The sequence below is a fragment of the Hyperolius riggenbachi genome, chromosome 11, assembly GCF_040937935.1.
Source record: "Hyperolius riggenbachi isolate aHypRig1 chromosome 11, aHypRig1.pri, whole genome shotgun sequence".
Lineage (NCBI taxonomy): Eukaryota > Metazoa > Chordata > Amphibia > Anura > Hyperoliidae > Hyperolius > Hyperolius riggenbachi.
In genome coordinates, this window is record NC_090656.1 from 209791762 (window position 1) to 209935940 (window position 144179).

Genomic DNA, 144179 nt, shown 5'->3' on the forward strand with positions numbered 1-144179 from the left:
GCCAATCGGAGAATGCAAAAAATGACCGTAAAAAATCACTACTCGGAAATTAGAAATCCGAACTCGGAAACCGATCGGAAATCCGTGAAATCGGTAATCGGCATTGGCGGAAATCAGAATTTCTGCAGAACCGGAAATCGACATTTCCGACTATCCCTATTTGTCATAGCACGGTTTAGTGAATCAACCCTTCTGAGTATTAGGGTTAATCAATTTAACTGATTAAAGTTTAGAGTCACATATAGATAATTTTAGTAGAGAAATTCATCAATTTATGCAGATCTTGCATAAGAGCTGACAATGGGCAAATGAGGAAGAAAGACAAGAAAAAAAATTGTCAGAAAGGGACAGACAGTTGACACCATGAAACCACACACCATAAAACTCTTCTGTAGGCAGGCGTGTGTGAATAGCTAACATGAAAGTGAAAGTAGTAGAGCATATCAGTAGTATGCTGGTTGGGCAGACTTTGCACATGAAGGTTGTGAATTGTAAAACTCATACTAGTATTCAGTAGGGCGGCATCTACTATGAATTCCCAATGACGATCAGCAAGAAGATGAAGGTGGAATTTGGGATTGTGATCACCCTGCTCCTTGCATTGCATTTAAAAGCAGGTATGTCCATTATAGAATAACCTATGTTCCACGGTGAGTGTGGAGAAATAAGAAGAGACAGTATAAGGAAAAGTCACTTTACATCAAGTTGGAGTTTGTGGCATTGCTAAAATGGCAGATCTTCAACTCTCTAAGCTACATACACATGAGGCACGGATGTCTGCAGTTGCATGGAGACAAGCAACAGTTGAAAGTCTCTCCAGCAACAACAGTTGTATACAAGCGACGATTGTATACACGCGGCAACAACCTGTCTGCAACATAGGGGAAACTGTTGCTCAGCAACTTCTGTCGCAGGGTCAATGAACTGTCGGACTCACAAGAGTTGCTAGAGACAAGCATACACACGACCGCACCGACTTGAGACTAGCGACGGTTCCCGCAACAGCTGTTGCCGGCGATTGGCCAAGTCAATCACCTGGCGACAGCTCTGATTAGCAACAGTTGTTTGCGCACGCCTCATACACACAGAGGACCTGTCGCTGCAAAATGCGCGCGCCATGTGTTTCCAGCAACAGTTGTAGTCCGTATGTATGGCCCTTAATAGCTATAGGGGCGTAACTGCAGGGGAGCATACCTTGCAACCGCAGGGGGGCGAGCAGAGCTGTAATAGGGACCCAACTACTTCTTCACTCTCTCTGATAAAGATCCATCCTTTACATGAGGTGTATTTGTGGCTACACTCTTTATGGGTGTGAAGGTTATGATGTTCACAATTGTTTTATGAGCTCTCTGTTGGTGGGCTCTGATCACTCCCACAATGTTTATTTATTTATTTTTTGTTTGTGTTTTTTTTTCCTTCCTCCCTACCACACACCCCCCGCCAGCTAATGATAGTGATTGGCTATCATAAGCATAAGCCTATGACAGCCGATCCCTCCTGAGCAGTGGCGGCTCAAGGATTTTTTTTGGGGTGGGGGGTGCTATGCAGGTGCTGGACCAATTTCTGGGGTAGCTGATGACCCGTGGCACGGCAAAAAAAGGCGTGACTTTAACGTGAAAAAATGGGCATGGCCATGACCGGATGAGGGCGGACCTAACTTTAATTTAAAGTGAACCCGGGTGAGAGTGATATGGGGGCTGCCATGTTTTTTTTCCTTTTAAACAATATCATCACAATCATGTAGCAGATTTGACCAGAAAATACATGGAATCATGTCGGCAGATTTGCCCAGGAAATACGTGGAATCATGTCGGCAGATTTGCCCAGAAAATACGTGGAATCATGTCGGCAGATTTGCCCAGAAAATACGTGGAATCATGTCGGCAGATTTGCCCAGAAAATACATGCAATCATGTCGGCAGATTTGCTCAGAAAATACGTGCAATCATGTGGCAGATTTGCCCAGAAAATACTTGCAATTGTAGCAGATTTGACCAAAAAATACGTGCAATCATGTAGCAGATTTGACCAGAAAATACGTGCAGTAATGTGAAAGATTTGACCAGAAAATATGTGCAATCATGTGGCAGATTTGACTAGAAAATATGTGCAATCATGTAGCAGATTTGACCAGAAAATACGTGCAGTAATGTGGAAGATTTGACCAGAAAATAGGTGCAATCATGTAGCAGATTTGACCAGAAAATACGTGCAGTCATGTGGCAGATTTGACCAGAAAATACGTGCAATCATGTAGCAGATTTGACTAGAAAATACGTGCAATCAAGGTAGATTTGAAGAGAAAATACATGCAATCATGTGGAAGATTTGACCAGAAAATATGTGCAATAATGTGGCAGACCTGGCCAGAACATACACCTGCTGCTAATATAAATAAAAAAAAATAAAAAAACATTTGCTCACCTGCAGCACTGCAGACCTCCTCCCGGCCTCCGTCCGGCGCGCAGCTCCCACAATCCTCTGCAGAGTGCAGCCGGCAACTGTCTGAAACTTCCGCGCTGAGCCTCCCAGGGGGGCAGCCAAGTGACACGGCTGTCCACAGTACAGTGCTGCCATAGATTGCAGCACTGTACGATGTAAATAGACAGTCTCCTAGCGGCGATCATTAAAGCACGGCTTTGCGTCAATTTTTGCTGGGACTTTTGCCATGGATTTCCCTCTGGCATGCCACGGCCCAGGAGTTAAGCCCCTTGAAACAACTTTTCCATCACTTTTGTGACTGGAAACAGTCCTTATAGGTTTTAAAATTCACCTGCGCATTGAAGTCTATGGCGGTTCAGCAGATTCGCCTGTTCGCAAACTTGCAGAAATTCACATGCAAAGTTCACAAACCCAAAAATTTGATGTTCGGTCCATCATTAGACTCCACCGTAAATTGTTGGGTACTGTGCGATCAATCAAAATTGGGGAGGGTGGGGGTGTTAATCTCAGTTTGTCTCAGGCAGCAAATAGTTTAGAATAGGCCCTGTCAGGGGCTCAGGGCCGGATTACCAACCAGGCAACAAAAGCAGTCGCTTGGGGCCCCATTCAGAGTCAAAGGGGCCCCATCAGCATATAAACCAGCCATCCTGTCAGCGGTGGCTGGAAGGTATAATGGTTAAAGGGACTCTGAGCAGTGCAGTAACTATGGAAAGATGCATATCATTTTAAAGCTCTCTTTCTCCTCTTTCCAATGATATATAAACCGCCACCCTATGCCTTTTATGCCTTTTAGTTTTCACTATTTTCGCGATCGAAATCGCGGCGACTGCAATTTCGACGAAAATAGCGAAAACTAAAAGGCGTAGGGTGGCAGTTTATCTATCATTGGAAAGAGGAGAAAGAGAGCTTCAAAATGATATGCATCTTTCCATAGTTATATTGTATTACACAGGACGACTTTTCTCCAAAGTCGGCAGCTCGATTCAGCACAATGCAATGAAATATAAGGAACCCAGGGGGATATAATTACAAACATCATGCTGGTAGGTGTGAGGATGTAATTAATTAGTTGTGGGTATGCTTAAAGGCATACCCACAGGCACTGCTCGGAGTCCCTTTAAGGGCTCTGCCTCTGACACAGGAGACCAGGGTTCGAATCTCGGCTCTGCCTGTTCAGTAAGCCAGCACCTATTCAGTAGGAGACCTTAGGCAAGTCTCTCTAACACTGCTACTGCATATAGGGCGCGTCCTAGTGGCTGCAGCTCTGGCGCTTTGAGTCCGCCAGAAGAAAAGCGCGATATAAATGTTATTTGTCTTGTCAAATGATGCCATGCGCTGCTGATTGTCTTCAGAGCCAGGCTCTCCTCCTAGGTCCCGCTCCTGCTACTGTGCGCTCTGCCGCTGCCCACTCCTCCCTTCCTTCCCACAGAGAACCACAGCTGCAGCAAGAATGATAGCAGCAGATGGCAAACGCTCACTCACCTATCCATGATCCAAGTGATAGAGATCCCGTCATCTGAAACCCATCTGTCTCTTCTACAGTGCAGCCGCTCGCTCTGAACTTCCTGTTTCTCAGATCAACACACACAAGCAATAGAACACAGCAATACATGCATGCAGCTACATATGAGTCGTCAGCAGGTGCTCGTCAGCCAATCAGGATGCACTGTCATACACCCTTTACCTGCCATACCACATCTAGCAGCCATTAGCATTCAGGTGGGAGGCTTCAGTTGGACGCAAATCGCAAGATTGCGTCGCTAGCAGGACCGCCCCGTGCAGGCATCCCTCCCACAGGGGTCCCTCCCTAACCGCTCACCTGTCCGCCATGTCCTAGAGCTGAAAAAAAATGTTTAAAAACACACGATTGGTTCGCATGATGGCCAGGGGCCCCGGACCTCTCTCACTGGCCGGGGCTCCAAGGCCAATGCGCGATACCTGGAGGGGAGTGCGGGTGGGCCTGGACCTTTTTTTTTTGTTTCTCAGATCAGACAGGAAGTAGGAAGTAGTAATAGTAGTAATAACAGAGCGGCAGCACTCTAGAGGAGACAGATGGGCTCCGGATGACGGGACCTCTATAGCTTGGATCGCAATAGGTGAATGTGAGTCATCTGGTGCTGTCATTCTCCCCCGCTGCGGCTGCCTTCTCTGCTGGACTATGGTATTCACTGGGATGGAGGCTGCATGGTGGCTGTCTAGTTTGGGAGGAAATCGGTTGTTCGGTGGTGGGGGTGGTTATGTAATTCTGTCTGGGGAATGGCTTCTGGTTTGGCGGTGTCCAGAGCCTTCTGCTATTGCCAGGCTGGAGATGCAGGGGGAAAGTGCTGCTGCTGTGATATCTGGCGCCCTCTTCACAGGGGTGCCCCAGCCACTGAGTGGAAATGTCCCAGCCGTTCATCTCTCACTCTGCATTTTGCCGCTGCTATTCCCTGCATTGTGCACCCACAGAGGAAAGCGTGCTGTTGCCCGTAGCACCCAGTAGCTCGGCTGCCACGGTGTGTGCAGCATGTTACTGTGCAGCTGCATCTTCTGATTCTATTACGACATGATGGGGGGGCCCAAATCAGTTACTTTGCTTAGGGCCCCATTTAGCTTTAATCTGGCTCTGCAGGGGCTCAGTGGTTAAGTATCTTTAAATAACATGGTCATTTTGTAAAAATAAACTTTTATACTCACAAAGGAGGGGTGGATCCACTCTCTGCTTGTTCAGGTCCGTAGCACTGGAACTAGTCAGTCTCACCTCTTTCTGCTACAACCTCCCAACTTGGGTGTTCTACAACTTATATAAAGGACTGGTGGAGGCGCTATTCAAGCACTAAAAAATAGACACCGTCTTTTGCAAGATCTTCAGGAAAAACTGACAACAGTGCCTTTGCAGTCTAGCTAATGTACGTGACTGCCTGCAAAGACACTGTTGTCAGATTGACCTGAAGAAGCGGGCAAGTTCCTACAAAACGCGTTGTCTAGATTTTAGTGCTTGAATGAAAACCTCTTTCCAGTAAACAGTGGCCTGTTTCTTCAGAAGTGGTAAGACAAACTATGCCTCTCCTTCTTAAATTGTTTTTACACAGCAGCAGAGGAATTTGTGCATCAAACACCAAGTTAAAAACTGATATACAGTATCTGGCTTTGCAAATTTGGCCTAATTGGCTTAATTACGAGGCATTGCTCATGTAAATTTGCATTTGCTTTCACATGCCATAATATGCAGGGTCTAAAACTAATTACCGCAAAACGGTTGCCCTGCGGGGATTAGTTCGTGCAACATTTTGCACTATCCAGGAGCGCCACAGGGAGGCTCCCCCATGCCCCCATCAACCAGGGAGCTGCATAGCTCCAAGCCCTCTCACTGCACGGAAGCCCTGTAGCAGCACCCCGGAGCCCAGAGGGGAGGCTGAGAAGTGTAGGCGATCCCTCCAAGCGTGGCCAGTGCCGGGAAGAGCCGCTTGCACCCACCTCCCAAAAAACAGACACCTACCTTACAACGTCCATTACGTTCTGCCATATGAGCATGACTTGGGAGCAACACATGAGAAGAGAGTGAAGCATGGGCCACCCCAAGTTTCTGGGGCTCAGGGGTGGCTCCCTCGCAACACACTTCAGTGGGGGGGGGGGGAGAGGCGCAGACAGCCCAGGGAAAGATATCTGTCACCTGCCTCCAAAGGACAGAAATGTAGTAACACAGCAGCAGAGGAATGTGTGCATCAAACACCAAATAAAAAACTGATATATCTGGCTTTGCAAATTCGGCCTAAATGGCTTAACCACGAGGCATTGCCCATGCAAATTTGCATTTGCTTTTGCTTGCCATGATATGCGTAAGTAATAAACGTTTTAAGGTACGTGCCTCTTCTTTGGGAGGTGGGCAGGGGTGCCTCTGGCCATTTTGTCACTCCAGGTAAGGACAGCTGTGGCGCCTCCCCCCCCCCATTAAAATAATCGCAATTCTACAGAATTGCACCAGAAAATAATTGTATTACAGTAGTGGTTCAGTGCAATACTACGAACCGCCAATCTACTGCCACTATACCACTGTGTCCAATTGAAAAATGTACTGTTTGATCGTAATTTTGATACATTTTTGCCACGGATTGATTGAAAGTATGATCGATGTGGGTGGTTGATAATCTCCAGACTCGATCATACTGAAAGAATGTGTGGGTAAAAATGGATGCATGTATTGACAGCTATAGGCTAGGGTTACTAATAACAAGATTGGGGTGATTAAATTGTGGGAGGCAAAGTAGAAGTAGAGAGTGACAAAGAACATTTATATTGCATTTTTTCTCCTGGCACAGACTAGTATTGCTTGAGCTGCAGCCACTAAGACTCGCTCAGTAGGCAGTAGCAGTGTAAGGGAGTCTTGCCCAAGGTCTCCTACTGTATAGGTGCTCTGGCTTAAGGGGCCCATACACTGGTCAATTTCAGCCATCGATAGATCAAATCCATCGAAATCGATCATGAATTGATTGGACAGGATGGAAAATCTAGGTCGATCTATTGCTGGCAGTAGATCCATAACCCATAGAGTTGCATTGGATCCAATGGTCCAATAATGCATCTAAGGGGCCCATACACTGGTCGATTTCAGCTATAGAACGATCAATTGATTCTATAGAAACGATCGATTGGTAATTGATTCTTTCAAATTAGCAAATCGATCGATTTGCAGCCAATTTTGATCGATTTTATCTATCTGCCAGGATGGAAAATCTAAATCGATTTTCAGTAGATTTCATTCTGAAATCTATTGGAAATCCGTTCCTAGTGTGTGGCACACATCAGATTCCTGTCAGATTCGACCTGACAGGCATCTGACAGAAATCTATCTGGTGGTCAAATCTGCTGCAAATCTTTAAGTGTATGGCCACCTTAACTGAGCAGGAAGGGCAGACATTTGCTGAGGTTTGAACCAAGGTCACCAGTGCCAGCGGCAGAGCCCTTATCCATACACTATCCAGAGAGAGAGGGGAGAAAAGCACTTTTATTTAGCTTTCCTGTATGACAAGAAGACAGCCAGCAATAGGGTAAGGGGGAAACGAAGGTTAATAAGGGAGAGAAGAGGAGTAGAGAGATACTGAGATGGAGCAGAAAGCTTTGCTAGTATTGCAGTACCATGTCACACAGTTATCCGAGTTAATGCAGATATCTAACTGAAATCCGGAATGCGGTCGGATGCTGAGTTCGGATATCCGAATCCGCCTACTGTAACCATGGAGATGACGTCCATGACGTCATTGAGCCAATCAGAGGGCTCCCAGCCTAAGCCCAAGCAACCAATCACAGAGGGGAACCCTGGCCAGCCCCTCCTGTATATAAGGAGGGGTGCCATGATGAATCTCGTCCTTACTTGTGACTGCTCACTGAGAGACATTCTCCAGTGCTGTTTGGCTAAGCAAGTGCATTATCACACTGTGAAACCCAACCTTTTTGAGTGGAAACACCTTAACGACACTACTGGTATATTGTTTTATAGTTAGCTAGCCTGTGTAATTTGTTAGTGTCAGTTAGTCAGACTCTGTGCTGCAGCAGCTGCTCGTGAGGTCCTGTGTCTGTGTGTGTGGCGTGCTGTGCACAGGCCAGGCCTCCTGCTGCTGGCCTGGTATTAGCCTTAGCTAGCTACAGTATAGGTAGGATTACTGTGCTATTGTGTAGTTACTGCAGTGCTAGTTAGTTGTCAGAGAGTAGTACTGTATTAGCTACTACAGAGTGCTGCTGTGCTGCTGAGCAGTGTCAGTGTGTCTTCTACTCTGCTGTCTGTCACTCCATGCTGATTATATTAAAAGTCCAAGCCCGATTTTAATAAAGTACAAGTACCCCACATCATCTGTGACATTAACAACACATAACTTGTACTATGTCTGCTGAAACTGGCAGCTGGGGGATGGTCAGCAAGGCCAAGAGGAGAGGTAGCAACATTGCGGCCTCCGTCAACAGTTTTGCCACGTCATTCTCCATTCCGCCGCTAGCCACTGGCCGTCCATCTGCTAGGGGGAGTCACGCTGCAGAGGCGCAGCGCAGCCCATTTTCCAGCAGAGTCGGTGGTGCAAATTGGAGTAGAAAAATGCTGAGCCTGTGATGCAGTTGATGGTGAATGAGCAGGCCACCACCAGCTCTACAAGAGAGAACTCCACCCCCACCACCACTCCTGTTCACAGGGCTGTTACCAGCGGGTTTGAAGAGGAGGAGGAAGACATTCTGGGTGCAATGGGCTATGTGGAGGAGTCTCAGATGTTGACACGGTGGTTGTTGGGGGGGGGGGGGGCGGCCATGATGTGTCAGCAGAAGAGGAGTTTGGGGTGGGGTCATCATCCCAGCAGTTGTTCGAGGAGGGGGAGTATGATGTTGATGACAAAGTAAAGGGCCAGGACTACCATCCACAGGAGGGAGATATCAGCTCTGAGGAGGAGGATGCGTCAGTGGGTCTGGCATGGAGGATCCCCATTGCAGACATTGGCAGGAGCAGCAGTGGGCGTGGAATGCAGGACCCACAGCCTGCTGCTTCATCTTCTGCCACTACCACCAGCTGCACCACTTATCCCCAGGCCCCAACCACCACAGGGAGAAAATCAGCAGCAGCATTCCATTCAGGGCATAAGGGAAAATTTGTATCCCCAATCTGGCAGTTTTTTTAATCTGCCCTCAGTGGACAGCCAGTTTGTCACTTGTAATGTGTGCTAAGTGGAACAGTGCAGACAAGAATATATACAAAAGGATTTAAAAAAACGAAGTAAAAATTACAAAGTACAAGAAACAGATACACACAAGACAGTTTGCATAAAAATAAAATGGGAATAACGTTACCAGCGTGAAGGTTTGAACATTGTTTGTGGGAGAACACCATCCAGCCAGTAGTTTGGGCAGTTCTAGCATCTTTGCTATCTCCAGGGAACTACAAGTTGTGAAGGTCCTGTGCTGGCTCTTATAGGCCGATTTGTGGCCTGGTGGTACAAGTCCAAATATACTTTAACTGCCCCAGAAGGTTTGCACAGAACGCTTGTCATATCCTTTCTGGCTGTGATATGCAAACTTCAAAGGTTTTTCCTGTCCCACTTTTGAACTTTGCAGACTTCAAACACTCAAACACTTCCAGCCCAATATTCAGACCACAGAAAAAATTGTATTTTAACACACACATCAAAAGACTTCTGAGTAAGGCTTCCTGGCTTCTGTGCTGGTGTGATTTGCATTAAGGCACACTGCAGCCAGTACAGGTGTGAAGTCTGGACAATGGCTGCTAATAGTCTAATTACCCATTTCCCTACTACAAGTTACAGGTGACAAAAGCAAAATACACATATGAGACAGTATTTCATAGCAGACCAAAGGTAAGGGCATGGCTGGCTATTGGCCTAAATAGCCATTTCCTTGCCAGGGGCTAGCAAACCAATTTAGCAGTTCCTGCTCCTACTATTCACAAAAGTTCACCTTTGGATGCAAAAGTACTTTACATGGTCATGCAGACAATCCAATTAGCAGCTTCCTTCAGCCTGTTAACATACATACACATCTGACATAATACACAGCAGACCGAAAATGTGAAAATATGGCTTCTGTATTATCCCAACATCATAACTAGCTGCTATATCATGACACTACATGCATCATTTACCCTAAAAAAACGTTTTGGAAGCAATTTAAAGGCCACTTCCGGGTTTTCTATCCGGATATCCGAATCCAATCGGATTTCCCAGATAATGGGTTCAGATATCCGCTTCTATTCGGGTACCAGAAAGTTGGGATTCGGATATCCGATTCGGATCCGGATATCTGGGTATGCGGATCCGAATTTAATTTGGATTTTAAAAAGGGGTATCCAAGCACTCCTGCCCCTGGATAGTGCTAAATTCTGCACAAACTAATCCCCGCAAGGCAAACAATTTGCGGTAATTCGTTTTAGACCCTGTATATTCTGGCATGTGAAAGCAAATGCAAATTTGCATGAGCAATGCTTCATGATTAAGCCAATTAAGCCAAATTTGCAAATCCAGATATATCAGGTTTTAACTTGGTGTTTGATGCACACATTCCTCTGCTGCTGTGTTAAATTGTTTTTATGTGTGTAATATATATTGGGTGCCACCAGTCCTTTTTATTAGTTGTAATACACAATATAAAATGTGAAAGTAATGGCTGGCAGCTTCTACTTTTGTATGAGATAGATGAGGATCAGCTGTTTTATTGCTGTCTATGTCCTGCATAAAGGTAATTATCCTCCCTGTGGCAGATCAGATAACAATTGTTGCATTGGATTATTCTCTTATGTTCAGCCATGACAGCCAACCCTGCAGATCTATTAGGTTTTATTTTTTTGTTAGGAAGGGGTTAAAGAGACACTAACTAGAAAAACGGCCCCTGGGGGGTACTCACCTCGGAAGGGGGAAGCCTCCGGATCCTAATGAGGCTTCCCCCGTCCTCCTCTGTCCTACGGGGGTCTTGCTGCAGCCCTTCAAAGCCGGCCGACAAATCCATCAGCTTGTTCAATATTTACCTTTCCAGGCTCCAGCAGGGACGCTGTTTTGGCTTTCGGCTTCGAAGTAGATGGAAATACCTGATCTTCGTCGGGTGTGTGCTACAGCGCAGGTGCCGGAGATTTGCGCCTGTGCAGTAGAACGGCCCCGACTGAGATTGGGTATTTCCGTCTACTTCAGAGCGCAGCGCCGCTACTGTGCCTGCGCTGGAGCCGGGAAGGTAAATATTTACATCGCCGATGTTCGGAGGGGCACAGCGGGACCCCCGTGGGATGCAGGAGGACGGGGGAAGCCTCAATAGGATCCATAGGCTTCCCCCTCCCGAGGTGAGTACCCCTCACCGTTTTTCTCAGTACAGGTACAGGTGCCGTTTTTCTCAGTACAGGTTTTCTTTAACCATTTCAGGATTCGGCGTACGCTTAACTACGCCCCTGAATCCTGAAGTGGATTGCATGGAAACGGCCGCTCATATGAGCGGCCGTTCCATGTCAGTTCACGGAGCGTGTCTCCGTGAACACCCTGCGAGCCGCTGATCGCCGCTCGCAGGGTAAATGTAAACACACGGGGAAGATCTTCCCCGGTGTTTACATATATACGGCGCTGCTGCGCAGCAGCGCCGTAGAGGAGATCGGCGATCCCCGGCCTCTGATTGACCAGGGACCGCCGGCACCTGATAGGCTGAAGCCTATCCTATCCGGCGCAGGACGGAACTCCGTCCTGCGCCACTCACAGAGGGAGAGAGAGGGAGGGAAGGGGAAGGAGGCCAGGAAGCGCTGCGGAGGGGGGCTTTGAAGAGCCCCCCCCGCAAGCGCAAGCAGCCGGCGGCAATCAGACCCCCCCAGCAGGACATCCCCCTAGTGGGGAAAAAAGGGGGGGAAGTTCGATCGCCCTGGCTGCTAGCTGATCGGTGCTGCGGGCTGGAGAGCTCACGCAGCACCGATCAGCAAAACCACCCCCTGGCACAGAAGTGGTTAAGGTAAAAGGGAGATGTTTAAATTCAGCATTAAGCTCCGTGGATGTTGTGTTCACTGTAAAAGCAGAAGCATAACATAAAGGAGCATAAAAGTGTCACCACACGTTGCATGCAGTGAAGCATACTGTACAGCCAACAGTGATCAGTGAAGCATACTTTTCGTTAACACACCCGTTTTGCAGAAGCGCACTGTAGGCAGTGTGTTGGGATGCTGCGCGCTGTTAGGCTTTACCTCACCGGCCACACTGTGAATGTTGCAATGCTTGCTCATTGCAATGTGGCATTCCACAGTACAATACAGCCTTTATGCCACACTCCAATGACCCACTGTGAATAGGGCCAAAGGACAGGCAATCAGGAGTTAATGCTGATTAGTAGGGGTATGGTTAGGGGAAAAATATAATCTAGTTAACCTTAAACAACCCTCCCCCCACCCCGCCAAGTTAAGCATGAAAAGGCAAGGCGGACTTGAACTCAGAACATCCTCTCTACTCTAAAAGATAAGCAACAGCATAATAACCTTTAAAGAAAAACATTTCTTTGTTACAGATCTGCAGTGTGTCTACTTCCTGATTCATGGAAGCATATTGTTAACAGCCTGTGCTTTCAAATGAGCATATCTGCCATCGTTGCCGTGGCAGTCATGTAACACAGGGGAGCGATCAAATGACAACTTGTAACGAGACACAAATGAGGGGTAATTAACCACTTGGGGACCGTGGGCTTTACCCCCCTTAAGGACCAGGCACTTTTTTTCCCCATTCAGACCACTGCAGCTTTCACGGTTTATTGCTCGCTCATACAACCTACCACCTAAATTAATTTTACCTCCTTTTCTTGTGACTAATAAAGCTTTCTTTTGGTGCTATTTGATTGCTGCTGCGATTTTTACTTTTTATTATATTCATCAAAAAAGACATGAATTTTGTCTTTTGTTTAAATTTCTGTGCTGACATTTTTCAAATAAAGTAAAATTTCTGTATACATGCAGCGCGTAAAATGTGGACAAACATGTTTTTGATTAAAAAAAAAACCCCATTCATCCTATATTTATTGGTTTGGGTTTTTTGTCACAAGTTAGCGGAAAATGCCACTTTGTGAAAAAAAAAAACAATTAAAATCAATTTCCGCTAACTTGTGACAAAAAAATAAAATCTTTTATGAACTCACCATACTCCTAACGGAATACCTTGGGGTGTCTTCTTTCTAAAATGGGGTCATTAGTGGGGTTCCTATACTGCCCTGGCATTTTAGGGGCCCTAAACCGTGAGGAGTAGTCTTGAAACAAAAATGACCTGTGAAATCCTAAAGGTACTCATTGGACTTTGGGCCCCTTAGCGCAGTTAGGGTGCAAAAAAGTGCCACACATGTGGTATCACCGTACTCGGGAGAAGTAGTATAATGTGTTTTGAGGTGTATTTTTACACATACCCATGCTGGGTGGGAGAAATCTCTCTGTAAATGGACAATTGTGTGTAAAAAAAATCAAACAATTGTCATTTACAGAGATATTTCTCCCACTCAGCATGGGTATGTGTAAAAATACACCTCAAAACACATTGTACTACTTCTCCCGAGTACGGCGATACCACATGTGTGGCACTTTTTTGCACCCTAACTGCGCTAAGGGGCCCAAAGTCCAATGAGTACCTTTAGGATTTCACAGGTCATTTTTGTTTCAAGACTACTCCTCACGGTTTAGGGCCCCTAAAATGCCAGGGCAGTATTGGAACCCCACTAATGACCCCATTTTAGAAAGAAGATACCCCACGGTATTCCGTTAGGAGTATGGTGAGTTCATAGAAGATTTTATTTTTTTGTCACAAGTTAGTGGAAATTGATTTTAATTGTTTTTTTTCACAAAGTGTCATTTTCCGCTAACTTGTGACAAAAAATAAAATCTTCTATGAACTCACCATACTCCGTACGGAATACCTTTGGGTGTCTTCTTTCTAGAATGGGGTCATTTGTGGGGTTCCTATACTGCCCTGGCATTTTAGGGGCCCTAAACCGTGAGGAGTAGTCTTGAAACCAAATGTCGCAAAATGACCTGTGAAATCCTAAAGGTACTCATTGGACTTTGGGCCCCTTAGCGTACTTAGGGTGTAGAAAAGTACCACACATGTGGTACCGCCGTACTCAGGAGAAGTAGTATAATGTGTTATGGGGTGTATTTTTACACATACCCATGCTGAGTGGGAGAAATATCTCTGTAAATGACAATTGTTGGATTTTTTTTACACACAATTGTCCATTTACAGAGAGATTTCTCCCACCCAGCATGGGTATGTGTAAAAATACACCCCAAAACACATTATACTACTTTTCCTGAGTACGGCGGTACCACGTGTGACACATTTTTGCAGCCTAGGTGCGCTAAGGGGCCCAACGTCCTATTCACAGGTCATTTTGAGGCATTTGTTTTCTAGACTACTCCTCACGGTTTAGGGCCCCTAAAATGCCAGGGCAGTATAGGAACCCCACAAGTAACCCCATTTTAGAAAGAAGACACCCCAAGGTATTCCGTTAGGTGTATGGCGAGTTCATAGAAGATTTTATTTTTTGTCACAAGTTAGTGAAAAATGACACTTTGTGAAAAAAAATATAAATCAATTTCCGCTAACTTTTGACAAAAAATAAAATCTTTTATGAACTCGTCATACACCTAACAGAATACATTGGGGTGTCTTTTTTCAAAAATGGGGTCACATTGTGGGGTTCCTATACCGCCCTGGCATTTTACGGGCCCAAAACCGTGAGTAGTCTGGAAACCAAATGTCTCAAAATGACTGTTCAGGGGTATAAGCATCTGCAAATTTTGATGACAGGTGGTCTATGAGGGGGCGAATTTTGTGGAACCGGTCATAAGCAGGGTGGCCTTTTAGATGACAGGTTGTATTGGGCCTGATCTGATGGATAGGAGTGCTAGGGGGGTGACAGGAGGTGATTGATGGGTGTCTCAGGGGGTAGTTATAGGGGAAAATAGATGCAATCAACGCATTGGGGAGGTGATCGGAAGGGGGTCTGAGGGGGATCTGAGGGTTTGGCCGAGTGATCAGGAGCCCACACGGGGCAAATTAGGGCCTGATCTGATGGGTAGGTGTGCTAGGGGGTGACAGGAGGTGATTGATGGGTGTCTCAAGTAGTGTTGGGCGAACAGTGTTCGCCACTGTTCGGGTTCTGCAGAACATCACCCTGTTCGGGTGATGTTCGAGTTCGGCCGAACACCTGACGGTGCTCGGCCAAACCGTTCGGCCATATGGCCGAACTAAGAGCGCATGGCCGAACGTTCCCCGAACGTTCGGCTAGCGCTGTGATTGGCCGAACGGGTCACGTGGTTCGGACCCGAACGCGCTCTGATTGGCCGAACGGTCACGTGGTTCGGGTAAATAAATACCCGAACCACGTCATATCTCCGCCATTTGTCTGTGGGTTTAGCTTTGGGTAGGCAGGCAGGGTAGTTCGCGCTCCAGCCACGCTAGCCAGGGTCCCCCCTGTCATTGTGTCACTGCTGGGAACAGTAGTACACCGCTTGCTCAGCCACACTATATAGCATTCTGTTTACTGCCACTCTGTGTACCTCGCTCAGCCACACTATATAGCATTCTGTTTACTGCCACTCTGTGTCTGCTGGGAATAGTAGTACACCGCTTGCTCAGCCACACTATATAGCATTCTGTTTACTGCCACTCTGTGTACCTCGCTCAGCCACACTATATAGCATTCTGTTTACTGCCACTCTGTGTCTGCTGGGAATAGTGGTACACCGCTCGCTCAGCCACACTACAGTGTTCTCCCCAGGCTCTTTTAGCCGGGTGCTCCACCCGGCTAGATTTGGTGACCACCCGGCTGTCATCGGCTCACCTCCTCCTATACTGTAAGAGTTGCCCTGCATTTTCATCTCAACCCACCCGGCTACTTTTTCATGCCACCCGGCTGGAAAAAAATTCTGGGGAGAACACTGCACTATATAGCATTCTGTTCACTGTTCTGTGTCTGCTTGGAATAGTGGTACACCGCTCGCTCAGCCACACTATATAGCATTCTGTTTACTGTTCTGTGTCTGCTGGGAATAGTGGTACACCGCTCGCTCAGCCACACTATATAGCATTCTGTTTACTGTTCTGTGTCTGCTGGGAATAGTGGTACACCGCTCGCTCAGCCACACTATATAGCATTCTGTGCACTGTTCTGTGTCTGCTGGGAATAGTGGTACACCGCTCGCTCAGCCACACTATATAGCATTCTGTTCACTGTTCTGTGTCTGCTGGGAATAGTGGTACACCGCTCGCTCAGCCACACTATATAGCATTCTGTTTACTGTTCTGTGTCTGCTGGGAATAGTGGTACACCGCTCGCTCATCCACACTATATAGCATTCTGTTCACTGTTCTGTGTCTGCTGGGAATAGTGGTACACCGCCCGCTCAGCCACACTATATAGCATTCTGTTCACTGTTCTGTGTCTGCTGGGAATAGTGGTACACCGCTCGCTCAGCCACACTATATAGCATTCTGTTCACTGTTCTGTGTCTGCTGGGAACAGTAGTACACCGCTCGCTCAGCCAGAGTATATAGCATTGTGTTTACTGCCACTCTGTGTACACCGCTCAGCCAGACTATATACCATTGTTTACTGACACTCTGTGTACACCGCTCAGCCAGACTATATACCATTGTTTACTGACACTCTGTGTACACCGCTCAGCCAGACTATATACCATTGTTTACTGCCACTCTGATTCTGCTGGGAACAGTAGTACACCGCTCGCTCAGCCAGACTATATAGCATTGTGTTTACTGCCACTCTGTGTACACCGCTCAGCCAGACTATATACCATTGTTTACTGACACTCTGTGTACACCGCTCAGCCAGACTATATACCATTGTTTACTGAAACTCTGTGTACACCGCTCAGCCAGACTATATACCATTGTTTACTGCCACTCTGATTCTGCTGGGAACAGTAGTACACCGCTCGCTCAGCCAGACTATATACCATTGTTTACTGACACTATATAGCAGACTATATAGCATTGTGTGTACACCGCTCAGCCAGACTATATACCATTGTTTACTGACACTCTGTGTACACCGCTCAGCCAGACTATATACCATTGTTTACTGCCACTCTGATTCTGCTGGGAACAGTAGTACACCGCTCGCTCAGCCAGACTATATACCATTGTTTACTGACACTCTGTGTACACCGCTCAGCCAGACTATATACCATTGTTTACTGCCACTCTGATTCTGCTGGGAACAGTAGTACACCGCTCGCTCAGCCAGACTATATACCATTGTTTACTGACACTCTGTGTACACCGCTCAGCCAGACTATATACCATTGTTTACTGCCACTCTGATTCTGCTGGGAACAGTAGTACACCGCTCGCTCAGCCAGACTATATAGCATTGTGTTTACTGCCACTCTGTGTACACCGCTCAGCCACACTATATAGCATTGCGTACTCTGCCAGTCAGTGTGTATATTGCTGGGATCAGTAATACTCCACTCACCGTCAACCACTATATGAGCTCAACATGAGTTCCCCAGAGACCTCCGCTGTGAGCAGCACTCCCAACAACAGCAACAGCCAACGCCCCACGCAAGCTATAACATCCACCCCAGCAGCCAGTGGTCAGCAGCAGCCCTCCCCGGAGGAGAACGTTGTGTCCATCAGTCCGTCGCCAGAGCGATTAATGAGGGCTGCCATTGAGGAGATGATGGGGCCTGATGTGGAGGAGGAGGTCTGGCTCAGGCCAGCATCCCAAGTTAATGTTGAGGACGATGAGGGGTCTGTGTCTGGGGATGTTGGGGTGGCAGAGGTGGTGGGTGGGTCAGACTCAGGAGAAGAGTTGTATGATGAGGATGATGATCGGGACCATCTGTATGTGCCTCAGAGTCCGACCCCGGAAAACATGTTGTATCGTGTGTTTAGGTACTAAAATCTGCGTTCCCTCCCAGTAGTGTTGGGCGAACAGTGTTTGCCACTGTTCGGGTTCTGCAGAACATCACCCTGTTCGGGGTGACTATATAGCAGACTATATAGCATTGTGTTTAATGCCACTCTGTGTACACGGCTCAGCCACACTATATAGCATTGTGTTTACTTCCACTCTGTGTCTGCTGGGAACAGTAGTACACCGCTCACCCGCCACTGTATAGCATTGTGCTCTGTGTCACTGCTGACAATAGTGGTACACCGCTCACCCACCACTGTATAGCATTTCTGTACTGCCACTGTACTGCTGCCAGTCAGCGTGTACTTTAAGGATAAGTGAAATGAGGAAGAAATCCGGTGAAAGAGGGAGGGGCAAGGGAAGAGGTGTTTCCCCTGACGGTTCACGTACAGGCCACAGGGGAGCACCCAAGAAAACCCACTCAATACTGCCCATGTTGTCCAGGACAACAACCCTCACAGATCCAAAAGAACAGGACCAGATAATTACTTGGATGACCTCTCAAGCGTCCAGCAGTGGGTTAAGCAGCACCAGCACATCACGCACGAGGTCCGAGTCCTCAGCCAGTTAAAGTCTGGGCTTTCTTTGAAGACTGCACTGAGGATGTTACCATGGCGATTTGCAAGGTGTGCAAGACCCGCCTGAGCAGGGGGAAAAGTATTAACAACCTCTCCACCACCAGCATGAGCCGCCACATTCTATCCAAACATCCCACTCTGTGGGCAAACGCGGCAGGACAGGGTACCACCAGCAACACTGCCTCCCTTGGGTTCACCAGACTCACCACCAGACCCGCCTCAGCAGCAGCAGTAGCCCAGCCATTGCGTGGTTCACAACATTCACAAACATCAGACGATGCTGACACTGTCACTTTCCGGACTAGTGCTCTTGAGGTCTCCCAGTGTTCATCAAACACAACAACCAACAGCCCTTCGGTGTGCAGCGCTACGGTTGAGTTGTCTGTCTCTGAGATGTTTGAGCACAAGAGGAAATTGCCAGCAAATGACCCCCGGGCCGTGGCAGTAACAGCCAGCCAGCATAGCCAAGCTTCTGGCCTGCGAAATGCTGCCATATCGAGTGGTGGAGACAAACAGCTTCAAGGGCATGATGTCAGTGGCCATCCCACGTTACGTTGTTCCCAGCCGCTACCACTTTGCGCGCTCTGCAGTGCCTGAGTTGCATGAGCACGTGGTCAGCTAAATAACCCGAAGCTTGAAGAATGCCGTTGCCTGCAAGGTTCACCTCACCACTGACACCTGGACGAGTGCGTTCGGCCAGGGTCGATACATCTCCCTTACCGCGCACTGGGTGAACCTTGTGGAGCCTGGCAGCGATTCCTCACCTGCTACGGCGCGGGTGTTGCCCACGCCGCAAACAGCTGGATAACAACAGCAGCACCTACCTCTCTGACTCCTTCTCCTCCAACGCATCTCAAAGCTGTACCTCATCCGGAAATGCTAACCCAGCACCAGCAGCAGTAGGATCGTGGAAGCAGTGCAGCACAGCTGTTGGCATGCGTCAGCAAGCGTTGCTGAAGCTGATCTGCCTTGGGGATAAGCAGCACACAGGGGAGGAAATTTGGAGGGGAATAAAGGAACAGACGGATTTGTGGCTGGCACCGCTGGACCTGAAACCGGGCATGAAGCTAGACACCTGGCACGAACTGGCAATGTACGCAATAGAGGTGCTGGCTTGCCCGGCAGCCAGCGTTATGTCGGAACGCTGTTTCAGTGCTGCCGGAGGCATCATCACAGATCGGCGTATCCGCCTCTCCACAGAAAATGCAGACCGTCTGACTCAAATTAAAATGAATCAATCCTGGATTGGAAACGACTACGCAACACTCCTGGACCCCAACCAAGTAACATGACCGATGAACATCTGGGATGGTTTAGCGTTTCCGGTCCCTGTTTATTGAACCTCTCATCTGTATTACATTTATGACTGCATGGCGGCAAAAAGCATTGCTGCTATATCCGCACGCTTTTTGTCCTCATGCAAGGCCTGGGTTGTTGTGTCTCACAAAGCGTGGCCTTCTCCTCCTGCGCCTCCTCCTGTTCCATCACGTGTGCTGCTGCTGCTGCTGCTGCTGCTGGGTTACCGTTGCCGCGTGGTCCCTGTTTATGGAACCTCTTATCTTTATTACATTTATGACTACATGGCGGTACAAAGCATGCTATCCGCACGCTTTTTGTCCTCATGCAAGGCCTGGGTTGTTGTGTCTCACAAAGCGTGGCCTTCTCCTCCTGCGCCTCCTCCTGTTCCATCACGTGTGCTGCTGCTGCTGCTGCTGCTGGGTTAGCGTTGCCGGTCCCTGTTTATGGAACCTCTTATCTTTATTACATTTATGACTACATGGCGGTACAAAGCATGCTATCCGCACGCTTTTTGTCCTCATGCAAGGCCTGGGTTGTTGTGTCTCACAAAGCGTGGCCTTCTCCTCCTGCGCCTCCTCCTGTTCCATCACGTGTGCTGCTGCTGCTGCTGCTGCTGGGTTAGCGTTGCCGCGTGGTCCCTGTTTATTGAACCTCTTATCTTTATTACATTTATGACTACATGGCGGTACAAAGCATGCTCTCCGCACGCTTTTTGTCCTCATGCAAGGCCTGGGTTGTTGTGTCTCACAAAGCGTGGCCTTCTCCTCCTGCGCCTCCTCCTGTTCCATCACGTGTGCTGCTGCTGGGTTAGCGTTGCCGCGTGGTCCCTGTTTATTGAACCACTTATCTTTATTACATTTATGACTGCATGGTGGTACAAAGCATGCTATCCGCACGCTTCTTGTCCTCATGCAAGGCCTGGGTTGTTGTGTCTCAAAGCGTGGCCTTCTCCTCCTGCGCCACCCTCCTCCTGTTCCATCACGTGTGCTGCTGCTGGGTTAGCATTACCGGTCCCTTTTCCTGGAACCTCTTATATGTATTACATTTATGACTGCATGCCGACAAAAAGCATGTTACCTGTGCAAAGAAAACAGACATTTCCCGCATTTAAAAGACAGTTTTCCCTTTGAAACTTTAAAATCGATTTTCTCAAAAACTATAAGCTCTTTTTGCTAAATTTTTTTTTCCTCTTGTACCCACTCCCAAGGTGCACATACCCTGTAAATTTGGGGTATGTAGCATGTAAGGAGGCTTTACAAAGCACAAAAGTTCGGGTCCCCATTGACTTCCATTATGTTCGGAGTTCGGGTCGAACACCCGAACATCGCGGACATGTTCGGCCTGTTCGGCCCGAACCCGAACATCTAGATGTTCGCCCAACACTAGTCTCAAGATGTGATTAGAGGGGGGAATAGATGCAAGCAATGCACTGGCGAGGTGATCAGGGCTGGGGTCTGAGGACGTTCTGAGGGTGTGGGCGGGTGATTGAGTGCCCTAGGGGCAGATAGGGGTCTAATCTGATAGGTAGCAGTGACAGGGGGTGATTGATGGGTAATTAGTGGGTGTTTAGGGTAGAGAACAGATGTAAACACTGCACTTGGGAGGTGATCTGACGTCGGATCTGCGGGCGATCTATTGGTGTGGGTGGGTGATCAGATTGCCCGCAAGGGGCAGGTTAGGGGCTGATTGATGGGTGGCAGTGACAGGGGGTGATTGATGGGTGATTGAGAGGTGATTGACAGGTGATCAGGGGGATAGATGCATACAGTACACAGGGGGGGGAGGGTCTGGGGAGAATCTGAGGGGTGGGGGGTGATCAGGAAGGGGCGGGGGGGGGGGGTAAAAAAAAATAGCATTGACAGATAGTGACAGGGAGTGATTGATGGGTGATTAGGGGGGTGATTGGGTGCAAACAGGGGTCTGGGGGGTGGGCGGGGGGAGGGGGGTCTGAGGGGTGCTGTGGGCGATCTGGGGCAGGGGGGGGGAATCAGTGTGCTTGGGTGCGACATAGTGTGGCTGCAGCCTGCCCTGGTGGTCCCTCGGACATTGGGACCACCAGGGCAGGAGGCAGCCTGTATAATACACTTTGTAAACATTACAAAGTGTATTATACACTTTGTATGCGGCGATCCGGGTGCTAGTAACCTGCCGGCGCTTCCGAACGGCCGGCGGGTTACAGCGCGAGGTGGGCGGAGCCAGTCCCCGTCGGCCGATCGCGTCACGAATGACGTGATCGCGCCGCCCATGCCCGTAAAAGGACCGCCGCCATTTGTCAATACGGCGGTCCTTGCGGGGTCCACTTCCCGGCCGCCAATTGTCTATACGGCGGTCGGGAAGTGGTTAAACAGGGTAAACTCTCTAAATATATACAGGATGCATTTCTCTATGTTTTCCTTCTGTCCTGTGCAAGAGTTCAGGTCCACTTGATAGGGAAGGCAGGGCTGGGACAAGGTCCACAATCAACAGAGGCTGAGCTGCCCAAGTGCGCCCCCCCCCCCCCCTGCTCCGTAAGCTTACTGCGCATGTGCAGCTCTCTGATGACTGAGTGAGCAGTAAGCTTACAAAGATCAAACACATTGAATCCAACACAGGAGATGTCAGTGCTATAGAAATACATAATAATAATATGGTAGGATATTAGACTATGACTATGGTAGGATTAGATTGTAAGCTCCTCTGAGGACAGTCAGTGACATGACTATATACTCTGTATACAGTACTGCTGCAGAAGATGTCAGTGTTATATAAATACATAATATGGTAGGACACATTACACTATGGTAGGATTAGATTGTGAGCTCCTCTGGGGACAGTCAGTGACATGAATATGTACTCTGTATAGTGCTGCAGAACATGTCAATGTTATATAAATACATAATAATGTGAATATGGTAGGACATTAGACTATGGTTATGGCAGGATTAGATTGTGAGCTCCTCTGAGGCCAGTCAGTGACATGACTATGTACTCTGTAATGTGCTGCAGAAGATGTCGGTGCTATATAAATACATAAATAACATGGTAGGACATTAGACAATGGCTATGGTAGGATTAGAATGTGAGCTTCTCTGAGGACAGTCAGTGACATGACTATGTACTCTGTAAAGTGCTGCAGGAGATGTCAGTGCTATATAAATACATAATAATAATATGGCAGGACATTAGACTATGACTATGGTAGGATTAGAGTGTGAGCTCCTCTGAGGACAGTCAGTGACATGACTATGTACTCTGTAAAGTGCAGCAGAACATGTCAGTGCTATATAAATACATATTAATATGGTAGAGACTTTTTACACTATAACTATGGTAGGATTACAGTTTAAGCTCTGAGAATAATCAGCAATATTGCTATGTACTCTTCAAAGTGCTATGGAGGGCATCATCACTATATAAATACTTAAAGTGGCCATTAATTATACAATTCTCCAGATGATTGATCGTCTGATTTGATAACATTGATCAGAAACGATCTTTCGGACCCACTAATGAAAGAAAAGCTGCTATCCAATTTGCTCAGATTAATGGAATTGATACTTTTTTGGATCGATTCCATCAATTTGATCGAATTAGATATACCAGCAAGCTGTCATTAGTGGTCTAGGATGACTGATTGTCCGGAAAATTGTATCGGTAGTGGCCACTTTAAAGCGGACCTGAACTTCCTCTCTGCTCTAAAAGATAGGCAACAGTATAATAACCTTTAAAGAAAAAAATTTCGATGTTACAGCTGATACAAATCCTGCAATAAATCTGCAGTGTGTCTACTTCCTGCTTTCATGGAAGCAGACATTGCTAATATCCTGAGCTTTTAAATGAGCTTATATGTCTTATCTGCCATGGCAATCAGGAGGCACAGGGGTGAGATCAAACTACAACTTGTGATTAGTCACAGATGAGGGGGAATTAGACAGGCTAAACTCTCTAAATACATACAGGGTGCATTTCTCTGTTTTCCTTTGTCCTTGGGGGGAGGTTAAAGGGGTTCTGTGGTGGTGTCCTGGGGTTAAATACAGACACTTACCTGGGGCTTCTATCAGCCCCCTGTAGCAGTAATGTCCCACGCAGTCCTCCTCCGATCCGCCATTCTCCGCCGCCGGCTCCAGTCCAGCGTGGCACGCTTTCAACTGCGGCTGGGCGCCAATGGCCGCGCGCCTGCTCGCTTCCGCCGGCATCATCAAAAGCTTACTGCGCAGGCGCAGTACGAGAAACCTTTGTACTGCACCTGCGCAGTAAGCTTCCACTGACACGAACGAGAGCCCGCATTATTCGTCTGTCGTCAGACGAATAATTGCCCGGAGCCGGCGGGGGAGAACGGTGGATCGGAGGAGGACGGTGTGGGACATTACTGCTACAGGGGGCTGATAGAAGCCCCAGGTAAGTGTGTTTTTATCCCCAGGACACCCCCACAGAATATAGCCTGATGCCGGAGAAATAGAGTGATAGGGAATGGGAGAGGGGCAGGGGAGTTGGTGACATAGAAGCCAGCATTATCACACACCTGACACAGCACATAGTCACTCCCCCCTGTGCTCTCCTTTGCCCAGCTCTGGGGTGTTAAAAAGCTGCAGTTATTCCTGTAATCTTAAAACCTCGATATACTCATGCAGCAGCTTCAGGGACAGGGAAGGAGAGAGAGAGAGAGAGAGAGAGAGCTCAGCTGAGTGTTTCCTGTAGTGCACAAACAAGGCAGCATTAGGGAAACTGATCTATCATGCAAGCACCAGGAACACAGGCAGTGTGTGGGCTGGAGAAGAGCAGAATCATGTGTGCATATTATGGTCTGAACATACCTCTCCCTGCAGTGTCTCTCCCCCCTTCCCCCGCATAGCTATCTCTTCTCTTCCACAGTCTTCATTGTAGATCGAAATGCCCAGGTTACAGTGCTCAGCCCCGCCCCTCAGTCAGTGTCACATGAAGAAGAGAGGAGGGGAGGGGCGCTCTCTATACACACGCAGCCAGGAAAGACTGGGGACAGCGAGCAGCAGAAAGCTGATTATATACAGCTCATCTGTTCCGCTCGTCTTCCCCAGCAGCCAGCCAGCACTGCAGCCAGCAAAGTGGTGAGTGCAGCATACACAGCGGGGGTAGTGGGCGGCAAGCCAAGCCAGGCAATACACAGACCTGCTCCTTGCGCCCCTCCCACACAGCAGTGAGCTCCGCCCCGAGGCTCCAGCCTCCTGAGCCTATGTGTCGGCCCGGCCCTGAGGGAAGGGGAGGGTTAAGCATTAGGGAAAGAACTGGTGGAGAAGGGAGAAAAGAACACAGGGACAAAGGGAGCCCAATCTGGTGTATTATTGTTGCTATCATACTGGCACCCAAGGCTAACACTACTGTCCCTAAAGACACAGCAAACAACCCGAAGAAGCTGCTTATGCTATGAAACGCATTGTCTCCTAAGTGCTCAACAAAATTAGAATCTTTGTGAGCTACCATACACGAGAGGTTTTTTTATTTAAGGAAGGATCTATTCTTTCACCTACCTGTGTTGTATGTCCAATTTTTTTACGTACATATAGATTCTTTTTTCGGCTTGCTCTTACTTAGGCATTAGGAAAGGAATTTTATTATGGGGGTTGGTTAGAGTTAGCTGAACAACTAGCGATGGTAAGAAATGCCCATTTCCAAGTCCGCAGAAATTCAGATTTGCGCCAAAACCAATTTCCATTTTTACGACTTTTCCAATTTCCGATTTTCAAAGAGTATTTTATTACATTCTCTGATGATTACCGGCAGCTCTGGTGTGTCTGAAACAGTAAGGAGAGGGATTACCTATGAGTGACAGGAGCAGACAGCCAATAGAAACAGCTGCTGCCTCCTGCAAGTCCCGCTGATCGGATGCTGATAGGATGTGATAGCTTCTGAGAGGAACAAGCTTTTCTACCGCCCCCCCCCCCCCCAGGCAGTGCAGGAGAGATCCCGAACAAAAGAGATTTCCCCTGCAGCCCTTTGGTTGTTTAACCCTTTAGGTTATTGTTTGAAGATGCGAAGGAGCTAGTGGGGAAATCACCTAAGCATGGCATGTGTAAGGTCTCTTGGAAGTTCATCTAAGCTGTGGCAGTTAAATAAAATGTTAAGAAAGACTAATGGACAGATTCAGAGCGAGCAGAGGCAGTATAACAAACATGTACATTCTAATCTGATGTCGGGGATGCCTTTTACTATTGTAATGCCACCACTGCACTGAACAGCAGAACAGAGACCACTCTACACTCTTCTGCTGTTGCCGAACAGGTTTTTGATGAATTGAAGGGATGGGTTTCGGTAAATTACCGAACTTCTACCGCGCCTGTGAAAATGTCTGAAAAAAAGTCTAAAATATTGAAAGCCGTATTTTCCTGACTTGTGTTTTTTTTTTTTTTTTTTTTTTTTTATTGAACAGCCTTTGAACTGAAGCCTATCTCTGTGAACAGTGTTGGACAGTGACTTAACAGGAGAGTTTGTCAAGCTGCACCTTCCATGCTGTCATTTTTTTTATTGCTGTATGCATTGCCATTCAGGAGATCAAATCAAGATCAGTTTGTCAAAGGTTAATGGTAAATTACCTGAACGCCTTAGGGCAAGTTTACTAAGATTCTTCTGGGGAACTGGAGAACATACATTATCCTATGAGCCTTGTCTGGATTTATTACTCATCCTCTAATATTAAAAAGTAAAACATTGCATCCTTGGATCATATCATACCATAGCAAGGGTTACCGAAGCTTTAGTAGAGACTGCAAATGTAATGTGTGCACATCTACAATAAGGATTTTTTTCAGTTTATCCTTTGTTTATTATAGAATCCACAGCCTCCTAAATGCAGAACATTTTAAATTAACCCAGGCCAGGTTCATTGGATTACATACAGTGGCTTGCAAAAGTATTCGGCCCCCTTGAAGTTTTCCACATTTTGTCACATTACTGCCACAAACATGAATCAATATTATTGAAATTCCACGTGAAAGACCAATACAAAGTGGTGTACACGTGAGAAGTGGAACAAAAATCATACAGGATTCCAAACATTTTTAAAAAATCAATAATAAGTGGGGTGTGCATAATTATTCAGCCCCCTTTGGTCTGAGTGCAGTCAGTTGCCCATAGACATTGCCTGATGAGTGCTAATGACTAAATAGAGTGCACCTGTGTGTAATCTAATGTCAGTACAAATACAGCTGCTCTGTGATGGCCTCAGAGGTTGTCTAAGAGAATATTGGGAGCAACAACACCATGAAGTCCAAAGAACACACCAGACAGGTCAGAGATAAAGTTAAGAAATTTAAAGCAGGCTTAGGCTACAAAAAGATTTCCAAAGCCTTAAACATCCCACGGAGCACTGTCCAAGCAGTGGTGCTCAAATACCCCTTTTTAAAATTCGAGTTTGGTCGAATTCGAATAGTAAATTATTCGAGGTCAGTCGAATATTCGAGTCGAATAATTTTTACTATTCGATTCGACCTCGGACTTCGAGCTCACTATTCGAGTCGGTATTCGAGCTCATTATTCGAGCTGACTATTCGAATTGGCCTTAAATAGCTTCCAACACTTGTTTTAAGGGTGAATGATGCAAGAAACATCTTTTTTTCCAAGTAACAGCAAGTGATTATGTGGGGATGTTCCTTTAAAAAAAAAAAAAGGTGAAAAGAGAAGTTGTGTCCAGAATTTTGTTCAGTACTGTATATACTTCTTCTTCTTCTTCTTCTTCTTCTTCTTCTTCTTCTTCTTCTTCTTCTTTATCTTCTATCTTCTTCTTCTTCTTCTATATCTTCTTCTTCTATATCTTCTTCTTCTTCTATATTGTCTTCTTCATCTTCATCTTCATCTTCATCTTCATCTTCATCTTCATCTTCATCTTCATCTTCATCTTCTTCTTCTTCTTCATCTTCTTCTTCTTCTTCTTCTTCTTCTTCTTCTTCTTCTTCTTCTTCTTCTTCTTCTTCTTCTTCTTCTTCTTCTTCTTCTTCTTCTTCTTCTTCTTCTTCTTCTTCTTCTTCTTCTTCTTCTTCTTCTTCTTCTTCTCCTTCTTCTCCTTCTCCTTCTTCTTCTTCTTCTCCTTCTTCTTCTTCTTCTTCTTCATCTTCTTCATTTTCTTCTTCTTCATCTTCTTCTTCTTCATCTTCTTCTATATCGTCTTCTTCACTTACTTCTCTTTTCAATTTTTTTTTTACAGAAATGCAGCTATTTTTGAGCGTAACAAATAGCTGGTGGCGCACGCATGTTGGAAGCGCCATTGTATGTGCTCCCTGGCAGTGGAAACACACAGACAGCAGGAGGTAAATTCAGCAGCAGGAGGAGGAGGATGAGTGTGTGGCAGCAGGCAGTCAATGAGGCAGGCAGCGTGACATAATAGCCCTGGTACCTAGCGGTGATACCAGGGCTGTAAATAAACACAACAGGAGGTCCCAGACAGCGGTCGTGCAGCCCACATCGTGTCCAATACACAACTGGGACAACACAGTTTTCAACCCGGGCACCTCAGAAAAATTAAACCTTTTTTTTTTTTTAATGGTTTTTTGGTTTTGTTTGTACAACCAATTGCACAGATATATAGCTATTGTTTGACGTAATAGCTGGTGGCAGAGTGGCAGCAGAATGTAATTCTGTGTACCCTGGCAGTGGGAAACACAGACAGACAGCAGCAGTAGCAGGAGGAATGGAGGAGTAATGTGAGCAGCTATTGTTTGACGTAATAGCTGGTGGCAGTGTGGCAGCAGAAGGTAATTCTGTGTACCCTGGCAGTGGGAAACACAGACAGACAGCAGCAGCAGGAGGAATGGAAGAGTAGTGTGAGTGTGGCAGCAGGCAGGCAGCGTGACATAATAGCCCTGGTACCTAGCGGTGATAACAGGGCTGTAAATAAACACAACAGGAGGTCCCAGACAGCGGTCGTGCAGCCCACATCGTGTCCAATACACAACTGGGACAACACAGTTTTCAACCCGGGCACCTCAGAAAAATTAAACCTTTTTTTTTTTTTAATGGTTTTTTGGTTTTGTTTGTACAACCAATTACACAGATATATAGCTATTGTTTGACGTAATAGCTGGTGGCAGAGTGGCAGCAGAATGTAATTCTGTGTACCCTGGCAGTGGGAAACACAGACAGACAGCAGCAGTAGCAGGAGGAATGGAGGAGTAATGTGAGCAGCTATTGTTTGACGTAATAGCTGGTGGCAGTGTGGCAGCAGAAGGTAATTCTGTGTACCCTGGCAGTGGGAAACACAGACAGACAGCAGCAGCAGGAGGAATGGAGGAGTAGTGTGAGTGTGGCAGCAGGCAGGCAGCGTGACATAATAGCCCTGGTACCTAGCGGTGATAACAGGGCTGTAAATAAACACAACAGGAGGTCCCAGACAGCGGTCGTGCAGCCCACATCGTGTCCAATACACAACTGGGACAACACAGTTTTCAACCCGGGCACCTCAGAAAAATTAAACCTTTTTTTTTTTTAATGGTTTTTTGGTTTTTTTTGTACAACCAATTACACAGATATATAGCTATTGTTTGACGTAATAGCTGGTGGCAGAGTGGCAGCAGAATGTAATTCTGTGTACCCTGGCAGTGGGAAACACAGACAGACAGCAGCAGTAGCAGGAGGAATGGAGGAGTAATGTGAGCAGCTATTGTTTGACGTAATAGCTGGTGGCAGTGTGGCAGCAGAAGGTAATTCTGTGTACCCTGGCAGTGGGAAACACAGACAGACAGCAGCAGCAGGAGGAATGGAGGAGTAGTGTGAGTGTGGCAGCAGGCAGGCAGCGTGACATAATAGCCCTGGTACCTAGCGGTGATAACAGGGCTGTAAATAAACACAACAGGAGGTCCCAGACAGCGGTCGTGCAGCCCACATCGTGTCCAATACACAACTGGGACAACACAGTTTTCAACCCGGGCACCTCAGAAAAATTAAACCTTTTTTTTTTTTTTAATGGTTTTTTGGTTTTTTTTGTACAACCAATTACACAGATATATAGCTATTGTTTGACGTAATAGCTGGTGGCAGAGTGGCAGCAGAATGTAATTCTGTGTACCCTGGCAGTGGGAAACACAGACAGACAGCAGAAGGGCAGTACACAGCAGCCCACTGTAGGTGTAAAATGTGTGGCTGCAGGCGACGTAATAGTCAAACTGAACCAGGCTGGCTTAGTGAGCAGGAGCCAGGAGGTGGTAAAGGGTGGTAAGGCACATTAACGATGGTTCTTAGCCAGTTCATGTCCCCCTCTCGCCGACAACAGGGGCCAGGAACTCGCCTTCCACCCACGCCTGGTTCATCTTGAGAAACGTCAGTCTGTCCACAGACTTGTGAGACAGACGTGAGCGTTTCTCGGTGACCACGCCACCAGCTGCATTGAAGCAGCGCTCGGACAGCACGCTGGAAGGGGGGCAGGACAGCACTTCCAGGGTGTACTGCGCCAGCTCGCTCCAGATCTCCAGGCGCTTGACCCAATACTCCATGGGATCAACAGGGGCATCGCTGTCAAGCCCGCTGTAGGACCCCATGTAGTCAGCCACCATGCGGGTCAGGCGCTGGCTGTGACCGGAGGAGGATGCTGCTGCATCATGCACCTCCTCTCTAGTCACTGCTGCCGGAGCCTCTACAGTCCTGTAGAGCTCGTGGCTGAGAGACAGCAGGTCTGTGGGGCGCTTGCTGCTGGATGCAGGCACCTGCTGCTGCCTCTGTGCTGGCTGCTGGACAGTGGGGGTGGAAGGCTGGGGGAAGGCTTCCTCCAAGCGCTCAACAAGGGCCTGCTGCAAGCTCCTTATTTGTTGCGCTGGGTCTCCTCCTGCAGGCGGCAGGAACTGGCTCATCTTCCCCTTGAGGCGTGGGTCCAACATCATGCTGATCCAGATGTCCTCCCTCTGCTTCATCTGGATCACCCTGGGGTCCTTGCGCAGGCACGCCAGCATGTGCGCTGTCATTGGGAAGAGGCGGGCCACGTGTGCTGGCACATCGACGGCAGTGCTGTCCTCCTCATCCTCCTCCTCTGCCGCCTCATCCTCTCTCCACCCCCGCACCAACTCAGCTGCGCTGTGCTGATCCCCCTCATCAGCAGCAAGGTCAGGGACCTCCACCAAGTCCTCCTCCTCCTCCCCCTCAGAGGTGGACTGTGCAACTGCTTGCCGCTCCTGCTGGTCCAAGGCTGCCGCTCCCTGTTCCAGCAAAGCATCGAGGCCCCTGTTCAGCAGACAAACCAGGGGCACCCACTCGCAGACCATAGCATGGTCCCTGCTCACCATGTTAGTGGCCTGCAGAAAGGGAGCCAGCACTAAGCACACCTGCTGCATGTGCCTCCAGTCATCATCGGGGACGATGGACGGGATGTTGCTGGTCTTGTCTCTTCTCTGAGTGGCGGAAACAGTGGCCAGGGCAAGGTACTGGTTGACAGCGTGCTTCTGTTCAACCAGACGCTCCAACATCGCCAGGGTGGAGTTCCAGCGAGTCGGAACGTCAAGGATCAGCCGATGGCGTGGCAGCTCCAGCTCCTTTTGCACGTCTTCCAGGCTTGCACAGGCTGCAGCCGAGCGCCGGAAGTGACGCACAACGTTCCTTGCCGTTTCCAGCAGTTCGCCCATCCCCTGGTAGGTGCGCAAGAACTTTTGCACCACCAGGTTCAGCACGTGGGCAAGACAGGGGATGTGGGTCTGGTTTCCCCTGTCTATTGCGGCAACCAGATTGGCCCCATTGTCGGCCACCACCTCTCCGACTCTGAGGCCTCTGGGGGTCAGCCAAATCCTCTCCTGCTCCTGGAGTTTGGCCAACACATGGGTTGCCGTCAGCTTGGTCTTCCCAAGGCTGACCAAGTGCAGCAGCGCTTGGCAGTGGCGGGCCTTCACGCTGCTGCTGAGGCGGGGGGTTTGGCCAGGTGTGCCGGAGGATGGCAGAGGATCGGAGGAACCTGCTGCAGTTCCCCTGACCCTGCGGGGGGGCACCACCCACTGTGCTGCTGCTGCTGTGCCCGCTGCTGCTCTCCCATCCTCACCCCCTTCCACCAAGCTGACCCAGTGGACAGTGAAAGACAGGTAGCGGCCTGTCCCGAAGCGGCTGCTCCAGGAGTCCATGGTGACGTGGACCTTTTCACCAACCGCGTGCTCCAGCCCTCGCTCCACATTGGCCATCACAAAGCGGTGCAGTGCAGGAATGGCCTTGCGGGCGAAGAAGTGTCTGCTGGGTAGCTGCCAGTCTGGGGCTGCACAAGCAAGCAGCGCACGCATGTCGCTCCCCTCCTGCACAAGCGTGTACGGCAGGAGTTGGGAGCACATGGCCCGTGCCAGCAAGCCGTTCAGCTGCCGCACGCGACGGCTGCTGGGAGGCAGAGCCCTAACCACCCCCTGGAAGGACTCGCTCAAAAGGCTCTGGCGTGGCCTTTTGCTGGCACGGGAATCAGCAGACACAGCAGAGGAGGCCACTGAGGACTGGCTGCCAGAACAGGCCTCAGTGTCGGCGGCAGGAGTTGCAGAGGGGGGAGGAGCAGTGCGTTTCCGCACTCCTGCTGGTGCTGCTGGAGGAGCAGGAGGGCGGGTGGCTGCTGTTGCTGCTGCTGCTGCTGCTGAAGGCTGTGCAGTGATGGGTGTGGTGCCACTGCCAGCACCAGATGCCTTCAGCCTCTGGAACTCCTCATGCTGGTGGAAATGTTTCGCAGCAAGGTGGTTGATGAGCGAGCTGGTGCTGAACTTTAAGGGGTCTGCACCTCTGCTCAACTTCCGCTGACAGTGGTTGCAAGTGGCGTACTTGCTGTACACTGTGGGCATGGTGAAAAAACGCCAGATTGGTGACAAAAACGACCCCCTACGGCATGGAACCGCTGCTGCCTGTCTCCCTGTGGTGGTTGGGGGGGGGGGGGGGGGGGCTTGGGTGCGGTTGGTGGTGATACTGGCAGATGCTGCTGCTGCTGCTGCTGAGCCTGAGACACCAGCAGGCTGTGGGACCTGCCTACTGCTGCCAATGCTTGCAATGATGCGCCTCCTTGCAAGGCCCACAAGCGCATCCTCCTCCTCCTCCTCAGAGCTGCTGAGGACGACATCCCCTGGAGGTGGTGGCACCCAGTCTCTGTCTGTCACCGTGTCATCATCAGCCTCCCCCTCCTGAAATATGTCCTGCTGGGATGATGACCCCCCAAACTCCTCTCCTGATGCATGGATGGGCTGCTTGACTGTCGCCACAGTCTTGCTGTCCAATCCCTCATCCCCCAAAGTGCCCATCAGCATCTCCTCCTCCAAATCGCCAACAACAGCAGACAATTGACGCATCATGCCTGGGGTCAAAAGAGTGCTGAGTGAAAGGTCGGCGACTGACGGTGAACTGGCCTCCTCCCCAGGCCCAGCTGGGCGGCTGCTGCGAACAGGGGTGGTGGTGGTGGTGGTGAGGGTGGAGGCCTCGGATGCAGAGCTGATGGCGGGCTGCTCATCCTCCGTCATCAGTTGCACCACAGTGTCTGCATCCTTTTCCTCAATGGGACGTTTCCGACCCGGCTGGAGGAAAATCGGAGCAGGTGCTACACGCTGCTGCTGCTGTGTCTCTGCAGCGTGAGTTGCAGATGCTCCTGCTGGGCGGTGCCCAAGGCGTCCACGGCCAGTGGCTATGGGAGGAATGTAAGCCACTGACGCTGCTGCTGCTGCGGAACTGTGCATGGTGGCGCGCCCGCGCCCGCGGCTTGCCACAATGCTGCTCCCTCTCCTCCTGATTCCCTTGCTGCCCTTCCCCTTGCCCAAACCGCGCTGGCTGCCACTTCCAGACATCTTCGATGTTTTGGGCGTAAACACAAACGTTTTTGAAAAGGGCGGGTGAAAAGTGGGGTACTTTAATGGAGTGGGTTGGTGGGTGAGGTGACTGAGTGAGTGTCCCGACTCCCTAGTACAGTAAGTAAGTAGTAACAGTCAGGAAGTACAACTAGCAGTTACAATAATCAGTAGTAATCACAAGGAAATAGAGTGTGTGTACACTACAGACAGTGAGTGCACGCACGCGCAAACACGCGCAGGAGCTGGCCTATGAACAGAGAGTGAGTGAGTGTCCCTAGTACAGTAAGTAAGTAGTAACAGTCAGGAAGTACAACTAGAAGTTACAATAATCAGTAGTAATCACAAGGAAATAGAGTGTGTGTACACTACAGACAGTGAGTGCACGCACGCGCACACACGTGCAGGAGCTAGCCTATGAACAGTGACTGAGTGAGTATCCCTACTACAGTAAGTAAGTAGTAACTGTCAGGAAGTAGAATTTACAATAATCAATCAGTAATCAGAAGGAAATAGAGTGTGTGTACAGTACACAGACAGTGAGTGCACACACACACGCAGGAGCTAGTAGCCTATGAACAGTGACAGTGAGTGTCCTAGTACAGTTACAGTATATAACTATTCAGAAGGAAATAGAGTGTGTGTACACAGACAGTGAGTGCAAGCACACGCAGGAGCTAGCCTATGAACAGTGACAGTCAGTGAGTGTCCTAGTACAGTTACAGTATATAACTACAATACAAAATACAATCACTAAGTAGTAAAGGACAGCAGAAATACTGTCTAATACTATCTAATACTGTCTAAATACTAATGAGAAATAAACTAACAGAGGACAGGAGGACAGCTGCCCACACAGGCAGGCCCTGAGGCCTAAAGCTGTAAGCCTGCAGCAGCTGTCTGAGTCTCTCTCTATGTAACACAAAAGCTACTAACTAAAATACAATGTCTATCTAACTAACAACAATATAGGTGTGTATAGGAGGTGTATGTGAGCAAAAACGCTAGGTAAATGACCACAATAGAGCTCTTGCTAAGCCAAAGCACAAAGGAGCAACTCTCTCTCTATGCAAGTCTCAGGCAAGGACGGAGAAACGGAACATGGCGGCCGCTATTTATAGGGTAGGGGCTGGCCAGGGTCCCCCTCTGTGATTGGCTGCCGTCAGAGGGCCTGGGAGCCCTCTGATTGGCTCTAAGGACATCAATCTGGGCTATGACGCTATTCGAGCTCGGTATTCGAGCTCGAATAGCGCCGTTTGCTCGAATAGCTCGAATAGTGAATGGGCTATTCTCGTTTACTCGAATAGCCCATTCGAATAGCTGCAGCTATTCGGAGCTCGAATACCGAGCTCGAATAGCTGGAAAAGAGCTCGAATATTCGAACTACTCGAATATTCGAGCTCTGCTGAGCACCACTATGTCCAAGCGATCATTCAGAAATGGAAGGAGTATGGCATAACTGTAAACCTACCAAGACAAGGCCGTCCACCTAAACTCACAGGCTAAACAAGAACGCTGATCAGAAATGCAGTCAAGAGGCCCATGGTGACTCTGGATGAGCTGCAGAGATCTACAGCTCAGGTGGGGGTATCTGTCCATAGGACAACTATTAGTCGTGCACTGCACAAAGTTGGCCTTTATGGAAGGGTGGCAAGAAGAAAGCCATTGTTAGCAGAAAAGCATAGGAAATCCCGTTTGCAGTTTGCCACAAGCCATGTGGGGGACACAGCAAACATGTGGAAGAAGTCCAGATCTAAATTCAATCGAGTATCTGTGGCAAGATCTGAAAACTGCTGTTCACAAACGCTGTCCATCTAATCTGACTGAGCTGGAGCTGTTTTGCAAAGAAGAATGGGCAAGGATTTCAGTCTCTAGATGTGGAAATCTGGTAGAGACATACCCTAAAAGACTGGCAGCTGTAATTGCAGCAAACGGTGGTTCTACAAAGTATTGACTCATGGGGGCCGAATAATTATGCACACCCCACTTTGCACTTATTGATTTGTAAAAAATGATTGGAATGATGTATGATTTTCGTTCCACTTCTCACGTGTACACCACTTTGTATTGGTCTTTCACATGGAATTCCAATAAAATTGATTTATGTTTATGCCAGTAATATGACAAAATATGGAAAACTTCAAGGGGGCCGAATACTTTTGCAAGCCACTGTATATACTTGGAAACAGACAAAACTTTTCCCATTACTTCAGGCTGAAGTTCTAGTTCAAACTCTTGTTTTTAACCACTTGAGGACCCACCCTTTACCCCCCCTTAAGGACCAGCGCAGTATTCTGTGATCTGTGCTGGGTGGGCTCTGCAGCCCCCAGCACAGATCAGGCAGCACGCAAAGCGATCAGATCGCCCCCCCTTTTTCCCCCCTATGGGGATGGTGTGCAGGGGGGGTCTGATCGCTCCTCTTGGCTGGCATGTTGCGGGGGGGGGGGGGGGGGGCACCTCAAAGCCCCCCTCCGCGGCAAAATTCCCCCCCTCCCTCTCCTACCTGTCATCCCCGGTGATCGGGGCTGCACAGGACGCTATCCGTCCTGTGCAGCCAGTGACAGGACGTCCCCTGTCACATGGCGGCGATCCCCGGCCGCTGATTGGCTGGGGATCGCCGATCTGCCTTACGGCGCTGCTGCGCAGCAGCGCCGTACAATGTAAACAAAGCGGATTATTTCCGCTTGTGTTTACATTTAGCCTGCGAGCCGCCATCGGCGGCCCGCAGGCTATTCACGGAGCCCCCCGCCGTGAATTGACAGGAAGCAGCCGCTCGCGCGAGCGGCTGCTTCCTGATTAATTAGCCTGCAGCTGGCGACGCAATACTGCATCGCTGGTCCTGCAGCTACCACTTTGCCGACGCGCGTTATGAGTGCGCGGTCGGCAAGTGGTTAAAGGACAACTTACCTGAGAGGGATATGGAGGCTGCCATATTTATTTCCTTTTAAAGGAAACATGAGACTAAAACGATTAAAGCATTTATGTTTACATGGGGCTTCCTTCGGCCCCCTTTAGGTTGTTGGCTCCCTCTCCATTCTCCCGGGCCACTCCAATCGTCAACTGGCCGGCCCAGTCTCTTCTTCCTGTTGCCACTAGCACCCATGTACTGCGCATGTGAGGCCAAGTTGCGCACGCATACCAATGGTGCTCCTGGCAGCCAGGCCGTGCATGAACGTGCAGCATGACTGAGCCAACTGGAAGAAGAGCGGATGATCGAAGTGGCCCAGGAGGATCACAAGGGACCCAACGGCTTAAAGGGGGGGCTGAAGGAAGCCCCAGGTAAGTATAAATGCTTTAAAGGTGTTCTGTGGAGTGCTGAAATAAACAAAAACTGACACTTACCCGGGGCTTCCATCAGCCCCCTATAGCTGTCATGTCCCGCGCCGTACTCGTCCGATCACTCATTCCCCGCCACCGGTCCTGGTCTAATTACGCGCCTAACGCTTCTGCACGGCCGTGGCGCGTACTTGCTCCCGCTTGCAACCCCAGGAGCTTACTGCTCAGGCACAGTACAAGAAAACCTCATGTGCCTGCGCAGTAAGTTCCCGTAGATGGGAGCGCACACTATTTGTCTTGTTAGACGAATAATTGACCAGTGGCGGCAGCAGGGAATGGTTGATCGGATAAGGACGGCGTGACAGCTACAGGGGGCTGATAGAAGCTCCAGGTAAGTGTGAGTTTTTGTTTACTTCTGCACTTCACAGAATCTCTTTAACCTTCCTGGCGGTAAGCCCGAGCCAGGAAGGCCCTGAGCTCGGGCTATGCCGCGCAGGAGGATTTCTCAGGCCCTGCTGGGCCGATTTGCATAATTTATTTTTTTTTGCAACACGCAGCTAGCACTTTGCTAGCTGCATGTGCATTCCGATCACTGCCGCTCCGCGCTGATTCGCCGCTGATCGCCGCGCCGCCAACCCCCAGACCCCGTGCGCTGCCTGGCCAATCAGTGGCAGGCAGCTCTGAGGGGTGGATCGAGACTCCCTTTGATGTCACGACGTCTGACGTCATCCCGTCCGTCGACATGGCGACGGAGGAAGCCCTCCAGGAAATCCCATTCTTTGAACAGGATTTCCTGATCAAAGATCGCCGGAGGCGATCGAAGCGGGTAGGGGGATGCCGCTGCACAGCGGCTATCATGTAGCGAGCCCTAGGCTCGCTACATGATTTAACAAAAAAAGAGAGCAGGAAAGAGATAAAAAGGGTCAATAGTTCATAGATTTTAACTCTGGCATTCTTCAATTAATGTGTCATTGAGCAAAAACAATAAAACAGTAAAAACTTAAAAAGTAGATTTAAATATATAATCAAACTGTAGAATATCTTTAAAAGTCATTTTTAGAAGGAGGAGGATAGATACAATTGTTGCTTTCATTACTAATGAATCATTAGTTTATTTCCTCGGGTGTCCTTTAAACAATACCAGTTGCCTGGCCTCCTGCTCATGTTTCATGCATCTTTAGTTTCTGATTCAAACAGCTAAAACAAGCAAGTAAATACCGTCAAACTTAACTCAAAAATCGGATCTGTATGCTTGTTTAAAGGCCAGTGGCATAACTGCACTTCATGAGGCCCCCCAGTTAAACTTTGATGCCCCCTTAATGTTCACACCCCTTCCCTTGCCACCTCTTGCGGCCCATCTCACAAGTGTCCTATAACAAGTGTGGCCATCATGATCTTCACACCCATAGCCAGTGTAGCCACAAAACCCCTGATCTGAAGTATAATCCTCTGTATCAGAGGAAGGGAAGGTTAGTAGTTTGGCCCCCACACAGCTCTTTGCCCGCTGCAATCACAGGGGCTGCTCCCCTCTAGTTGGGGTCTATGGCTACAAGTATTAGAGGCAGAGGATCAGTAGGAGAACCAGAAAATTTGCATTACTTTAGATGTCCTTTAACCTCTCTGGCGTTCTGGGTAATGCGTACATAAGTACGTATTACCATTTTTGTTAAATAATTTCTTTTGTTCTTGCTGTAGCTAGCAATACGCTAGCTACAGCAGTACGCCATGTCCTCCCGCCCCGCATCCACCCAGCCAATGCCCGCCGGCCATACTTACGCGTCCGAGATCCCGCGAGAAGCGTGATTTCCTGACGTTGCTTCTCCCGTCGCCATGGTGATGATCGGACATGACGTCATGATTGTAAGCTTGCAAGGGCAGGGCTCTATTCCCCTTTTGTGTCTTGGTAACCATTATACATTTTATTCATCATGTTAATTTTATCACTGTCATTACCAATTCTATAATTTGTATTTTGAATCATTCTTTGTATTTTGTCACTAATTATGTTTCTTGAATATTGGTGTACACCATTGTCTGTATTATTATGTACCCCATGTTGGTTTCTTACTTTGTACAGCGCCACGGAATATGTTGATGCTTTATAAATCAATAATAATAATAATAATCGACGTCATGGGGAGTTCCGATCCTTCCCATAGCACAGACTGGCAGTGATTCGCCATGCTGCGCTAGGCGTTTCGGGGGGGGGGGGGGAGCCCCTTTAGCGGCACATCGCGGCAAATCGGCGGGGAGCGGCGGCGATCAGACAGAACATGTAGCTAGCAAAGTGCTAGCTACATGTTCTGCAAAAAAACAGTAAGTGAAAAGGCCCTCCAAGGGCTGCGCAATCCATTTTGGTGTACATGGACGAGCTCAGCTTGTCCATACCGCCAAGGTGGTTAAATTGGCTTGAGTGAGGAAAGTTATAAATCACCAGCGCTATCGCAAAGCACTGAGCGATTTTATGGAGTGATTTTTCAAGCGCTTTTCTTAGTACTTTCACAGCGATTTGCGCTTAGAAAAACGCTTTTCTAAGCACTTTTGTACAGCGATGGTTTTTTCACTTCCTGACGAAGGTCAGGAAGTGAATTCTTTGACCCAGAAATGAATAAATTCGAAGTATTAATTCATTAAAGTGCTCGGGAAATCACAATTCAAATCGCTTTTTCAAGCGCTTTGCGATTTCCTTATACTTTCCATTGAATCGGCCTTTTTCCACTGCCCTGCGATTTGCGATTTGATTCCGATCGCAAAACGCAAGGTACATTAAACTAATGGAATCGGCAGGAACAATTTCCATTAGTGCAATCCGATTGCGATGCGATTTTGGTCCAAGCGCAATTGTCGTCCTGCCGTGTTTGGATGCGATTGAGCTCTACTATACTGAGTATAGTAGCTCAATCGCAATTGCATGGAGGAAATTGAAACGCAATCGCATTTCATAGTGGAAAAGAGCCCTTAAGGCGAAATTTCTCTTAGTGTGAACAAGCCCTATGGGAATTACCAGCACATCCTAAAAATGAGATCTGTCCTGAGCCGGCTCGCCAAATTAATATATATACATTTTGAATGCGCTCTCTCTCTTTTCCATTGTCTACCTCAGATTTTGCCGGTTTGCATGGAACTAGAGCAGCACCAACATTGATTCTGATCGTTTTTAATGGGGAGTTTATGCAAAACAAAAAATGTATAGAAAGGTATATTTATTTTATGTTTTGTTCTTAAGATTTACAGATCACCGAGAACCAATCACCAATCAAAGCCCACCTTGGACACAACCTGACCATCCCCTGTGTTGTAAGTCATGCCAGTCACCAGCAGCTGGATTTGGATTTGTCTAGAGTTGGTGTGCGGTGGACTAAGAGATCGTCAAACGGAAGTGAAAGTGACGTATATAAATTCATCGATCTGCAGCCGCGACCAAGTCGACTTGGAACCTTTATAGAGACACATGCATTGAAGAGAGGTGATGCCAGTCTCACCATACAGCATATACAGAAGACTGATGAAGGAGAGTACACCTGTATTATCATTGTTACCCCTAATAAGGCTTTAGCAAAAACTGACGTGAAGGTGTTAGGTAAGTGACAATGGAAGTTACTGAGTAAACAACTTACCTGGTCACAATAATTTATAGCTCAATTGTATTACTTGTTTTCCTCTTCCTCTGCCCCCTTACCTAACACTGTCCCCACCCACCAAAACCACCCAGATCCATTCAAATCTCCAGAGAAGACATCAAGCTCAGATTTGTGGCATGGGATCCCGATAACGTCTAACAGAGGAGAAAAACTATTTTAGCATTGGTGCAATGGTTTGAGTGGTTTCTGAGATATGCTGTGGGTAAGACTTCCCTCATTCCTGTTCTTCTTTATTAGAAGCAATGGTTACATAGTGAAGTTGGTGGTATGTGGACAGCAGGTGAGAGCAGGCTGAAGGGCGAAGGGGGAACCACGCAAATGAATAACCGTGCAACGATTTCTTCCCAAGTGGCAACCCCCCAAAGAGTACATATAGTTTAAATTATTATTATTTCGTATTTATATAGCGCCAAAATCTTATGCAGCGCTGTACAGAATATATATATTGTCTTGTCACTAACTGTCCCTCAAAGAGATAATTAACTTATCTGTATGTTTTTGGGATGTGGGAGGAAACCGGAGTGCCCAGAGGAAACCCACGAAGACACGGGGAGAACATACAAACTCCTTGCAGATGGTGCCCTGGCTTGGATTCGAACCGGGGACCCAGCGCTGCAAGGCAAGAACGCTAACCACTACGCCACCGTGCTACAAGTTATAGCCTACTTAAAGTGGAACTAAACTCAGAACTTCCTGTCTGCTTTAAAATATTAGCCACAGCATGATAGCTTTTATGGAATTCTTTTCTTTATTACAATTTAAGGGAATCCTGAAAAAAAACCTGAAGTTTTACTTGGTTTCATTTTTGCACAAGGCACTGAAAGGGTTAAGCCTCAGTGTGTATTATATGGAGAGCTGCCTAGGCAGAGCTCTCCTGCAGTTTATTCACAGTTGCTGATAAGAACTAATGAGACAGTTTGATCTGCCTAAACAAACACAGAACACAGAGAAGTGGATTTCTTCAGCAACTATGTGTGGAATAAAGACTTTTCACTGTGTGCTGTGCAGACGATCGGGTCCGCTTTAATCATCAAAATGCAAGAGTCATCCAGAAAGTAACAGCCATTTGTTTTTATCTGTCACGCAAGGTATTCTTTATGTGTAATTTAATTTGCCTCTGTCAGGCTATTCACTTCTTTCCATGCACCGCTACCGTCACGTGATGGCAAAATGCTGGTAACTGTTTGTTCAGCAGCATTTACATGAAGCCCCCCATCTCCAATCCCTCCAACTCATAGGTGAGGATTATGTGATACTACTAAAGCAAAGGGATTTAATACCTTTCAAAAAAACATGGCAAATGCTTAAATAAAGGATTATGTGAAGAAATAATCACAAGATACAGTAGACCCAATCGAATTTACTTTATCTCCAAGTTTTCTCTGAGGTGACATTTTAACGTCTGATCAATTACATGCCTTTTAAGCCACCAGCAAGCCACAAAATAATTTTGACAGTACTTTTCACCTACAGTCTGGCAGGGGTGTTGCTAGGATCCTCAGAGATTCGGGGCACTTTTGGGCACTCCGCCAGAAAATGGGTGTGGCCATGCACCAGAATGTGGGTGTGGTCATGGATGGAGCCAAATACACATCAACTTAACAGCGGTCTAAGTAGGCCTCCCAGCAAAATGTTGGATGCTGCCCCCTCTCTATTAATACAAAAAAAATGCAGCATATCACAAAAATAGGCAATGTCCCTTAAAGAGAATCTGTATTGTTAAAATCGCACAAAAGTAAACATACCAGTGCGTTAGGGGACATCTCCTATTACCCTCTGTCACAATTTCGCCGCTCCTCGCCGCATTAAAAGTGGTTAAAAACAGTTTTTAAAAGTTTGTTTATAAACAAACAAAATGGCCACCAAAACAGGAAGTAGGTTGATGTACAGTATGTCCACCCATAGAAAATACATTCATACACAAGCAGGCTGTATACACCCTTCCTTTTGAATCTCAAGAGATCATTTGTGTGTTTCTTTCCCCCTGCAGCTATCTTCCACTGAAGTGTCAGGCTGTTTCTTCCTGCAGAGTGCAGACAGGTCTTCCTGTATGTAATTCCTCAGTATGTGAAAGCCCAGCCAGCTCAGAGGAGGATTTATCCAGCTTGTAAAAGATAAGAGAGAAGAGAGAAGCTGCTCTAATCTAAATAATACACAGGCAGTGTGCAGAGAGGGGCCTGGAGGGAGGAGATGCATCACAGAACCACAACACTGAAGAACTTGGCAGCCTTCCAGACACAGGCTGACAAGTCTGACAAGAGAGAAATAAGTTGATTTATTACAGAGATGGTGATAGTAGAACGTGCTGCAGTAAGCCAGAACACATTAGAATAGCTTTTGGAACTTGTAGGATGATAAAAAACAGGATGCAATTTTTGTTACGGAGTCTCTTTAAGCTTAACTAGGCAGAGTTACCTGGTTTCTGTGCTGGCTGGTCTGGCTTTCTGCTGGGCGGGCTGGCCTGCTGCCAGGTTATCTGGAAGTCCCCATAGCATTCCCTGACTTTCTAGTGGCCCCTTCCCATGCTCAGATAGGCCTCAAAATGAGGCACCACAACTCCCAGCATAACCTTAATTGATGAACCACAGCACCCAACGTGCCCGCCATTGAGGCACCACAGCTAACTCTGCCTGGGGGACATCCGGGGCACCCCAGAATAGATCCGGGGAACGTGCTACTGATCTTTGGGGCTAGCAATGCCCCTGCTTTCTGATATTTATTTTTATTTGCAGAGAGCTAAAAAGTTATATTAACCTCCTTAGCGGTCTGGACGAGCTCAGCTCGTCCATTACCGCCGGAGGGTGCCGCTCAGGCCTTGCTGGGCCGATTTTATTCAAATAAAAAGGTGCACACGCAGCCGGCACTTTGCCAGCCGCGTGTGCTACCTGATCGCGAAAAGAGGGTCCCCCCAGCCGCTCAAACCCAGTGCAGCCGGAACAAACAGTTCTGGCCAGCGCTAAGGACTGGATCGGAGGCGGCTGACGTCCATGACGAGGAAAGCAAAACAAGGAAGGCTGCTCATTGCGGCCTTCCTTGTTACTTCTGATCGCCGGAGGCGATCAGAAGTACGCATCGGGAGCGCCCTCTAGTGGGCTTTCATGCAGCCAACTTTCAGTTGGCTGCATGTAATAGTTTGTTTTTTTATTACAAAAAAACCCTCCCGCAGCCGCCCTGGCGATCTTAACCACTTGCCGACCGCCTACTTCATATTGGCGGCGGCAAAGTGGCAGCCCCAGGACCACGTAACGCAGAATGGCGTCAGGTCCTGGGGCACTGTTTTGCCGGGGATCGCGCACTGGGATGCGCGCGCATCCGCCGGCAATAGGCTCCGCCCACCCGCGACGTCAACCCGCCGGCCAATCGGAAGCGCCGGCGGGTTGTTAACCCGACGATCGCCGGATAGGAAGTGTATAATACGCTTTGTAATGTTTACAAAGTGTATTATACAGGCTGCCTCCTGCCCTGGTGGTCCCAGTGTCCGAGGGACCACCAGGGCAGGCTGCAGCCACCCTAGTCTGCACCCAAACACACTGATCTGCCCCCTCCTGCCCCCTGATCGCCCACAGCACCCCTCAGACCCCCCCCCCCTGCCCACCCCCCAGACCACTGTTTGCACACAATCACCCCCCTAATCACCCATCAATCACTCCCTGACACTATCTATCAACGCTATTTTTTTTTTGAGTCCCTAAACTGCCCCCTGGGTACTCCTGATCAACCCCCCACCCCTCAGATTCTCCCCAGACCCCCCCAGACCCCCCCCCCCGTGTATTGTATGCATCTATCCTCCCTGATCACCTGTCAATCACCTGTCAATCACCCATCAATCACCCCCTGTCACTGCCACCCATCAATCAGCCCCTAATCTGCCCCTTGCGGGCAATCTGATCACCCACCCACACCAATAGATCACCCGCAGATCCGACATCAGATCACCTCCCAAATGCAGTGTTTACATCTGTTCTCTACTCTAAACACCCACTAATTACCCATCAATCACCCCCTATCACCACCCATCAGATTAGACCCTAATCTGCCCCTTGCGGGCACCCAATCACCCGCCCACACGCTCAGATTGCCCTCAGACCCCCCCTTATCAATTCGCCAGTGCATTATTTACATCCGTTCTTCCCTGTAATAACCCACTGATCACCTGTCAATCACCCCCTGTCACTGCCACCCATCAATCACCCCCTGTCACTGCCACCCATCAATCAGCTCCTAACCTGCCCCTTGCGGGCAATCTGATCACCCACCCACGCCAATAGATCGCCCGCAGATCCGACGTCAGATCACCTCCCAAGTGCAGTGTTTACATCTATTCTCTCCTGTAAACACCCACTAATTACCCATCAATCACCCCCTATCACCACCTGTCCCTGTTACCCATCAGAATAGACCCTAATCTGCCCCTTGCGGGCACCAAATCACCCGCCCCACACGCTCAGATTGCCCTCAGACCCCCCCCTTATCAATTTGCCAGTGCAATATTTACATCTGTTCTTCCCTGTAATAACCCACTGATCACCTGTCAATCACCTATCAATCACCCATCAATCAACCCCTGTCACTGCCACCCATCAATCACCCCCTGTCACTGCCACCCATCAATCAGCCCCTAACCTGCCCCTTGCGGGCAATCTGATCACCCACCCACACCAATAGATCGCCCGCAGATCCGACATCAGATCACCTCCAAAGTGCATTGTTTACATCTGTTCTGCCATCTAATCACCCACTGATCACCCATCAATCAGCCCCTGTCACTGCTACCCATCAGATTAGACCCCTATCTGCCCCTAGGGCACCCAATCACCCGCCCACACCCTCAGAACGCCCTCAGACCCCCAGCCCTGATCACCTCGCCAGTGCATTGCTTGCATCTATTCCCCCCACTAATCACACCTTGAGACACCCATCAATCACCTCCTGTCACCACCTGTCACCCCCTAACACACCTACCCATCAAATCAGGCCCTAATTTGCCCCGTGTGGGCTCCTGATCACTCGGCCAAACCCTCAGATCCCCCTCAGACCCCCTTCCGATCACATCCCCAGTGCATTGATTGCATCTTTTTTCCCCTCTAACCACCTCCTGAGACACCCATCAATCACCTCCTGTCACCCCTCTAGCACTCCTATCCATCAGATCAGGCCCAATACAACCTGTCATGTAAGAGGCCACCCTGCTTATGACCGGTTCCACAAAATTCGCCCCCTCATAGACCACCTGCCATCAAAATTTGCAGATGCTTATACCCCTGAACAGTCATTTTGAGACATTTGGTTTCCAGACTACTCACGGTTTTGGGCCCGTAAAATGCCAGGGCAGTATAGGAACTCCACAAGTGACCCCTTTTTAGAAAAAAAAAGACACCCCAAGGTATTCTGTTAGGTGTATGAAGCGTTCATAGAAGATTTTTATTTTTTGTCAAAAGTTAGCGGAAATTGATTTTTATTGTTTTTTCACAAAGTTTCATTTTTCACTAACTTGTGACAAAAAATAAGATCTTCTATGAACTCACCATACACCTAACGGAATACCTTGGGGTGTCTTCTTTCTAAAATGGGGTCACTTGTGGCGTTTCTATACTGCCCTGGCATTTTAGGGTCCCTAAACCGTGAGGAGTAGTCTAGAAAACAAATGCCTCAAAATGACCTGTGAATAGGACGTTGGGCCCCTTAGAGCACCTAGGCTGCAAAAAGTGTCACACATGTCGTATCGCTGTACTCAGGAGAAGTAGTATAATGTGTTTTGGGGTGTATTTTTACACATACCCATGCTGGGTGGGAGAAATCTCTCTGTAAATGGACAATTGTGTGTAAAAAAAAATCTAATATATGTCATTTACAGAGATATTTCTCCCACCCAGCATGGGTATATGTAAAAATACACCACAAAACACATTATACTACTTCTTCTGAGCACGGCAGTACCACGTGTGGCACTTTTTTGCAGCCTAACTGCGCTAAAGGGCCCAAAGTCCAATGAGTACCTTTAGGATTTCACAGGTCATTTTGCGACATTTGGGTTCAAGACTACTCCTCACGGTTTAGGGCCCCTAAAATGCCAGGGCAGTATAGGAACCCTACAAATGACTCCATTTTAGAAAGAAGACACCCCAAGGTATTCGGTTAGGAGTATGGTGAGTTCATAGAAGATTTTATTTTTTGTCACAAGTTAGCGGAAAATGACACTTTGTGAAAAAAAACAATTAAAATCAATTTCCGCTTACTTGTGACAAAAATAAAATCTTCTATGAACTCACCATACTCCTAACGGAATACCTTGGGGTGTCTTCTTTCTAAAATGGGGTCATTTGTAGGGTTCCTATACTGCCCTGGCATTTTAGGGGCCCTAAACCATGAGGACGGAGTAGTCTTGAAACCAAATGTCGCAAAATGACCTGTGAAATCCTAAAGGTACTCATTGGACTTTGGGCCCCTTAGCGCAGTTAGGGTGCAAAAAAGTGCCACACATGTGGTATCGCCATACTCAGGAGAAGTAGTATAATGTGTTTTGGGGTGTATTTTTACACATACCCATGCTGAGTGGGAGAAATATCTCTGTAAATGGACAATTGTGTGTAAAACAAATAAAAAAATTGTCATTTACAGAGATATTTCTCCCACCCAGCATGGGTATGTGTAAAAATACACCCCAAAACACATTATACTACTTCTCCTGAGTACGGCAATACCACATGTGTGGCACTTTTTTGCAGCCTAACTGCGCTAAGGGGCCCTAAGTCCAATGAGCACCTTTAGGCTTTACAGGGGTGCTTACAATTTAGCACCCCCCAAAATGCCAGGACAGTAAACACACCCCACAAATGACCCCATTTTGGAAAGTAGACACTTCAAGGTATTCAGAGAGGGGCATGGTGAGTCCGTGGCTAATTTTAATTTTTTTTTTGTCGCAAGTTAGAAGAAATGGAAACTTTTTTTTCCTTTTTTTTTGTCACAAAGTGTCATTTTCCGCTAACTTGTGACAAAAAAAAAATCTCCTATGAAGTCACCATGCCTCTCAGTGAATACTTTGGGATGTCTTCTTTCCAAAATGGGGTCATTTGGGGGGTATTTATACTATCCTGGAATTTTAGCACCTCATGAAACATGACAGGGGGTCAGAAAATTCGGAGATGCTTCAAAATGGGAAAATTCACTTTTTGCACCATAGTTTGTAAACGCTATAACTTTTACCCAAACCAATAAATATACACTTAATGGGTTTTTTTTTATAAAAGACATGTAGCAGAATAACTTTCGCACTCAAATGTATAGGAAATTTTACTTTATTTGAAAAATGTCAGCACAGAAAGTAAAAAGTCATTTTTTTGACAAAATTCATGTCTTTTTTGATGAATATAATAAAAAGTAAAACTCACATCAGCAATCAAATCGCACCAAAAGAAAGCTGTATTAATGACAAGAAAAGGAGGTAAAATTCATTTAGGTGGTAGGTTGTATGACCGAGCAATAAACCGTTAAAGCTGCAGTGGTCTGAATGGAAAAAAAGGCTCTGGTCCTTAAAGAGACACTGAAGCGGAAAAAAAAGATGATATAATGAATTGGTTGTGTACTATGAATAATTACTAGAAGATTAGCAGCAAAGAAAATATTCTCATATTTTTATTTTCAGGTATATAGTGTGTTTTCTAACATTGCATCATTCTCTAATATGTGCAGATTACACAACACTCAGCATTCAAAATGATTCTTTCAGAGCAGTCTGTGAACTAATGACCACTCCTCTAGCAGAGGAAAAGAAAACTGTTCACTTACAGTTGAGATAATAAAAGTCAGAAAACAGCCCTCTCCACGACTTTGAAAGTCGTAGAGATTAATGGCTTTTTTGCACAGAGATAACAACTGGAGTTTCTTAGCTCTTCCTGTACTGGAAACAATTAGACTGATGTATCTGATCTTAATGTTTTATTTCTTAGCTGTACTACACATACAAATCATTATATCATAAAAATTTTTTCGCTTCAGTGTCTCTTTAAGGGGTTTTATGACTGCAGTCCTTAAGTGGTTAATAGAACGCCAGGGAGGTTAAACGGTAGAAGAAAAATTGTCTCCTAGGAGAAACTTGCATTTTCCTAGGAAGAAAAATGAATTGGGTCGGGTTCATTATGTCTAAGATAAAATTAATAATGTGTTTGATGATTAAATGATTTGATTAAAGGGGCACTACAGCGAAAAACTGTAAAATTTAAAATATGTGCAAACATATATAAATAAGTACATTTTTTACAGAGTAAAATGAGCCATAAATTACTTTTCTCCTATGTTGCTGTCATTTACAGTAGGCAGTAGAAATCTGACAGAAGTGACATGTTTTGGACTAGTCCATCTCTTCATAGGGGATTCTTAGCAAGGCTTTTATTCTTTATGAAAATATTCCCTAAAAAGGATTTAAACAATGAAGCTGGCCAGCCTCCCTGTTTGCTACACAGTTTTTTGGGCAGTCGGGCAGAGCAACTGCCATTCACTAAGTGCTTTTGAAAATAAATATATCGCTGAGAATCCCCTATAAAGAGATGGACTAGTCCAAAACCTGTCACTTCTGTCAGATTTCTACTACCTACTGTAAGGGACAGCAACACAGGAGAAAAGTAATGTATGGCTCATTTTACTTCTTATTTGTATGTGTTTGCACATATTTTACATTTTACAGTTTTTCGCTGTAGTGCCCCTTTCAATGAAAATGGCTGTTACTTTCCAAATGACCCTTATAGATGTGTGCCTAGTCAACAAAGATCAATATATAGAAAAGGGAAGAAATAATTGCACACCAATTACTTATTTAGCACATATGCAGGATATTAAACAGAATTTATTAACAATAAATGTAAATACAATGAAATAAGAATAAGGCATCTCTCTCATGGTACTCAGGAAAAGAGGTGCTACTGCTAACACTAATACTGAGCTAAAAAAAATGTTGTTCCTAGCAGATCTTAAAGAGACTCTAAAGTCTCTAAAAAAACCTCTTTTTTTGTCATACAGCTTTTTAATACTTTATCCCTAACTAAACCACCTGCTGTAAACTATCTAAACCCCCCCCCTAACTCCCCCCCCCCTCTCCCCCGCAAATTCCACGACTTTCTTGGCTAAAATGCACCCAGGGCGAGGATGTTAAAATTGCGCCCCCCCGCTATAGGTTCCCCCAGTACAGGTAGCCAGGCATAGTATAGGTAGCCAGGCATAGGTGCCCCAGTATAGTTGCCCCCATTTAGCCAGGTAGGTGCCTCCAGTATAGGTAGCCGGTATAGTTGCCCCCAGTATAGGTTAGATAGGCAGATGCCCCCGGTATAGGTTAGATAGGCAGGTGCCCCCAGTACCGGTTAGCTAAGTGGGTGCCTCTAATATAGGGAGTCAGAATAGTTGCCCCCAATACAGGTTTGATAGGTAGGTGCCCCCCAGTATAGGTTAGATTACGTAGGTGCCTCCCAGTGTGGTTAGATTAGGTAGGTGCCCCCCAGTGTGGTTAGATTAGGTAGGTGCCCCCAGTATAGGTTAGATTAGGTAGGTGCCTCCCAGTATAGGTTAGATTAGGTAGGTGCCCCCCAGTATAGGTTAGATTAGGTAGGTGCCCCCCAGTATAGGTTAGATAGGTAGCTGCCCCCCAGTATAGGTTAGATTAGGTAGGTGCCCCCCAGTGTGGTTAGATAGGTAGCTGCCCCCCCAGTGTGGTTAGATAGGTAGCTTCCCGCCCCCAGTAATGGAGGGGGGAGTCAGCCGCGGGGAGGGCAGCCCGACCTCTCCCTCCCTTCCTCTCCGGGCACCCTCCGTGCTCCCCCCTCCGAGTGTGACTGCACAGGATGCGCTGTCTACAGAGCGCATTAGCGCAACTCACCTCCCTCCCTGGTTCCAATCGCCGCACGGGCACCATGTGAGGCAGAGCTATGAGCTGCAGCCCTGACTCACACTCGTCTGTCATCGGCGGATCTCCGCCTCTCCCCGCCCCTCTCAGCGAAGGCAGACTGAGAGGGGTGGGTTAGAGGCAGCGATCTGCTGCTGACAGACACGTGTGAGGCAGGGCTGCAGCTCATAGCCCTGCCTCACACGGAAGCGCTGCCCGGATTGCCCCCCGGGGAGTTTGGGGGTATTTAGATAGTTTACATCGGCGGGGATGCGGCGGTTTAGTTATGGATAAAGTATTAAAAAGATTTATGAAAAAAAATAGGTTTTTTTTTTTTTTAGAGACTTCAGAGTCTCTTTAAAATTAGGTAAATACAGCCTCAGATGAGCAACAACACATATTACACCTTGTTATTGACTTAGATGTTGATAATCCAATGCAATGCATGAATGGAAATCTTAAAGGGGCACTATGGCGATCCCCACACCAATTATTTCATATGGATAGCATACATTTCACCACAGAGTTTGTGTTTAAAAAGTAGCTGATGGTTGGGGCGCATGCGCGGAGCCGCCATGAGCAGACGCTAGGTGGCTGAGCTCCGTCTCCGGTTTCCTGAAATTACCTTATAATAGCCTCACATCCATCAACAGACGGCACCAAGTCATCTGCCTTGCCCCGTGAGATGTCCAGGAGGGCCAAGAAGAACTCCCTGTCCCGACCAGAGGCTCCCAAGAAGCGAAACAAACATACACTCACGAACCACTTCGGGCCTGCCCCCACGAGGTCCAAGATGGCCGCCGCTGCCTCAACTGCGCCTCCTTCCCCAGACCCCGGCTTGCCTACCTCCATACCTGAATCACCGCAATCCGCGGCGGAGGTTCCTCTCACGAGCCAGCAATCCCAACAGCTCTACAGGGATATCAGCAGGCTCTTTAAACAGGAATTGGCGGCTGCTGTGACGGATCTCTCCAACCAGATCAAAGAGGTGGGTGAACGCGTAGCTACCCTCGAAAAGCAGGCCGACTCCCTAGTTGATGCAGTTGCGGCCGACAAATTGCAGATAGACGACCAAGACGAAAAGATCCAGACTATGGAGCTGAAACTAGAAGACCTCGTAACAGGTCCCGAAGAGCGAACATCCGCATACGGGGGTCCCGGAGACCATTGCTAACCTAAAAGAGACCGCTCTTAACCTCTTCGCTGCTCTTCTCCCGCAGCTTGACCCGCAGGAATTTAGAATTGTGCGTATACACCGGGCCCTACAACGCCCCCGCAACACTGATCTCCCCCGGGACATTATCTTAACCCTCCTGGCGGTATGAAAAATTCCGCCAGGAGGCAGCGCAGCAGTTTCGATCCACCCCTCTGCGCTGCCTGGCACTGATTGGCCAGGCAGCGCACGGGGTCTGGGGGGGGCCCGCGCGCCGCGACGGATAGCGGCGATCGGGCACGGGGTAGCGGCAATCAGTGTGCTGGCGCAGCTAGCAAAGTGCTACCTGCGTCCAGCAAAAAAAAAAGTATGCAAATCGGCCCAGCAGGGCCAGAGAAAGCCTCTTGCACAGCTTACCCCGAACTACGTTCGGGGTTACCGCCAGGGAGGTTAAAGATGCAACATGAGGAGATGCGAGATGCTGTCCTAACTGCCGCTAGGCCTCTGAGCGCACTCCCAGGCCTTCCGAACTCAGTACACCTCTATGCCGATCTCTCCCCCCTCACGCTGGCAAGAAGAAGAGATATGCGACCAGCAACCCAAGCTCTGATTGCAGCTTCTGTTAAATACAAATGGGGTTTCCCCTTCTCTTTGTGTTTCCAGTATAACAACCGGAACTTTGCTTGCAAGACATTTGCTGAAGCACGCTTAGCCCTGGAGCAATCCGGCCTACAACTGCCCCCTCATACTGCGGTGTCACCTCCTCAAAGTTCCCCAAAACCGGCCAGAGTCTGGACTGAAGTTACCCATCGCAGACAACGCCGAGCCTCTGAGAATCCCTCTTCTCCTCCTTCGCCGGCATACTCTTCCCAGACAATCTAAATGAAAGCTATAGGTATCGTACTGATGGCCAAATGTTTTAATTTTTGCATATGATAGTTCTCTTATTCTCCATGTTGGAAATACTGTATTTGAATGCCCGTATACATCACGGAGTCCCCCTGTTTATATCTTATAACCCTTTATCTCTACCTTCGCTGCTCATTCCAAAGACTGCCTGAAATGATCAGGGCGTGAGGCTCCTCTCCTTCAAGTATACTGCCTTTTTGGAATGCATCACTCTTCATGTTCGATTTGGCTGTCCTGATCTACCTTTTCAGCTAAGATCTCATTATGTAATACTGGACTATTTATATGATACTCCTCCCTAGAGTGTGCTCATATGCACATATTGTTCGTTATGCCGTTTTAAGATGGCCTCTCTTTGCACTAATTGAGGCCTATGAAGCTTGTGAAGCTTATAACTAACCCTTTACTTTTCAGGTATCCCGGAGACTGCTATGTTGACCCCTGAACAGATTCACGTATGAGGGTCCTGTTAATATGGTCCCCTTCATCTGTGAATCGCCTGGAGAGGAACATTTTCCTCTATTTTCTTTGTAATGTTTTATAACCTTACCTTGACTACGGTACCTGTCTATATCCTGTTATCAACCCTCCTGGGCCTATGTGATCACTCAATTTTCGAAGCTAGACCTCTCATGATTGTATTGTTTATTAATTTGCAGCACTTAACCATTCCCCATGTGTAGAATCATTTCCCACAATGTCCGGGGTTTTAATTCCCCCCCTAAAAGAAGAAAGGCCATGCAAAATTATCTGTCTCATAAGCCTGATGTTATCGCTTTGCAAGAGACCCACTTAACTCAAGCTTCCTTTCCCAAATTCATACATGCACAATATAGGCGAGTCTATTTAGCCTCTTCCACCTCCGGGAAAACTCTTGGCGTTGCCTTACTTCTCCACAACGCATTCCCCATGGAGGTGGAACAGGTTATTCCTGATAAACTAGGCCGATTCCTCATTTTACTAGGCACGCTCCACTCACAGTATGCCTGGTCTCCTCATATTCTCACCCGAGAGACCCCTTAACAACCTTTATGGCCTGTGCAAATCACCTCACGTCCTAAACCTACGATCATATATATTGGGGTGAAGACTTCAATGCTGTTCTCGTCCCCAGCCTTGACTCTTCCACTTCACAAGATTGCAGGCTCTCTCAGAAGAAGTTAAAAAACCTCCATAGAATGTTGGAATCTCTATCTCTAGTTGACGTGTGGAGGGAGTTCCATGGGCAAACAAGGGGTTACACTTATTATTCTCCCCAACACCACACACATTTACCTATTGATCTTATATTTACTAATACCAGTAGCATACTCAATTTAATTTACGCTCGCCACGTGCCGTGTTCATGGTCAGACCACGACATGGTCCTAGCTACTTTCAATTCACAGTCTCCAAAATGCCTTAACCACTCCTGGCGACTAAATGAATCTCTCCTAACCAACCCCATGGTTGTCTCTGATTTATCCCAACACCTCACTGAATTTTTTGAAATTAACAATACCCCAGGTATAGCCAAATCCTCTTTATGGCTCTCCCACAAGGCCTATATCAGAGGCCAAATTATCAGGCTGGCCTCACGTATCAAAAAGGAGCACTCTGAATCCTTATGTAATTTGCAACACAAACTAGATAAACTTGTAGCTGAACATCAAACTTCTCCCTCCTTACACCTCTACAAACTAATTAGTGACACCAAAATACAAATTGACCTTCTCCTTTCTCATCAGGCTGAGAAGGCTCATAGATGGACTCAATCCCGTTGTCACAAACTACTTAATAAACCAGATCGAATGCTAGCTGCTAAACTTAGGGAGAAACAACGATTAAACAACGTCAGGAAGATTAGGCTCTCAAATGGCAGAGAAACTTGCAACCCAGACGAGATCCATGACCGTTTCCTTCAATATTACACCTCATTATATTCCCAACCCTCTTCTTCATCCGCCCAAGACCCTCAGTCTTCTTTCTCCAATGCACCAATCCCCTGTCTTTCACCCCTAACAGCGAGTACACTTAATCTCCCCATCTCCTCTGACGAAGTTGAAGAAGTTATTAAACATCTTAAGAGCCATAAAGCCCCGGGCCCAGACGGCTTTACTGCCTCCTACTACAAAAAGTTCTCGGATATCCTTATTCCCCATCTAACTGCATTATTCAACTCCATATTACGTGGGGCCTCGACCCCTCCTGAATTTTTAGCTTCTTCAATAGTAGTCATCCCGAAACCAGGCTGTGACCCCCTAAACCCCCCCAACTACCGTCCTATTTCCCTCTTAAATTCCGACTACAAAATCTTCACCTCAGTCCTTGTCTCCCGCCTTAACAAATTGCTACCCTCACTCATCCACAAAGACCAGGTGGGATTCATCCCCCAGCGCCAAGCTTCTGATAACATCCGGAAACTTCTAAATATCATCCACCATGCCCATCGCCTCAAATATCCCCTGGCAGTGCTCCTTCTCGATATTGAAAAGGCCTTTGACACCCTATCTTGGCCCTATGTGCTTCAAACACTACAAAGATTTGGTATCACTGGCTCTTTCCTCCAAGCAATCAAATCCCTGTACTCTCTCCCTACGGCCTTCCTGAAGCTTTCCTCCACACGTCAACCCTCAATCAAGATATAAAGAGGAACACGGCAAGGCTGCCCCCTATCCCCAGCACTATTTGCGCTATGTATGGAACCTCTTTCAGTTAAGATTAGACAGACTTCGGATATTCAGGGAAACCAAATAGGTAGACGCTCCCATAAAATTTCACTATTTGCGGATGACCTGGCCCTAACGTTAAGTAGTCCCACCACAACAATACCCCTAGTACTGAACCTCTTGCAAAATTTTAAAGACATATCCTTGTCTCTGAACATCACCAAATCATAACTTCTCCCTTGCAATATCCCCAGCTCTATTGTTAATGCTTTGTCCTCTCACTTTGGATTCCGTATTCAGCATAAATATATAAAATACCTCGGAGTGAAACTTACAAAAAATCCCTCTATGTTTCACCTTAACTATTCCCCACTGATATCTAACCTACTAAACCTACTTACCACCTGGACTAAACTCCCAATCTCCCTTAGTGGAAGGATCCATGCTGTTCGCATGACCTTGCTCCCTAAAATCCTTTATTACTTTAGGGTCCTCCCTATCTTAGTTCCTAACAACTCTTTGATCCCTCTCCAAAGAGAGGTTTCTAAATTCATCTGGGCCCACAAGCCTCCCCGAATTTCCTCTAAGAGGATGCAACTTCCCAAGTACGCAGGAGGCCCTGCTGTACCTAACTTCTATAATTACTATATAGCTGCCCAATTAGCCCATATCCCCCCTTCTCAAGCCGGACCAAGTGCACCCCTCTGGGTCAGCATTGAGTCATCTCTCCTGAAACCCTTTACAGTGGAGTCCTTGGTGTGGTCCTCGCTGTCACAACCTTTTCAGCTACTGTCTACCTCCCCCTACACTCTTCACACCCTAAACATATAGAAAAGATATCGCTATAGTCTAAGACTACAAGCATCCCCTTCACTATCTACAAGACTATTTGGTAACCCTGACTTCCCCCCAGGCCTAAATTTGGTTGAAGAGATCAGCAGCACCACGTGGATGTATTCAAGCTCTTTATTGCATAAAGATAGCGCCCAGGGACAGCGACAGACGCTGTTTCGGAGACAAGCTCCTTTCTCAAGCTGTATAGGCTCACTCATGAGTGAGCCTATACAGCTTGAGAAAGGAGCTTGTCTCCGAAACAGCGTCTGTCGCTGTCCCTGGGCGCTATCTTTATGCAATAAAGAGCTTGAATACATCCACGTGGTGCTGCTGATCTCTTCAACCGATGTCTTAGGAGCTGCTGGACCACAGCGCCACATCAGCCTAGCACACGGATACCCTCACCAGGGTGCCTATCGACTGTGGTGCAACAGGCCTAAATTTGGACATGGCGTGGTTAACCTCCTCCCATCCTACTAATTTAGCTAATTTTCAAAGGCTAGGGATTATGATTTCTCCTTCCACATTATCTGAATCGCTCTCCTGTAGGCCTCACCAATTTTTCCACCTCCAGCAGGTCTACCACTTCTGGTCAACCCCTGACGCCTCTTACACTTTTTTTTGAAAATTTCTGCAAAACCTCACCCTTAGAAGGCGGTATCATTTCATATCTATATGCTCAATTGGCTACCCGAGCCCAAGATGCCATGGACACCGTTCTGGAAAAATGGGAAGCTGATCTCAACTTCCACCTCTCACCCAAAAGGTGGGCACACTGTTTTGAAACCCTTATGAAAGGAAGTCTATATTAGAAACTAATGTCAAATTAATACACAGAGCTTACCTAACTCCGGTGCGGGTCTCTGGCATCTTCCCTTAAGCCTCCGCCTTATGCTACCGGGGTTGCGGTTCTAGGGGAACATTAGCCCATATGTGGTGGACATGCCCTCTGGTTGCCAGATTTTGGTCACATGTTGCCGGACTGATTGCATCCGTCCTTCAGATCTCATTCTCTCCCACCCCATCTGTTTTTCTGATGGTTGATAAACTTAATAATTTGAAACATCCAGCTCATAGATTAACTCAGCATATCTTAAATTCTGCTAAAACGTACTTAGCTTTCTCGATGGAAGGACCCTTTTCTCTCATTAGACCACGTGATTAGTAAAGTCCACAGAGTTATGATACTGGAGAGAATGGTTGCAATCTCGGAGGATCGGATGCTCCAGTTTACCAACACATGGTCCCCCTGGATCGACTATACTGATAATAATGGCCTTCGCTACTCTATTTTCTTTACCTAACAGAGGCACTGTACACATTGTACCTAGCATCCCATATAATATACTGTTCTATCCTAGGCCCTAACAATCCCCTTTTCGAATTTGCACCTATAGGTACCGTATTCCTAGTTTGTCTTGTTGTTTTTGTTTATTGTCTTTATATGTTCATGTATTTGGCTATTATCTTTCCCCCCTGCGTGGGGTATCTAGATTTATTCACCCTTGTTCAATTTGCTATCATTCAATAAAAACCTTTGAAACGAAAAAGTAGCTGATAACACTAATCCTGCCCTGCTACAGAGCTGAGCTGCCTTCATTTCCATGCTCTAAGTGTTGCACTGCACTGCACTGCTAAACAGACACTGTAAGGCTATATTCACATTATAAATCGCCAGCGCCATTTCAAGCGCTGAGCAATTTATTGCAAAATTTTAAATCGCCTTTCCCTACGCTTTTCTAAGCGCTTTTGCAGAGCAATTTTTTTTTCACTTCCTGACAAGTGAACTCTTTCACCTAGAAATGAATAAATACAATGTATTTATTCATAGAAGCGCTCGGGAAATCGCTATACAAAGTACTTTTTCGAGCAGAAAATCGAGAATCGAGCAGAAAATCGAATGGATAATAGATTGCGCGCCAAATCGAACGCAAAAAACGTATCGTGTAAGCCCAGCATAATGCCTAGTACCCACCATACAATTTTCTGTTAAATTTTTCTGTTAGATTTTCTGTTATGTTGGGAATCAGTGCTGGGCCGAAATTACGCATTAGCGTAATTACGCATCGTAATTCACTACAAATGCACCGTAAGCGTTACGTGTAAGGTTACTGTCTTACGCGTAATTAATTACGTGTAGACCATAGGTTACGTTATTACGCGTAACAAATTACGCGTAAGACCCTAAACTCCTATTGAAATTACACAGTCTGCCGTAATCGCGAAATATTACGCTCCCGTATAATATAAAAAAGCCGCCGACTTTAAGGGTTAATAGCAAAGCCCCCTTAAGTGCTAAGAGCCTCAAATTTGGAGAATATATTAAGGAGATCAGAAGGAATAAGAGGAAAATTTTTTTTTCAAAAAGACCTTATAGTTTTTGAGAAAATCGATGTTAAAGTTTCAAAGGAAAAATATATACATTTAAAAACCCGCCGACTTTAACGGTTAATAGCAAAGCCTGCTTAAAATTTAGGAACACCAAATTCACAGGGTATATTAAGGGGATCAGTGGGAATAAGAGGAAAAAACTTTTTTCAAAAAGACCTTATAGTTTTTGAGAAAATCGATTTTTAAGTTTCAAGGGCAAAAATGTCTTTTAAATGCGGAAAATGTCAGTTTTTTTTGCACAGGTAACAATAGTGGTTTATTTTCATAGATTCCCCCAAGTGGGAAGAGTTTTACTTACTTCGTTTTGAGTGTGGGAAATATAAAAAAAAAACGACGTGGGGTCCCCCCTCCCAGACCTCTTTAACCCCTTGTCCCCCATGCAGACTGGGATAGCCAGAATGCAGAGCACCGGCCGTGTGGGGCTCCGCACCCTGACTATACCAGCCCGCATGGTCCATGGATTGGGGGGTCTCGGAAGGGGAGGGGCAGCCAAGCTTTCCCCTCCCCCTCCGAGCCCTTGTCCAATCCAAGGACAAGGGGCTCTTCTCCACCTCCGATGGGTGGTGGAGGTGGAGGCCGCGATTTCCTGGGGGGGGGGGGGGGGTTCATTGTGGCATCTGGGAGTCCCCTTTAAAAAGGGGTCCCCCAGATGCCCACCCCCCCTCCCAGGTGAAATGAGTATAGAGGTACTTGTACCCCTTACCCATTTCCTTTAAGAGTTAAAAGTAAATAAACACACAAACACATAGAAAAAGTATTTTAATTGAACAAAAAACATAACCACGAAAAAAGTCCTTTAATATTCTTAATTAACCATTAATACTTACCTGTCCCTTTAAATAAATGATCCCTCGAAATAGCCTCGGAAATGTTCTATCAGTTACAATGTAACAAAGTTATTACAATGTAACAACTTTGTTACATTGTAACTACGCCTCACCCGATGTCACTCGCCGCTCAGCCGCCGCATACGCGTCTGCACTGCACAGACCCGACAGTGCTCTGAGCTATATAGCTCAGAGCTCTCTAAGCATCTTTGAATTTGGGCTCCAAGGAGCCCCATTGGTCCTTAGCAGACCAATGGGGTTCCTTCAAATCAGAAGGAACCCCGTTGGTCTGCTAAGGACCAATGGGGCTCCTTGGAGCCCAAATACAAAGATGCTTTAGAGAGCTCTGAGCTATATAGCTCAGAGCTCTGTCGGGTTCAGGACGCTAAGTCCCCGCCGGCTCCGCTGCCCTCCCCACCTCTCCCACATGTCACTTATATACATGCTGGCACCCATGGGTGCCAGCATGTATGTGGGTGACAGGTGTGGGCGGAGTGGACGGCGGGAGCCGGCGGGGACTTAGAGTGTATGCGGCGGCCGGCGGGTGAGCGGCGAGTGACGTCGGGTGCGGTGGAGTTACAAAGTAACAAAGTTGTTGCATTGTAACAACTTTGTTACATTGTAACTGATTAGTATATTTCCGAGGATATTGCGTGGGAACTGGCTTTTAAAGGGACAGGTAAGTATTAATGGTTAATTAAGAATATTAAAGGACTTTTTTTGTGGTTATGTTTTTTGTTCAATTAAAATACTTTTTCTATGTGTTTGTGTGTTTATTTACTTTTAACTCTTAAAGGAAATGGGTAAGGGGTACAAGTACCTCTATACTCATTTCTCCTGGGAGGGGGGGTGGGCATCTGGGGGACCCCTTTTTAAAGGGGACTCCCAGATGCCACCATGAAACCCCCCCCCCCCAGGAAATCGCGGCCTCCACCTCCACCGCCCATCGGAGGTGGAGAAGAGCCCCTTGTCCTTGGATTGGACAAGGGCTCGGAGGGGGAGGGGAAAGCTTGGCTGCCCCTCCCCTTCCGAGACCCCCCAATCCATGGACCATGCGGGCTGGTATAGTCAGGGTGCGGAGCCCCAGGCGGCCGGTGCTCCGCATTCTGGCTATCCCAGTCTGCATGGGGGACAAGGGGTTAAAGAGGTCTGGGAGGGGGGACCCCACGTCGTTTTTTTTAATATTTCCCACACTCAGAACGAAGTAAGTAAAACTCTTCCCACTTAGGGGAATCTATGAAAATAAAACACTATTGTTACCTGTGCAAAAAAAACTGACATTTTCCGCATTTAAAAGACATTTTTGCCCTTGAAACGTAAAAATCGATTTTCTCAAAAACTATAAGGTCTTTTTGAAAAAAATTTTTTCCTCTTATTCCCACTGATCCCCTTAATATACCCTGTGAATTTGGTGTTCCTAAATTTTAAGCAGGCTTTGCTATTAACCGTTAAAGTCGGCGGGTTTTTAAATGTATATATTTTTCCTTTGAAACTTTAACATCGATTTTCTCAAAAACTATAAGGTCTTTTTGAAAAAAATTTTTTTCCTCTTATTCCTTCTGATCTCCTTAATATATTCTCCAAATTTGAGGCTCTTAGCACTTAAGGGGGCTTTGCTATTAACCCTTAAAGTCGGCGGCTACCTAACATTGATCCATGCGTCAACTTTTCCGCTTGGCAGCATGACCTTACGCATTAATTGCTAGTAGGATTTTACGCGTAAGACAATAACGTAACAACCCGAATTACGGTATTCTTACGCGTAATTGCGTAAGGGCTATGCGTAATTAGACATGTATCAAAATTGAATGTGTACGCCGTTAGCGTAATTCCGTAATGCGTAATAGCGTAAAATTACGCGTAATGATCCGTAAGCGTAGCTTTTTCCATTACGCCCAGCACTGCTGGGAATACACAGTTCGATTTGAACCGTGTATCGAGCTGCTCGATAAATTCCAGCGGGTCCCCGCTGGCACCCGGATCGATTCCCGCTCGTCCCTGCGGGCGGCTTCTTATCTTCGCTTCGCTTTTTACTATTGTCCTGCCCGCGGTATCAAGCAGGGAATCGATCCGGCGGGGTATCGGACAGGTCAGAAATGATCAATCGAGCCATCAGCGGCTCGATTACACGGTTCCAAACGAACCGTGTATTCCCAGCATTAGATTATTTTCTGTAGAGACTGGTCATTATCTCTGGTGCATTGTCTTCTGGTTATCTCCTGCTAACTAGAACAATGCATAATTGCTAGGCAGATAGAGGTTAGATAATTTCCAACATGTTGGAAATTATCTATCTGCCAGGTAAATCTAAAGGGGGCCGATTTGCCATCAGATCGACCAACAGATAGATCCCTCTCTGATCGAATCTGATCAGAGAGGGATCGTATGGCTGCCTTTACTGCAAACAGATTGTAAATAGATTTCTGCATGTAATCGATTCACCATCTGTGAAGCTGCCGCTGAACCCCCCCCCCCCCCCCCCCCTGCATACATTACCTGATCGGGCCGGCGCGAGTCCCCGGTCTCTGCTGTCTTCTTCTCCGCGCTCGGCTTCAGCTTCACTTCACTTCCTTTCCGCGGAAGTTTAAACAGTAGAGGGAGCTCTACTGTTTAAACTTTTTGTCGGGACAGGAAGAAGTGAAGCGGGGATACGCACAAGCGGAGCAGGTAATGTATTGCCGCTAGCGTTGGTCATTGGACATTCGAACGCCGCTATCGATGCACTCCCAACCCACTGGCGATTGAGCGAAATCTTCCGCATGGACGGATTGATGGGAACGATCGATTTCGGACGGAAATCAATCGTTCGGTCATCGTTTGCACAACAATTTCACAGCAGATTAGATCGAATATGCTGTATATCGGCGGGAAAATCGTATGGACCCCTTAACAGAACATTGTATGGTGCGTACCTAGCATAAAGCCCCAGCTACACTATACAAATTTTTGTGCGATTTGATTCGATTCAATCTGACATGTCCGATTGGGATTCGATTCGATTCATTTTGCCATTGTTCTGCAATGGCAAAATGTATCAAATTAAATCCCGATCAGACATGTCTGATTGGATCGAATCGCACAAAAAAATTGTATGGTGTAGATGGGGGATTAAAGCCAATGTGTACCGATTTAAAAAAAGAAAAGTCAGATACTCACCTAAGGAGAGGGATGGCTCGGTCCTAATGAGACTTCCCTCTCCTCTCCCGGTGCCCGTTCCCGCTCACGATCCCCCGTTGCAGTATTCGACCAGTTTGGTCAAATACTGCCACTTCGGAAGTCTTCGGGAGCACTCGGGCTCCCGAAGACGGGCCGCTCTATACTGCGCATGCGCGAGTGCCCACTCTGACGCACTCGCGCGGGCCTGTGACGCACTCGCGCATGCGCAGTAAGGAGCGGCCCGTCTTCAGGAGCCCGAGTGCTCCCGAAGAGTTCCGAAGTCCCCCGCGGCGGGGGATTTGAACGGAGCATCCACTGGGCACCGGGAGAGGAGATGGAAGGCTCATTAGGACCGAGCCTTTCCACTCCTTAGGTGAGTATCTGACTTTTCTTTTTTTTAATCGGTAACCATTCACTTTAACAGATGATTTATAACTAGCAGACACATTTAACAGCTGATTGGAGGCTGGCTGACACACACTACAGAGCCGCTGTGGTTTTCATGCAACTAGCTAAATAAATAAACAGGTTGCTAAGTAATGGTGGGAATACAAGTTACGTTTTTTGCGGAGAGTCGTTCCGATAGATGCCTTCGATGATAAAATTCCGACATGTCTGATTCTCCATCCGATTCTGTTATAGAAGTGAATGGAAAAAAGATAAGAAAAACGAGCAGAAGATAAGAGAATTGAGCAGAGAATCAAATGGCTAATAAATTAAGAATCGATGCGAAAAACGTAATGTGTATTCCCAGCATAAGTAACTATTTAGCAGCCTGTTTATTTATTTAATTAGCTAGTTAACATATGAAAAGCAACAACAGGGGACTCTGTAGTGTGTGAGTTATAAATCAGCTTTGTAGAGTGTCTGTAGAGCAGTTCAACACTTTTTTTATCAGGGATATATGATTTAATTACACAGCTCAGCTGTGTAGAGGGTTGTAGATATTTTTTTTTTAAAAACTCTATGGTGAAATGCATGCTGTCCATAGGTGGGGATAATGGAACAGCATAATTTTGGGCATAGTGCCCCTTTAAAGTGTACCCAAATTAAAAATACAAGATTTCAGAAATAAAATATATTTTCTAAATTATGATGAGAAATAGCAGCCTTTTTTCAGCTGCATGATGACAAATATAAAATATTTTACATTTATTGGAGGAACCCGTCCCTTCCTTTCATATTGCCGGGATTTTTCCGGCAAACTGGTGGAGGAGATCAAAAACAAAACACAGGCTGCTACTGATGATGTCACAGGGGAGGTGATCTCTGCTTGTGTGAGATTCCACATAGACAACGCCCCTGTGAGGGAGGGGGGAGCTGATGACAAACACACCCATGATCTAAAACCTCCTACTAAGCTCAGAAGTAATGGCTGCCACCTGTATAACCCTAGTTATGAAAAGAGAAGGGTGAAAAGCATACACTGAAATGCTTATAGGCTTAAAGGAGTGTTTATTTATCTTTGTATGTGTCAGAGTGGTGCAACTAAATATTTTGAATTAAAAAAATGTTTGGTTTGGGTCCGCTTTAAGCCTGAAAAAAACAGTTTAACCTACCTGGGGCTTCCTGCAGCTCCCTGCAGTCATCCTGTGCTCATGCTGTCCTTCTGCAACCCTCCAGTCAGCACGACCCCCTCAAAGCTTGCCAGGAGTGGCAGGTCGCCGGGAGCATTCTGAGCATGCGTAGTAGTGATCTTTCCATGCTGCACATAATGCTGATGCGCATGGGAGCACAATAAGGAGGTGCAGGGCCCGGGGCTGTGCATAGAGCTGATTGAAGGCTAATACAGCTGACGAGAGGATCACAGAAGGACGGCACAGACACAGGATGACTGCAGGGAACTGCAAAAAGCCCCAGGTAAGTTAACTGCTTTTTATCCCTTTAACTGATCATCAGCAATTGTAACCACCCATAAAAGCAGAAATATTAGCATTTTGCTGGTCTGGAGCATGCACGTTAGTGTTAACACAATGCCAAGGAGGAAAAACATCAGCAGTGATCTTAAAGAGGAACTCCAGCCTAAGAAAACATACTGTCATTAAGTTACATTAGTTATGTTAATTAAAATAGATAGGTAATATAATCTCTTACCCACATTGTTTTAAAAGAACAGGTAAATGTTTGATTTCATGATGGCAGCCATCTTTTTGGTTGAAAGGAGGTGACAGGGAGCATGAGACACAGTTCGAACTGTCCTGTTTCCTGAGCACCTCTCCCAGTTGCTAGGCAACGTGAATAACAACATAGGAAATCCCATCATGCTCTGCACAGCATCAGGGAAAAAAAGCCTGGGTTTTTTTTCTTTGATGGGTGGAGCTTAGCTAAAAATTCAGCTAAAAATGATGCTTTGGTAAGAAAAACAAAGTTCTGATGCTGTGAAACTGTTAAAGAAACACCAAGCTTTTTCAGTGCTGCTGAGTAGATTTTTAGTCCGGAGGTTCACTTTAAGGTAGCCATACATCTAGCGATGACATAGGAAAACGCAGGGGGGATTACAGCTGCCCAGAATACCCCCTTTGACTAGGGCTGGTGAAGTGTCTGGGGACAGGCATACATTCAGACACCAGAATATCTGCAGCTATCCTGCAGCTCCCAGCACTGCCCCCTTTCTTTCCCTGCTACAGTTGTCTTTGGATGTAGCAGCAGCACTGTGTGTACAGAGCATGGAGCAGCTCTGGGGAACTTAACAGAGTCAGGTATGAGCACACAGCCCTGTGCCCTGCTGTGTGAGTGCTTCACATTCCCCTTCATTACCAATGTCAGCTGTCCTCATTATTATCTGTATCCAAACTGCTCCTAATTGATCACATGGTTGGTCGGACGGGAAATTGCATTATGTGTACCCAGCATGATGTCCTACCATATTATTATACTGTATTGTGCGTGGCTGTGGGAGACCTTTCAGGAATCCCGCCCCTTGAAAATATGGGGTTTGCCCCTGGATGATGGCAGATTTGACCAATTAACAAGTCTCTCTCTGATCGAATCTGATCGGAGAGAGATTTGTCACCTGCCCATACACTGAATTGGCTTTGTGACGCTGCATCTGACCACCTTGGCACTTTCCCCCTAATCTTAAGCGTCCCCCCATGTCCAGTGCATGTTCTATATTACCTGATTGCGACCTCCGCTTGTCCCCGCTGGCTCCAGCTGCACTCTGTTCTTTGTACACATGTGCCACGTGGTTGCCCAGTAACGTGGCCGCATGTATGATATCTGACATCAAATGCGCGCCCTTACTAGGAAACCACGCGGGGCGCGCGTGTATTTAGAGCAGAGTGCGCCTTGAGCCAGCGGGGACAAATGGAGGTGACGGACAGGTAATGTATAACATGCACTGGACATGGGGGACACTTAACATAAGGGGAGAAAGCACTGGGGGTTTCATTGCATTCAATGATTGTTTCAAAACTTGAACGCCGTTACCACCGAGCAAGTCAGCCCAACATCTTGCAGCATTTGCAAATGACTATGTAAGCAATTTTGGGACAGAGATCGGTTGCATCGTCGGGCGTGTATGCACTTGGCGGCACCAATTTTCATCCTATTCAATTATAATAATTGAATTGGATGGTCTATCGGCCGCCAAGTCGCCTAATGTATGGCCACTGTAACCACCCAAAAGAGGGTTACAAAGTGCCAATGTATTTTTATGTGTGTGGCGCCTTTAAGACTCAGGCGCCAGGTTTGTGGAACTAAAACGGCGCATGAGAAGGGAGTATAAGCGTCCGCATGGTCGCATAGACCGTTGCTAAGCGACCAGAATATGCAAAGCAGGGACCTTGCTGGAACTTTCCAGAAGCCTCGCATGGCCTGTCAGAGAGCTATTGCGCAGGCGCAGGGGGGCGGAGATAACGGGGTGTAGCCGGAGGGAACTGGAGAGGACAGAGAGAGCGCGCCTTAGAGAGTGAGGAGAGAGGACGTGACTTAAAGGGAACCTTAACTGACAGGGATATGAATGTTTCCTTTTAAACAATACCAGTTGCCTGGCAGCCTGCTGATCTCTTTGGCTGCAATAGTGGATGAATCACATACCTGAAACAAGCATGCAGCTAATCCAGTCTGACTTCAGTCGGAGCACCTGATCTGCATGCTTGTTCAGGGGCTGTGGCTGAAAGTATTAGAGACACAGGATCAGCAGGAGAGTCAGGCAACTGGTATTATTTTAAAAGGAAAATCCACATCCTTCTCAGTTTAGGTTCCCTTTAAAGCTAGGAGCTGGTGGTGCGGAACGGGAGGAGGTGTACCGAGAGGAAGGCCATGGCAGTTGCCCGGAGAGTGAGAGGGGACCCGGTGGCCATAGAGTGACCAGTGCAGACCCAGCAAGGACAGCGGCAGCAGGTTGGACAGTGACCGGAGGTCGGAGGCGGCAGACCCTGCCCTGACCCGAGCTAGGCTGGAGGCAGCAGACAGATGAGTACAGGCCTGAGTGCCAATTACAAGCCACAAAGGCCTCGATTCACTAAAGGGTGCTAAGTGTTAGCACGCCAGTGAAGAGGCAGTTAGGACGCGAAAATGGCCGCTTTGCACGCTAATACGTGCGCAAAAGTTTCCGCGTCGGTGCGTGCAAAACGTTGCACTGGGTGCGACCAAAACGTTGCACCTGGTGCGCCTAAAATGTCGCACCGGGTGTGCCCGCACCGCGCTAAACTTTACACGTGCAAATTTTTGTGTGCAAACTTTTACGCGCGATCTGTACCAGCTTTGGACGTGCAAACTACTTAGCACCCTGGTTTGCATGCCCAAAGCTTTTAGGCGTGCTAACTAGGTTAGTACCCTTTTGTGCATCAGACCCCAAGTGTGCTCAGTTAGTAACCAGTGTTCAGTGGAAGCTTGCTGAATTTAGCAACCCAAAACCTGAAGAGGACAATTCTGTTCTAAGGTGGTGTTACTAAAGACTGTTAGTGTGAGAAAGCTTTCATTTGTGCTAAGAGAAGTTACTGTTGATTATAAGAAGTACATTGAGTGTTCAGGCCTAGCTGAAAGACATTAGTAACCTCCTTAAAGTACCCGCATAGCTGACTCAGCCCCCGCTTTGCATTAAGTTCTGGTATACGAAGTGACATTGTTCCTGTCAAGTCCGTTTCAAGTCAGGAGTAAAGTTATAAGTTCTTCAATTGATGTGTTCTGCAGAATTACCAAGAATTTGAGATTTAAAGAGAACTTAACAGTATTAACCTCCCTGGCGGTTAATTTTTTTAGCCACTTAGGCAAAAATCCTTTTTTTTGAAAAAAAAATTTTTTGTTTCATGTAAAGCTACCAGAGTGGTAGCTACATGAAACACCACTAGAGGGCGCATGTGTCCCTCTAGTGCGATCGTCGCCGGCATCAAAAGCAAACAGGGGAACGCGTATATAACGCACTCCCCTGTTTGGCTTCTCCTGTCGCCATGGCGACGATCGGAATGACGTCATGGACGTCAGACGCCTCCGATCCCGCCCATAGCGCTGCCCGGAACTCATTGGTCCGGGCAGCGCAGGGCTCTGGCGGGGGGGGGGACCCTCTTGCGCCGCTGCGTGCGGGCGATCGGCGATCGAGCTGTACGCGCGGCTAGCAAAGTGCTAGCTGCGCGTACAGCATTTTAAAGTGAGCAAATTGCCCCACCAGGGGCTGAGATATCTTCCTGCGCGGCATAGCCCGAGCTCAGCTCGGACTTACCGCCAGGAAGGTTAAAGAAGATAAGTGAAGGAGGAGTTACATTGCATCTTGTAAATGAGTAAAGTGTGCTGCAGGAGAAACCAGGTGATATCTGATTGAAATACAAAGTCAACTAAGTTGAAGTACATGTTTTGCATCAACTCTAAATTAGAGCTTATTCAGCCTTGACGTCAAAGTGCACTTAAAGAGACACTGAAGTGAGACTAAATCTCGCTTCAGCTCTCATATATAGCAGGGGCACGTGTGCCGCTGCTAAAACGCCGCTATCCCGCAGCTGCACGAGGGTCCCTTCACCCCCAACTCACCCCCCGCAAAAGTTGGTCGGAAAGTTGGTCGTAGAATTTGTCTTCCTGGAGGCAGGGCTAACGGCTGCAGCCCTGCCTCCAGTCGCGTCTATCAGACGCGCATCGCCGCCTCTCCCCCGCCCCTTTCAGTGAAGGAAGACTGAGAGGGGCGGGGGAGAGGCGGAGATACGCGCTGACAGACGCGCGTGGGGCAGGGCTGCGGCGGTTAGCCCTGCCCCAATGCGGAAGCGCTCCCCCGCATTACGGAGGGGATTTGGGGGGACAGGGAGCCACGTTAAGCCGCTGGATAGCGGCGTTTTAGCAGGGGCACACATGCCCCTGCTATATATGAGGTCTGAAGCGAGATCTATTCTCGCTTCAGACTCTCTTTAAGCAAAGTTATCTTGTAGGAGGGTGGTATTGATGGTATAGAGGGGTGCATCGGTCATGTTATATTTTATTTTGTTCTAACCCTTCCTGATTATTTGATTTATATTTTATTTTGTTTATTTTCGGAGGCCCTATCCCAAGGGGAAATGTTTGGAGGTAAAGTGAATTGAGTGTTATCATACAAAGAGTAAAGAGCCTAACAGATCTGTGAACAAGTTGAATGTCCTATTCAGGACTGATCAGCGAAATTGTGAATAATTCAGTACCATCTCAAGAACTGTCACGAGTTCCCCCAGGTTTTGCTGAGCAATATAGCTTGGACTTGGTTATAAGGGACTGAGAACTGTTTAGGAACTGAATTGCTCAGTAGACCAGCCTATTACCCCCAGCCCACGCCCAACAACGGTACTGTGTATTGTATATGCTGTAAAGTGGATGGTTGTATGAGAAGACCTTTGTAGCTCAAATACTTTGTATGTAACTAACCTTTTTATTCCGCAGCTTTTACCAGTGCACTGGCTGTGAAGACCAGGAGATTATATTATTTGACCAGGATTTGTTGAAAAGGACGCCTGAGCTGCCTGTATGAAAAGGACGCTTCCATAGACATCAATGTTATTTCTGCAAATATGGGCTACAAGGTGGTGAAAAGTGCGCCCGAGTTTTGATATAGGCTACAAGCGGGCGCCCCTTTGTAGCCTATATTTTTGGGGGCTACAAGGTTTTTGGCTACAGTAGGGTGCCCCTTTGTAGCCCATATTTGTTTCGGCTACAAGGTTTTCGGCTACAGTAGGGTGCCCCTTTGTAGCCCATATTTTTTTCGGCTACAAGGTTTTCGGCTACAGTAGGGCGCCCCTTTGTAGCCCATATTTTTGGGGGCTACAAGGTTTTCGGCTACAGTAGGGCACCCCTTTGTAGCCCATATTTTTCGGTTACAGGGTTTTTGGCTGCAAGGTTTTTGATTCTGCCACAAAAGGGCACCCTTTTATAGCAGAGATTTTTGATTCAGGGGTCTAGGGGGGGTTAGGATTAGGCATCACAAGCAGGAGGGTCTAAGGGTTAGGCACCACTAGGAGGGTTTAGGGTTAGGCACCACCAGGGGAGTCTTAGGGTTATGCACCACCTGGGGGGGTCTTAAGGTTAGGCACCACCTGGGGGATCTTAGGGTTAGGCACCACCTGGGAGGTTTTAGGCTTAGGCACTACCTGGGGAGTCTTAGGGTTAGGCCCCACCAGTGGAATCTTAGGGTTAGGCACCACCTGGGGGGGGGGGGGGGGTCTTAGGGTTAGGCACCACCTGGGGAGTCTTAGGGTTAGGCACCACCAGGGGAGTCTTAGCGTTAAGCACCACCAGGGGAGTCTTAGGGTTAGGCACCACCGGGGATAGGGGAGTAGGGTTAGGGGAGGGTTCTTTGTGAGAGTAGGGAGAAGTTAGGTCATAGTAATCACGACGAGGGGCTTTCTTAGGGTTAGGCACCACCAGGGAGGGGTTAGGCACCACCAGGGAGGGGTTAGGGTTAGGCACCACCAGGGGGGGTTAGGGTTAGGCACCATCAGGGGAGGGTTCTGTATGAGAGTAGGGAAAAGTTAGGTCATAGTAATTACTTTTCTCAGCTATATCTAGAGCCCTTTTATAGCCCAACAAATTCCGCCTATAACAGCATCCTTTTTATAAACTAAAACTGTATGGCATGTATGGGCTACAACAGGCGCCTTTTGTAGCCAAATTTGACATATATATGGGCTACACCAGGCGGCCTTTGTAGACGAATTTAAAATATATGGGCTACACGGGACGCCCTTTGTAGCCGAATTTGGAATATATGGGCTACACCAAGCGCCCTTTGTAGCCGAAGTTGGTATATGGGCTACACCAGGTGCACTTTGTATCTGAAGTTGGTATATGGGCTACACCAGGTGCCCTTTGTAGCCGAAGTTGGTATATGGACTACACCAGGCACCCTTTTTGTAGCTGAATTTGGCATATATGGGCTACATCAGGCACCTTTTTTTCCAGGCGCCCTTTTCAAATAGACGCATTTGACCTTTGATGTGCAAGGAAAGTGTGTCGTGACATTGAAGTGTATTTGGTTGATTCATTTCTACAGTGACCACTGTTAGGTCACGAATAAATCTTTGATAATTTTATATGAGTCAGTGTCTGGTGGATTCCGCTCAGCCCGGTTGCTTGATGCTAACGGATAAATCGGGTTACAGCACCTTTAGAGAATGCTGCCTATACATCTGGGAACGGTTAGAAGGCAATTTCCATACAATTTACAGCAACTAAATGCATCTCACCCCCTGCTAGCCACGTTGCATGAACACTATGCTATGAAAGTGATGATTTCACATCCATCCCAGCATGTTAAAGAGGATCTGTCAGCCATATCATCGCAGGGACAAAAAAACACATATACTGTATACGTAGATAAATACTTGCTCTAATTACATAACATATGTATTGCACTGTCCACATTTTGATTTTAGTGATTTTTCTATAGTAAAAAAAGAGAAAATCCTACTTAGGATTCTCCATTTTAACTGTGTCTATCTTGAAGCTAATCCTAATGTCATTTCCTCCCTTGCTCTCCTTTGCCTGATTGTGTTTGCAGTGCCCACCCTCCTTTCAGTCTCCAGGCACTCCCACCCAGCTATGCAATACAAAGTGTACTGTCTCAGCATGAGAAATATCAGCTAATCAGAGAGTAACAGAGGTGGAGGGGAAAACAGGAGGAGAAGGCTTCAGCCAATCCGGCTGCATTAGTTAAGTCTAAGAGGAAAGTAAAGAAGCAAAAAAGACAACCCAACATGCCCTGCAACTTCCTTTGTCAACTTCCTTTGTCCCCAGTTTACATGACTATGTAATGATTATTTATCGACAAGAAAAGTAATAGTGATTTTTAATTTTTGTATTGCCTGGTTAGCATCCTTATTACTTGTTTACCAGATAATTTTTTTTTATTTTATGCAGGACAGTTACACTTTAAAACCTTGCTAGTCACAAAATGGCCACTGTATTCTATTTTTAATAAGGTGCTGTGTATCTTGAAATTTTACAGGACCACCTGTGCCTCATTATTTAGACATACTGTTGAATGGCGATGGAAGGGTAGTGACTATCTGCAGACTGCCAAGATCTGAATATGCTTGGAAAGCATTTAAGACCCAAAACGTTGCGCCTGCATATCACTATGTAGTATACATGCAAAAAGGGCGCCTTAGAATTTTTGGCAGCCTCCACATACCGCTCACTTCAGATTCCCTTTAAACACTCCCCACTGGTGTCTAACCCAGGCCCGGATTTGCATCACAGGAGTCTGTAGGCACAGATGTCCTAAATATATAAAATCAGCGCAGGTCTATAGTAATACAGCTTTCGTCATTTTCTGGTATACGGGATCTTCGAACAAAAAGGTAAAGAAGCAAGGCTTACCAGATTCCAACAACCCACATTATAAGGTTGTAAACGAGTTTGATAGATGGTCTGCAGAACTTTCAAATGGTGTTGTTTCACCAGCGATGTTGCACACCACAGATTCCTCCGGAATATATTAGATATCCTGAGGTCGCAGAGACTCGCCAAAGAGGAGTCCAGTAGGATAGTGACATGAAAGAGATGTACGGCACATCTAAGTGTAAACCGTCTTTATTACATAACCAGTAAAACAATTTAAAAGCAAGGATAAAAGAAACTCACATACGGGGCCCGTGCACTGGGAACCCCGAAAAAGTAGCACGCATAAAATAGTCAATAGAAGACCTCAAATAAAATGGTGCCGCCTGTCGCCTTCCCGACAGGCTCCCCTGATGACGCAAGATTGCGAAACCGGTCGGGAAGGCGACAGGCGACACCATTTTATTTGAGGTCTTCTATTGACCATTTTATGCGCGCTACTTTTTCGGGGTTCCCAGTGCACGGGCCCCGTATGTGAGTTTCTTTTATCCTTGCTTTTAAATTGTTTTACTGGTTATGGAATAAAGACGGTTTACACTTAGATGTGCCGTACATCTCTTTCATGTCACTATCCTACTGGACTCCTCTTTGGCGAGTCTCTGCGACCTCAGGATATCTAATATATTCCGGAGGAATCTGTGGTGTGCAACATCGCTGGTGAAACGACACCATTTGAAAGTTCTGCGGACCACCTATCAAACTCGTTTACAACCTTATAATGTGGGTTGTTGGAATCTGGTAAGCCTTGCTTCTTTACCTTTTTGTTCGTAGATCCCGTATACCAGAAAATGACGAAAGCTGTATTACTATAGACCTGCGCTGATTTTATATATTCATCGCTTGTGTGGACTTTTGGACATTGTCCTTCTCGGCTGCGGTCGCCTTCTGCCTTGGCGCTGACACTTGTTGTTTATTTTAGGCACAGATGTCCTGGCATCTTAGAGTTCCCCCTCCATGAACCTACAAACCTCCACCAAATCGCACCACAAGTGTGCTGGCAGTTCCAGCTGTCACTTCTCTTTTACTTCCCTTGCCTGTCATATGTAGCTACAGGTGCCCCTTAGTTTTAGACAACCAGAAGTACCCTCAATATTAAGTAGCTAGAGGTGCCCCAAGTATTAGTTGGCCAGAGGAATCTCAGTATTAAGTAGCTAGAGGTGTCACTGACTGAAGGGAGATCTCGTTGGTGGAAGGAGCAGGGTCAGTAACCTCTCATTTATACTTTCAGCAAGACTCTGCATAGGGAAGGAGGGAGGTTGGCGCTCAGGGAGTGGAGTCAGCCGCATTTACACCATCAGGCTCCTGTAGGCATGTGCCTACAGTGCCTTATGGTAAATCCAGCCGTGGTCTAACCTTAACCACCTGAATCCCCCCCCCCCCCTCCCCGCTGATGCCTAACCCTAACTGATACCTCACCACCACCAATGTTTAATTGTAAAAAGAATTAAAAAAAACAACACAAAAACACCACTGTTGCCCAACTTTAACCCCCCACACCCAGCCACAAAGCCATTGCAAAAATAAAAAATATTGGGCACCGTAGAAGTTTGAGCACTGCCGTAGGCACCCATAATATTTTTTGGCCACAGGGGGAAATATAGGTGGCGGAGGTGCCCAATAAAATTGCAGGCGCAGGAGGCACCCGCTTTTTGTGGCTACAGTATGCATAGTGGGCGTCGCTATTTTAATGTGCGCCTCTGGTGCCCCAACTTCCCCCTGTAGCCAACATTCCTTTCGAGGCCTATTGCGGCACCGAAACTTCCAAAGCATCTATGGTGGCGCCCAAATTTCCTGCTTCCCACTATGTAGCCTGCTGTGCTGTGTACTAATAAATGGGTTGAGCTCTAGCTTTTTCTCTTGCAGCCCAGCCAGCTATTACCCTCTCTACCAATGAGATCATTATTGATGTTGGAAGTGAGAAGACCGTTACTTGTGAGGTCAGCAGATATTACCCCACCGAACCAAAGAAGATCCGATGGGTGAGGCACAGTAACGTTTACAGGAGCAAAGTCCTGATGGATGCAGAAACCTATTTCACTGTGGAATTGGAGAACAGTGATGGGAGCTTCAACGTGACAAGTTTACTTTCTGTTAAGCCAATCAGCAAGGAGGAAACAGGAGACACATATTCCTGTATTGTGAATCACATAACCTTCGAGCATGAACAGAGCCGTGACCTTACACTGACAGTGAAAGGTAATCACATGCTAACAGTATGTGGTGGGAAGGGGTGACCTACTGTTAACCAACTTCACCTGCAAGGGTTTTTCCTCTTAAAAAAAACAGTCCAATGATTTTTTTGCCACCAATTAGGCTTTCCTTGTGGGGTACTTTTTGCTAAGAATAATTTTATTCTAAATGTGTTTTAACAGGAAAAATAAGAAAAAATTTTAAAAAATTAATTCTGTTTTCGGCCATTATAGTTTCAAAATAATACATGCTACCATAATTAAAACCCACATATTTGCATATGCCCATTTGTCCCAGTTACTCCAATGTTTAAAAATTTTCCCTAGTACAATAGCTAATATTTTATTTGGAAATAAAGGTGCATTTTTTCAGTTTTGCATCTATCCTTAATTACAAGCCCATAATTTATAAAGTAACAGTAATATACCCTCTTGACATACATATTAAAAAAAAAGTTCAGTCCCTAAGGTAACTATGTATTTTTTTATTGAAAAAAAAACATTTCTACAAAATTTTTGGGGGGCAACTATTGGGGAGTGTGGGAGGTAATTGGTCAATTTAAAAAGTAAAATTAGGTCTGCATTTTGCAGGGTCGTAGTTACTCATCCTGGGGGAGAGGAAGTGGTTAAAGGGCAATATGGACCAACACTAGCAATAATAAGTAATAATAATAAATGTGGCCGTTGTGTTGTGTATTAAAGCAAGCAGGCTCTATTGCACATGATCCCAGTTGGTATCTATGGCTGCTGTTAGTGAGGCAGGTCATTTCGGGCACACGCTCTTCCCTGCACTGTGCCTGACCTGGGGGGCCACCATAGACTTAAAAAAAAAACCTGTAATTAAGAAAAAGTCCCCTGGGGGTACTTACCTCATGAGGGGGAAACTTCTGGATCCTAATGAGGCTTCCCCGTACTTCTCTGTCCCTCCGTTGTCCAGCTGCAGCCCCCCAAAGTGCAGCAATGTAACTATTTCCGGGATCCAGTGCAGGCGTACTAGCGGATCTCCCTTCGGGTTAAGGCAGAAATAGCTCACCTGAGCTCTACTGCTCAGGTGTGAGTTCTTTTGCGCCTACACAGTAGAGTGGATATGATCGGGTTCGGCTATTTCTGCCTTACCCAAAGGAAGAGCCGCTACTGCGCCTGCGCTGGATCCCGGGAAGGTAAATAAATCATCGCTTGTCAAGCTTGTCGGGGGAGGATTGCGGGACGCTTCGGGGGAGCCACCGCTGGACTGCCTGCAGCTACAGAGGAGGGGGAAGCCTTATTGGGACCCTATGGCTTCCCCCTCCCGAGGTGAGTACCCCCAGGGGATGTTTTTTTAGTACAGGTTTTCTTTAATGTTATTATGTCTATGGCCACTCAGCAGTCTCCCTCTTAATTTCTATGACTCAAAGGGGGAATAGTAATTAATGCCGGAAGTCCATGTACAAGTTTTTAGGGAGATGCTAAACACATGGACCAAGCAGGGCCGGCCCTACACTTTTTGCCGCCTGAGGCAAATTTCCCTCCAGCCTTACATAGTAAAGCAGCCAGCCGCTACTCGTACGATGCACGGGCGGGGAGGACTCACCTCTTCCCAGCGTGCGCTCCACTGACGTCACTTCCTGCAGCGTTGCAGGAAATGACGTCAGTGGAGCGCACGCTGGAATGAGGAAGAGGTGAGTCCTCCCCGCCCGTGCCTCTTACGAGTAGCGGCTGGCTGCTTCACTATGTAAGGCTGGAGGGGAGCGCAGATCGGGGGACCCAGGCGAGGGAGGGGGGGGGGGTCCGACCCCCCTCCCCGCCGCTAGGCCCAATACCCCCGTCCTGCCCGCTACCCCTCCAGCTCGGCGGCCGGCTCCCCGCACCCAAGGACGGGCGGGTGCCGCCCCTAGAAAGATGCCGCCTGAGGCAAAAGTTTCACCCCGCCTCATGAGCGGGCCGGGCCTGGGACCAAGTAATGTAATGTTCTTTGCACACATAGAGAAATGTGCATTATGTATATACACCAATTGCTAGTATAGGTGTTTGTATAATGGGTGTTATAGAAACAATGCAGCTTTTCTGTACATAATGTGTGTTGGACTATGAGCGTAACGCACATTTCATTGCTTGTAAACACTTCTAAAATTGTCCATGCCAATTTTACCATAATTTAGTGAATAAGATCCAAAGAGTATGGATGTGCTGGTGACAAAACTATCTTTTAATTTTATGGATTAATTATTAAATGCAATCTTTTCTTTTGATCTGAGTGATCTGATCAAAAATATAATTCGCTAAAAATTTTAACATTAACCTCCTGAGCGTTACTCCGCTCAGGAGGTTTTGCCATTTTGTGCCCCCCAGTCCCCCTCAGAGATCCCGTGACTGAAAACCCTATAGCTAGCACTAGTACAAATGCCCGGCACACCCCGATCCCCGCCGCTCCCCTCTTTATACATTACCCAGCCTGGATCCAGCGATCGGCGCAACCTCCCCGGACAGCTCCGGTCTTCACTATGGGGAGGATCGCACATGACGTCATGACTTTGCCGATGTCATGACGTCATTCGCAAACCCCATCCTCCCCATAGAGAGACCAGAGCTGTGCAGGGAGGCTGCGCGATCGCTGGATCCAGGGGGGTAATGTATAAACGGGGGGATTGCAGGGGAGCGGCGTTTGCCCGACACTTCTACTAGCTAGCTTAGTGCTAGCTATAGGTTTTATAGTCATTTGGGACAAAAATTTTATTATGGGGGACTCCTGGGGCCACAGAGCGGTAAGCCCGACATAGTGTCGGGCATACCGCTAAGGAGGTTAACCAGTTCGGCCTATCTGGACGAGCTTCCTCGTCCAGATAGGCACTGCTGCTGCCGACGCCTCGTGCGTGCGATCGGGCGCGCCCCCACACGCGCTCCCGCTGCCCGCCGCTAGCCCTCCGATCAGTGAAGGGGAATATAATTCCCATTCACCGATCTATCTTCCCCGCAGAAATACTGATGCTTTCTCTCCAGAGAGCGCGGTATTTCTGCCCCCAGGAAACATCTCCCCTGCTTTTAAGTTCCTGGATGCGAGATTGTTCGCATCCAGGACTTTTTTCACTGTGGCCATCTTGTGGCCAAATAGTAAACTGCACCACAATACATTTTTAATAAAAAAAAAAAATATTATTTTACATTTAAAATTAACAGTTTCCCTCCCACACCAAAAATTACCCACATACACTTTTTTTTTATTAAAAATAAAAATAAAAAATACAATTAAAAAAAACCAAAAACATAAATAGTTACCCAAGGGTCTGAACTTTTTAAATATGCATGTCAAGAGAATATGTTATTATATTATTTAAAATTATAAGCTTATAAATAGTGATGGACGCAAATTGAAAAAATGCACCTTTATTTCTAAATGAAATATCGGCACCATAAATTGTGATAGGGACATCGTTTAAACGGTGTAATAACCGGGACAGATGGGCAAATAAAATACATGAGTTTTAATTACGGTAGCGTATATTAATTTCAAACTATAATGGCCAAAAACTGAGAAATAATGAATTTTTTTCATTTCTTTCTTAATCTTCCTGTTAAAATAGATTTAGAAAAAAATAATTCTTAGCAAAATATAGCACCCAAAGAAAGCCTAATTAGTGGCGGAAAAAACAAGATATAGATCAATTCATTGTGATAAGTAGCAATAAAGTTATAGGCGAATGAATGGGAGGTGAACGTTGCTCGGATGCATGAGATTTTCGGACCGTGGCGCTGAACCGGTTAATGGACACCTTAAAGCGGTATAAAACCCTGACATAATATTTAATAAAAACATGTTTTCCTACTTGTTATGTGCCATACTGTTATCATATTTGCCTTTGTGAAATTACAAGTTCCCAAAAGTACAAATTTTTACTTTGAGAGCTGCCTTTGCATTTTATTCATAACTGGTTTTATTCATGTTGTATTGAAGGCAGAAATGCTTTCAGTGTCTCTCTGTGTCCAGCAGCTTCTGCACAGTCAGAGAATGTGTCACATTACTCACTTGATACAATTAAGTAAGCACTAACATTATCTACACTTCGGATGCGTCCAGCTTTGCTGGCAGGGAACTTCTAATTCCTGTGTGTAACCCTTTGAATGCTGTTCTAGTAAAAAAAAAATGCTGGTTGTATATAATATGCTGTAAATAATCTATTAGTGCAAAGAAGAAATGCAGGGTTATATTCCGCTTTAAGCCCATATATGGCAGATTTATTGAAACCAGTGCAGGGAAGATTGAAGCAAAACTAGGGCAAAATAGGTGTAATACTGGAGCGGTTGCTCAGAACAGCAAATTAGATTAGCCAATGGTGATCAGCCGAAATTTCGTGTTTTCGTAATTACGACACAAAATCGTAATTCTCAGAGAATTCGTAATTTCATGTTAAATTGTAATTTTGGTTTTCATTCGTAACTCCAGAATTTAGGTTCATTATGAAAATTAGAGGAAATTACCAAATTACGGATAACGCTAAATTATTTTTCCATTATGATCATAATCGTAGTGATGAAAATCAGGCAGTTGCTCTATTTTTGCAGTCGTTTGGCTCCATTTTTCTTTCTGCTGGTTTTGATAAATCTACACAAATCCCCCTCCCCCAATTATTACTTTTTTATTAATTAGTTTCATTTTTTTTGCTGTTTCTTTCTTTCTTTTTAATTTTTTTTTTCATTACAGAGACGACAGTTTCCTGGCATTTCCTGGCTGGAATAATGTTTGGGATTTTTGTGGTGCTAATAGCAGCACCAGCATTATATCTATATTTTAGAAGAGGTAAGAAGCAACATTTTAATGGACAGACTGCTTACTATGAATTCTGTGGAATCCGATATTCTGCATTGGTGGACCATTGCCTGCTTGATTGCTTCTTCAGCCTAGCTGCCTAGTGTCCAATTGCATATCTAACATTGAGATTCTTTCAACATTAGCAGGGCCGGATTCTTACTGACTGTATACCGCCCAAGGCCACTGTCACCAGCTGCCCCACTTCAGTATAGGTAGCAAGGTGACCCCTCTCCCCTTCCTTCCAGTATAGCCACTGACTACTTTAATCCCTCTTTTCTCATCCCACTTTCAGTATAGGTAGCCAGCTCACCTTCACACCACAGCAGCCATCAGTGTCACTCAATTCTCAGCTTCGTCTCCAGTGCAATAGCTTCCTCTTCCTTTCCATCTCCAATGCTGCCCAAGTCTATAGCCGCTGGCCACAATGCAAACGTGCACAGAGAACAAGGTGGCTGCTGCACAGGCGGCTAGCAGCAGAGTACTGCAGTCAGGCACTTGCCTGATCTCCCTGCATTGCAGCATCTACAAGCTTACAAATGCTGCACCAGTTTAGCCTGTTACTTTGGTGCCCTTGCTCCTGCGCTCACATCTTCCTTATTTCTGTAGGATAACCCTTTAACCTTGACCAAGTCATCTGTTTGAAGCAGTATGGATACCCTTTCAATATTAGTGGCCCATGGCATATAAGTTATTCAATTTCCTACCATCTTATTTCTCAGTACACCATACTTGTATTCTAAGGGATTCTTATATGGGTATGTATTGTGGTGTCACCTGTTCTATTGTAACTTTAATGATATTTTGCTATGGACTCCCTCCTAGTGCCTTAAGATGCATACACACCTGTAACTAATGTCGGAAATCTGGACCCGAAAACCCTCTGGTGACAACGCTGGGCCGAGCTGTACAGATGTGAAGTCAGCTCTATAGATGATGTCACATTCTGCTGCTATGGGGGAACTAGAGGGACGACGGACATCACATGCATGATGTCACGTGGAGGGGGGGGGGGGGGTGTGCGCAATGCAATCAGCCATCACTTGGCCAAGTTGATCCACCTGGTGGTTCACTTGTGGGTTTGGGGTCGGGGCTACTGTACACATGCCTGACTCTTAGCGCACCTCATTACCACTGTTTCATTGGCATCTATGAAATGGCTGCCAAATTATCTGCTCTTTACTTATGATGGGCTCAGGGGGTATTGGGAGCACTTGAAAAAATCACAGGTACATCCTTATGGTAAGATTTCAGATAACAAAATAAATAAATAAACAAGCTGGAATATGATACAAAAGGTAATATTTGGAAACAATTGTACAGTATTACAACACAAATACATATGTAAAGCGGATGAGCTTTTTGTCCCTAGGCCTTCTCAAAGGACTAGAGGACATGATCTGCACATGGAGGAAAAACGTTTTAGCCATTTATTTAGGAAAGGGTTCTTTACAGTAAGAGTGATTAAGATTTGAAATGCATTGCCACAGGAAGCCGTTATGGCAAACTCTATACCTGCATTTAAAAGGGAGCTTAGATGCTTTCCTTGCATTGAAAGACATCAATGGCTACAATTACTAGGTAATGCCTAATGATGTTGATCCAGGGATTTTATCTGATTGCCATCTGGAGTCGGGAAGGAATTTTTCCCTTTAGGGGCTAATTGGACCATGCCTTGTAAGGGTTTTTTCGCCTTCCTCTGGATCAACAGGGATATGTGAGGGAGCAGGCTGGTGTTGCACTTTATACTGGTTGAACTCGATGGACGTATGTCTTTTTTCAACCAAAATAACTATGTAACTATGTAAAAACTGTCATACAAAAGGGGTACATTCTGGAATTACATGGAGAAATACTGGTCTAACACAATGGCCCATACGCAATTCCTTTTTCTGCTAAGTTTTCTCCTAGGAGATCATTTTTCATTTTCTGTTTAACAGAACTTCTCTATACTCTGCAGTTGAAATTGTAAAAAAAGGTAGGTAAAAAAAGTGAACTGGATAAGGGCCTTTAAAGTTTCTCAGAAAAAAGAGCTTTATAAAGGGCTAAAAGACACCAAAAACCCCTCTATTGAAAATCAATGCTAAATTTAATTTTGCCTTCTTAAAACAGAAGGTATTTGTCACAATTCAGCTTTGAAATGAACCAAAACCAAATGCAAGAAAGAGTTTCACTTACCTGGGGCTTCTACCAGCCTACTGCAGCCACCCTGTGCCCACGCCGTTCCTCAATGATCTTCCGGTCTTCCGCCAAAGCTCAGTTTAGTTTCTGCCAACTGATCAGTCGGTGGCCACTGCCCCCTGGCCGCACGAGTTCTCGTTCATGCTCCCATGGGAGAGAGTGTCCTGTGCAGGCACAGTAAGAGAAATCCTCCACCTGTGCAGAATAATCTTGCTGACGAGAGCGCAAATGAAGATGTGTGCGGCCAGGGCGGTGCAGGCGCAGTGGCCCACCATCTGATCAGTTGGCAGAAGCTAAACTGAACCGCGACAGGAGACCGAAGGATCGTTGAGAACCGGCACAGAGTGGCTGCAGGGGGCTGGTAAAATCCCCAGGTAAGTGAAACTCTTGTTCTTGCGTTCGGTTTCAGTTCACTTTAAAGTGTAACTGAGATGGCGAGGGGGGAGAGATATACATACCTGAGGCTTCCACCAGCTCCCTCCAAGCTGATTGCTCCCTTGCCGTCCTCCTCTGCCTACTAGATCTTCTGAAATTGGCCTCTGAAAATCCTCCAGTTACGGCCAGTCGGCATAGGCGCAATCTAGACGTACTCCCTCCCCCCTCGTGTTTCCATGGCTGGGAGCATTCTGTGCCTGCGCAATAGTATTGGATAGGTGTAGGGATGATCGGAAGGAGCAAATTCCGTTCCGCCGGAATTCGCGGATTCCGCCAACGCTGAATCCATCACTATGAAGATTCCGCCGGATTTTTACAAAATTCCGCTGGATTCTGGCGGAAAAATTAAAATAATCGCAAATAGAACCTTGTTTATGCTACTATGAGACTGTGTACCACAAAGACTGTGCATGCAGTTGCTGTTGAATGATTTTATGGGGATGTATGTGTGTCTTTTGGAGGAAGGAAGTAAGTCTGCTCCAAGAAGTTTCAGCATGTAGTGTTGGTGGTATAATGGTTAGGATAGCAGCCTAGACCTGGGTTCAATTCCTGGCCAATGTATGTCAGTTGGCTACTGAAATCCTACAGTTCCCTAAGCAAGCTCATTTTTCTCTTGCATATATCACAATGGTAAATGCTAGGCTGGCTTCAGCATGTAGCATTGTAGTGTGTTGTGTTTATGTATAATGGTTAGGATAGCAGCCTACAGAGCGGTAGGCCTGGATTCAATTCCTGGGCCTGGACAATGTATGTGAGTTGGCTTTTCAAATCCTACAATTCCCTAAGCAAGCTCATTTTTCTCTTGGATATATCATAATAGTACATGTTAGGCTGGCTTCAGCATGTAGTGTTGGTGGTGGTATAGTGGTGAAGAGAGCTACCTACCGAGCACTAGACCTGGGTTTAATTCCCAGCCAAGACCTGGGTTCAATTCCCGGCCAAGGTATGTAAGCTGGCTTTTGAAATCCTACAATTCCCGGGAGGAAGGGAGTCTTTTGAGTAGAAATACTTCTTATTAGGCAGAAATCAGTTAGGGGGGGAAACATTTTGAATTCCGTAAAATTCAGCGGAATTTCATTTTGTTCCGTGGAAATTCCGAATTAGGGCTATAGCAATTCCGTTCCGTCGCTACGGAACCGGAATCACCAAATTCCGGCCGGAATCGCGGAATTTATAATCCCGCGGAATGCAGCGACCATCCCTATATAGGCGCTAAACGCTCCCAGCCTTGGGATTGTGACATGGATGTGTGCACGGCTGGGCCTTGCAAGCACAGTACGCTGCGGACTGGAGGACTTTCTGGGGGCAATTTCAGAAGATCCAGGATGTGGGGGAGGATGGTGAGGGAGTGATCTGCCTAGAGGGGGCTGGTGGAATCCTCAGGTATGTATATCCCTCCCCCCCCCCCCCCCCCGCCATCTCAGGTCCACCTTTCAGCTGAATTATCACAAATATAGATACATTTACTGATATTATATGATCTCCAACAATTACATATCACAGTATTTATCAGTACTATCAGTATTTTACTTACATTCTACTATCTACAATTGTAGAATATCAATTATTACAACATTCTGCTATCCCTAATAGTAAAATATTGGTAATTGATTTTGATATTCTACTACTCCTCTGCAGTGATGGGCAGATATTTTCTGATCACGGATTAGCTGTAATTCATCAGAATTTTTTCACTATTTGGCTTCGGTATTCAACGCCGTGATCGATTCTGGATCATGGAAATCGGCCTCGGAAATTCCGTGATTACAAATATTCGGAATGCAATCACGGTTGTGATCGCGGGGATCACGGTAAAAATTAATTTGTGACTATCTCCCGCCAACTTTAGCAGTAAGTAGCAAAGCCCCCTTACCCGGTAGAAACATCATGTAAGAAGGATCTTATTTGGTATGTAAATAGACCATTGGGGAGCCTTGGAGCCAAAATTCATAGATGCTTTTTGGCTCTAGCTATACTAAGTATAGCTAGAGCTGTGCGTGCGTGGGGACCGTTGCGCGGGTCATCTTCAATCAAGGTCGCACGTTAGAGGGTATTGGCGTGGAACCTTTTCCGAGGATATTGGCATGGAAACATTCTCTTAAAGGTACAGGTAAGTATTTCTGAAGACCGCAAGATAGAGGATACTGTCATCGTGGGACATAAGAGGATATTGGCGTGGGACATTACCAAGGAAATTGGCATGGGAACATTTTTTTAAAGGTACAGGTAAGTATTTCTGGTTAATTAAGATGAATAAAATTTTTTTTTATTTGTTTTAATCCTTTATGGGAATGGGTAAGGCAAAGTACCCTTATACTCATTTCTCCTGGGAGGGGGGCAGACATCTGGCGTCCCCTTCTTAAAGGGGACTCCCAAATGCCACCATGAACCACCCCCCCAGGGAGTCATCGCCCCCACCTCCTCCTGGGGCACCGGAGGTGGGGAAGAGCCCCTTGTCCATGGATTGGACAAGAACTCGGGGGAAGAGGGGAAGGCTTGGCCGCCCCTCTCCCCCAACGCCCCAACATACCATGGACCATGCGGACTGGTATAGCTCAGGGTGCAAAGCCCAGTGGCTCCGCATTCTGGCTATACCAGCCTGCATGTGGGACAAGGGGCTACAGAGGCTCGTTAAGGGGGGACCCCACGTTATTTAAAAAAAAAAAAATTCCCACTATCTGAACATATATTTTTTTTTTAAATATTGTTTCCCTTTTTAACATATACTGCAAATTTGGTGTTGATAGGATGTTAACTGCTAAAGTTGGCGGGAATTGTGTCACTAAGAACTGGCATTTGCCGCATTTAAATGTATACTTTTTTTAAAATCGATTTTCTCAAAAACTGTCTTTTTCCCCACTGTTCTTCTTAACATATCTGGCAAATTTGGTGTTCCTACCATGTAAGGGGGCTTTGCTATTAACTGCTAAAGTCGGCGGGTTTTGGCAGCTTTTCAATCACAAATGCTTTTTTATTTGAAATTTTAAAATCGATTTTCTCAAAAACTAAAAGTTCTTTTTGAATTTTTTTTAAGTTGTAGCCACATCTCACCTTTATTATCCATGCAATTTTGGTGATTGTAGCATGTATTGAGGCTTTGCTATTAGCTAAAACACTTTTCCGTGATCCCGGCCGTGAATTTCCATGATTGCCTCATTCACGGTCGAATTCGTGAGTCCGTTTCAAATCAAGAAATTAATCACACCATTTCCAGTTCTTTTTTCAACCACAGCCGAATAGTCGAATCCGTGATTGGGGAGTATCCGAGCATCACTAATCCTCTGTACCCTAATTCTCACACTGTTTTCCACTGTCTATTCCTAACACGAAACACCCCACCTACTGCTAACATTAACCCTCCCCTATTTATGCCTAACACTCAACCCAATAAGCAGTGTTGCTTGAAAATGCTATTTTTGATTTAGAGAAAATATTTGTGAAAAATGTATTGTATTTTCACAATATGGTCAAGGGAAAAATGTTTTTCTTCCAATGCAAACATTTGCAAAAATGCAACAAATCTTTATTTTTACTGTGAAACTTTGCAAACAATCTTTATCGCTCCAAAATTTGCAATAAAAATCACAAACTTATTACAAAAGGATTTTCAATGCCATCTTCTCTCAAAAGTTGAAACGTAACATTGTTTTTGTGAAAAAGTAATTAAAAAAAAAAATCAGATTTTTTTTGTGACACCCCTCCCCCCCTCCCGCTGCTATGTAGCTCAGCTCCTGAGTCCCAAAGGCGCCCACTATGTTTTTTGGGTGTAAGTTCCACTACTATGTACTCTACCACTGCTATTTAACTTGAATGCCTCTGGCGCCTGTACCCAGTATTTCCATCTTTTATCATGGGTACCTACGGCGGCGCCCAAAGTTCTTATTCTCCGGTTCACTTAAAGGGGTTCTCTTGCACCTGTTAAAAAAAACAAAAAACTGCCATTTAACTGGAGCTTCTATCGGCCCCCTGCAACTGGGATGTCCTGCGCCATCCCCCTCCGATGCTCCGTTCCCCGACGCCGGCACCGGTGTAATTATTTGTCTAACTAGATTAGTAGAACTGTGGCTGCGCGGCCGTGGCTGCGCGCGTGCATGCTCCCGCATGCGTCATCAGGAGCTTACTGTGTAGGCACAGTGCAAAGTTTTCCTGCACTGTGCCTTTGCAGTAAGCTCCCGATGATGCGGGAGCGAGCACGCATGTGGCCACAGCCACGCAGCTGCAGTTCTATTCGTCTAGTTAGACAATTATGCCAGCGGTGGGGAACGGAGCATCAGAGGAGGATGACGACGTTGGATATTTCAGCTGCAGGGGGCCAATAGAAGCCCTGGCAATTTTTGTTTTTTAATAGGTGCAAGAGAACCCCTTTAAAGAAAAGTTTGGGAAATACTGGCATAACATTAGCCCCTGAATAGGAATGGGTATTAGCAGTGGCGCAGCTATAGGGGATGCAGAGTGGGGGGCCATCCTTCAACTTCTGTGTTAGCTCCTCAATGGTGTTATACTGATAATAATCACCTCTATATGGGGGAATGAATAGTGGTGATCATTAATGAACTGCTTCAAGAATATAGCAAAGCCCAAGGTTTGGTTAGCACACCAGAGTAGGTTTGTAGGCGTATAAGGCTTATATGTCTGCACTTTCTGATGAAGGGGACCCTCCGTGTCCCTGAAACAATTGTCAAATGATGTGTTGACTTTCATTACGGAATAAATACTCCTACAAACTTACTCTGGTGTGCTAACAAAACCTTGGACTTTGCTACTTGCACTAGGTGTTTTGCTTGGCGCCTTGGTTATGCACCCAAGTTACATACGGTAAGGTGTGCCACTTCCAAAACCCCTGACTACCTTGCTTCCAGAATATAGATCTTAAGATACCACAACAATTTTTTGCAGTTCCAAAAAGCATTAAAATCTTTATTGCACAAAGATACAAAAAATGTTTTCCCTTAAAATGGTTCCAATTATCTACATATGTTGGCAATGTGGCACCAAAGCAAGTCTCCTCAGACCAAAGCAACATGAAAGCCAAGTTCAATTGCATATGAATAAACGTTTTGTGGGCAACTGCACCAACCAAATGCAACCCAACAGCCGGCAGCAAAAGGAACAATGGGCATTGAAGCACATTATGATATGTTGCATTGGTCCAGAGAGTGGAAGGGTGATTAAAAAATTTTTTGGGGGGGTAGGGAAAGTGCTTTAAACCATTACCAGTTACTGATCTTTTAAATCATCTTAACAGTGTCCCTCATCCTTTCCTTCTCTTGCAGTACCACCGAAGCTTTCAGAGATCGCTGGAGTGAATGATTTGGTTCATCAGAACAAATCAACTCTATCCTGCATGATTTCAGATTTCAACCCAAACAACATTAAAGTATTTTTTTACTTGAAGAGAGTTGATGATATTGAAAAGTATGAAATACAATCTTGGCAATACCCATCACTACAAGATCGACAAGGCCAACATCGCGATACCACTGATTATCCTAGGCTGCTAGAAGAATCACTTCCTCTTACCCAGATAAACAATACACTTCGTCTTACTGAGGCAGAACTTCTCAAACTCAAGAGATCTTACTTTTCATTCAGTTGCCTGTGTTCTGCAAATATAACTCCTGATAAAGAAAAAGATGAAGGAGCAGAGTTGACCATAGAAGTGAAACATGTGGCTCTGAAATCCACCCTAGTTAAATGCCACAATCTGAAGATTGATGGTGGTAAGTTGAAAACATATGAAGTAATATGATAGAGGCATCAAGCTAGGAATGTTTTATTGCCTAATGCAGTGATAGGCAAACTTGGCTCTCCAGCTATTAAGGAACTGCAAGTCCCACAATGCATTGCAGGAGTCTGACAGCCACGGTCATGATTCATAAAGGCAAATGCATTATGGGACTTGTAGTTCCTTTACATCTGCTGAACCAAGTTTGCCTATCACTGGCCTAATGTATGTCTCCTGCTGGGAATAGAAAAACTATGTGAAGCCAAAGGATGCAGTATACAATAGCACATGGTAGAACAGGGCCGGCTCAGACAGGTATCACGCAGTGTCTTGTTCAAATGCTTTTCTGCTAGTGTGTCATTTTAACCCCACCATGGGGACATTAAGGCATGGCACTTAGGAGATCCTGGAAACTACATGTAGCTTCTGAACAAGGACTGAACAAGATAACAAGAGGTGACAAGATTGAGTGTTGCGTTTGCACGAATGACAGTGAACAACAGTACCAACACTGTCCATTTATTTGAACAGACAGCGATTGAATGAAGAGTGTCGAGTCTGTCATTTAATCGCAGCAGAGCGCCAGTGTGAACTGGTCCTTAGTTTTATTTATGTTCCCCATAGAGATTACTAATCATTGTCCTTGACACTCTGATCCCCAACTCATGGTTAGAGAAATGTGGATAACTACTCTACACTTGTGACAGTAGGTCCTGTGGGTGAATCAGTTAATCTGAGCACAGATTACACCTGATAATTTGGGTACTGCCAGAGGCTGCTATAGAAATTGCAGCTATAGTGGTGTTGGGGTGGTCATTTTGGTGCTGGATAAATTGCGGCTATGTTGAGTACCGGAGTTCCACTATATTATAGCGGAACTTCAGCTTTATTAGTAGTGTCAGGAATGGCACTGAGAAGGTAATTTGGCGTTGGTAAAATTGTGGCTATAGCTCCAAAGGTTAAGGTCAGGTGTAGGGAGGCTAGTGTTACGCATAGGTGGGGGGTAGTGTAATATGGATCATGCAAAGGGAAAAAGAGAAAAACACGGGGACACCGGGAGTTTGTATGTATTTATATAGCGCCAACGTATTACGCAGCACTGTACAGAGTATATATTGTCTTGTCACTAACTGTCCCTCAGAGGAGCTCACAATCTAATCCCTACCACAGTCATATGCCTATGTATGTATCGTGTAGTGCATGTATCATAGTCTAGGGCCAATTTAGGAGGAAGCCAATTATCTGTTCATTTTGTTAGGAGTTGTAGTTATCTCCCCAGCAGGGAGCGGTGAGGCCGCCGCTTTCGTGTCTGACAGGTCTCTCCAGGGTGCATCTAAGCAGAGCTGCGCACGCGCGCTCCAGGAGACAGGCCCTTTATGCTTTGAGGAGGCGAGTCAGCTGACAGTGCGGGACTGATCACCACTGCTGATTGGCAGAAGTTCGCTGGGCGGAGCCTGGGGATTACCAGTCTTCTATTTAAGACCTGAGCTGTTGTCTGCTGTTGCTGATACTTTGCGGTTAAGCTCTCAGACCTTAGTCAGTTCCGTGTGTGTTTGATCCGGCAGGACCCAGGGGATTCACACTTAGCTTAGGAATACCATATCATTGTTTATAGTGTATGACTCTTTGCCTGAAACCTGGACTCTTCTCTCTGCCTCTCAATTCTGTACTCTGCCTATCTGATTGTTGCCGATCTCGGCCCGACCTCGATTCCGATATTGCCTCCTGATTCTGTACCTCTGCTCATCTGATCTGTTGCCGACCCCGGCCTGTTTACTCTCTACGTTTTTGCCTGACGATTCTGTACTGCTGCCTGACCGACCTGTTACCGACTCTGCCTGTATGACCACTCTTCCAGTGATAGTCCCTACAGCCAAGGGCTATCACATAGGAGTACTCCTGTGTTATACCGTGCACAAAAACACGTGTGATCACACTCTGAATAAAATACTGACTTTTGCGCTGTTAGAGCTATTACTGCTCATTACAATATTAGGTATGGTCATAGTCAGCTAACTTCGCTACGCTGGAACTACGCTTAGTTCTACACAATTACACTTCACAAACTACAGCTTCAAAATCAGAAACTTCGCTACGTTTGCATTTCGTAGACTACGCGTTAAAATACGGAAGCTTCGCGTAGTGCGAAGCATAGTGTATGCGGACGCTTATGCCCTTATGCGGAGAAAATTCCACAATAATCCGCTAAATATGCACATGGGTGAACTAATATATGCGTACATTCCACCTTCCAATGCGGAATTGTATACGTATAGAAGGGCAGTAATATTTATTTTTTTATTTGGGGCTTTTTGGAGTGGGCAGGTAAACCGGTCATTTTAAATGTAATTGATTGTGTATATTTAAAACAAAAATGTATGTAGATGTAGCTTTACTATTTTGCCACGAGATGGCCACAGCTATTTTTTTGTTTTTCATCCTGTAAGGGAGAGCTCTCGCTAACAGAAACTGAAGGGATGACGTGAAACTTAGGAAAATCACGGCTTTTCAGATAACCCATCGGTTTTTCATACAGAGACATAGATCAATGAATGAGAACTGTGTTCCCATTCATTAATCTCTGGGGCAGTGTAAGGCGGCGGGAGCGTGCGAGAGTGCGCCCGGCTCAGCTGCAGCAGGGCAGGCTATCTGGACAGATATATCTGTCCAGATAGACCTAAGTGGTTAAAATAATACTTTTCTTGTGAAAATGATTTTTTACATTTTTTTTTTATTTTTGCAGACTTTCTGAAACTGTCCACCATTATTGCCCCACAATATCTGACACACAATAAAAAGGTGACTCTGACTTGCTCGATCACTAAATTTAATTCAGGACCTTTGGAAATTACTTGGCGAAAAGAAGATTTGATGAAGCTGAAACCAAATGTAACCATATGTGACAAAGGTCAAGTTAAGGACAGTAAATATGTCTATAAGGAAACTCAAGAAGTGAAGGATGGCCGTCTACACACATATTCCAGCTCCCTGAAATTCACACCACAGGTTAAAGATGATCATGGGAGGAAATACATCTGCAGGGTTAAATATGCTGCCATAAATGAGACCTCCCAATCCTTCCTGGACATTTACGCTAGAGGTAAGTGATCAGGTTACAGTAAAATCGTAAAGGTGACTATCCGCTATAACATTGTTGTACCCTTGATCAATATTATATTCCTATGTATCCATGTAGTGTATATCTGAAACAAATCAAGTAAAAGTATTTATTGTGCCATCCACCTGGTCAAATAATTGCGTTGTACATAATTCTGTAAAGGAAGGGAGACAAACTGAGATCCCCATATGGTGTAGTATTTTTTTCATCAACAGGGTAAGAGTGAAGTAAAATGTACCATTCACAAAGTTGGGTTGTCTATAACAGGGTTTCTCAACACGTGGTACGCGTACCACTGGGGGTACGCGAGACCACTGCCGGGGGTACGCACAGTTGCTAGTTACTTATTAAACTACACTTCCTCCTGCTCTGAACGGCTGTGTTGCTATTTACAGCTCCCCTCCAGCTCCTGCAATGCCGACTGCTGATTTTTGCTGATTAGATAACGCTAGAGGATCAGAGCAGAGAGGAACAAAAGCACCACCCCCTTCCTTCCCAGGCATAATGAGCTCATCCAGTACTCCTTCGTCCCTCCCTCAGGAATGTGAAAAAAGTAAAGAGATACGCATTACCACGTGCGTGCGTGTGCTGCGATAGCGGAGACAGACAGAGTGTCAGAACTGTGTGAGTTGGAGATTCTGCTTATGCTGACTATATGTGTGTGCTGACTATGTGTGTGTGTGTGTGTGTGTGTCTGTGTGTGTGTGTGTCTGTGTGTCTGTGTGTCTGTGTTCTCATCACCCTGTGCCAACCTCAGCCAGCACCCTCACCTGTCCCTCACCACCAATCACCCTGTGCCAGCCTCAGCCAGCACCCTTACCTGTCCCTCACAAGATATCACCCTGCGCCAGCCTCAGCTAGCACCCTCACCACCTATCACCCTGTGCCAGCCTCAGCCAGCACCCTCACCAGCTATCACCCTGTGCCAGCCTCACTCAGCACCCTCACCTGTCCCTCACCAGCTATCACCCTGTGCCAGCCTCAGCCAGCACCCTCACCACCTATCACCCTGTGCCAGCCTCACCCAGCACCCTCACCAGTCCCTTACCACCTATCACCATGTGCCAGCCTCAGCCAGCACCCTCACCACCTATCACCCTGTGCCAGCCTCAGCCAGCACCCTCACCACCTATCCCCCTGTGCCAGCCTCAGCCAGCTCCCTCACCAGCTATCACCTGGTGCCAGCCTCAGCTAGCACCCTCACCTGTCCCTCACCACGTATCACCCTCTGCCAGCCTCAGCCAGCACCCTTACTGTCCCTCACACCTATCAGCCTGTGTCAGCATCAGCCAGCACCCTCACCACCTATCACCCCAGCCTCACCCAGCACCCTCATTCTCCCAAGCGTGTGTGTGTGCAAGTTTGTGAGCACACTCTCCGGGGGTACTTTGCAGAGATGGAGTAGCAATAAAGGGTACTTGGTTTAAAAAAGTTGAGAAACACTGGTATATAAGACAACCAAATACAAGTCTGATAAGGAATACAAGCCCATCCACATGCGAGATAGTAGGTTGTCACACTCCAGGAATGCAATAAGTACCCTACTAACACAACCAAGGTGGGTGACTAAAAACTGGCTCCAATAAAGGATAGGAAAATCTAAAAACAGTTTAAAAATGAGGGGTGGTCACTTACCTCCTCTAAAGACAAAAAGCTAGGTATTTCCAATGTTATTTATTAGACACCAAAGATTACGCATTTCACAGTTCAAGCCAGTTTGGAATGACAGTGGCACAAACATCAGTGCTCAAAGGAGAAACGCTCCCTAATTCCTCACCAAAAGAATTACCAGGCAATGATCAACAAGAAAAAGTCCTCTTTCACAGGAAATTACAAAAGTACCCAACAAACCTGACCAGCTATTCCGCACAGTTGACAGTCTATGCAACCAATTACATGCTCAAGAGACCTATGTGAGAAATGTTCCCTCTTCCTTACAAAGTCTCATCTATTCGGTCTGCCGTTAAATCCACAACTTCAAACACCTATTCAGAGCCTCCTAATGGATGCCGTAACAGCCTACCTAAGCGCCTTATTCCTTCAGAGGATCTTCCAATCCTAGTTAATGCCTTCATAACATCACGGCTGGCCTTCCAAAAAAAAATGACACCACCTGTAGTCTGTACAGAATGCTGCCTAAGACTGTTTACAAGTCAATCCCACCATTGCCACATAATACCAATCTGTCTGTTTCAAGCTACCCTTAAAATGGAAAATCCTTACCAAAATTGGCATGCTAACATTCAAATCCCTACACGATGCAGGCTCTGGATATCTGAAGGATTTGTTGCAACTGCGTCTCACCTTCCACAACTTTAGATCAAAAGCATCCAATAACTGGACCACCCCCAGAGTCCAACTAAAAACCTTTTGTAGCTATAGCTTTCTGTAATGCTGTCCCTACCCTTTAAAATGCCGTGCCAAACTTAATCAGCTGCAACCCTGGACACGTTTAAATTAATACTGAAAAGCCACTTGTGTAGTCATTTATGATCACATAACTTTCCCCCCAGTGCTCATCAGTATTTACTGATCTGAGACCAGCTTGTGCACTTTGGGTCCTACAGGAGAAAAGCACTTTACAAATGTTTTGTTGTTGTTTCAGCAGGTCAGTGGAAGTGTCTGCAAATGAAAAAACTCTGTACTTTGATACAGGCCATAATCAATTGTTACGCAACATAATGCAATAATTGTACAAAATAAGTACAAAACAAATTTGCAACATAACATTTTTAACATACATACATTTTGATGATTATATTAATGAAGAAGGTAAAGATAGATAAAATGGACATCTGTCACTATGCTTTAAAGGATACCTGAGGTGACATGTGACATGGTGAGATAGACATGTGTATGTACAGTGCCAAGCACACAAATAACTAGGCTGTGCTCCCTTATTTTATTTCTCTGCCTGAAAGAGTTAAATATCAGGTATGTAAGTGGCAGTTCCTGTCTGAGTCAGACTACAGTGTGACCCTCACTGATAAGAAATTACAACTATAAACATTTTCCAAGCAGAAAATGGCTTCTGAGAGCAGGAAAGAGATAAAAAGGGTCAATAATTCATAGATTTTAGCTCTGGCATACTTCAATGAATGTGTCATTGAGCAAAAACAATAAGACAGTAAAAACTTAAAAAGTAGATTTAAATATAAAATAAAACCATGGGATATCTTAAATTAAATAAGAGACGTGCGCTACTCCACAGTTCCAACCAATAAACTGGTAGTGGGTATCAAACCAGTTAAAAGTCCACACTACAGTCCGTTGAACCACAATGGCGAATCCTGGTAACTTCTCTTCCTCTAAACTTCCAGTAATCCTCTAAAAACCCACAAATAAAAAGCCATCATCACACAGATGTATGCTTCAATAGGGCCAAACACCTTCCAGGTAAGTAAACCACCGTTACCAGGATTCGCCATTGTGGTGCAATGGACCGTAGTGTGGACTTTTAACTGATTTGATACCCACTACCAGTGTATTGCTTGGAACTGTGGAGTAGCGCACATCTCTTAATTAATTTATTCTTGTTTGGATGTTTACAGTGGCATTAACAGAGGTGCAGCACACTCACAAAGATAGGAAGTTTCAGGTTCAGGGGAGAGTACCAATATACCTAATCTATTATATACATGAGATATCTTAAAAAGTCATTTTTAGGAGAAGGAGGATAGATACAATTGTTTATTTCATTCGTTTATTTTCACCTTGAGTGTCCTTTAACAATATTCATGACCAATACAAAATTATACAGTATATAAAAACCCAATAAATGTGTGTCACAATATGAAAGCCATATTCATGACTATTGACAAACAAATTCAAGGGTTGGTCTGTAAGACATAAGTTTATTTATATAGCACAGACTAAGCAACATTTCAATATTTGCATTAATGCAAACTTGCAACATTATACAAGTATTAACAATGTGCACAAAATGCGGTTGAAGATTTTGGTAAGGAAATGTAAAATGGACGTAAGCAGTATTCATGACAATAGCATTGGGTTTGTAAAGGTATGAAACCAGGATCTGACATGGTATTTGGATATAAAAGCAGTGGCTAGATGGATGGGAACGAATTGGGTGGTTTAAAGTGGATGTGAGCTTGGAACTTCCTCTCTGCTCCAAAAGATTAGGCACAGTATTAAAACAATCAGCAGAAAAAAATTGTTACAATGCACAGAAATCCCCCCCCCCCCCCCAAAAAAAAAACCTGAAAATGTACTGAATGAACTTTCAGGAAGTAAAGAAGGGTTAAAGGATCTGTCTTTTCGCATACAGACAGCACTGCCAGCACCGAGGCGCTGTGAGTCATGACCAGGGTTGCTCAAATCCGAATTCGGGTGAAACCTAGATAGTTGCTTTCCGGATTTTACCCTGTTAATGACAATCACCTGGGCGGGGGGGCGGGGTGTCAAGCTTACCTCTCTGACGTCTTCTTCTTCGGTCCGTCCTTCGGCGCCTCCCACTATGCAGTCCATGCACGTCACGTGAGTACAAACACTTCCTCCTTCAACCCGGAAGGAGGAAGTGTTTGTAATCACGTGACCGCTGTGTGGAACGCATCATGGGAGGCGCCGAGGGATGGACCGAAGAAGACGTCAGAGAGGTAAGCTTGACCCTCCCACCCTCCCGCCCAGCCCGCACAAGTGATTGTCATTAACAGGGCGAAATCCAGATAGCAACTATCCAGATTTCACCCGAATTCGGATTTGAGTAACCCTGGTCATGACTACTGATTACACACTTATTGCATTCAACTGTAGCTAAATAAACAAACCGCTTAGTGCAGCTAATTTCTACAGTATTTCTATGTGGAATGAACATTTCAGTCTGTTATTTCCAAGAGCTCGGGTCCATTTTAACCACTTCAGGATTCTGCGTACGTTTAAGTACGCCCCTGAATCCTGAAGTGGATTCCATGGAAACGGCCGCTCATACGAGTTCCATGTCAGCTCACGGAGGGTGTCTCCGTGAACACCCTGCGAGCCGTTCGGCGGCTCGCAGGGTAAATGTAAACACACAGGGAAGATCTTCCCTGGTGTTTATATGTATATGGTGCTGCTGCGCAGCAGCGCCGTAGAGGAGATCGGCGATCCCCGGCCTCTGATTAGCCGGGGATCGCCGGCATCTGATAGGCTAAAGCCTATCCCATCAGGTGCAGGACGGAAATCCGTCCTGCGCCGCTCACAGAGGAAGGGAGAGGGAGGGAAGGGGAAGGAGGCCAGAAAGCGCTGCGGAGGGGGGCTTTGAAGAGCCCCCGCAAGCGCAAGCAGCCGGCGGCGATCAGACCCCCCCAGCAGGACATCCCCTAGTGGGGAAAAAAGGGTGGCAGTCTGATTGCCCTGGCTGCCAGCTGATCGGTGCTGCGGGCTGGAGAGCCCACGCAGCACCGATCAGCAAAAAACCCTGTGGTACAGAAGTGGTTAAACAATTTCTTCTATACATACTAAAATGAGTTTCACCTTGAAGCTCTAACAAAGTTTTATGATTGGGAAGTGTGATTTTTTTTTTTTCCACCAAAAAATAATTTATTTAAAAACACTGGTCAATGCATTTCGTAGAGAAGATCCACCTGCTTCTTCAGGTCAATAAAACAGTGTCTCAAGGTAAAAGTGAGTGTGCTTGGAGTTCCTTCCCCCACCATTGAATACTGCTAAGTTAGTTTTAACCAGTTTTTTAGTCCATTTCCTTTTAATCATGTTGTATAACAATTGTTACTTCTAGGCAGAGTGCCTTTTGACTTGCAGACACTGGCATTGACCAAATGAAGTAGGCTTGACCTGTGAAATGTATAGTCTTTTATGTCTAATAAACAATGTTTGAAATATCTAGCCTGTTGTCTTTGGGGGAGGGAAGTCATCAACCCTCCTCCTTTTTAAACTGTTTTTAGAATTTCTATCTTTTGTTGGCAACTACTTACACCAGTTTATAATGCTGTAAAGGTTGTTGGTTGTAAGCCCCTATTCACACTGCAACAACTATCTCTAAGCAGGAAAATAATGCAGAAGGTCTGTACAATGCCAAGTTGTTTCATTCATTAACAGACATATACGATCACAGCGCCAAATCAAACATAGCTCGCCAAATCAAACATAGCTGACATGTTTCGGACCTGACTGGTCCTTAGTCATAGCTGAATGTTATTTTTATCATGCTTACCTGGGCATGCTAGAGACAATATACATCATCAACCAGGCACTTAATCAGTCATTAGGATACCAAACTTACCTTAATGATGGTGTGTAGGCTGTAGGGCACCAAATCTAAGGGGTGTCTGAAGGAGGGTACCAAACATTACAGTTATTGGGTGGATGTGCTTAAAATGAATTTAAATACACATATGGACTATAATAACTATAACCAACTGTTTCAGATGACAATTATAATCAATTGAGATGCGCAAATGTAACAATTACATATATTAGGCAGTGCGCTCTTATATTATTATAAAGTTGAAAATAATTGCAGAGTAATATAGCGCCAACACAGTCCTGCTAGGTGTAGGAGGGAATCCCTCTCGCAAATAATAAACAGTTTGTCACGAAAATCTTCTATGTTGATCCTAAGCCTTGGTTCACACCACCACCACACCAAGTATTGGAAAGGGACTCACCCTTTACTTAGACCCCCAATTAGCTCTTAGTTGCGCCTTGGGGTTATTCCCAGGTCACCCCCGACCTTAGAGACCTTTGTCTTTGCTGTCCCCACCATTGTCTGTACCATTAATTAGGGATAATCTCAGCTGCTGATATTGTACCTCCAAATAAAAAACTCCACATAGCGTAAAACCGTTTTGCCTATAAAAACTTTACCATTTATTGCACTTACATTGTTTCTCCATAAAATTCCAGCATGCGTTTTTTAAATGGGCTCTCCCCTGTATCGGTGGCCTCTGGAGGGCTCTCCCGGTCTGCGTAGCTCTGACACGACTGCCGCGCGCACAGCCGCCCGTATCGCTACCGAGGATTCTCGATGTTGCCCGCTTGGCTTCTGCCACCCCTTACATCAAGTATGGCTATCTCATCTAAAGGGATGCAAGGACTGTCAGAAGCCATGCGGGCAACATCGAGAATCCTCCTCGGTAGTGATTGGCCTGACGCAAAGGGAAGGGGAGGAAGTACTACGTTAAAACACTCCTATCCAATCAGGGCCCCAGCTCCTGATGAGTCACTCACTGTGACGAAACTAGTCGGGCGGGACCCTATACAACAGAGTGGAGTGTGGCAGCAAGCGGGGCAACGTGGAAGCGATACGGGCGGCTGTAAGCGTACCGATACAGGGGAGAGCCGATTTAAAAATTTCATGCTGGAATTTTATGGAGAAACATTGTAAGTGCAATAAATGTTAAAGTTTTTATAGTCAAAACGGTTTTACGCTATGTGGAGTTTTTTATTTGGAGGTACAATATCAGCAGCTGAGATTATCCCTAATTAATGGTTCAGACAATGGTGGGGACAGCAAAGACAAAGGTTGCTAAGGTCGGGGGTGACCTGGGAATAACCCCAAGGCGCAACTAAGAGCTAATTGGGGGTCTTTGTAAAGGGTGAGTCCCTTTACAATTCTTGGTGTGGTGGTGGTGTGAACCAAGGCTTAGGATCAACATAGAAGATTTTCGTGACAAACTGTTTATTATTTGCGAGAGGGATTCCCTCCTACACCTAGCAGGACTGTGTTGGCGCTATATTACTGGACAATTATTTTATATTATATTGACCTGAAGAAGCAAGATTATCCTGTGAAACGTGTTGTCCTATTTGTGAAATAAAAAAACTTTCATTTTTATTATCTAAATTACACCTTTGTGGAAGGTTGTATTTTTAGTTTCTCTCCTGCTTTGGGGGGAATTTGCCTTGCCTCTTTCCAACCATTGAGAATTCTTCTACTGATCCAGAAAGCAACCACCAAGGGCTGGACACCCTGACACAAGCAAAAGCAGGTTCCTTCCACTGGCTAAAAAAATTGATTGTAAAAATAAGAAACCAAAAGAGTGTGAGTGTAATAAGATCACAATATCATTGTAAGGTGTTTACCACAGGTCATACTATTGGTTCCTGGTTTTCTTCCTTCTGTCTTTTTTGGGTTACTTGATTCACTGGGGTCACCCACCAAGCTTTACCAACCATTACTCTGTGGGCCAAATTTATCAAAGCATTACCAACAGTTTTTTCTTCTTAAACTGTTCTAACCAGCTGGGGAACTGTTCTGCATGATAATAAGAACATTTCCAAATTCTACTTAATGGCGGCAGATTAGCGTGAATTTCTAGAACTGCACTACAGTTAAAAAAGTGCAAATCCATCCCAAAGCAGTCACAGATTAAGAAGTGCTTAATAGCAGTTTTACAGATGCAGTGCAGCAGTGCAGACTAGACAGGATTTGTGAAGGGCTCCTCCCCCTGCTGAATTCCTCATCAGGACCTGCCAGTATCAATACAGCAGATGTATTGGCTACTTCAGCAACAGTATTTACCTTATACACTGCACTGTCTGAGAGACCTTCCTAATTCCTCCTATTTTACAACAGCTCCCGTTCTGCCGCTCATTAGCCCGGAGATCAATGAATTGGAACACAGTTCTCATTCATTGATCTGAGTCCCCATTAGAAAGACCGACGGGCAATCTTTCTAAAGAAAAAAAAAGTTTCCCGTCCTCCCTTCACTTCCTGTAAGCGAGAGAGCTTGCTTACAGGACTAAAAAAATGTTTGACTGGCCATCTTGTGGCCAAATAGTAAAACTACATCCACATACATTATTTTTTTTTAAATACAATCTATTACATTTAAAATTAACTGTTTACCCCCACACTCAAAAAATACCCAAATATATGTTTTTAATAAAAAAAAATGACAATAAAAAACAAACAAACAAAACATAAATAGTTACCTAAGGGACTGAACTTTTTTAATATGCATGTAAAGAGGGAATATTACTATTATGTTTTAAATTATAAGCTTGTAAATCGTGATGGACGCAAAACTGTAAAAATGCACCTTTATTTCCAAATAAAATATTAGCGTCATACATTGTGATAGGGATATAATTTAAATTGTGTAATATCCGGGATAAATGGATGAATAAAATATGTGGGTTTTAATTTTGGTAGCATGTATTATTTTAAAGCTATAATAGCCAAAAACTGAGAAATAATTATTTTTTTAAATTGTTTTCTTAATATTCCCATTAAAATGCATTTAGAAAAAAATAATTCTTAGCAGAATATACCACCCAAAGAAAGCCTAATTAGTGGTGGCAAAAACAAGATATAGATCAATTCATTGTGATAAGTAGTGATAAAGTTATTAGTGAATGAATGGGAGGTGAAAATTGCTCAGATGCATAAGGTGAAAAACGACTGAAGGCTGAAGTGGTTAAGAAGGAATCTGCACTGTTTAGTGATTTCTTAAGAAGTCTGAGACAGTTCTGCACAGGTTTCTAAAAACCTACCAATATCATGTTTCTTGTAACGATTGTAACGATCGGTGTCAGCACACAGAGAGAATCTGATCATTGATGATCTGCACAGTGCTGGGCCGAAATTACGCATGAGCGTAATTACGCATCGTAATTCAATGTAGATTTACGCGTAAGCGCAACGCGTAACTTACGGTCTCACGCGTAATTATTTATGCGTAAGCAGTTAAGTGGTATTGTAATTACGCTGTCTCCTGTAATTGCTAGGTATGCGTAATTTTACGAAGACTTATGCGTAATTTTACGTGTAATTACTAACATAAAAACTCCCCTTTTCTAAGAGTAGCCAATCAGTCAACATCCTAAGCAACCAATAGTATCTTCTCCCGCCCTTCAGTATATAAGCGTACGTTTAGAAGCATACGAATGATGTGTACGCAATAGCTGTCACATTGACGGCTATTGCGTACACATCGTCCGTATGCGTCAAAAAGTACGCATTATTGGGTATTACGGCACTACGCGTAACATCGTAGCGTAAGCACCTACATTATGGTATCCTTACACGTAACTGAGTAAGTTAAAGCGTAATTACAGTGATGAACCGTAGATAATTTCCTACGCCGTAACCATAATTGCGTAATAGCGTAAAATTACGCGTAATGATCCGTAAGCGTAGATTTTTCCATTACGACCTGCACTGGATCTGCAGAATCATCAACAATACAGATGTATACCTGATTATGGATGATCTGCAGAATCACCAATAATACAAGTATGACTAACCTCTGGACACCTAACGAAGTGTAAGTGTTTGGTGCAACTGTAGGCTATCTCCCGTGGGGCGGGAGACACGGATAACTTCGGCCAGAGACCACCTGAGGAGCAGGTGGCCCTCGGCTGTGCAGGGACTATCTCCTTAACCTCCTGGGGGATAATCCTGAGCTGAGCTCGGGGTATGTCGCGCAGGAGGAGTTCTCAGGCCCTGGTGGGCCGATTTGCATAATTTTTTTTTGTTACATGCAGCTAGCACTTTGCTAGCTGCGTGTAACTTCCGATCGCCGCCGATCCGGCGCTACCCGCCGTGCTGTGCAGCCCCCCTCTCCCCGACCCCTTGTGCAGCCTGGCCAATCAGTGCCAGGCAGCGCTGAGGGGTGGATCGGAACTCCCTCTGATGTCACGACGTCCATGACGTCATCCTGCCCCGTCGCCATGGGGACCGGGGAAGCCCAGCAGGAAATCCCGTTCTGAACGGGATTTCCTGCTTACTCTGATCGACGAAGGCGATCGGAGTGGGTGGGGGGATGCCGCTGCGCAGCGGCTATCATGTAGCGAGCCCAGGGCTCGCTACATGATTTAAAAAATAAAAAAGTGCTGTGCCCCCTCCTGGGTGATGTAATTGTATCGCCCAGAGGGTTAAGAGAGGGGATAGAGATGCTCTGGCAGCCAGTGATTCCCTGGTAAACTGGTAATCAGACTGTACTGCAGCCAGGGGATTCCTAGGGATAGAGGCCACTGGCTGCACTGCAGGAAGGACTCTCTAAGGAGCAAGAGACCCCTGCAGCTAACTGACACTTGGTGGAATAGTGTCACGGGTAGTACAGACAGGCTGAACACTCGAGGGATGAGTGACAGCCAGAAGGGTCGAGCAGGCCAGGTCGGTAACACACGAGCAGATAAGGTACAAAGACAGGAGACTGATTCAGTAACCGGGTACAGGCAAGGTTGGCATCTGGTAGGCAGATAGGCATAGGTACCGAATCAGAAAGCAAGAGAGAGATCGACAGAGCAAAAGGTCATAACAAATATAAAGCACAATCCTAGTATGGGGTGTGAGATCCTTGGTCTCGACACCCAGGAACTAGTCTTAAGGAATAACACAGTATCCTATGCTTGGGTGTGAGGTCCTTGGTCTCAACACCCTGGAACTGATCTAAAGTATAACACAGCAATGACACAGTAATCCTAAGCTTGGGTGTGAGGTCCTTGGTCTCAACACCCTGGAACTGGTGTAAAGTATAACACAGTAAATAACAAGAGCGTAATCTGGCTAAGTGTGAATTCCCAGGTCCACCTGGTTCTAACACACTGTAGGATCTGACTGAGGTCTGAGTGCTCACACGTAAGTATTCGCAACGGCAGACAACCAGCAACTGACCAGCGAGATCTATATATACTACAGCGCTCCTCAGCGCCGCCCCCAGCCATTCAGCCAATCAGGAGTTCCGCTGGATCAGCTGATCGCCCTGATCAGCTGATACCTCTCCTGCTGGCATAAAGGTCCTGACTTCTAGCGCGCGCGTAGCTCTCCATCTGTGTGCACTAGAAGGCCCAGGCAAACCGTGGCGGCATCTCCGCTATTCATTACATCTCTGTTGATAAATTTCCACCTGTGTTCTGTAAATGTGGGCAACAAGTAGTGTGAAAAAGGTGTACAGAAGCCTGCTTGACATGCACTTATAGAGGAACTTTACCGAAAGATAGTAGCAGGGGAAAAATAAATAAATCAATACATTGCAAAGTGAGAAGTTAAAAAATAGAACCTAGATCAAGAAATGATTGATAGTCTCAGCTTATACATTCATGTTGTTTGAGCCATCCTAAGCCTGAAGGTCATCATCGTTACTGGTGGTAGACAAGGAAACAGTAGCAACTGCCATTATCTGTAAACACCCCCACTAACAACGTGTTAGACTAAACGGTTATATATTTTATTATTATTTAGTATTTATATAGTGCCGACATCTTCACAGTGCTGTACAGAGTATATTGTCTTGTCACTAACTGTCCCTCAGAGGAGCTCACAATCTAATCCCTACCATAGTCATATGTCTAGTGTAGTATAGTGTATGTATCGTGGTCTAGGGCCAATTTTGGGGGAAACCATACCTATCTGTATGTTTTTGGGGATGTGGGAGGAAAACGGAGTACCCGGAGGAAACCCACACAGACACAGGAAGAACATGCAAACTCCTTGCAGATGTTGACCTGGCTGGGATTCGAACCAGGGACCCAGCGCTGCAAGGCAAGAGCGCTAACCACTACGCCACCCTGCTGTCCACAGCATAGATATAGGGAGATACTGCTTGCTTGGCAATTGGACATGACATCACACTGTGGGACGGCTTTCAGCACAATATCACACAAGATCAGCCACAAAGTGACAGACGTCCCTGATGATCGATTCGAGAAAAGGTTAAGTTTTCTCATGGGAAAGTGGGTATTGGCTACTGAATGGGATAAAGTTCAGTCCTGGGTTAAAGTTCCTCTTTGAGTGATCAAAATGTGTATATAAATGCTAAAAGTGGCAAATGAGTGTACAGTACTTGACCTAATATATGTCTATATATTTACTTTGTACTGATCCTACAATTCATAATACCCATCACCAATGTCTAATGTCATAGCCCATTCCATATGTCATCAACAGCATCTAAAATGGGTGGAGCCCAGAATCCTTGAAGCCCAGAGTTGACAGTTAGATAAAATAAGATTTGTTAAAATGTGTTAAGATCAGTAATGGCAGATTTCATGTTTCTTCCCCTTCAAGTACACTTCAATAAATTCTGCAATTTACTGGATGGATTCCAGCCTTTAATCAAACAAGTAGAAAAAAAAACATGAAAATAGTACACTGAGCTCTACTGGCTACTTTTATTGATTTAAAAAAATGAATTTTTTTTCTTTTGTATCTTTGTAGCTGCACCTGCAGTGGAGGATATCATCTCCAGGCACACAGTATGCTATGTTGATCAGCAGATGGTGCTCTCCTGCAGAATTCTCAACTTCCATCCCCAGGATATAAGCATTAAATGGTACAAGGAGGAAGAGGAGTTACCACCTCCTGACAATGACACTCGTATTGGGGAAGATGATGGACTTTACAGTGTTAATTCCATTCTGAGATACAGACTCAAACGTGACGACTGTGGGAAAACATTGAAATGTAAAGTTGACCATCAGTGCTTCCCAGAGCCTGAAGTCCGAGAATGGAAAATAGGAGACCTGAGTAAGTAACATATGATGGGCAGTAATGGTTATAGGTCTGAATGGAGCATTGTGCCTCTTGGGGGTGCTTTTGCAGCATTGGGGAGACTTAAGATTAAACTATTAGTAGTTTAAATCCAATAAAACAGCGATCACAATCCAAAATATCTTGCTTTCCACAGAAAAAGGGTATAGGATTTCCCTGTAAAAACAGACTTTTTCATAGCGCAATACTGCTGCAGGTAAAAACACCCAGTGAGCACTTCAGGACCTATGAGTTAAGCCTCCACCAGGAAACACTTAGTGGTTTGGAGTACAGCGCCCCCGTAGTGGGTTACACTCACCGTGTGACCTCTTGACTTATCTGCACATCAGTTCTCCAATCACCTGGGCAAGGATTCCTTAAAACCAAAACCTTCAAGAGATACAAAGCGGGACTTGCATAGTGTAAAACCATAAATTGTAATTGCTAAAGTATCCTGCATACATTCTGCGTACCAGATATATGGAGTAAAAAGCGCTTATCTGAAGTGACAGCTACCACCGTGGCCGGATCCCGCTGCACGCTCCAGTACCCGCTTAGCTCAACCCACTTCCTGGTTCGCGTCCCACGTGACTCCAAGCTCCGCCCTACGCGTTTCGTCAGAATGACTCAGGGGCTGGAGTCAAGTAGCAAAAGGACGCATTACATACTCCCTCTGTGCCCGCCCTCTCCCACCACGTCATCTGGATTCAATGTGTCAACACCTATCCCGCCCACCCAAACCTCCCCCACATCCATATTCATGCCCATCTACTACTACCATAGCAGGCAATGGGATCCCTGTGCCGATCCTGCCATAAAGTGCATAATAATACAACAGCCATATTCCTACCTATTCCTAATACATGGTGAAAGATCAAAACGCTCAAAACCCCCTACCGATTCGACCAATGGGTGCAGGATCTGGGAAGCCAGGCCAATTCAGGAATATGCACAAAAGGATCCGCAGACCAACAGTGGTGAAAAAATGCTGGTTATTCTTTATTCAGGTAATCCACATGGCAAAGGTAAAAAATCACAAGGTTCAACTGACGTGTGTCGGGCTTACAATCTGCCCTTAATCATAGTACTATGATTAAGGGCAGATTGTAAGCCCGACACGCGTCAGTTGAACCTTGTGATTTTTTACCTTTGCCATGTGGATTACCTGAATAAAGAATAACCAGCATTTTTTCACCACTGTTGGTCTGCGGATCCTTTTGTGCCTATTCCTAATACAGTAATTACACCCTAACAATATACAATATTCTATTGTGCAATATGTTGTGTACATTTCTGTGCATTGCTATCACACTATAATATCTCATACATAAAATTGTAGTATTGTTTCCCATAACAAATTTATATTCCATGCCTATTAAATGTATATAAAGTGCATATCCTATATATAATGACACCCCTATTGCCAACCATTGCTTTTATCACAAATTGTGAATATAAGTATAATTATAATTTACAACACTATATACAATATAATTTATGCCCCCCCCCCATCAATACCCAGTTTTGACTCCTCCCTCCCCCTTTACAGAATATTTTTTGAATACATCAAGTACTAATGTGCTCAGCCCATTGTGATACTGTATATTAACAATTAAATTAAACCTCTCCTAGTCCAAATGACACTATTATTAACCCTTATAGTGCGTTACTCTTCATAAATTTCCATTGTACATCCTTTAGAACATTTCTTATGCACATCTGCCACCTAGTGTTCAAATTTATTTAACACCCATTCAATTGTGAGAAATGATTCTATAACCACAAAAATTAAGCACAAACGTGAAATTATGCACCACCCCCAATTATTAACACCAATCCTATCCCAACAGAGGTCAAGCTGCAATAAATGTCTAAAAGTTAACTAAAAAATTAAAAATTACTAATAAAGCAATTCATGTCTAATTCCACATTCAATCCATGAGGGTGTGAGGATTGTACTCTAAAGATCCATTCAGTTTCCTTTTTTGATAGCTCCTGCAGTTTGTTACATCCCCTCCAGTTTGGCACCAACTTCTCAATTGCAGTAAATTTCATTTTTGTTGGATCACAGTTATGATTTTTTGCAAAGTGGGCCGACACACTATGATTTTTATATCCCTTCTTGATGTTATAAACATGCTCATGCATCTGTTCCTTCAACGTTCTAGTGGTCCTACTCACATACTGTAGACCACAATCACATTGCATCAAATAGACCACATGATTACTATTACAAGTAATACATTGTTTAATCTTATATTTCCGATTGTCCACTGTGGAACTAAAATTCTTAACTACTTTTGGCTTTACTTCCCTATATGCATACACAGGAAAAAAACCTTCATTCTGCCAAGGAATAACTCTCAGAGCTTGGGGTTCAACACAACTTGGCACCAACTTATCTTTAAAGTTTGGTGCTTTCTTATAAATAAGTTTAGGTTTATCTGATAATGCCCTTTTTAATGCAGCATCTTGCATCAATACCTGCCAATGCCTATTAATGCTCCTCTCAAGCTTCTTATGTTGTGTAGTAAACGTTGTGATAAATGGAAGTGAACCATGAATCCCAGCATTGCCTGTACACATACCATGTATAAGTTTCCGTCTATCCATTTCAGCCACCTCCCTTTCCACTTTATCTATATCTCCTCTACAATAACCCATCTCAATAAATTTAGTAGTAAGGATGGGTGCTTGTTCCCAATAATCTTGAACTAACGTGCAATTTCAACGCAATCTTTGATACTGCCCCCTGGGGATGGGCCTCAGCCATGACCCATGATGGCAACTATCCATTGGTACATATCCATTTCTGTCAGTTTTTGTAAAATACCATTTACTAGCCAATCTGTTATCCATTTTAAATATCTCTAAGTCCAAGAATTGTATTTTTTGCCCACACATTTGGGCCTCAATCTGAATATTGGGATATAGGAGATTACACTCACTAATGAATTCAATGGCCGAGGTCTCATCCCCATCCCATATCATGATCAGATAATCAATAAACCTGTACCAATGCTTAAACCTTGCTGGGTTGATTTGAATAGCTTGATCTTCCCATTCTGCCATATATATATTAGCCAGCGATGGGGCATACGATGCCCCCATCGCACATCCCTTGATTTGACTATAGTATTCACACCAAGCCAAAAATATTTCCATGACAGAGCAAATTATAACAATTTCAAAATAAAACAAATCTGTTCGTTTCGAAGGCCTGACCACTTATGCTTGGTATCTTTTAGTACTCTTGGTAATTCACAATGGGCTGTAAGTAATGGTCAATATATTGACCAACCCTTTGTGTAATAGACCTCATATCTTCAAAATATCTGTCAACTCCTGTTTATAACGCCATGTAGGATTGCAATTTAATTTTACATTGTTTGATCCAGTACTAATTTATTCAATTCAGAAAAATATTGTTGTCTATTTAAAATCACCACCCCACCACCCTTGTCTGAAGGCGTATTACTACCCCTTTTTCCTTTAATAATTCGCATATTTCCTCAGAGTGATCCCTGTACTTTGGGACTTTAATTTCCCTTAGATTTTTGACAACCAAGTTCTTAAACACATCGATTGTGTGCTGACTAGCATTATTGCTGGGATTGAATGTGGAATTGTTCCGCATATTGGAATGCACATAATTTCCAATCTGATTCACCTTTGATGCAGGAACTTCCTTGTCCAAAAAATACCTTCTTGAATTAATTTTCCTCATGAACTTTTGTATTTCAACAAAAGCTCCAAACTTATTCATATTGTTTTTAGGTGCATATTTTAGCCCTTGCTACATTAAATGCTACATTAAATGCTACATTAAAAGCTACATTAAAAAGGGCATTACCGGATAAACCTAAATTTATTTACAAGAAAGCACCAAACTTGAAAGATAAGTTGGTGCCAAGTTGTGTTGAACCCCCAGCTCCGAGAGTTATTCCTTGGCAGAGTGAAGGTTTTGGTAAGGATTGCTATGCATGTAGGGAAGTAAAGCCAAAAGTAGTTAAGAATTTTAGTTCCACAGTGGACAATCGGAAATATAAGATTAAACAATGTATTACTTGTAATAGTAATCATGTGGTCTATTTGATACAATGTGATTGTGGTCTACAGTATAGGGTAGGACTACTAGAACGTTGAAGGAACGAATGCATGAGCATGTTTATAACATCAAGTAGGGATATAAAGATCATAGTGTGTCGGCCCACTTTGCAAAAAAACATAACTGTGATCCAACAAAAATGAAATTTACTGCAATTGAGTACATTCCTCACACCCTCATGGATTAAATGTGGAATTGGACATGAATTGTTTTATTAGTAATTTTTAATTGTTTAGTTAACTTTTAGACATTTATTGCAGCTTGACCCCTGTTGGAATAGGATTGGTGTGAATGATTGGGGGTGGTGCATAATTTTCACGTTTGTGCTTAATTTTGTGGTTATAGAATTATTTCTCACAATCGAATGGGTGTTATATAAATTTGAACACTAGGTGGCAGATGTGCATAAGAAATGTTCTAAAGGATGTACAATGGAAATGTATGAAGAGTAACGCACTATGAGGTTTAATAATAGTGTAATTGGGACTAGGAGAGGGTTAATTTAATTGCTAATATACAGTATCACAATGGGCTGAGCACATTAGTACTTGATGTATTCAAAAAATATTCTGTAAAGGGGAGGGAGGAGTCAAAACTGGGTATTGATGGGGGGGGGGGCATAAATTATATTGTATATAGTGGTGTAAATTATAATTATACTTCTATTCACAATTTGTGATAAAAGCAATGGTTGGCAATATCACAATTAGATAGGGCTGCGCTGTCCAATGATCTCACAACGCTTGTGGACTGTGCCACTGTATGTTGTAACCAGTCACTCTTGAAGCCTTATATTATCTAGTCAAGGGCCGGATTTTGTTTTAAAACAGCAAGCTAATTCTGAGTCCTGTACTGGAATGTCTAAAGCACAAAATCAGCCACAAAGTTCATTAAATGAAAAAGTCACTTGTTTGGGATCGCTGCTTCACTCCTTCACTCTCGGGCCTCGGGCTCCCGATTCCCCGTTAACCAGTGAGATAGTTTCAGCTTCGCTCTACTGCAGTGACGTCAGACGCGCACGGACGTAGCTCCGCCCTACGCGTTTCATTTTCAGGGGCTGAGGAGTCCGATTGGACGAAACGCGTAGGGCGGAGCTACGTCCGTGCGCGTCTGACGTCACTGCAGTAGAGCGAAGCCGAAAGTATCTCACTGGTTAGTGGGGAATCGGGAGCCCGAGGCGAAAGGAATCTGAGGGGGTGCGGGACGCCGTGCCCAGCCAGATGCAGGGACAGACCCCACTGCCAGGACATATGATGTGCAATATTTCAAGACGAATTATGTGAGTGCGCAATTATAGCGCGGATGGCTTTTTATTCTAAGGCATAATACGCTATGATGGTCTTATATGTTTTTATGTTCCATACATGGTGGAAACTTTTATTTATTGAGGTGGCAACAATTTGGTGAGCGCAATCTATTATTGGGGAGCGGACTCACAAGCAGTGCACTTTTTTCACTATCACCTGGGTGTTTTATTATACTGTGACAGAATTACGCTATGTACAGCGACCTTTTGTCTTATAGGTTTTATTAGTGAGCGCAGCTCAGCGGAATAAATGGTTGGCAATAGGGGTGTCATTATATATAGGATATGCACTTTATATACATTTAATAGGCATGGAATATAAATTTGTTATGGGAAACAATACTACAATTTTATGTATGAGATATTATAGTGTGATAGCAATGCACCGAAATGTACACAACATATTGCACAATAGAATATTGTATATTGTTAGGGTGTAATTACTGTATTAGGAATAGGTAGGAATATGGCTGTTGTATTATTATGCACTTTATGGCAGGATCGGCGCGGGGATCTCGTTGCCTGCTATGGTAGTAGTAGATGGGCATGAATATGTATGTGTGGGAGGTTTGGGTGGGCGGGATAGGTCTCTTCACATTGAAATCAGATGACGTGGGGGGATAGGGCAGGCCCCGAGTGAGTATGTAATGCGTCCTTTTGCTACGTGACTCCAGCCGCTGATGAGTCATTCTGACGAAACGCGTAGGGCGGAGCTTGGAGTCACGTAGGTTTAGCTGAGCGGGTACTGGAGCGCGCAGCGGGATCCAGCCACGGCGGGAGCTGACACTTCAGATAAGCGCTTTTTACTCCATATATCTGGTACGCAGAATGTATGCAGGATAAGTTCGCAATTAAAATGTATGGTTTTACACTATGCAAGTCCCGCTTTGTATCTCTTAAAGGTTTTGGTTTTAAGGAATCCTTGCCCAGGTGATTGGAGGGCTGATGTGCAGATAAGTCAAGAGGTCACACGGTGAGTGTAACTCACTACGGGGGCGCTGTACCCCAAACCACTAACTGTTTCCTGGTGGAGGCTTAACACATCGGTTCTGAAGTGCTCACTGGGTGTTTTTACCTGCAGCAGTAGAGGCTGGATAGTGTAATGGTTAAAGGGACTCCGAGCTCAGAAAAAAAAGGAAAGTTGTACTCACCAGGGGCTTTTTCCAGCCCAGTGCTGGTCGGGAGGTCCCACGCCGGTGTCCTGGCTCCTCTCCTTCTCCCCGCTCCGGAATGGCTGGCAGGCCGCAGCCCGGGCGACACTCTCCCGAGTGTCGGGCTGCTTCTTCCGCATATGACGCGGATTACGTCACACGCCGGCCGCCTCGTATCATAACGGCGGCCGGCGTGAAAGTACTGCGCATGCGCGAACAAAGCGCGCATGCGCAGTACTTTCACGCCGGCCGGCGTGCGACGTAATCCGCGTCATATGCGGAAGAAGCAGCCCGACACTCGGGAGAGTGTCGCCCGGGCTGCGGCCTGCCAGCCATTCCGGAGCGGGGAGAAGGAGAGGAGCCAGGACGCCGGCGTGGGACCTCCCGACCAGCACTGGGCTGGAAAAAGCCCCTGGTGAGTACAACTTTCCTTTTTTTTCTGAGCTCGGAGTCCCTTTAAGGGCTCTGCCTCTGACATGGGAGACCAGGGTTCGAATCTCAGCTCTGCCTGATCAGTAAGCCAGCACCTATTCAGCAGGAGACCTTAGGCAAGTCTCCCTAACACTGCTACTGCCTATAGAGCGCGTCCTAGAGGCTGCAACTCTGGCGCTTTGAGTCCGCCAGGAGAAAAGTGCTATATAAGTGTTTGTCTTTGTTTTGTCAGTATTGCGCTATGTAAAGTCTGTTTTTACAGGGAAATCCTATACCCTTTGTCTGTGGAAAGCAGGATATTTTGGATTGTGATCGCGGCTTTATTGGATTGAAATTGGAATTGGAGAATATATGTGTTCTTGAGGAGCCAGCGTATCCCCTACTCATAATTTACTGGTGAACTAACTGTCTTATCAATAGCTGTGTTGTGGAGCGCAATCTTTAACCTTTGGATATTGGAATTTAACTATTAGTAGTAATCGTATTCTTCTAATTACGATTGCATGAAATTTTGCATACATTTTTGCAATTACAACCATATGTCATTAATATTTGGACATTCATCTGATTTTGTGTAATCCATTTGTAATTGTGTGCAATTTTTGCTTAAAGAGGAACTTAACTTAAAATTTAAAACTTACAAATAAGAAGTACGTTTCTTCCAGAGTAAAATGAGCCATAAATGACTTTTCTCCTATGTTGCTGTCACTTACAGTATGTAGTAGAAATCTGACATTACCGACAAGTTTTGGGTTAGTCCATCTCTTCATGGGGGATTCTCAGCATGGCCTTTATTCTTTATAAAGACATTCCCTGAAAAAGATTTATACAGTGATGCTGGACAGCTGTACACTTTTTTGGCAGTTGGATGGAGCAACTGCCATTCACTAAGTGCTTTTAAAAATTAAAAAAAAAAACCTAAGAAACCCCTATGAGGAGATGGGCTAGTCCAAAATCTGTCACTAATGTCAGATTTCTACTACTTACTGTAAGTGACAGCAACATAGGAGAAAAGTAATTTATGGCTCATTTTACTCAGGAAGAAATGTACTTCTTATTTGTATGTGTTTACATGTATTTTAAATTGTAAGATTTTCGCGACAGAGGTCCTTTAATGCTGGATACACACGGTGCGTTCGTGCACTCGATTTTCCCGTCGATTCCCGTCGATTCGTTTATTTCCAACATGTCCGATTTGGATTTCGATGGATCGTTAGGTCGATTCGGCATACTTTGCATGCGAATCGACCTAACGATCCATCGAAATCCAAATCGGACATGTTGGAAATAAACGAATCGACGGGAATCGACGGGAATCGATGGGAAAATCGAGTGCACGAACGCACCGTGTGTATCCAGCATAAGTTTTTCATGTACTTTCATGCAGACTATAGTGGTTAATAGCAAAGCTCCCCCCTCCCCCTTGCAATCATCACCAAGATTGCCACGTAAGTTAAAGCGGACCCAAACCAAACATTTTTTTAATTAAAAATATTTAGTTGCACCACTCTGACACATACAAAGATAAATAAACACCCCTTGAAGCCTATGAGCCAGGGCCGGATTACTGACCAGGCAACAAAAGCAGTCGCTTGGGGCCCCATTCAGAGTCAAGGGGGCCCCATTAGCACATAAACCAGCCCTCGCCATCCTGTCAGCGGTGGCTGGATGGTATAATGGTTAAAGGGACTCTGAGCAGTGCAGTAACTATGGAAAGATGCCTATCATTTTAAAGCTCTCTTTCTCCTCTTTCCAATGATATATAAACGGCTGCCCTATGCCTTTTAGTTTTTGCTATTTTCGCGATCGAAATTGCAGCCACAGGATGACTTTTCTCCAAAATCGGCAGCTCGATTCAGCACAATGCAATGAAATATAAGAAACCCAGGGGGATATAATTACAAACATCATGCTGGTAGGTGTGAGGATGTAATTAATTAGTTGTGGGTATGCTTAAAGGCATACCCACAGGCACTGCTCGGAGTCCCATTAAGGGCTCTGCCTCTGACACAGGAGACCAGGGTTCGAATCTCGGCTCTGCCTATTCAGTAAGCCAGCACCTATTCATTAGGAGACCTTAGGCAAGTCTCTCTAACACTGCTACTGCCTATAGGGCGCGTCCTAGTGGCTGCAGCTCTGGCGCTTTGAGTCCGCCAGGAGAAAAGCGCGATATAAATGTTATTTGTCTTGTCTTGTCAAATGATGCCGTGCGCTGCTGATTGTCTTCAGAGCCAGGCTCTCCTCCTAGGTCCCCCTCCTGCTACTGTGCGCTCTGCCGCTGCCCACTCCTCCCTCCCTTCCCACAGAGAACCACAGCTGCAGCAAGAATGATAGCAGCAGATGGCAAATGCTCACTCACCTATCCATGATCCAAGCGATAGAGATCCCGTCATCCGAAACCCATCTGTCTCTTCTACAGTGCAGCCACTCGCTCTGAACTTCCTGATTCTCAGATCAGACAGGAAGTAGGAAGTAGTAATAGAAGTAGTAACAGATCGGCAGCACTCTAGAGGAGACAGATGGGCTCTGGATGACGGGACCTCTATTGCTTGGATCGCAATAGGTGAATGTGAGTCATCTGGTGCTGTCATTCTCCCCCGCTGCGTCTGCCTTCTCTGCTGGACTGTCATATTCACTGGGATGGAGGCTGCATGGTAACTGTCTAGTTTGGGAGGAAATCGGTTGTTCGGTGGTGGGGGTGGTTATGTAATTCTGTCTGGGGAACGGCTTCCGGTTTGGCAGTGTCCAGAGCTTTCTGCTATTGCCAGGCTGGAGATGCAGGGGGAAAGTGCTGCTGCTGTGATATCTGGCGCCCTCTTCACAGGGATGCCCCAGCCCCTGAGTGCAAATGTCCCAGTCATTCATCTCTCACTCTGCATTTTGCCGCTGCAATTCCCTGCATTGTGCACCCACAGAGGAAAGCGGGCTGCCCCTGTGTGTGCGGCATGTTGCTGTGCAGCTGCATTTTCTGATTCTATTACGACATGATGGGGGGCCCAAATCAGTTACTTTGCTTAGGGCCCCATTTAGCCTTAATCCGGCTCTGCTATGATCATTTCAGTGCATGCTTTTCACCCTTCTCTTTTCATAGCTAGGGTTATACTGGGGGCAGTCATTAGCAATTCCTCCATTCCCGGACACCATCTACTCCACCAGTTTGCCGGAAAAATGCCGTCAATTTGAAAGGAAGGGAGGGGTTCCTCCAATAAATGTAAAATATTTTATATTTGTCGTTATGCAGCTGAAAAAAGGCTGCTATTTATTATTATAATTTAGAAAATAGATTTTATTTCTGAAATCTTGTTTTTTTTAATTTGGGTCCACTTTAAGGAAAAGGGTAGGAACAAGGCAAAACATTTCTCAAAAAGACCTTGTAGTTGTGAGAAAAATCGATTTTGAAAATAAAAAGGAAAAATGGTTTTAAATCTCAGAAAAATGACAGTTTAAAAACCATTTTTCCTTTGAATTTTTAAAATTGATGTTGATAAAAATGTTTAGCCTTGTCCCCACTATTCCTCTTAACATACATAGCAATTTTGGTGATGATTATGTATAGCAGTGCTGTCCAACTTCATGGGCATGGAGGGCCATTTTTTTTTCAGACCCCATGGTGGAGGGGCGAAGGTTCTTGCTAGAGTCGCAGCCCCCCCCCCCCGGAAAAAAAAATGTAATTAAAGGACAATTAGATTGGCAGCACTTACCACAAAATGCAATTTAAGATGTCGGGGAAGTTGTGTGGCGCGCGTAGCGCACCAAAAACCACGGGGGTTCTGTTGCGCGTAGAGCACCGCGCCGAAAAATAGGTGTGGCCATGGACCAGAATGCGGGTGTGGCCACGGGTGGAGACAAATTTACATGAATTTAGCAATGTGGGACATTAGATTAGGCCGAGTGTCCAAACTGCAACCCAAAAGTCACTTATCTATCGCAAAGTGGCAACAGCAATTTAAACTACATACAAACGTTTTAACTCATACATGAACATTATGGAAAATCCAAGTTGAAAATAAACTGTGAAGATAAACAATTTCATCCATCCTACTCCTGAAAAATGTGGGTTTTTTTTAGAACCTCCCAGTTTTATTTTCCGTTTTAAAAAGCTAAAAAAGTAGGTTTAACGCTATTGTTTCATGATAACGATTTAGCTTTTCCATAGTCTCGCAGTTCGCAATCATGTGACCACCAACAAGACAAATTCAGCAATCATGAGGCCCCCAACGAATCATGAGGCCCCCAATAAGACACATTCAGCAATCATGATGCCCCCAACAAGACAAATTTAGCAATCATGAGGCCCCCAAAAAATCATGAGGCCCCCCAACAAGACACATTCAGCAATCTTGAGGCCCCCAACAAGACAAATTCAGCAATCGTGATGCCCCCAACAAATCATGAGGCCCCCAACAAGACAAATCCAGTAACCATGAGGCCCCCAACATGACAAATTCAGCAGTCATGGGGCACATAAATAGACAGCATTTCACATAAATAAGCAGAATGCCCCTTTAATATGGTAGACACCTCTCACCTGGCTTCTAAATTCTCCTCTACTGGCTGCTGTGCCTGGCAATAGTGTTTTGGGCCGGATTGGGGATGATGTGTGGGCTGAAATGCCTTGCGGTGCTGCTGTGGCCGGGCTGCTGGGGATGCTGTGGCCGGGTGAGGTAGTGACAGGTGCCCCCCCAGTTGAGGTAGTGACAGGTGTCCCCCCCCCAGCTAGATAGTGACAGGTGTCCCCCCAGCTAGATAGTGACAGGTGCCCCCCCCAGCTAGATAGTGACAGGTGCCCCCCCCAGCTAGATAGTGACAGGTGCCCCCCCCGGCTAGATAGGGACAGGTGCCCCCCCCAGCTAGATAGTGACAGGTGTCCCCCCAGCTATAGTGACAGGTGTCCCCCCCAGCTAGATAGTGACAGGTGCCCCCCCAGTTAGATAGTGACAGGTGCCCCCCCAGTTAGATAGTGACAGGTGCCCCCCAGCTAGATAGTGACAGGTGCCCCCCCAGCTAGATAGTGACAGGTGTGTCCCCCAGCTAGATAGACAGGTGTCCCCCCCCCCAGCTATAGTGACAGGTGTCCCCCCAGCTATAGTGACAGGTGTCCCCCCCAGCTATAGTGACAGGTGCCCCCCCCCCAGCTAGATAGTGACAGGTGCCCCCCCAGCTATAGTGACAGGTGTCCCCCCAGCTAGATAGTGACAGGTGCCCCCTCAGTAAGATAGTGACAGGTGCCCCCCCAGTTAGATAGTGACAGGTGCCCCCCAGCTAGATAGTGACAGGTGCCCCCCCAGCTAGATAGTGACAGGTGTCCCCCCCCAGCTAGATAGACAGGTGCCCCCCCAGCTAGATAGACAGGTGCCCCCACCAGTTAGCGAGCCCGTTACCTCTCTCTCCTGTGTCCCCGCTGGCCTCTCCAGTGTCCCCGATGCCGCTGCTGCTGCCCCACAGCTCAGACCTCACAGATCGCTGCGACGGAAGAAGCAAGCAGAGCGCGCGCATGACACCCGCGCGGCAGAATGTCACATGCGGGAGTGACTAATGATGTTACTTCCGCATGTGACATACTCCGTGCGGGTACCATGCGCACTCTGTTTACCTCAGTCGCCGCGATCTGAGGTCTGAGCTGTGGGGCGGCAGCGGGGACACAGGAGAGGCCAGCGGGGACACAGGAGAGGCCACAATAAGAGGGAGCAGGCATGGTGCCCATAGCGCAAGTCATGCCTGCATCCCAGGAAGACGAGCGGGCCGCAGCAGGTGGCCTGGCGGGCCGGATGCGGGCCGCCAGTTGGACAGCGCTGATGTAAAGCATGTATGGGGGCCTTGCTATCAGTCACTAAAATCGGTGTGAAATTAAGTGAAAATGAAGGTTCCTGATTACAGTTTGAAATGAAATTATGATTTTACCCGTAATGTTGCATTACAATTTTGCACTGTAATTGCAGTTATGATGCAAAATTACGTTTATGTGAAATTTGGGCTCATCACTATTCACTGTCTCCATATATAATATATGGCAGGTAAGGGACAAGTGACTGCCTGGAAAGGTACAACACACTTGCGGTGTGGTTCGGCGGGGGTTTGTAAGTTCATAGAGGACAAAGTCTAGGGTGCCAGTGCTCCTGTGATGTAAATCCGGGCCTGGGTAAGGTTGTGGATATGAGTAGTTAAGCAGTCTTTGGTAGTGTCATTTCTTCATGTTAGTGGTTTGTGGACTTCAAATATATATATATATATATATATATATATATATATATATATATATATATATATATATATATATATAATTTGACTGAAGTGAAGCCTTAAAGAGAATCTGTATTGTTAAAATCGCACAAAAGTAAACATACCAGTGCGTTAGGGGACATCTCCTATTACCCTCTGTCACAATTTTGCCGCTCCTCGCCGCATTAAAAGTGGTTAAAAACAGTTTTAAAAAGTTTGTTTATAAACAAACAAAATGGCCACCAAAACAGGAAGTAGGTTGATGTACAGTATGTCCACACATAGAAAATACATTCATACACAAGCAGGCTGTATACACCCTTCCTTTTGAATCTCAAGAGATCATTTGTGTGTTTCTTTCCCCCTGCAGCTATCTTCCACTGAAGTGTCAGGCTGTTTCTTCCTGCAGAGTGCAGGCAGCTCTGCCTGTATGTAATTCCTCAGTATGTGAAAGCCCAGCCAGCTCAGAGGAGGATTTATCCAGCTTGTAAAAGATAAGAGAGAAGCTGTCCTAATCTAAATAATACACAGGCAGTGTGCAGAGAGGGGCCTGGAGGGGGGAGATGCATCACAGAACCACAACACTGAAGAACTTGGCAGCCTTCCAGACACAGGCTGACAAGTCTGACAAGAGAGAGAGAAGTTGATTTATTACAGAGATGGTGATAGTAGAACGTGCTGCAGTAAGCCAGAACACATTAGAATAGCTTTTGGAACTTGTAGGATGATAAAAAAAAGGATGCAATTTTTGTTACGGAGTCTCTTTAAGAAACAGATAAGCCATGCTTTTTCTTTATTTTATTTTTTTCCTAGGAACAAATTATGTTGCTGAGCAGTATACAATGCGATATATGTGAAGTGACAAGACGCCTCTCTGCTGTGAAAGAGATGGGATGATGGTGCTGGAATAATTTCCCCATTGAAGGCATTTGTAAACTTTATATACTATTGCAGATGAGACATTTATATCAAGACCAAAAAACATGGGAAAAGTTGTACAATTCCATCCATCCATGAGTTCTTATGACTGATGCATCCTGTGTCTTATCAGCTCAGAAGCACTGGATTTGTGGAGGATAAACCGTCACAATGCAGTTGAATGAATCAATTGCATTTTCCATAAAGTGCTGATGCAGGCAAAAAAAGATGCAGCGTACAGTGCAGTAGCAAGAATAAAGTTGCTACTTATTGTGGTTGAGCATGCTGTGATCGTGGGAGGGCAGTGAGCACCTGTGGTTTGTGTGGAGTGTGAAGGAACATAACATGTTTAGCTTGAAGGAACACAATCGATTAACATGTTTTTTTTCCATTGAGATAGGAAATGTTTGGGAAGTGCTGCTAAGTACTGGTGTATACATCTGAATTCTTATCTCCTGTTACCTAATTCCTTTCACACTTTGTCTGAGGGCAATTCTGACTGCAGACTGAGCCATGAGGGGAGGGGAAATTCCCTCACTGTGCATCTGTTAACTCTGTGTGTGCAGAAAGCTCAGTCAGAGACGAGCAGAGCTTTCTCTCACAGAAAGCAGAGGAAATGTATCTTATGTGCAACATAAACATTTGTAATTGTGTGTGTGTGTGAAACATGAGACCTAACTTTGCTTCAATATTACACTGTTCTTAGCATGTCAGACTGCAGAGAATCACCTATGCAAATGAGACATTCCAAACATAGCTAAAATCTACACACAATGAATTACAGATTTTGCCTCTGATATTTAACATGAAAAGTAGGAAAATGTTTACACAACTACTGAGACATTATTTGTACACTAGTACAGGGTTTCTCAACACGTGGTACGCGTACCACTGGGGGTACGCGAGACCACTGCCGGGGGTACGCACAGTTGCTAGTTACTTATTAAACTACACTTCCTCCTGCTCTGAACGGCTGTGTTGCTATTTACAGCTCCCCTCCAGCTCCTGCAATGCCGACTGCTGATTTTTGCTGATTAGATAACGCTAGAGGATCAGAGCAGAGAGGAACAAAAGCACCTCCCCCCCTTCCTTCCCAGGCATAATGAGCTCATCCAGTACTCCTTCGTCCCTCCCTCAGGAATGTGAAAAAAGTAAAGAGATACGCATTACCACGTGCGTGCGTGTGCTGCGATAGCGGAGACAGACAGAGTGTCAGAGCTGTGTGAGTTGGAGATTCTGCTTATGCTGACTATGTGTGTGTGTGTGTGTGTCTGTGTGTCTGTGTGTTCTCATCACCCTGTGCCAACCTCAGCCAGCACCCTCACCTGTCCCTCACCACCATTCACCCTGTGCCAGCCTCAGCCAGCACCCTTACCTATCCCTCACAAGATATCACCCTGCGCCAGCCTCAGCTAGCACCCTCACCACCTATCACCCTGTGCCAGCCTCAGCCAGCACCCTCACCAGCTATCACCCTGTGCCAGCCTCACCCAGCACCCTCACCTGTCCCTCACCAGCTATCACCCTGTGCCAGCCTCAGCCAGCACCCTCACCACCTATCACCCTGTGCCAGCCTCACCCAGCACCCTCACCAGTCCCTTACCACCTATCACCATGTGCCAGCCTCAGCCAGCACCCTCACCACCTATCACCCTGTGCCAGCCTCAGCCAGCACCCTCACCACCTATCCCCCTGTTCCAGCCTCAGCCAGCTCCCTCACCAGCTATCACCTGGTGCCAGCCTCAGCTAGCACCCTCACCTGTCCCTCACCACGTATCACCCTCTGCCAGCCTCAGCCAGCACCCTTACTGTCCCTCACACCTATCAGCCTGTGTCAGCATCAGCCAGCACCCTCACCACCTATCACCCCAGCCTCACCCAGCACCCTCATTCTCCCAAGCGTGTGTGTGTGCGAGTTTGTGAGCACACTCTCCGGGGGTACTTTGCAGAGATGGAGTAGCAATAAGGGGTACTTGGTTTAAAAAAGTTGAGAAACACTGCACTAGTAGACCTAAGCCCATTTAAAAAACGGGCCCTATGTCTGTGTTCCTGGTCACGCGCGCCCGCCACCCATGCCCGGCGCACACGCGCCCGCCTGCCACCGGACACGCGTGCGCCCACTCACCCGCCACCGCACGATCACCCACCGCCACACACGACCGCCGCCCGCTCACCTGCCGCACATCCGGCCGCCTGCTCACACGACGCCCGCTGAACTCCCTGGCCCTGTCCCCGGCCTTCTGTCTCTGGGTCCGTGCTGCGCACATGCGCAGTGGGCAAAAGCACGGACAACGCTACACAGGGACAGGAGGCACGGACACAGAGGTTTTATTATAGAGGATTGTCATTTTAGAAAAACAAAATTGCATACCTGGAACTCTCTGGCATTAGCAATAGGTGACACCCCACCTTTGTGGGGGAGCACGAGGTAGACAATTAAATGGAACAAATGCAAAAAAAGTGGTATCAACCTTTTCTTCAAATTCACTTACAAAACTTTATTAAAGGTATATCACACTGAACATGTTACTTCTGTATCAATTAAAACCATAAAACACGCTGCGGGTTGTAATTAGCACAGCCGGCTGGGCCCATGCACTCAGCACTACCACATACCAATCACACGTGGGATCCCATCAACCATATTACTACTCTAATGACAGAGTAATATGGTTGATGAGATCCCACGTGTGATTGGTATGTGGTAGTGCTGAGTGCATGGGCGCAGCCGGCTGTGCTAATTACAACCCGCAGCGTGTTTTATGGTTTTAATTGATACAGAAGTAACATGCTAAGTGTGATATACCTTTAATAAAGTTTTGTTAGTGAATTTGAAGCAGAGGTTGATACCACTTTTGTTGCGATTGTCATTTTAGAACACTGGTTTAATAGGGTTCCTTTAAGTAATCAGAAGACAGATTAACTGCTTCGTGTACAGAGCAGGAAAGGAGCCAGCTGCTCTTAAAGTAAACCTCCAGACTAAAAATCTACTCAGCAGCACTGAAAAGGCTTGGTGTTTCTTTAACAGTTTCACAGCATCAGAACTTTGTTTTTCTTAACGAAGTCTTATTTTTAGCTGCACAAAAGCTAAGCTCCACCCCATAAAAGAAAATTGCCTGGGCATTTTTCCCCTAATGCTGTGCTAAGCATGATGGGATTTCCTATGTTGTTGTTCACGTTGCCTAGCAACTGGGAGTGGTGATCAGCACACAGGACAGTTGGAACTGTGTCTCATGCTCCCTGTCACCTCCTTTCAACCAAAAAGATGGCTGCCCTCGTGAAATCAAACATTTGCCTGTTCTTTTAAAACAGGGTGGGTAAGAGATTATATTACATATCTATTTAAATTAACATAACTAATGTAACTTAATACAATATGTTTGTTTAGGCTGAAGTTCCTCTATAAGCTGTTAATTCAGCCTTGAATAGTGTGGAATAAGTAAAGGAGGCCAGACATCAAGCGACTTGGCAGTCTATCAACCACCTTATTCAATAATTATTATCGAATTGGACAAAATTATACATTTTTTAGCCTTTTAGCCTCCCTTGTACATATATGCCAGGCAAAAATACTGAGGCATACTTATGTGTTATGTGTGTATCGATCCCATTGACAATTATTGAGATATTGTTGTTGTATATGATTGGATATGTTTTTTTTTTCCCCTTTGTTGAGTTTTACTATGCACCTTCCTAACAAACTGTATTTGTGTGTTTTTACTGTTAGTTACTCATGTTTGGGTATTATTGATCTGAGGAAGCGTGCAAAACCCTTAAAACGCGCTGTCATATCTTTGTTTTTGGCATTAATAAATCAACTTGTTTAACCACTTGCCGACCAGGGGAATTTTCACTGATCGGTGCTGCGTGGGCTCTACAGCCCGCAGCACCGATCAGCAGTGCGATCAGACTACCCCCCTTTTTTCCCCACTAGGGGGATGTCCTGCTGGGGGTTCTGATCGCCCCCGGCCATTAGTGGGTAGCGGGGGGGCTCCTCAAAGCCCCCCTCCGCAGCGTTTTGTGCGCTCCCTCCCTCCCCTTACCTCCCTCTCCCTTCCTGGGCTGCGCAGGACGGATATCCGTCCTGCGCATTGTGGGATAGGCTTCAGCCTATCATATGCCGGCGATCCCCGGCCAATCAGAGGCCGCGGATCGCCGATCTGACTTACGGCGCTGCTGCGCAGCAGCGCCGTATCATGTAAACAGCGGGGATTTCTTCCCCGCCTGTTTACATTTTGACGGCGAGCCGCTATCGGCGGCTCTCCGGCTGTTCACGGAGACACCCTCCGTGAACTGACATGGAAAGGCCGCTCGATCGAGCGGCCGTTTCCATGGTAACCCGCAGACGACCAGTTTACGCCAATCGGCGTTAGCTGGTCGTCAAGAGGTTAATCAAGGCGCAATTGGCTTCTGCTTCAGGGGTGGTACGTTTTACCACTGCCTCTCCTTCTTACACTCCATTTTTTAAGTGTTTTATATTGTTTGGGCGCCTCCATTATTTATCTATTATATTAGTGTATGCGCTCATGCACTGGCACCAGGATTTATGGCAGCACAGAGAAAGGAGTACGTCAGCTGGGGAGCTGAGAATTAGTGTTGTGCTAATACTCGGCATGGGGCACTGGGGAGAGCAGCAATGCGTCAGACACACACACAAACATACACACACACGTACTGTATGTACATTTACAGTATGTTAATATGCACATACATACTGTATACACAGGTGTGTGCATATGTGCAGGTTTACATCACAGGAGCCTATAGGCACAGATGTCCTGGCTCCCTAGACTTTGCCCTCCATAACCCTACAAACCCTCACCAAACGGCACCGTATGGCAAGTGTGCTGTACTGGCTGTCCCAGCTGTCACTTCTCCCTTATTTCCCTTTTTCTTTCTTCCTCTTTCTTTGGAGTATCCAATAAAATGGTTTTGACTGAAAATCCACAGTCGTATGTTCTGCTTGGAGGAGATTAGTCCACCACTACCTCCTCTATTACCAAGATGGGTTTTTACGTTCTTTTAGTGTTTTTTTATCCTGCTGGCGCCTCTGTTATTCTATTATCTACATCAAGTCTACCCTTGGTGGAGGATTGTACCCTTCCTTCTTCTACTACAGAGAGCGACTTTTTAATCCTGAGTGGGGTCAGGACAATCTCCACACCTGCTTTGACAGTGGTTGCCTAATTGGTAACCCTGGTTTGTGAGTGTTAAATTAATATTATTACTCTTCCAATTATACATTACTAGTACGTACTACACTATATTGGGCTCTTGGTGTTCTCTCTTTTTCTCTGCCTTCGTCATAATATAATCACGGCAGTGGTGAAGGTGGAAGGGGAAGATGTGAGCACAATTGTGGGCAGTGAGGGAGAAAGGACATAGAGCAGTGTAGGTTCACAAGTAAAAGCACAGTGCTCCATGGAAACTACCTCACTGCCAATCCTTGCCAGCCCAACATTGCAGCAGGAAGTTACTGCTATGAACAAATTGGTGGGTGGAGGCACCCAAAAGAATAAAATATTCAAAAACTGCTTAAAAAGGACAAGTACCGTTGGCTAATCTCTCCTGAATATCTCAAAAACAGCCAACATGACAACGTGGGTATTTTCCACTTCTTCAATTAGCAACTGACAAAAGTGTGCTGGTGGCTAGAGAATAGTCAGATTGGAGCCCCTCAAGCATTCCTTGGTCCAAACTACTGCAGTACTGCCACACTGGGGGGCTGGAAGATGTGAGAAGTACTGTGAATGTATTACTGGGTGGACTAGATTAGTATCTGCTATTGCACTCAGTGCTCCTCAATATATTTTCAATGTTCCTCCACCAACAACACACTTTCACCTCAAGAGGTGAAAGCACCCACTGAGTTGGCTGGACTACAGTCACAGTAGTCAGCAGAGCAATGACTCCCAAGATGAAACTGGTAGGGAGGAGCCTGACGGGGAAGGAACAGGAGGACACAAAATAGCCTCAGAGTAGTAGGGGAGAAGGTGTGTGGGAGAAGGAGACAGCCTGATAGCAACGGTCAGCCTGGGAGACAGTGCACTCCGGAGCCCACTTGAACACTCCAAGTACTTGCTGGAAATTCTAAGTGTGTTTTTGAATAAAACGTGAATTTATGCAATATATTGTGCAATGAGAGCATTTGCATGTTATTGAGGTGCAAAGTTGAAATCATCAAACAAGACGTGCCTGTGGTTTTGGCACATCCATTATCTCTATGGAAGCATAGGTGTAACCATCTTAACCACCTGAGCGGTATGGATGAGCTCAGCTCGTCCATTACCGCCGCGGTGGATTGCTCAGCCCCTGGAGGTGTAGCTAGCACTTGACTAGCTACATCACTCCTCCAAACGCCGCCGGCCCACTCTGAAACCCCCGATTGCGCTGTTTTATACATACCCCCCCCCCCCCCAGAGCCAGCGCAGCCTCTCCATAGCCTCCAGGGGTCACTATGCCGGCGATCGGAACTGCGCATGACGTCAATGACATCAGAAGTCATGCCCGATCGTCGCCATAGCAACGCCTGAAGCTATGGGGGAAGTCTCGGCCACCGCGGGATCGCGGCCAGGTAAATATCGCCGGCTGCGAGCGGAGGGAGGGGGACAAGGTCCTTGTGTGCTCTGTAACTGTATGGTTTGAATACAGATTGCTTGAAGAAGCAACCTGTGTGCTGTCTCCTTTTTTCATCTAGTACAAATTGTGCAGGAGTGGTGTACCTGCGGGAGAGCGGCACCTGCTTCCAGGCCGGGAGAAGGATAGGCCTGTTAAAGCATGTGGAAAGTGTGTTCTATATCTTGTGACTCGGTGGCAAAGTGTAGCTAGCCTAGTGCTAGCTACACCAACGTAGACACATTTTTTTTAAAAAAAGCCACCCGTGGCCGCCTGTCCGCATTTAATCAAACGCCGGGGTGGTTGATTGGAGGATAACCATCCATCCATCCAAGAGCATATAGTGTAGAAATATCCATCCAACTGGGGTTTGGAGAAGGTGGGAGGAGCCTATGTAATGCCCCAATTGCTCTGCTAACTACTTTAGTCAAATTCCAGCCAACTTGGTGAGTGTTTTTTCGTCACAGGGTGAAAAGTGTGTTATTATTGGTGGACAGACATTGAATAGATAATGAAATGTGCTGACTGCAATAATACAGCTTAAAGGAGTCATCAGGGAAAATGTAATAAAATAAGTGCTACTTACCGGGGGCTTCCTCCAGCCCCAAGCTCCCAGCATGTCCCTCGCCGCAGCCGTTCGCCGCAGCTCGCTCCCGATCCTCGGCGATGACATCAGGCCGACCTCTGCAGCTCGCTGCCGGCCCACGTGGCGGTGATTGACAGCACCGCTCGCGCAGGCACAGTACAGGCCGACCTGGAGGTTGCCCTGACGTCATCGCCGGGGACTGGGACGGAGCTGCGGCAATTGGCTGCGGGGAGAACTGCGGCGAGGGACATGCTGGGAGCTTGAGGCTGGAGGAAGCCCCCGGTAAGTAGCACTTATTTTATTACATTTTCCCTGATGACTCAACTAGTTCACATTATAAATCGCTAGTGCTATCGCAAGCACTGAGCGATTTGAGTGATTTTTAAAGTGCTTTTTTAATCGCTTTCAGATACATTTTCGCTCAGAAAAACACGTTTCTAAGCCCTTTTATGTAGCGTCAGGAAGTGAACTCTTTACCTCGGAAATGAATAAATACATTGGCCTCAATTCACTAAGCTTTATCGAACACTTTATCGAAAGTTTGATAATTTACCTTATGTGTAAAATCTAATTTTGAAATCACTAAGGTGTTCTGGATTTATTGAACGTTTTATCGATAAAACGTTTGATAAATCTATAACACCTTAGTGAATTCAAAATTAGATTTTACTCCTGCGGTAAATTATCAAAGGTTCGATAAAGTGTTCAAAAACGTTTGGTAAAGCTTAGTGACTTGAGGCCAATGTATTTATTCATTAACCACCCTGGCGTTCTATTAAGATCGCCAGGGAGGCTGCGGGAGGTTTTTTTTTTAATAAAAAAAAACTATTTCATGCAGCCAACTGAAAGTTGGCTGCATGAAAGCCCACTAGAGGGCCTCCGGCGGCCAGAAATAACACGGAAGGCCGCAATGAGCGACGAGCGGAGTGACATCATGGACGTCAGCCGACGTCCTGACGTCAGCCGCCTCCGATCCAGCCCTTAGCGCTGGCCGGAACTTTTTGTTCCGGCTACGCTGGGCTCAGGCGGCTGGGGGGACCCTCTTTCGCCGCTGCATGCGGCGGATCGCCGCACTGCAGCGGCGATCAGGCAGCACACGCGGCTGGCAAAGTGCCGGCTGCGTGTGCTGCTTTTTATTTGAGCCAAATCGGCCCAGCAGGGCCTGAGCGGCAGGCTCCGGCGGTACTGGACGAGCTGAGCTCGTCCAGACCGCTCAGCTGGTTAAAAGCTTTCTGGAAATCACTTTTCAAAGCACTTTTTAAAGCACTTAGCGATTTCCCTATACTTTCCAATGAATCGCAAATGCTCTGAAAATCGTTCTGGAGCCGTGTTTTTAGCGATTGGATAGAAAACTCATCGCTCATGTGAGAACACTCACATAAGCAAACATTACACAAATGCTTTTAAGGCAATTTTTAAAATCGCTAGCACTTAAAAAAACAAAATCGCCCCTAATGTGAACAAGCCCTAAAAGAGAAGAGTTACTCAGCTTAAAACCAGAAGCACACCCATCTGTATTATCTATCTTTAAATTGAAAGCTCACAAGGGTAGGACTCTCTCCTCCTTTGTGTCTTGGAATTTGCTATACATTTTCTACATCGTGTTACATTTCACTCTGTAATTACTATGTCTACCAATTTTGTATTTTGCACCAGTGTCTATATTTTTGTGTGTATTATTGTCTGTATTGTTATGTACCTCATGTTTGTTTCTTACTCTGTACAGTGCCCCGGAATATATTGGCACTTTATAAATCAACAATAAAAATAATAATAATCTATGTTGGCTTGGACTGCAGTTTTGGGTGTAAAGTGTACCCGAGGAAAGCGTCTCGTGAAAAGAAATATACGCAAGAAGAGAGAATCCTCTGGGTCTTATAGAGGGTTTCCAAACCATCCTCTGGTTCCCCGTTGCTGATCCTCTGAAGAACTCCGACAAGGGCTTGTCAGAATGACGATCGGGTCTGCGCTCCTCTTTAGGCATGAGTGTAGCCATATTGCACCTGTGTAGTAAGTATGGCTGCACCTGCACAGTAAGCCATGCAGCGTCTCTGTCTCTACAGCGCAGGTGTGGCCAAGCTTACGCGGGTGTAGCATGGCCATGCTCATGCCAGAAGAGGAATGCAGCACTGATGTTCCAGAAGGTCCTGGCGTGCAGCAGCTGGAGGATGCAAGGCTTTTGAAAAGATGATGGTGCACAGGACTGGCTATATAGGCCCACTGGATTGCTCTAAGCCCATGTAGTTATCAACAGTTCAATTAACCACTTGATGACCCACCCTTTACCCCCCCTTAAGGACCAGCGCTGTTTTTACTGATCTGTGCTGGGTGGGCTCTGCAGCCCCCAGCACAGATCAGGTAGCAGGCAGAGAGATCAGATTGCCCCCCTTTTTTCCCCCCTATGGGGATGATGTGCTGGGGGGGTCTGATCTCTTCTGCCTGCTGGATGTTGCGGGGGGGCACCTCAAAGCCCCCCTCCGCGGCGAAATTCCCCCCTCCCTCTCCTACCTGCTGCCCCCCCCGGCGATCGAGGCTGCACAAGACGCTATCCGTCCTGTGCAGCCAGTGACAGGACGTCCCCTGTCACATGGAGGCGATCCCCGGCCGCTGATTGGCCGGGGATCGCCGATCTGCCTTACGGCGCTGCTGCGTAGCAGCGCCGTACAAATGTAAACAAAGCGGATTATTTCCGCTTGTGTTTACATTTAGCCTGCGAGCCGCCATCGGCGGCCCGCAGGCTATTCACGGAGCCCCCCGCCGTGAATTGACAGGAAGCAGCCGCTCGCGCGAGCGGCTGCTTCCTGATTAATTAGCCTGCAGCTGGCGACGCAGTACTGCGTCGCTGGTCCTGCAGCTGCCACTTTGCCGACGCACGGTATAAGCGTGCGGTCGGCAAGTGGTTAAAGAGAAAGTGGCTGGGCACATCCAGTATTAAATCGCCAAAAATGTATTGAAACAACATAAAATCAATGATACAGACCACCATAATGAGAAAGGGTTACAGTATGTGCAGAGGTCGACAGACGTTTCGCACCCATGTATGAGGTGCTTCATCAGGACACTGCCCCCCCCCCCCCAGAAATACCCCTTATATAGTGTACTCCCTCATTCACAAATGGATAGCATGAAAACGACAAAAACCACTGCTGTGCGCCATTACCCTCAGTCTATCACTTCCTTTAGATGTGTGCAATTCACCAGGCGGAAGCAGGATGTGAGTGCAGCAAATGGCAGCCAATAACAGCCTCCACAGTATGCAAAGGCTTCCCTCTTTTTCGGTATGTATGTGTTTTTTTTATTTAAGGTTTCCATCGGGTTCTCTTTAACTGAGATTGTATCAATCTGGTCTTGATGATCATCGTGATCCTTTGCATAATTATTACTTTTTTCTTCCCATGAGCTTTGGACAGTTCTGTTTTAGTTTACTGTAAATCTCTTGGGTGTAGCCAAAAGACACTGATTTGCTCAAATCTACTTGCATATCCTAAATTCCCAAAAAAATATTATAATGTGTGACTGCTTTGCACCAAACTGTGCGCAGCAATGTAGAATGCAGGAGAAAGAGATATTAATCTGCCTCATAGTAATTGCTCTTTTGGCTAATACACACCAAGAACACGTTTATTTAAAGAAAACCTAGGATAACTGAAAAATGTATACATACCTGGCACTTCCTCCAGCCACCTTCAGCCTCAACTGTACCTCGTCGTCCTCCTCTGTTGCTGGGAGCGTACTGCACTGGCACAGTAATACTGACAAGATACAGAACGCTCCAGATTGTAGGAGCATGAAGTGGGAACACGCATGGCTGCACTGTGCCTGTGCCAACTGTCCCCGACTGGCTGAAGTTAACAGGAGGATTGGGGAGGATCCAGGAGGTGGAAGACAGCAGGTAGGGAGCAATCAGGCTGAAGGGGACTGGAGGAAGCCCCAGGTATATATACATTTTTCATTTCAGTTATCTCAGGTACACTTTAAAGTGACCCAGAGATGAATAAAAATGCTGTTTTTTACTTACTTGGAGCTTCCTCCAACCCCATAAGTATGGATGCGTCCCTCGCCATCCTCCCGCAGTCCTCCCGGAATCCTCCATGCAGCCGCAATCAAACCGTGGTACGAGGCTCAGTCAGACTCAGTCTGACTGAGTGACGTCAGAAGGTCCGCGCATGCTCAGAAGGTCCACCACTGACATCACTGAGCCACTTACCGGGGCTCACCACAGCTGAACAAGACATCGTAGGAGGACAGCAAGGGACACGACCATGCTTATGGGGCTGGAGGAAGCCGGGTAAGTAAAAACGCACTTTTATTCGTCTCTGGGTCACTTCAAGGCTTACATTGCAGACACAGGATTTAGTAAATATATGTTTCTAGTACATCCTGCCACCCTGTGGTTATAGCTGGTAATGCATAGATAAACACATAATAGACTGTTAGTAAATACACATTCCAATATAAATAGGCCACAAGATTGAACAGTATATCACCTCACATACATGTATTCAAAATGTTTTACACCTGTAATACAAATGTATTTTTCACATTTACATGCACAATACTGTATTCAGTGGCAAATCACAGAATTATGCATATTTGTCAGTGAGAATCATCATTTCGGAGAATTGCTTCTGATTGGCAAAACCTATGATGCATCAACATTAAATGCGTAACATACAAAACTAATTATTCTCCCTTTAAAACTTCCAGGAAATTATTCCCTGAATTCCCTGACTGATCATTAACAATATGCTGCACAAGTATAGCAACCCCCACTTCCTACTCAATATCTACTGTAGCAAAAATAAAACCCTGTAAGTGGGCCTTAAGCCCCTGATGAGTCATTGGAGGACGAAACCGATAAGGCAGAGCCAAGGTCACACACGTCATCAGGGCCGGCCTTAGGTTTCACAGCGCCCTGAGCGAAACCTGATTTTTGTGCCCCCCCCCCCCTGACCATTTGCACCACACGTTATAGCCGCAGTGCTCCCCCCCCCCCCCCCCACAAAACGCCCTCAGACTCAGTAAAGATAGGTTGCCAAGCATAGGTGCCCCCAGTATAGGAAGTCAGTTGAAGGTCTCCATCCCCTCATAGGTAGCCAGGTGTAGGTAAATAGTAGTTTAGGGAGCCTCTATTATTCATATTATGATTAATAGAGGCTCCCTATACTACTATTTTCTTGAAGTTATAATTTCAGGTAAGACTCTGCATGAAATTTAGGTTGATATCCCACTATAAAAATATGTTTATAGACAGGCGCAGGTGCCTCCAGTATAGGTAGCCAGGTGTTGGAGCCCTCAGTAAAGGTAGCCAGGTGTTGGAGCCCTCAGTAAAGGTAGCCAGGTGTTGGAGCCCTCAGTAAAGGTAGCCAGGTGTTGGAGCCCTCAGTAAAGCTATAGGTATAGGAAATCAGGTGTAGGTGCCCTCAGTATAGGTAACCAGCTATAGGCGCCCCCCTGGAAGCTGGCGCCCTGAGCGACCGCTCCGGTCACTCATATCAAAGGCGGCTATGCACGTCAAGCCGAGCACGAGGGAAGGTGATGCGAGATGCTGCAATCCACCCAGCCGAGAGATGGTGATATTCAATGCTTTTAGAATTTTATTTCATGTACGGGAATTATTGTTTTTCATCTTTTAATTAAATTTGCAGTTTTACACATGTTGGTCCCTATTTGAGTTTGTTGTGAAATATCACAGATCAGTCTTGTAGAAGTATAGTATAAGTTTATTTACTGTACAGGAGACATGCACTGAATCATAGCAAAGCAATGTCTAACTTGCAAAGCTCGGAACAGAAGTTATATACTCCCAATTACACATTACAATCATACCTCCTACCAATAACCTGATTGGATCCTCACAAAATCTCTAAGTTAACTATTGGAATACAGAATACAGCATAAATGAATACATGAATACATATTAATATTTAAGTGGATGAGATCAGTCAGTCGTTAATTATTATTAGAGGTACATATTTCATCAGTAGCTTGTTTAATTTAAAGGGACTCCGAGCAGTGCAGAAACTATGGAAAGATGCATATCATTTTAAAGCTCTCTTTCTCCTCTTTCCAATGATATATAAACCACTACCCTACGTCTTTTAGTTTTCGCTATTTTCGCGATTGAAATTGCCGCGGCCGCAATTTCAATCGCGAAAATAGAGAAAACTAAAAGGTGTAGGGCAACGATTTAGGTGTCGTCAGAAAGAGGAGAAAGAGAGCTTTAAAATGATATCCATCTTTCCATAGTTATATTGTATTACACAGGGCGACACTTTCCCCAGTGTCAGCAGCTCCATTCTGCTGAATGCAGCTGCTGACTTTGACAAAAAGTCGCCCTGTGTAATACAATATAACTATGGAAAGATGGATATCATTTTAAAGCTCTCTTTCTCCTCTTTCTGACGACACCTAAATCGTTGCCCTACGCCTTTTAGTTTTCTCTATTTTCGCGATCGAAATCGCGGCCGCGGCAATTTCAATTGCGAAAATAGCGAAAACTAAAAGACGTAGGGTGGCGGTTTATATATCATTGGAAAGAGGAGAAAGAGAGCTTTAAAATGATGTGCATCTTTCCATAGTTTCTGCACTGCTCGGAGTCCCTTTAAGGCTAGTTTGACTGGTGAGATTCACACAGTGCCATCCTTATCTACAAGACCGACAAATCATCCCTAGTAGCACATTCCAAACCCATGAGACCATGTGAAAGAAGAGAACTAGTCTTAAAATGTATAGAACAAAGGAGTATGGTAATATGGCTTTCAGGAGGCCATTTTGTTATATTATCAATTTTACTTCAAGTTCCCTAGAAAAGTCCTAAAGTGAAACCTGCTGGTAACATTGAGTGAAGCATATACCAGTGAAGCTGGTTTGGCCACTAAAAAGCCTTACTCCCTCATTGTGCACTGCATCTAAAAGCAAATGTGTTTTCAATAAAAGGGTGTTAATTTCTTGATCTTGGAAGCGGTCTACACTATATGTTTCTTTGTCCATTTAAAGGTGTATTTCTGAGTGGTCTGCAGGGTTTTCTTTTGAAGAATCCAGGGACTGAGCGCAACCGTGCATAGGAGTGACTCACGCCAGAAACAAGCATGCAGCTAATCTTATCAGATCTGACAATAATGTCAGAAACACCTGATCTGCTGTATGCTTGTTCAAGGTCTGTGGCTAAAGGTATGAGGCAGATGGTCATCAAGATAGCCAGGCAACTGGTATTGCTCATAAGGAAATAAATATGGCAGCCTCCATATCCCTCTCACTTCAGTTGTCTTTTAAAGCAATACTTAACTGACCTGGGGGGTGGGGGGGATGGCAGATACCTATAGAGAGGGAAGGCTCTGGATGCTGTAGAGCTTTTCCATTCCTCTCTTGGTGTCCTCATTTCAGCGCTGCCCCGTTTGAATTCGCCTCTAGCTATGCTCGGATACCCCCAATCACGAATTCAAGTAAATACGGCTACGGCAGAATCGAAATCTGGATAGGCCGTGATCGTGATCCGGATTTGAATCGGAGCTCCAAATTCGACTCGGGTTTTAGCTGTGATTACATGTAGAATCTGACTTTAATGTTAATAGCAAAGCTCCCATACATGCTACAATCACCAAAATTGCATGGATTATAAAGGTGATCAGTGCCTACAACTTAAAAAAAAATATTCAAAAATAACTTGTAGTTTTTGAGAAAATCAATTTTAAAGCTTCAAATGAAAAAAGTATTTGTGATTAAAAAACCGCCCAAACCCGCTGACTTTAGAGGTTAATAGCAAAGCCCCCTTACATGATAGAAACACTAAATTTGACCTTATAGTTGTTGAGAAAATTGATTTTAAAGTTTCGAAGGAAGTTTCAAGGGGAAAAAGCATGCATGTAAATGCGGTAAATACATTAACTGTCATTTAAATGTATACTATTTTCCTTTGAAACTTTGAAATCGATTTTCTCAAAAACTATTTCCTCTTGTTCCCATTGTTCTTCTTAACATATCTGGCAAATTTGGTGTTTCTAGCATGTAAGGGGGCTTTGCTATTTACTATTAAAGGCTAATCCGTGATCACGGGCGTGATCATGGATTCTACTTTTAATCACGGCTAAAATCTTTGGTGTTTATAGCATGTAAGGGGGGTTTGCTATTAACCACTAAAGTCGGCGGGTTTTCAGGTAATAATCATGGCCCGAGATCACGGCTAAATCCGTGATCTCGAGTCGGATTTGGACCAAGATCACGCATGCATTCGGAACTGAACCCGTGATCGAAAAGCGATCATGAATTCGGAATCCGACCTTGTGATCAGGAAAAACTGCTTGTGATCACGGGTTACCCATGATTACGAGGCCGTGCAGAGCAACACTGTTTGCCACATTCAGAAGCCTTCGGAAGGCATCAGAAGCACTCAAGTCCCCAGATGCTACTGATGATGGGTGACTCCACTCTGCTCATGCACACTACTGATCTGCCCATTTTTGGAAGTGTTCAAGGTCAGGGACACGAGTGTTACCTTCTGAGGAACTACAAAGGTGTGTTAGACCAATTGGTCGAATACCGGCAACGTGGGTGACAGAGCTGGAACGAGGACACTGAGACACGGCCGAGAAGGCTCTATAGGATTCAGAACCTTCCCACTCTATAGTTGAGTATCTGACGTTTTTCCCCCAGGTCCCTTAAGTATTGCAGTACAGCCACACTAATACATGGAAAGGGGTGCAGGCATGAGAAAAAATCCAACAAGCTCCTGTCAGATATGTTTGGAGGGACCCGAATGGTGGAATGGTGAATATGAATTGGGAAGTCTTTGGACCATCCAGAGCCTTCCCACTACTTGGGTAAGAACCTGATTTTTTTTTCTGCTATGTTACAGGTTTGCTTTACACTAAAACTGCGAGGATAGAAAACACAAAAAGGATACTTACCTCGAGAGGCTTCCCCAGTCCTTCTCCATCAGGCCGTTCCAGTGCTGAGACCCCTGAAGTGCAGCCAATCTGTGCTTGTACAGTAGCATTGACCCACCCAAGCTTCAACAGACAAAGCCGAAATCAGTCAGGTCTGTGCTACTGTGCAGGCGGTGTGTGCATGCGCAGGAACACAGATCTGATCATCGCAATTGGCTTTTTCTGCCAAAGCTGATCAGGTCCATGCTACCGCACGAGCTTTTGACAAGTCCTTGTCAACTGTTTTGCAGAGAGAACAGCGCTGGAAGGGCTCAGAGGAGGAGAATGGGGGAAGCCCCTGGAGGAGCCAGAGGTTTCCCTCTATTGAGGTAAATACTCTTTTTGGACACTTTTTTTCCCCTACAAGTTTCCTTAAAGTGTAAATGAATAAATGGATCTATTTGGTTTTCATAGGTTTCCATTGACCATATTGTCATAATTGTCCTTTTTAAGGTATTTCCTGAGCTCCTCTATTGCTTCCTCTTTGTTTATAGTGCGCCATTGTGCTGGAATTGTTCCCAGCTCTGTGAATTTATACTTATAATGTTTCACAAGATCACTTTGGAAGTGGTGGGTCACCCATTTCCAGTAAGATAATTCCGGTTTGCTTGGAGTGATAGACCAGGTGCTGAAAGGGTTCCCAGCTTGTTCGAAAATTTTGTAAGGAATACTCCTGTCAATAGGAAGTCTGAAATTAATATTTGTCTCTACCAGAGACTCGCAGGATTCCACAACAAATTGGTCTGTTTTGCGATAATGCCAACCATTCAAAGCCTGAGGACGGTGACATGTAGCACTGTGATCCTCATCATGCTTGCAAATAGTCCTTGTACATACAGCACAACAAAATGGACACTTTTTCCAGCACCCAGAAAAGTGGTCAAAAATAATCCTGCTAACATTTTTTGTAAGATCAGTATGGTCTCTTTTTTGTACTACAGTTTCCACAGCCTGTTTCATGGCTTCCTTCAGAGACTCTACATCAGTTATGTTCAGATAAGTCACACTCCACAGATCATCCCTTGACAGCTTCACTTCACTTCCAAGCTGGGAGCAGAAAGTGTCCAACCATTCTTTGACACCGTCCTTTTTGCCTCTGACCAAGGTGGCTGATGTGTTGTTGATGGCCTTTAATGTAATATTTTTAAAGTGATCCAGGTTTAAGTTAAGAATTTCTGGCGCCACGTTACGATAGTCATCACAATATTGTCCAACACACTCTTTGATAAAATCTCTAACTGCAGATTTAGGGTCTCTTATATAATACATATATTTAGAAAATATTTCTTTTTCTGCCAATGACTTAAGCAGGTAGAAATCTAGTTTTGATTTGTTTCTATTCAAAGCTTGATGCTTACACTTTACTTTGCTAGCTAAATCTATTGCAGATTTGTGATAGACTGCCTCTTTGATGGCCTTTTCCAGCTTTATACAGAGGAAATCATCCATTGTTCCATTACATAACATCTTACAAATTTGCCAGAATTCATTGTTCTTTTTTAATAAAAAGTCAACCATATCATTGGCTGCTCTACAAACCTCAAACATGTTTTCAAACCTTTTGGTTGCTTTGTGGCAAAAGAACAGAGATGCATATAACATGTATTGCCTTCTAAATTTAAAATTCCCTAATCCTTCATCTATTTCGGTAATTAGCATTTCTACAATTTCCCAGAAGTAAATCGGCTGGTAATCCATTCTTTTCTGTTCTTTATTATGAAGAAATTCCTCTAGTTTTCTTTCTAAAACATCTGTAATATGCTGTATTGTCTCCACATCAGCCTTTGAAAGTTTTTGATGTAACACAACCATCTTGGATTTATTCGAAATATATTTTGAGAATTCCTCCACTAAGTTTTCCCACTTACAGGACTCCTCTATGGTACTTCTTATGTTCTTTTTGTTTTTAAACATTTCCAGGAACTCTTTCTCTAAATCATTGTTAATGTTTGGTTTTTCAAATGTGTAGTCTTTTTTAATGTCTTCCTTTACTTCAGTGATCAGAGTATTCCACAGTTTGTCAAAAATTTTCCTCAGTTTTATGTCAGTGATATTCTTTCCTTTCAAGGACAAGGCCAAGTTTCTGACTCCGGCTAACATTTTATCTTCATATTTCTTTCTGTTCTTCTCAAATGCAATGAACTCATCTGCATTTTTCTTTACCTGTTTTATGATGTCATTTTTAAGAACAGTTAGTCTCTCTATCATTTTCTCCACTTTACATAGTGCTTTAACTTTTTTGTTTTTTTCATCATCAAAAAATGCCTCCAGCTCTTTAAGGATGCCCTTGTATATTAGTTCAGATTCAGGATCCTGTGGAAACTCCCACTCCTTTAACCCATGGTTGTGAATTTGGTAAATGATTTTATTTTGAAGAGTCAACATACGTTCTCTTAATTCCCAAGTCCATTGACTGTATTTAGCGTCCAATTTCTTGTGTACAAGAATTGAACGATCCTTGCTAAGTAAATCATGCCACCGATCATTAATTTGAGTCATAAATGTGGAAATACATACAATATTTTGTTTTTCTTCCTGTTTTGCTGTCTCTAGTATGTCTTGTCTTAGCTGTTGAATATTCTGGCTGTAACTTGGATTTGGAGAAGACATGGGAGGATCACCTTCAGAGAGGGGAGCAAGGAAGTGGGTGTGTGTATTTATATCAAACCTGACAACATCCCTAAAACAGGTGGAATCACATTTCTCTTGCTGTGCAACATACAAAGTCATTTCATCCAGTTTGTCCTGAAGATGTCTTTTTTTCTTCAAGTTCTCTTCAGCAGTTATTTCTCCAACATTTTGATGGACGAGTACACAGCTGGGCCTTAGAGGGACTTCCTTCATCCTCAAAAATGCTTGAATAGCAATCTGTAAAATGTATTGGATTTCAGAAGGATTTTCTCCACAAATATTAATTAATGAGAGATTACTAAGGCCAATTACAAAAGTAGCCAGTTCTTTGTCATGATCATCAATTGTAGTTTTTGTTGGCAGTTCAGCAGCTCTCAGCCCCTCTGTATCTATAATGAGTACATAGTCAAAATGAAGTTCTTGCCTAAGTTGTTCATCAACTTTTATAAGTTGCATAAATGCCCCTCTGGTACCTCTGCCGGCACCCACTGCAGACTGAAGTCCAAACAGAGCACTGAGCAGAGTGGATTTTCCAGTACTTTGTATGCCCAGCACAGTGAGGACATATAACTTTTTATCTCCTAATGTTTTCATCAGCTCATCCAGAATTGATCCAATCCACTTCCGTGGCACGTGAGCAGCATCACCGTCCATCAGCTCAATGGGGTACCCCGAAACCATGAGCTCTGCAGCAATCTTTGGCAATGTAAAAAAACATCGATCTTTTTTAAGAAGTGTTTCTGAAGCTTCATAAATGTGCCCCAGTTCTCTCAGAATATTTTCAAGCCCAAATGTTGAGATGTCAATATTTTTGGATAGTTTCTCTAAGTCGTGCTCCATTGTTTCTATAATTGTTTTATCTGTATTTGTGTCCTTCTTTTTCTCCATTATTTGTGACAACTTAGAGTAGTAGTTCTCTTTTAGCACTGAAAGAGTTGAAGAAAAATCATTCAAATATGTTTTCAACCACTGGAGGAAGTACATATTTGACTCTTGATTGTTTGATCTTAGATAGTCTAAAAAATCTTTCATAAAATTGTTGGGAGGGAAAGCTCTTTTTATTAGTTCGTTCCATATTGCTCTTTTCTTAGACTCAATGTTTCTCTGTTGCTGTTCCATATCCAACTGACTATTGTGTTTAAGTATTTTCAGTTCTTTGTATGTCTTGCACCAGTCTTTCCAGAGTTCCCCCTGTAGAGGAAGAAATGCCTCCTTCCAGACTGATGTTTCTTTTGCTTTTAACAGTGACGTAAGACCCTGAGCATCTTCTTTTCCTTGCTTGCATTGGGTTTTGTCTTCATCCACTACAAACCCATGTTTTCTGGCTACGTCTGCACAGGTATCAAGTGAGTATTCTTTCTTTGAGATGCTTAATAAAGATTGTATTGTTTGTGATATGTCTTGTATCATTTCTGCTTCATTTCTTTTTTTAAGACCTATGTTAATTTTGTTTCCTTCTCCAGGTGGACATTTCTCTTTGTTTGCCAATAGACAGATGAGTGATTTGGGGGATTTTTGTAGCCGTTGTAACACTTCTTTCCCTCTCGGGTCCAGCTCTGAGAATACAACCACAATGACTGAGGATATTTCTTCTAAGAATTTCACTTGCTGGTGTTGTTCTTTGGCATCACCATGAAGATTAGTAAATGCAATGCAATCATCAAATGGGTCATCCTCTTTGCCACCAGGAAAATACCAGGCAATCTCTGTAACTCCGTTCATCAGTAAAGCATTGTTTGTGCTGCCTCTGCAGTGCCGATGAAAGAAAATATTGTGTTTCTGTTTACTAATCAGCCAGTTCATCAGCTGTGATTTTGAGGAAGAAGATTGGCCAAGACGGATGAAGGATACGATGTGAGTCTTTGTTTTCTTAATGACCTTGTCATAAGGTGTGTCACATTTACATTTCTTTTTCCACTTCTTTTTAATTTCTTGAAAAGACCAGAGTGGGAATTCTATAGAATTGGGAAGTGGCACCAAAAGTGGAAGAGCGAACTGACAAATTGAAAGTTTTGAGTACAGATACTGTCGCATGAAATCATCAGCACAATGGAAAACTGACATTTGAACATCCATTGGATGGATAGCCTGTTCATTTTGCTGTTCATATTTTTGCATATTGCCATGTGGAAAGATATCTATGACATCTTCTCCCCCATCAGCCTGTGCAGTTAGATGGCTACTCTGTGCACACTGGGCATATTTGGCATTGTAGTCCAGCATGAGCAGTTTCTGCAAGTAATGAAGGGGAAGCTGTTTTTCTTCAAAATCGTGTTTTTCCGCCAAATAAGACAGACATATTTTGCGAACATCCATGATCTTCATTTTCTGTGGGTAATATTCCTCAAGATCCAGCTTCTTCAGCAGCCATGAAATGTCTTTGCCCATTGTACCATATATATAATCTTTGAGGTCCTTCTCTATTTTATTCCACTCTTCTTGTGTTGATGGTAGTCCATGTCCAATAAGTTTACAAATATCATTGCAAAGTCTGCCTCGCAAGTGCTCTTTCATAAAATCCAGACGTTGTGCTTTCCATTCCAATGACACGTTGTTTGGACCTACAGATGTCAGACCCCTGTACAGAACAAACGCTTGAGCCCGTTTGGTGCATTTACATCTGATATCCATGAACTCGTTGTAGGTTCCTTGCATTTGATTTCTCAGATATTCTATTTCTTTATATTCCAAAGGTCTTTGGAAGCTGTGATTCTCAGAAAAATACTCAAAGTTAATTGCAATACAGAGCATCAGTAATTCTTCTTCTAGATCATTCTTGTTCCTCAGAGCGATGAGATAGAGATTCAACAAACAATTCATTTTGTGTTGATCTTCTATTGTTAAATGGCTGGTAACCTTTAGATTTTGCACATATTTGTTTAAAACCTGCATAAACTTTTTGAAATCAACTTTTTTCTCATATCTATTTATCCAATTCATAATAAATATGGTATCAGGAAAATTTTTAACAGAGAAAATATGAGGATCCAATAAAGCTTTCATTGATGTTCTTATGAGTTGTGTATGTTCTTCAGGGGTGTCAATGTATTTCTGAACAACCCTTTTTAAAAATGTTTGCAAATTTTTGTCTGATAGACAAATATTTTCCCAAATATTGTCAGCACCTGTCATTTCAAATAGCTCCTGTTTTAGGTCAGTTGATGCACTTACATGATCTTCAGTACTATCCACGTTCCAAAACTGTACATACCATAGAAACCCCTTTGCTTTTTCTATAGAATTTTTGAGGCTTTTTTCTGTAGTAAGGCCAGTTAACCTTTCGTAATGATTACTCAGACAAGAAGCTATTTTGAAATTGTCTGTAAATTCATCCTTGTGATTGTCTTTAATAACAGTCCATATTGGCACCAGCTGGTATCCTCTGTCTATAACACTCCAAGTTTCCTTACTGCTCTGAAGTCCTGATTTCCATTGCAAGAAAGAAGCTGCGTTGGATGGACCTCCAGTTTTAGAAATAGAAACCTGAATATGTTTCTGAAAGTTGGATGTTTTTGAGAAGTCCACACGTCCCTGAGCAGTTGTAAGAAAGTCAGTATCCTCTCTGTATCCAGCACAGCTAGCATCCTCATACGAATTTAATGCATTAAATACAGCTTGTTTTGCTTTTTCTATTTGTCTGGGATCATCTTCTGTCACGGATACCTTCCACCAGTATATGCCACCAAAATGTATGGGACCAAAATGGACATGTGACCCAAACCTATGAAAAAATGTTTTACATTTTCTTCCTAAATCCTGATCATCTGCTTGAACATAAATTTCCTTCTCAATGTCTTTTAGGGCACTTAGTGCAGACTGGGAAATCCTTAGCTGGTCCCTTCTGATGTAACAGGAAGCTAAGGGGATGTAATTATATCTGGTTGCACAAACATAATTGGGTTCAGATTCGAGTCCATACTCACAGTTTAGTCCACACTGCATGAGAGGAACAAAAACTGATCTCCATAAATTCATACCTAGTCTTTCAATTGCTTTTTGAAAATCACGTTCCTTTTTAGGAGACAAAAATTCCTCCTCCCGAACAACAGAGCTGTGTTCTTTTCCAGCCAGGCTTACATTCTCTGGAATATACAAGACTGGTTCACGTTTTCTGACCACATCTTCCATGTTTTTGGTTTGGAATATCCCCTCCAGTGCTAGGCCCCCAGAAGCATGACGAATAACCTCTGCATCTGTAAAGTTCTCCATTTTCTTTGGTGGGAGTAAACACTGTGCAGGAATCTTCAGAGCTTTACACATTTCTCCTTCATATTGCTGAACATCTTCATCCTGTTGAGCTTTCACTTGATGGTGCAAGGCTTTCGGTTGCTCCAGTGGGTTAAACACTTGTTTATTTTTCAGATGTCTTTATTCTTGCACATTAGCGATCTCTCTCTTCACTGCAGTTAAGTTGTTTGACAAGTTTGATGTTGACAAGGATGTTCATCAGGTTTGAAATCTGACATTTCTATGAAAAACATGAAAATAATCTGTTAGTGAAAGAGAATTGATAGTATTCCTAAACTCGGGTCACTGTCAAACATTAAAACTATTAGGAAGACCACGTTCACACTGATCAGACATGCATTGTCCTTTGCAAAGTCACTGCAAAATCATTGCACATCTGAAGTATTTCAAAGGAAACTAATTTTTTCCTGCATTTTATTGCATTTTTCTGTGTTTTAAAATTACACTGCAGGTCTTTTGTTTTTCATATGTAATGTGTGAATCTAGTTTATTGTGAGTCAAGAGAAACACAGAAAAATTGCAGTTTAAAAATTTAGTTAGATACACTTTCAGGCTGGCAGTACACATAACATAGTGTGAAAGGCTGAGTTTTATGTCATGTTTTATGTTAGTTGTGTGTGTTTTTTCTGCATTTTTACTGCATTTTTGGTGCATTTACGATGCATTTTCATGCTTTTTACATGCATTTTAATACGTTTAAGATTTTGCATGCATTTTTCATGCGTTTTTATATTTCCAATTATGCAAATCACTAGGAAAACAACAGGAAGCATAAATACAGCAAAAAAAATACTTGGGGGGGGGGGGGGGGGGGTAAAACGCATATAAAACACATGGAAAGCGCATGAAAAACGCATTTCCATTGACTTTCATTATATGTGTCTATGAACATCATGCAACAACATTTTGCAACAAAACCAGCGTTTTTATAATGCAGGTTTAAAAAACGCATATGCGTTTTTATATGTTTTTTCCTGCGGCCCATAGACTTTAATTAGTGGCAAAAACGCAGCATTTTCCGCACCGCTAGCATTTCTGCTATGTGTGCTCCCAGCCTCATGTACAATAACTTCATTGTTATGCACACAAAAAAACACAATCCAAAAAATTGCACACAAACACTCAACAAAAATCACAATTGCAGATATGTACATGCGGGAATATGTATGATTGATGCCTAAACATAATTTATATGAAACAAACAAACATAGAGATGGTGATCACCACTGCCGGTGCACCTTATTTGCATGAAAAAGTCACTGCATAATTTACACCTGAGCACTGTCAATTGGACTAGAACATACCAGAGCAGGTGGTGGGCACCAGGTACTAGAAGCCTAATGGTGGTTTCACGCAGAGTGCTTCATCAGAGGTATGTGGCTTAGTCATAGCCTCAGATGAAGTACCCGGCACCCATTACCCATCCACCCACTCTGGTGTCTGCTAGTCCAATTTACTGTAAAGTAAATTATGCAGTAACTTTTATAAATATGCAAATAAAGTGCACTGGCAGTGCCGACCGCCATCTCATCGTTTGACTGGAAAGATTATTCTCTCATCTGGTCAGAGCGCGATGTGTCTTTATTGACCAAGTGATATGGAAATATTCAAAATCCTTAGAAGCTAGCCCCTCCCACCATATACCATTGTGCCGACTGCTCTTTGTACTTGTTTTACACATACATAATTAATATGAAACATGAACTTGAGGCTTTCAGGATCATAGTAGACTAGGAGAGCTATTGGGCACCCAAAGAGAGAACATGTATAGTGTAAATAGCATGTGACCAAATAATACATAAGATTTAAAAGTACCTTAGTGAAAAATATATGCTGTAGCCACAGTGGCTAGAGATGGCCCGAATCTCCGATTTTAGGTTCGCGAACCCGGTTCGTGAACCTCCGCAAACCGTCGCGAACTTGCAAACATTCGCGAACCGCCATAGACTTCAATGGGGAGACGAACTTGAAAAATTAGAAAAAATTATGCTGGCCAGAAAATAATGGTGCACTATGAGGGCGAACCGTGGCCGAGGTCTAACAGTGGCATAGCAATAGGGGATACAAAGGTTGTGACCACATGGGGGCCCTTGGGCTAGAGAGGCCCTCCCTCAACCACAGTATTATTTCTCTATTTGTCCTGTACTGGTAATAATAACTTCTATAGATGTTTTGAATAGTAATAATAATAGTAATAGTAATAATAATCATTAACCACTTTGGCCTAGATTCACTAACCGGCACTAAGCCGGTTAGTGTGCCTTATCACTTAGGGCTTGATTCACAAAGTGGTGCTAACTGTTTAGCACGGGTGTGCCAAACAGTTAGCACGTGAAGTGCCGTTTGCGGACTTTTGCGGGCGCAATTTGCCGCGATCACAGACTTTTGCGCCCGCAATTTTCCGCGATTCGTGCAAAAGTCCGTGAACGGCACTTCACGTGCTAACTGTTTAGCACACCCGTGCTAAACAGTTTGCACCGCTTTGTGAATCAAGCCCTTAGTGGGCACAAACTACAGCGCTAACCTTATCTGAGGTTGGTGTGCCTTATCTGAGGTTGGTGTGCCTTATCTGAGGTTAATGTGCCTTATCTGAGGTTAATGTGCCTTATCTGAGGTTAGTGTGCCTTTTCTGAGGTTAGTGTGCCTTATCTGAGGTTAGTGTGCCTTATCTTAGGTTAGTGTGCCTTATCTTAGGTTAGTGTGCCTTATCTTAGGTTAGTGTGCCTTATCTGTGGTTAGTGTGCCTTATCTGAGGTTAGTGTGCCTTATCTGAGGTTAGTGTGCCTTATCTGAGGTTAGTGTGCCTTATCTGAGGTTAGTGTGCCTTATCTGAGGTTAGTGTGCCTTTTCTGAGGTTAGTGTGCCTTTTCTGAGGTTAGTGTGCCTTATCTGAGGTTAGTGTGCCTTATTGTAATGATTGTGGAATTATTTCCGTGATCAGCGCACAAGGCGTGCGCTGACACGGCGGAAATCCTCCACAAGCGTATGAAACGAGAGAACCCAGCTTTGGTGCAAAGCACCAGTAGAGGGAAATTCCCACCGGCAGGTGGAGCTGTGGAGTGCAGAGGAGCAAGCCTCTATACTGCCACAGATGCCAGATGGGAATTGTCCGAATTGCAACCAAGCAGGGCAAGATAGCCCTTAAAGAGAGAGAGCACAGCGACAGGGTGAATGTGTGTTCACCAATCTAGTCGCCAACCCGCGACGATGAACACACAACTGTGAAGATCAGGTGGGAAAGCAA

The 144179-nt window shown here is 45.4% G+C and overlaps 2 protein-coding genes across 2 annotated transcripts; one reads left to right on the top strand and one right to left on the bottom strand.

Moving 5' to 3' along the window:
- The first annotated feature begins 8520 nt into the window (after positions 1-8520).
- LOC137537951 (uncharacterized) lies at positions 8521-118025 on the top strand. Its single transcript, XM_068259878.1, has 9 exons — positions 8521-8684; positions 24729-24790; positions 39945-40298; positions 73801-74133; positions 78802-78897; positions 86796-87242; positions 89991-90347; positions 103486-103794; positions 117827-118025. The coding sequence occupies exons 1-9, from the start codon at positions 8521-8523 to the stop codon at positions 117868-117870; spliced, it is 2166 nt and encodes a 721-aa protein (XP_068115979.1). The 3' UTR covers positions 117871-118025.
- Positions 118026-134464: 16439 nt separating this feature from the next.
- On the bottom strand, positions 134465-140947 carry LOC137537952 (interferon-induced very large GTPase 1-like). Its single transcript, XM_068259879.1, has one exon. The coding sequence runs from the start codon at positions 140945-140947 to the stop codon at positions 134465-134467; it is 6483 nt and encodes a 2160-aa protein (XP_068115980.1).
- Between the last annotated feature and the right edge of the window lie 3232 nt (positions 140948-144179).

Excerpts from the sequence above, each read along its gene's own strand:
- LOC137537951 (XM_068259878.1), top strand. The coding sequence starts at position 8,521 with ATGCAGTTGATGGTGAATGAGCAGGCCACCACCAGCTCTACAAGAGAG. Across the intron at positions 40,299-73,800 it reads AACTGACGTGAAGGTGTTAG|CCCAGCCAGCTATTACCCTC; the intron begins GTAAGTGACAAT and ends TTTCTCTTGCAG. Across the intron at positions 90,348-103,485 it reads CCTGGACATTTACGCTAGAG|CTGCACCTGCAGTGGAGGAT; the intron begins GTAAGTGATCAG and ends GTATCTTTGTAG.
- LOC137537952 (XM_068259879.1), bottom strand. The coding sequence starts at position 140,947 with ATGTGTAAAGCTCTGAAGATTCCTGCACAGTGTTTACTCCCACCAAAG.